General features: G+C 40.2%; 9 protein-coding genes across 31 annotated transcripts in view; 7 read left to right on the forward strand and 2 right to left on the reverse strand.

Moving 5' to 3' along the window:
• Positions 1-833: 833 nt before the first annotated feature.
• hhipl2 (HHIP-like 2) lies at positions 834-14,218 on the reverse strand. The gene is made up of 4 exons (XM_085768001.1): positions 13,868-14,218; positions 3,939-4,328; positions 2,746-3,008; positions 834-981 (listed from the first exon to the last, which is right to left on the reverse strand). The coding sequence occupies exons 1-4, from the start codon at positions 14,216-14,218 to the stop codon at positions 834-836; spliced, it is 1,152 nt and encodes a 383-aa protein (XP_085624127.1).
• Positions 14,219-16,263: 2,045 nt separating this feature from the next.
• Positions 16,264-24,324, forward strand: dcaf10 (DDB1 and CUL4 associated factor 10). Of its 2 annotated transcripts, XM_085767417.1 has the most exons (8): positions 16,264-16,657; positions 16,691-16,889; positions 19,013-19,126; positions 19,368-19,565; positions 20,584-20,786; positions 21,692-21,772; positions 21,870-22,015; positions 23,747-24,324. In XM_085767417.1, the coding sequence occupies exons 1-8, from the start codon at positions 16,279-16,281 to the stop codon at positions 24,116-24,118; spliced, it is 1,692 nt and encodes a 563-aa protein (XP_085623543.1). In that variant the 5' UTR covers positions 16,264-16,278; the 3' UTR covers positions 24,119-24,324. The 2 variants fall into 2 exon arrangements, with proteins under 2 accessions (XP_085623543.1, XP_085623542.1); XM_085767416.1 differs by having other exon boundaries at positions 16,264-16,889.
• Positions 24,325-29,665: 5,341 nt separating this feature from the next.
• cpxm1a (carboxypeptidase X (M14 family), member 1a) lies at positions 29,666-41,947 on the reverse strand. Of its 2 annotated transcripts, none has more exons than XM_085767395.1 (13): positions 41,552-41,947; positions 40,429-40,538; positions 39,110-39,249; positions 38,798-38,882; positions 38,414-38,564; positions 37,381-37,469; positions 37,113-37,236; positions 36,087-36,283; positions 34,692-34,868; positions 32,136-32,430; positions 31,566-31,705; positions 31,350-31,452; positions 29,666-30,050 (listed from the first exon to the last, which is right to left on the reverse strand). In XM_085767395.1, exons 1-13 carry the CDS (start codon positions 41,895-41,897, stop codon positions 29,722-29,724), a joined length of 2,286 nt encoding a protein of 761 aa, XP_085623521.1. In that variant the 5' UTR covers positions 41,898-41,947; the 3' UTR covers positions 29,666-29,721. The 2 variants fall into 2 exon arrangements, with proteins under 2 accessions (XP_085623521.1, XP_085623520.1); XM_085767394.1 differs by having other exon boundaries at positions 29,675-30,050; positions 34,692-34,861; positions 36,077-36,283; positions 41,552-41,945.
• Positions 41,948-44,446: 2,499 nt separating this feature from the next.
• On the forward strand, positions 44,447-58,692 carry LOC146963363 (RING finger protein 145). Its single transcript, XM_085767653.1, has 11 exons — positions 44,447-44,677; positions 44,877-45,190; positions 46,355-46,463; positions 47,611-47,702; positions 47,815-48,056; positions 48,888-49,066; positions 49,957-50,097; positions 52,001-52,183; positions 52,328-52,475; positions 54,086-54,442; positions 57,685-58,692. Exons 2-11 carry the CDS (start codon positions 45,022-45,024, stop codon positions 58,585-58,587), a joined length of 2,523 nt encoding a protein of 840 aa, XP_085623779.1. The 5' UTR covers positions 44,447-44,677; positions 44,877-45,021; the 3' UTR covers positions 58,588-58,692.
• Positions 58,693-62,489: 3,797 nt separating this feature from the next.
• Positions 62,490-69,812, forward strand: LOC146963364 (ubiquitin-conjugating enzyme E2 D2-like). 2 transcript variants are annotated; one of them, XM_085768337.1, is made up of 8 exons: positions 62,490-63,043; positions 64,324-64,387; positions 65,079-65,110; positions 65,327-65,404; positions 65,878-65,983; positions 66,431-66,524; positions 66,698-66,747; positions 68,647-69,812. In XM_085768337.1, exons 1-7 carry the CDS (start codon positions 63,020-63,022, stop codon positions 66,744-66,746), a joined length of 447 nt encoding a protein of 148 aa, XP_085624463.1. In that variant the 5' UTR covers positions 62,490-63,019; the 3' UTR covers position 66,747; positions 68,647-69,812. The 2 variants fall into 2 exon arrangements, with proteins under 2 accessions (XP_085624463.1, XP_085624464.1); XM_085768338.1 differs by lacking the exon at positions 66,698-66,747.
• A 688-nt stretch (positions 69,813-70,500) lies between these two features.
• On the forward strand, positions 70,501-82,892 carry manba (mannosidase, beta A, lysosomal). Its single transcript, XM_085766666.1, has 17 exons — positions 70,501-70,812; positions 71,467-71,561; positions 71,658-71,763; positions 71,851-72,024; positions 72,888-73,011; positions 73,546-73,715; positions 74,394-74,504; positions 75,548-75,699; positions 75,942-76,059; positions 76,599-76,685; positions 77,343-77,510; positions 77,596-77,814; positions 78,365-78,529; positions 78,893-79,037; positions 79,167-79,309; positions 80,372-80,632; positions 81,826-82,892. The coding sequence occupies exons 1-17, from the start codon at positions 70,618-70,620 to the stop codon at positions 82,054-82,056; spliced, it is 2,664 nt and encodes an 887-aa protein (XP_085622792.1). The 5' UTR covers positions 70,501-70,617; the 3' UTR covers positions 82,057-82,892.
• Positions 82,893-84,259: 1,367 nt separating this feature from the next.
• On the forward strand, positions 84,260-95,343 carry slc39a8 (solute carrier family 39 member 8). Its single transcript, XM_085766667.1, has 8 exons — positions 84,260-84,824; positions 85,331-85,493; positions 87,599-87,768; positions 87,867-87,989; positions 89,109-89,273; positions 92,565-92,772; positions 93,360-93,544; positions 94,928-95,343. Exons 1-8 carry the CDS (start codon positions 84,585-84,587, stop codon positions 95,072-95,074), a joined length of 1,401 nt encoding a protein of 466 aa, XP_085622793.1. The 5' UTR covers positions 84,260-84,584; the 3' UTR covers positions 95,075-95,343.
• Positions 95,344-96,197: 854 nt separating this feature from the next.
• On the forward strand, positions 96,198-110,363 carry LOC146963367 (putative N-acetyltransferase camello). Of its 3 annotated transcripts, none has more exons than XM_085767095.1 (2): positions 96,198-96,351; positions 109,662-110,362. In XM_085767095.1, the coding sequence occupies exon 2, from the start codon at positions 109,664-109,666 to the stop codon at positions 110,327-110,329; it is 666 nt and encodes a 221-aa protein (XP_085623221.1). In that variant the 5' UTR covers positions 96,198-96,351; positions 109,662-109,663; the 3' UTR covers positions 110,330-110,362. The 3 variants fall into 3 exon arrangements, with proteins under 3 accessions (XP_085623221.1, XP_085623223.1, XP_085623222.1); XM_085767097.1 differs by having other exon boundaries at positions 96,206-96,344; positions 109,645-110,363; XM_085767096.1 differs by having other exon boundaries at positions 96,231-96,353; positions 109,645-110,363.
• A 2,853-nt stretch (positions 110,364-113,216) lies between these two features.
• The window catches only part of dctn1b (dynactin 1b), a 61,490-nt gene continuing 31,969 nt past the window's right edge, over positions 113,217-142,737 (forward strand). For 4 of the 18 annotated variants that reach the window (XM_085768191.1, XM_085768194.1, XM_085768192.1 and 1 more), the window contains exons 1-5: positions 117,007-117,571; positions 123,417-123,668; positions 127,688-127,766; positions 132,916-132,947; positions 142,610-142,630. In XM_085768191.1, coding sequence (XP_085624317.1) covers positions 117,539-117,571; positions 123,417-123,668; positions 127,688-127,766; positions 132,916-132,947; positions 142,610-142,630 — 417 coding nt within the window. In that variant the 5' untranslated portion in view covers positions 117,007-117,538. Of the gene's footprint in view, positions 113,357-116,988; positions 117,572-123,416; positions 123,669-127,687; positions 127,767-132,915; positions 132,948-142,609; positions 142,655-142,737 lie in introns of those variants that run through there. The other 14 variants (XM_085768202.1, XM_085768206.1, XM_085768205.1 and 11 more) reach the window with 6 other exon arrangements.

Consider the following 142,737-nt stretch of genomic DNA (forward strand, 5'->3'; position numbering starts at 1 on the left):
CCGCAAAATGGCGATATCGATGCTAATTTCTGTTAGCCCGTCTATGAGGTTTTGCATTATACGTTAGCATTAAGCTAGCGGGCTTTATATTTAGTTGTGATACTGGCTGTGTGTGTTTTGAACGTTGTTTCAAACTGTGTGGGTTTGATTGAACATCTTTTATGCTTAAATATATATATTCCCGCTTAATATATTGCTTTACTCCTCTTCTTATGCCATTTTTACTGTAGGGCAGGCTAATCTTCACTTTAGAGTGACAAATAAAACCTTGAAGCAAGAAGATTTTGCCTTTTGTTTGAAAACTGACATTGATGGACATACAGTAATTCAGTAACAGTTGTAAATATACCTTTGTACGGTTTATTTTTTAATATTTACCGTCCAAAAGCAAGCTCAGTGCTGTCTGTCCCATAGCAGAACATGACAGCGGCAGCCTCGTTTGGAACTATTGGGAGCTACGTGAACCACGTGACCGCGCTGGCGGCGACATCAAAGGCTGTCGCCACTCTGTTATATCTATCGCTCTGTACTGTCCCATGCTTCAGGATGCCATGTCATAGTATGGTTAGTGTTATTTATTGTTGTCATGTGTCTGTACTGTGATGTGGTTTTGTTTTGTACTGTGTTTTTTGTATGGCGATGCAGTCTCCTTGCAGTGTTGCCCACAATGCAATTTCCCCAGGGGAATTGATATCGGCTTCCCAAAGGGGAATTCATGTGGGCTTCACACATTATATCAACAATGCAGCATTGAACTGATAAATCTGACAGTTAAACTGTATGAATATATCCAACATAAAAAAATTATTTAAACCCATCTCCATCCCATCTCCTTACTTGTTTTGTGAGTTGCCGTACTTCCCGAACGGATCGCCGGCTTTTCCACCATCTCCGGTGAAAATGTACAAATATCCATCGAGGCCAAACAGCAGCTGGCCTCCATTGTGGTTTGCAGCTGGCTCGTCAATCTCTAAAATAACCCTGCACATATAGTTGGGGAAAAAAAGAAAAAGAAATAAAGCACACTACAATCACTTAAAGGCATAAATGTTAGGCTGCCATGATATGTAAGTACGTCCTCAGGGCACCTCACCCACATCCATCCTTTACATGTTAAACGCTAATGTCTGTTTGTCATTCTTATGCAAACGTAAGTGCTGACAGATATCCAGCTCTCAGCCCGGAGGAGCTGGGGGTCGGATATGAGGCCATACTGATAGTTTTAGGGCACGTTTGGCAGTAAAACATAATGAGGGTGAATGTTTATCAGAAAAAATACTGTTCTCCTCCTCGCACGGCTCAATGTTGAGACTGAATATGAAGCCAAACACAGCAGCTGACTGAAGACAGGTTGTTTGCTTGTTCTAGAAAAGTGACACGTTTTGATTTTGCATTTTTTTGGGTTTTACACACAACAGGCAATTCTTTCCATTTTGAACTGACTTATTGATTGATTTACTGACTGATTGGGTTCAGTTTCCTTCATATAACGATCTCTGTATCAACTGACAGGCTTTTTTCTAGAGCAGACATGGGCAACTTATTCCTCAAAGGCTGGTGTAGCTGCAGGTTTTTGTTCCAACCAATCAAGAGCTCACAGTTTGACCATCTACCGTCTGAAAACTGAGATCTATTGATTAAATGAGTCAAGTCTGTAAAGAAAACCTGCAGCCACACAGGCCGGCCCTTTGTGGAATAAGTTTCCCATGTCTGTTAGATGTCTTTCTAAAACAAAAGTCAACATATCCCCATCGGACAATCAAAATAAATCCAGAATACAAACTGAAATTCATCCTCAACGACACCAAGGTCACATGAAATACTATGGAAACATATCTGCACCTTTATTCAAATGGAAATGCATTTTGCAAAATTAATTGCCATTTGAATAAAGGTGCAAAAATGCCATGGCAATATGACATTTGATTAAATCCATTTTAATTCCTAATTTTCATCAAGATTATTAAAACTATATTGAGGATTGCATTGCCACATTGAATATTGAAATGTAAATTGCCATGATCACTTTCAAAATTGCACATTGGATTTTCCATTTTGCAAAATGAATTGCCATTTGAATAATGGTGCAGATACGCTTCCATAAAATACAAAGACACTGCTCTTCAGAGAAAATGTTAGACCTATATCTGCCTCCTTCAATTACCAGTGGTAGGGTACCAGTTCCTAACTGGGCACATGGGGACCTTGGTGCTCTGTGTAACAATGAGACAATATAGATATAATGTGGTAATTAATTGGGTTTAGACATGGCAGTATGAGTATTTTATGTTTGGATAGACTTGATAAAAAGGCAGATTTTCCAAAATATCAAAAGTATTCCCACAAGTGGTGCAGACTGTATCTAATACATAATTGTATACATTTGCATATTTACAAAAAAGACATGTTCAGGCACTGCACTGGAACAGGATGTAACAAAGTCTGTATCATAAATTAATTTATCTGACTTTTATTGTGATTCTCTCTCTCTCTCTCTTTCTCTCTTTTACTATTTATTGTTGAGTGATTTTTTATTGTAGAACATTGAAAAGTTGACATTACTACTAAGAAGATCATTTAAATCAAATCGGGGCCCCAGGAAGTTTGGCCCAACTCTGGAGTATGAGTCACTGTGTCAATCCTGGTAAAATAACAGCCCAGAGGGTGGATGGCAATATAATACTATATTTCTGTCAATGGTGCCTGCATGCAGAGCCACGAGAAGAGAAAGAAACCTCCTCCCACCTCTCAGAATAAGGATCAGCCACGTTCATGTCGTAGTCGGACACCTTCATCTCACTGATCCTCACTCTCTCCAGTTTACTGTTGACCTGGATCGAGTAGTAGATGAAGAAGCGCCCGTTGTCTCTGTACTTTGGGTGGAAGGCCATGCCCAGGAAGCCCCTCTCATCCCCCATCCAGGGCGTGGTCAGCACCTCCCCGCTCACGTCCAGGAAAGGCCGCTCCAGCCGGCTGCCGTCGGGCAGGTAGACCCACACGAAGCCCACCTGCAATTCAAGCATGTTAATGCACCTGCGTTGAACATTTATGCTTTAGGTCAGGGGTTCTCAACTAGTCTCACTCTGGGACCCACATTTTCCCATGGTCATTAAGTCGCCACCGACTTTTATAGAATTCAAACCAAGAATATTTTTATTTTTTTTCTTTTCTTTAAAAACTCATTTTGCTCTTTATTGAGCAAAGTGCATTTCAGGGCACATGAATGAAACTGAGGAGGACCATGACAACTGCATGTACGGAAGTGAATAAAAAAATATCAAACTGCACAAAATGGAGACCAACAAAATGATATATTTGACTTCTAATGCATCTCTGCATTCAGAGCATATTCACAAAAGTGAATAAATATCAAATTGCACAAAATAAAGACCCACAAAACAAGGTATTTTCACTGCATTCAGGCCACATTAATAAGAAACTGATATCTTTGCATTCAGAGCAAATGGAGCAAATAAGAAGAAACTGAGGAGGATCATTACAACTGCATGTGTTCACGTGTCCTTTCAAAATGAGTTATTTTTCAAAATAAAAGACATGTCCAACATCAGATGTGCAATAAATATTATTTACTTTTTTGACCAGCTGTCCGTGACCCATCCAGAACGGGTCCGCGACCCACTAGTTGAGAACCACTGCTTTAGGTTATCTCATGTATACTCTTCTATAATCATGTAACTATTTTATAATCATGTAAAAAGCTATATTATTCCTCTTGATCATGTTAACTCATTTACATTGTTCTACTTAATATGCATTTCTATAATCTTGTTAACATCAGGATAAATGACTTTATATAATTATTTGTATAAACACTGTATTGTTGGAATAAGTGTTTGATTTAATGTGGACCCCAGGAAGAATAGTCTTCATCTTTATGTAGACTAATGGGGATCCAAAGAATACAATAAACAATAAACCTGCTCTGCGATGAACATCCTGTGTGTGTCGTCGCCGCTGTGCAGCATCAGCACAGGGTTCCTCAGGTTGTTGGCCACCTCGGTGAGGCACAGCTGGAGACAACCTCTGGGGTCTTCCACCACCTGGCCCAGGTTGCTGTTGAGGCCGGGGCTCTGCAGCACGTTGGGGTAGCAGTAGTCCTGGTCGGACAGGTCGACCAGGCTGCAGAAGGTGGACACGTCCCGCTCAGACGTGTCCTGCAGCAGCCAGTTCTCTGTCAAATATCTGACCACATGGCCACATTTACCATGAAACTCTGAGCAGTAGTCAAAGCAGAGGCCGGGCAGCTCTCGGACAGGTGTGTAGGGGTCCTCGGCATCGAACAGGTGGGCGGCGTAAGGCGAGCACTCCTGGATGGGATCAGATTAAGATGAGTTAAAGGGATAGTTCACCCAAAATTCAAATATATCTACTCACCCTCATGTCGACTAAGAGCTGTGAGAATTTTCAGAGTCCTCCGTGCCTTCTCTAAGTTACAGAGGGGAGTCCGCGCAGCAGTATTTGTCCATATAATGGTTGTGAATGGTGCTCACTTTTCTTCGTCCAAAAAGACACACCAAAAAACATCCAAATACCTCCATACTGCTCGTCTGTAATGTCCCTCTTATATTGAAGCCCCGACATGAGAAATTGTTCCGCCGGACACAGGAAGAGCAGTGAACCGAGACACTGGGAGCTTCCGCTACAAACAAGCTTGAAATATAGACTTTTTTTTTTTTTCGGAACAATTTTTCATGTCGGGGCTTCAATACAAGAGGGACATTACAGACGAGCAGTATGGAGGTATTTGGATGTTTTTTGGTGTGTCTTTTGAGAGTGGTGAGCACCATTCACAACCATTATATGGACAAATACTGCTGGGCGGACCCCCCCGTAACTCCGAGAAGGCACGGAGGACTCTGAAACTTCTCCCAGCCCTTAGTCGACATGAGGGTGAGTAGATAATGAGTGAAATTTGAATTTTGGGTGAACTATCTAACCCTCTTAAGATGAGACACTATACAAATCATCATTGAGACATTTCATTCCCGTCAACAATCAGACGGGGGAGTATAAATCAAGGGGACTCTTGTGTTGACTTGATCGTTGACAAATAAACCAATTGCATCACAAATTACAGTATTTAATATAGGACATTTCAGCAGCTCCACACCTCCAAACCTCCCTTACTCCCCAGGGACATTTCCAGAGATGGCAAAAGTACCCAGATTCTTTACTCGAGTAGAAGTAAAAGTACCTGTGTAAAAAACGACTTAAGTAAAAGTGAAAGTACTGATCCAAATATCTACTCAAGTAAAAGTAAAAAGTACAGGCTCTGAAATTTACTCAAAAGTATTATTAAAAGTAAAAAGTATTTCCATTGCACGATTCACTGCAAAGCAAATAACCACACGATAATTCATCTTGAATCCATTTCATCAATGTTATTGTTCACATAGCCTAAGTTTACCTGCCGGACACAAAATGTATCCTAATGTACTTCACTATGGTGAATCGTAGGCATTTGTATTGTACACAGAGGTGGCAAAAGTACTCATATTCTGTACTTAAAGCAGACGTAAGCGATCCGGTCGTTTTGGCTAATGCTGCGTTCCAGGCAGGCTTTTGAAACAACACTTACGACTTTGTAGCGTTCCAGGCAACCCACTGGTGTTTTTCCGACCTGTTTTACCTGTGAAAGTCACTATAACGGCCACTCGTAACTTCTGACCCGTGAACTCGTACCAGATCGAACTGGTACGACTTCACAGGTCGGAAAAACACCAGTTACGGGCTGCCTTGAACGCACCATAACGTCTTGTCAGCCGATGGAGTTAGCAGCCCCCGCCCTCGTCATGGATCTATTGGTCCTCGTCCCTACGTCACCACATTCAGGCGCATCCCTTGGCTGCAGACACAGAGAGGACCGCCCCTTTATGCCGTTCTCTCTCCTCATTGGATAAAGGTTGTAGGATACAAGGAAAGTTTTCTCTTCGGCTCAGAGCAGAGCAGAGTGACTGACAGACCCGTGTTTCAGACCAAACACTCTATAGAAGTGATTGCTGTCGGAAGATACAACTATTTAAGACTTATATTAACACAAAAATATCGCTTAGGCTACTTCTGCTTTAAGTAAAAGTAAGAAAGTACAGGCTCTGAAATGTACTTTCAAAGTAAAAGTAAAAAGTAAAAATGAATTTTTGCCGTTAATGAAACCTACATCATTTGATAATTTTGTTAAACAAAAAAAGTTCAGACAGAATTATCAAGATTGAACTGACCAGAGGCAGTGTTTCCCAACGTTTGGGCCGCCACAGACTCTCACTAAATAATAACAATAAGAATTTTTAAACAGCGTTTCACCACCTCTCATCTCTGCCAGTCAGTCCACCTGCCGTCTCTCTCGCACCACACGTAGCCTACACGTACGCGCACACGCGCGCACACGTAGCCTACACACAGACACGGGCACATGGACAGGTTGTGCTTTGCCGCTCGTAAACGGTAAATGCGCTATATTGCGCTGATTGTACAGTGTTCAACCCCCCCCCCCCCGTCGGATAGTCCGACCACCATCGCTTCCTTCCTCCATGCTGCTGCCTCCATGTCGCTGCTACAGTACAAGTTGGTAACTCGGTTCTCTCTCTACCGCCCCCCCCCCCTCCTCACGACGCTGAAGTTAGCCTCCGATTCGCCAGCCTCCGATTCGGCACTTAAGGGGAAAGTTAAGAGGAAATTGACGTAATGAGCAGAGCGACTGTTTGTACAATGATTGCCTGGTTTTTGTGACACTTCCTGCTGTAAAAACATTTTAGATATTTTAGGTTAGTCATTAATTGTGCCTGACACCCGCTATTGTATTTGTGAAACGTTTATTTTATTTGTGAAAATGCTAAGGGGAGGTTTCACCGTTTTTGTTTGATACCTGCAGACCTCATTAGACCTGGTCCAGATCAAAAACCGCTTTGCCTAGACTTCTCAAATCTGGCCTAGATTATCCTACAGAGGCTAAACATTCATTCAGACACAGTTTCTGATCTGTGAAACCTTTATGCTATGTGTGAAAATGCAATAAAGGCACATTTCACTGTTTTTTTCATCATATAGACTGCATTAGACCTGGTCCAGATCAAAAACCGCTTTGCCTAGACTTCTCAAATCCGGCCTAGATTAATCTACAGGTAATTAAGATTCGTTCAGACACACTTTCTGATCTGTGAAACCTTCATTCTATGTGTGAAAATGCAATAAAGGCACATTTCACTGTTTTTTCATCATATAGACCGCATTAGACCTGGTCCAGATCAAAAACCGCTTTGCCTAGACTTCTCAAATCTGGCCTAGATTATCCTACAGAGGCTAAACATTCATTCAGACACAGTTTCTGATCTGTGAAACCTTTATGCTATGTGTGAAAATGCAATAAAGGCACATTTCACTGTTTTTTCATCATATAGACTGCATTAGACCTGGTCCAGATCAAAAACCGCTTTGCCTAGACTTCTCAAATCCGGCCTAGATTAATCTACAGGTAATGAAGATTCGTTCAGACACACTTTCTGATCTGTGAAACCTTCATTCTATGTGTGAAAATGCAATAAAGGCACATTTCACTGTTTTTTCATCATATAGACCGCATTAGACCTGGTCCAGATCAAAAACCGCTTTGCCTAGACTTCTCAAATCTGGCCTAGATTAATCTACAGAGGCTAAACATTCATTCAGACACAGTTTCTGATCTGTGAAACCTTCATTCTATGTGTGAAAATGCAATAAAGGCACATTTCACTGTTTTTTCATCATATAGACCGCATTAGACCTGGTCCAGATCAAAAACCGCTTTGCCTAGACTTCTCAAATATGGCCTAGATTATCCTACAGAGGCTAAACATTCATTCAGACACAGTTTCTGATCTGTGAAACCTTTATTCTTTTATTCTGTTTTTGAAAATGCAAAAAGGGATAAATTCACAAAACTGTCACAAAACAAGACTTTAGCTGTATTCACACACCCATTATGATAGGCAATGAGGTTCAGTGTCTTGCCCAAGGACACTTTGACATAATGACACAGATTGGAGGAATTGAGATTCGAAACACCATCCTTCCGGTTGAACGACCCGCTCTACCTCCTGAGCCACAGCCACTGTAAGTAAAGCTAAAAAACATCCAGCAGTATAAAATAATTTTAGCTTCGATTTTTGGTGTTTAACAGTTTTTTTGTCAATGTTTGATCATGTTTTCACACATAGAATAAATGTTTCACAGATCAGAAACTGTGTCTGAATGAATGTTTAGCCTCTGTAGATTAATCTAGGCCATATTTGAGAAGTCTAGGCAAAGCGGTTTTTGACCTGGACCAGGTCTAATGCGGTCTATATGATGAAAAAACAGTGAAATGTGCCTTTATTGCATTTTCACACATAGAATGAAGGTTTCACAGATCAGAAACTGTGTCTGAATGAATGTTCAGCCTCTGTAGGATAATCTAGGCCAGATTTGAGAAGTTTAGGCAAAGCGGTTTTTGATCTGGACCAGGTCTAATGCGGTCTATATGATGAAAAAACAGTGAAATGTGCCTTTATTGCATTTTCACACATAGAATGAAGGTTTCACAGATCAGAAAGTGTGTCTGAACGAATCTTCATTACCTGTAGATTAATCTAGGCCGGATTTGAGAAGTCTAGGCAAAGCGGTTTTTGATCTGGACCAGGTCTAATGCAGTCTATATGATGAAAAAACAGTGAAATGTGCCTTTATTGCATTTTCACACATAGCATAAAGGTTTCACAGATCAGAAACTGTGTCTGAATGAATGTTTAGCCTCTGTAGGATAATCTAGGCCAGATTTGAGAAGTCTAGGCAAAGCGGTTTTTGATCTGGACCAGGTCTAATGCGGTCTATATGATGAAAAAACAGTGAAATGTGCCTTTATTGCATTTTCACACATAGAATGAAGGTTTCACAGATCAGAAAGTGTGTCTGAACGAATCTTCATTACCTGTAGATTAATCTAGGCCGGATTTGAGAAGTCTAGGCAAAGCGGTTTTTGATCTGGACCAGGTCTAATGCAGTCTATATGATGAAAAAACAGTGAAATGTGCCTTTATTGCATTTTCACACATAGCATAAAGGTTTCACAGATCAGAAACTGTGTCTGAATGAATGTTTAGCCTCTGTAGGATAATCTAGGCCAGATTTGAGAAGTCTAGGCAAAGCGGTTTTTGATCTGGACCAGGTCTAATGAGGTCTGCAGGTATCAAACAAAAACGGTGAAACCTCCCCTTAGCATTTTCACAAATAAAATAAACGTTTCACAAATACAATAGCGGGTGTCAGGCACAATTAATGACTAACCTAAAATGTCTAAAACGTTTTTACAGCAGGAAGTGTCACAAAAACCAGGCAATCATTGTACAAACAGTCGCTCTGCTCATTACGTCAATTTCCTCTTAACTTTCCCCTTAAGTGCCGAATCGGAGGCTGGCGAATCGGAGGCTAACTTCAGCGTCGTCCCCTCCTCCCTCTTGTTCTCCCTCTTTCCCTCTCTAGTTCGTCACGTCTTTTACCGGTGCTTTTACGTCGTGTCAAAAAAAAAAGTAACGAGCCTGTTTTTACAATGTAAGGAGTAGAAAGTACATATTTTTGCGTATAAATGTAGGGAGTAAAAGTAAAAAGTCGTCAGAAAAATAAATACTCAAGTAAAGTAGGCTACAGATAGGGGAGCGCCGGGTCGATTGATACACGGGACGATTGATATACAGCGATTTCCTCGAAAACCACACAAGTTTGAGCCGTCAGATTTTGTCACTATGTTCAGCACTCAACACCGACCAATCCTGGGAAAGCTTGTGAAATTACGTCACGCCATTCAAAAGTTATTAGCGCGAACCTGTTTTGTTTTTTACTACGGAAAGTAAAATGTTACGTGCGGTAGTTTTTTTGTGATCAAAAGTTGCATTGTGTGTTTCATGCAATAATAATATGACCTAACAACAGATGAATTCGTACATAAACAGGTCCTAAACTATGCAATGTCATAGTTTTGAAGTTTAGAGGCAAAACAGGTTTTATTGTCAGTAGTCGCTGCAGGGACGATTGATACAGCTGTTTCAAATGTCCCTCACGCCACCATGCGTAGTGGTTGTGGTCACACTGCGCGATCAATATCTGTATATAAATCACCGTATAATACTCTATTGTTCTGCAATGAACAACAACCGATTTGAATGAACAACATATTTTTAATAAATACCACATATTTTTAATGAACAAAACGTGTTTATGACATGAATCAACAGATATTCAGCAAAGTGAGGGGAAAATGCCGAGGGGAAAATGACAATATGTTCAACTGTGTCTCCATAAACATGACTTAGGACAGGGAAATAAGTAAATAAAATGAAAATGCAGTCGTCCAACAACTCGTAGGGTGAAGTCAGGTAAAATGGGCCATCAGGTAAAATGGGCCAGATAAGGTTGGAGCATAGCTCTTTAAAATCTAACAGCCAATCACAATAACTGATCTTGCATTGTTGCTACAACACTTCTTGACATGTAACAATTGTTTTGATTGGTCTGATGTTGTGAATTTGGGCGGGACAGAGCTTTACATGCAACACATCTAGGCGATTGAGCAGAAAGTTAGCATGGCATAGTGAATTTCATTCATAATTAATAAGGGTGATGAGGCAAATATAAGTGATCTTACCAACAAAGAAAAATGCTTATGAACAATGTATTGACAGGCTCTTTCAAATAAAAAAAATTAAAATTTAAAAATAAACATAGATTTTTGTGAAAAATGCCATTTTAGGTACCGGCCCATTTTAGCTGAGTCAACGAGCTAAAATGGGCCACGAATTTCAGCTAAAATGGGCCACATACAAAACACAGTCTTACACTGAAGTTACACAGAAAGTGAGGGTGCAAAACATGTTCAAAGTTAGATATTTATCCAAGGTTGGTCAGTGCCACTCATGGTACCATTAGCACTTTGGGGGAAAAATGCCATCTATAATGCCACACACACACATACACACACACACAGTAAAAGAGCCTATAACATAGTCAGTTAACAAAGAGCATAGCAACAACATGATCATGTAATTTTAAAATGCATTTTAAGATTAAAAAATGTCTTCAACCTCTTATGTATTCACTGTTAATGTTAAGTTTAGTGTTGTAGTTTAGCAGTAGTGTCAATTAATTATTAAAATTTAAATGATTTCTGCTAAAATTACTGTGTTGTTCTCTCTTGGCCCAATTTAACTGAACGGCTGGCCCATTTTACCTGAACCTTCATCGTACCTCGAGAAGGAATATCCCGATACTTTAACTCTCATAATTCCAAAATAATTATACTTTTTAATTTTTTTTTCACACAGAAACATTTAAGAGACCTATGTTGGTTTTTAAAAATATCAATGGATTTCATGCATAGCGTTTTTGATGGTCTTATTAATCGTTTACCAAAAAGTGGCCCATTTTACCTGACTTCACCCAAAAGAAGAAAAGCGAGTTTAATCAAAATGCGGATCTTGACAATTAATTACGCACGGGACAAAAATATTTATTTGACCTATTTATATTGTGAGAAATTATGTGACATTTTGGCAATAACGAGTACACTAGTATGTTGTCTGATATGCTGCATAAAAACGAGAGTAATGACAGTAGTTTCTGTTTAAAACATGCTGTTTCAACCGTCCCTCCTCTGTGTCCCCATCGACCCGCATAGGTGGGGCGTTTGAGACAAATGTCAACTCATGTTCAAAGTTATAAAACAGCGCGATCATCCAACATATGTGTTAAATTACACTTGTAAGAGAATACACATGTGAGTTGTTGATCACATGATAAAAATGTTTGTGTACATAATACCCAGGGGGCAAAGCAAAAAAACGGACACGGAGCGTTGTAAAAGGTTTGACACCAGAAATGATATCTAGGAACTTCAAGGATTAAAACCTGGGTGGACAACCCGGTCAACTAGCTGCTGGAAAGCTGCAGGGGGCCAAAACCCCTTTCTTGGGTCATTTTGCTGGCGAAATGATGTAAATGAAAATATTTAGGTACTACAATGGCATAAATAGTCATACAACTATAAAATTTGGCAGAGAGTATCTTGACACATAGAAAGAGGCAAGAAAAGAAGATTCTGGGGTTTGTTGTAACTCGATTTTAAGATATCACCCTCAACATCCCAAAAAAGACCAAAAAAAGTACTGTTCGCCTGACAAATTCTCATGGAAATTATTATTTTTCAGCACTTTATGGAGAATATCTATGCTTAACATGTATATAGAAAATTTCCTTAATTCATAAGCTTCCATTTGAGTCCAAGATAGCCTTTCTACTAGCTACTGGAAAGCTACAGGCTGTCTCCAAACAATGCAACACCTATTGTGAAAAACTACATGTTAACTGGCATGATCAGAAACCATTCTATTTCTGGTCTCCCCAAAGTGAACAGATAGATAGAGAAGACCGTTGGCCACAGCAAGTGGGGCTTTTGAGATAGAAAGGCTATCTTGGACTCAAATGGAAGCTTATGAATTAAGGAAATTTTCTATATACATTTTAAGCATAGATATTCTCCATAAAGTGCTGAAAAATAATAATTTCCATGAGAATTTGTCAGGCGAACAGTACTTTTTTTGGTCTTTTTTGGGATGTTGAGGGTGATATCTTAAAATTGAGTTACAACAAACCCCAGAATCTTCTTTTCTTGCCTCTCCCTATGTGTCAAGATACTCTCTGCCAAATTTTATGGTTGTATGACTATTTATGCCATTGTAGTACCTAAATATTTGCATTTACATCATTTCGCCAGCAAAATGACCCAAGAAAGGGGTTTTGGCCCCTGTAGCTTTCCAGCAGCTAGTTGATGGGTTGTCCACCCAGGTTTTAATCCTTGAAGTTCCTAGATATCATTTCTGGTGTCAAACCTTTTACAACGCTCCGTGTCCGTTTTTCAAAAAACTGGGATTTTGCCCCCTGGGTATAACGTCATCTTTGAAAAAGACGTTTAAATGAAAAGTGTATCAATCGACCCGGCTCAACCCTACCTGAAAAATCTACTAAAGTACAGTAACGAAGTATTTGTACTTCGTTACTTTCCACCTCTGGACATTTCATTGGCATAATGATATAGATCTAATATCAAGATGCTGCAGATTACATTTTGACTCTGGTTGCCTGCACTGTCAGCTGATTATAAATGTCATCTTAAAAAGTTCACCCCGGCTGTTTAAGATTAAATAAGACAAGAGGAGGAGACCTGTGAATGTTAATTAAAAAAAGTTGCATCATAATATTTACAACATGTTTGGTGGATTTAATTGAAAAAACTCAGATCAATTAAAAAGTTGATAGAGACTATAGTAGACACTAATATCCTAATAAAGATTGTGCTTTATGTCAAGCCAGAGGTTTTCAACAGGCGGTCCGTGACCCCTAAGGGGTCCGCGGTGGTGCTGCAGGGGGGTTGCAAAACTTTTGGTTGATTAGACGATTTTAAAATATTTTTTTACATTTATGTATCTGCATAATTATCATGCAATTGACAGATATTGTTGATATTAAAGGTATGTTTATAAATGGCAGTGGCATGTAGCTTAAAAACATGAATATAAGAACCCATTTAAAAAACTTACTGTTGAATGCAAGGTGTTAGGCCCATATGAAACACAATTTTATACAATATAGTAGGGAGTCCCTGCTCATCTCCATCAGTTTGGGGGTCCTTAGCCTAAAAAAACGTTGAGGACCCCTCTATTAACATATGTCTGCAGTAAATTAAAAGATTCCTGTATGGTATTTTTTCATTGCTAGAGTTTTGTTTTTATTTTGCAGCATCCTCAAAAGTACACAATCCACACACTTTGAAAGAAGACAACATATTTACCTGGCACATGATTTCCTTCAGCTCGTCAGCGCAGAGTTCATAACCCGCCGCGTCCAGCTGGTCAATGATGTCCCAGTATCTCTCTGCGATCGCGTTGTCCGCGCTCTGGTCGCAGCAGCCGAACTGCTCGTACTGGGCGCAGAACTCCAGGTGCCAGAGAGGTTTGAACGGCGGCTCGAAGTCCAGGCACTGGGGGTGAGCTGATGCAGGCTGATGCTGCTGGACCGGGACCAGCAGCATCACCGACAGGACCAGGACCAACCCGGAAGATGAGCTCGGACCTCCGGCCGTGCGTAAAACCGCGCGCCTTGGATGGAGCGCAGCATCCCGCGACGTCCTACTACTTGTCATTTTTGCCGTGTGCCCCCGATAGGATCCAACTGTTTGCTCTGCTTTTAAGTATGAGCCAGTGTGCGCGTAAATGCGTGTGTTACGCGTGCGCAAAACTTGAAGCTGGACTGAGAGCCCCTGACCTGACTCCAGCCAGATGAACACACACCTTGTCCCCAGCTCTGTCTATCTCCCATCACCAATTAGTCGCAATTAAACCACAACCGTTTTTTAATGAAGTTACCTGATCCATGTTTGGCTCTGCACCACAAACAGTGGTTTTTCAGCAGCCCCCGGTGAAGTTGGCAGAAAGGCATGGACACATTTCTACAGCACACACACACACACACACACACACACACACACACACACACACACACACACACACACACACACACACACACACACACACACAAGGCACAGTGTCGAGACATGCTAAACATCAATAGGCACACACACAACACAACACAAACTGTAATTTTGACTCACTTGCGCGTAAAAGCGCCTCCGGGGCAGCTGGCTGTTTGTTGGCAGCAGTAGCAGCTGTGCTTCATCCTGCACATCTACTGTCCCAGCATGTCAACTCTCATTTGAATACACAGGAAAAGTGTCTGTCATCATTTCTCACTGGTGCCACGAAAACAAAGGGGGCTGGAAGACATATATCTATTCTCATCAAATGTCTGTAAACCACACATAAATTCAACACTGACAGCAAAGGGATAGAGCAGGTATAGACAATAATTTGTAGGCTCATAGGAAGTATCGAATAAAAGAGTACTTATACCACACAACAATGAAAAACTCTGGCACCGTTTATTTCAGATCACAATTTTTATTTCTTCTGTTGATCAGTTTGTACAGTAGAAGTTAAAGAAGAAGAAGATTACAAGAAGTTTAACTTCCCTGGGTCCCAAAAAAGGGTCTTACAAAGGACCAGTATTTTATGTTTATTCACTTGAACCCCAATATGCATCACTGAAGACAATATCAACTCACACTGCAGTGTGAAAGGAAGTGGAGACCCTTTTATTAGCTGAGTTTGAGGCCCTGTTTTGAAGACTGTGTCTGTTTCAAGATGTTTATTATTTGTGAATATAGGCCTAGTAAAAATGTAGATATTGGTGATAGTGGAAGAAACAGCCCTGTTGTAGTGGAAGATAATTCCGCTTAATAATGGTCAAGATCTGATAGGCTACTAAACAGAATATATTATTATTATTATTTTTAAAAAGTGATGATTTGAATTATACATTTGTATAAAATGTTGAACATGTGCAATTTATAGCTACACAATCATTTCATGAAGTTCTCACCTTGAATGTTGTTTTAAAAAATACAAAACTCATAAAAAAGACCTACCTCCTTATAAAGAGGCCAAAACATTACATAATAGCCTACGTTTCTTATCTTCATCGTGAATGTACAATCATGTACAAAACATGTGAATGAATTTACAGCATTTCTCCACCAAGTGGCAGAAACAAATATCCGATGCCTCTGAAAGTCGACGAGGAAGCGGAAATACGTAATTTCTTTTTATTTCGCATTTGTTTTGGTGAAGAGAAAACAGTCAATTTGCTCTAACTAAAAAGAGACCACACTTCCGCCTTGGCCTTTCAGCTTAAAACACCTATCAACACAAAACGGTGTGTTGATACGTAATATCGCCCTAAATGGATTAATAAAAGTGGGATTGAAATCAACTAAGTGATTATACGTGTTTTATTTTTATTCAAGACGTCCGAGTTCTTATTCTGCTGAAAAATAACCATCTGTACTTTATTTTGAAAGTTAAGTCTGTAGTCTTCCGGTAAGCATGTTAGCTCACCGTGGCTAACTTGACGCGCGGCGATCATCATCACCAGGCGCTGCCAAGTCTGGGTAGCTATCAAAATATAAATTGTGTAACGTTTTACCTACTATGCAGCTAAAATCTTCTGCTGCCATGGCGCCTTGAGAAGAAGAAGAAGAAGAAGAAGAAGCGACGTTGGAGGGAGAGACACGGTTTCATGCTCGGTAGGTAGGTCGGTGACCACCGGTCGGAGTGAGTCCGTCTTTTTGCCTTCACGCCGTCGACAATGAGCTCGGAGCAGCAGCAGCAGAGCAGCACCAGCGACGCCGCCGCCGACGAGTCGCGTGAGGACAGGCCCAACGGCAACGGTAGCAACGGTAGCAACGGCAACGGCAGCGGTAGCAACGGCGGTTCCGACAAAGAGGAAGACCCTGACATCGACGACTCGGAGGAAGAGGAGGAAGATGATGACATCGCTCGTCGGGAGGTTTCAGCCCCACTGCCCGGGAGGAGCAGCGGCAGCGCAGGTTCCCCGGCGCCGGAGGAGAGGGAGCCTCAGCCCCGCAACAAACCGCCCACCGCGCCGCCGCCGCAGACAGGGAGCAGCAGCGGCGACGGGGGCAACGGTAGTAGCGGTAACGGCGGCAGCAACGGCAGCGGTAACGACGGCAGTAGCAACGGCAGCAGCGGTAACGGCAGCAGCAACGTTAGGGGAGACAGCCTGTTTTCCTGGCTGCAGAGCAGGACTATCAGACGCGGGGTGTTTGTGGACCCAGCTCGGGATAATTTCAGGACAATGACCAGTTTGTACTGCTCCATGAATCCGGCTGTGGAGTCTGTCAACCTGAGCACTCAGACCCACGGCGCCGTGTTCAACCTGGAGTACTCCCCGGACGGGTAAGAAACATGTAGCTAGTAGTAGTAGTCTACTTTGTTGCAGTGGGTATACCTGCATCACATAGTTAGATAGTTTTGTTGTAGACAGAGCAAGGCAAGGCAAGCCAGCTTTATTTATACGCATTGTATACCAAGGGGCAAGTCAATGTGCTTTACATAAAAACAAAACACACAAACATATAAAATAAAAACAACATTAAAATAGTGCATAAAATATGAGTTTGCACTTTGCAGCATGAAATATTGATTAGTATTAAAACAATTAAGAGGATTTACAGTGCAAATCCAAGATTAGGATTTAAAGTTCTTTAAAAGAGCTCACATGAAAACATATAATGCTTGGGTCTGATTTCAGTTCTGCTGGTCGACCAAATTTTCAGTGGGTATACTGAAATATGAATGCATTTTCAGTGGGTATACTGAATATACCTGAGTATCACATAGGCTACTTAAAGAAAAAGAAGAAAGGAAGATGTTGTCGAAACCAGTCTGTGTGTTTTAAGCGCAGACACAATTTGCAATAAAAGACGATGAGAAGGACACGAGTGGTCCTGGCCTTTCTTCTTTTTCTTTAAGTGCAACTTTTGCCCGTGCACCTCTTCAGTTTGTTCCTGAAAGTGTAGAGAGTGCATGTTTTTCTTTGTTTATCACAAAGACTACACCACTGCCTCTCATCCACCTGGAGCTCATGTGTGCACAGGTGTCTTCACTACAGGGAAACAAGTGCACTGAAAATGCTTTGGGGGAAAAGAACACCAGATAAGTGCTTAAAAATTCAACATCACGTTGCTTTATCTCACTGGTGAAGTAAAAGTTGCAAACTGGCAATTCAATCAGACAATCTTCTATCTTGACTTTTCTCCCCCCCCAGACAAAACCTTTTATAGTTCTGCTGCATAAGCCCCTCGCAGTAAACACCCACAGTAATGAGGGTGTGAGCCTCGGTGACCGTGGCAGCAGATGTAGGAAATAAATCCTGCAGCCAAACCAGGTCAAGCTGTGTCCAGTCTGGATCAAATGCTGTTTGTGTGGGCTCATGTAACAGCAGGAGACGACACATGTCCCTCATACACACACCGTGTCTGTGTGTGTGTATATGTGTGTGCGTGTGTGAGAGAGAGAGAGTCTTTCCAGGAAATTGCACCTTTGCAGGAGATTAAAAAACCTGCAGATGAACACGCTCATCCTGAGACTCTCTACATCAGAAAACTGATCTTATCTCATGACACAGTATTAATAATCTAATTATCACAGTCTGTAAGTGTGAATGATACCAGGTTACTTAGCTTATTGCTGTTGCCAGGTGACGGACCACAGGTTTCAGTGATGTTTTTTTCTTTCTTGGGGTTTTATGTATTTATTTAGTTCATTCCCTGTCAGACTCTGTGTTATAAGACTCAAGATTCAAGATATTTATTGCCACACAGATGCACAAGTACATGCATTGTGAAAAACCTAAGTTGGGGGGTGCTCCACAATACACATAAATAAAAACAGTAAAAAATAACAATACTAAAACCTTTCTGAAAGGTTTTTTTTTTTAAAGTTTAAAGAGTCCAGATCACAAGCCTACAACGAAAACTGTTTATTAATCCCACACATGGGAAATTTGGTTGTTACAGCAGAATTTGTACAAGGTAAAAAAAAAAAAGTAGAAAAATATGCAAATATAGAGATATAAAAAACGTAAAACAAACATATACTTATGTACCAAAACGTTTCAGGAATATATACAGCTATTTACAAGAAAATAATAAAATTGATATACACAGTGTTGGTAGGCATAATAAAGTATTGCACAGATAACAGTGGCATGGGTCCCCTAAAATACACAACAACAGATTTATCATCAATACACATCCATGTCATTCAGACTCACGATACACAACACAGATGCAGAACAAACAACACAAAACTAATACAATAGCTCGATATGTTAATTTCTAGTTTGCCCAGTTCAGTTGAATGCATCAAAATAAATTGATAGATAAAAATGAATATGTAAATATAATATAAATAGGGTTGTTTTATGATAAGCTGGTTGTTGTTTTAGATCCAGGAATGCTTCAGTCCTCCTGTGTGTTCATGTGTGTGTCTGTTTTGTGTGTGTGTGCTCTGCTCAGGTCCGTGCTGACTGTGGCCTGCGAACAGACTGAGGTCCTGCTGTTTGATCCCATCTCATCCAGACACATCAAAACGCTGACGGAGGCTCATGAGGACTGCGTCAACAACATAAGGTCTGTTACTTTCTATCATCTTAAATCATCCAGAGAGGTTTTTACAGAAGACGGCGGCATCCGGCTTCTCACACAGTTTATATGAGACACACGGGACCAAGAGAGATGAAGCTCAACAGCAGTGAAACAAAAAGATTCACAACAGCAGCAGTGTGATCCCTCAAAGTGTAAAGACTAACTCGAGTGATCTGATTCTGCAGGGACTCTAAATCTAAATCTAAATCCGTCTTGTCCCCCGCAGGTTTCTGGACAATCGTTTGTTTGCCACCTGCTCGGACGACACCACAATTGCATTATGGGATCTCCGTAAGCTGAATTCGAAGGTTTGCTCCCTGCACGGCCACGCCAGCTGGGTGAAAAACATCGAGTACGACACCAACACCCGTCTCCTCGTCACGTCCGGCTTCGACGGCAACGTCATCACATGGGACACTAACAGGTCGGTCGTCACGCACAGGAAGTCACCTGCGCATTTTTAAAGGGATAGTTAACCAAAAAAATTAAATTCAGTCATTATTGACTCACCCTCATGCTGATGAATACTCTGGAGTAGTTTTTTATTCCTCAAAGTTCGTAGTCCAACGAAAACTTTATATGAGAGTCAATAGCACCCGACACAAAACGTCCATAAAACTACACAAAAACACTCTAAAATACCTCCACACTGCTTGTCTACTGCAATCCAAGTGTCCTGAATGGATATAGTCCAGAGTTTACTTGAAACAACGTCATTTAGGACATTTTTATAGCTTAAACAGTCCTGCATTGAATTTGCCTGGGGGCGCGCTCTCACATTCACATTCGTGAATGTCAGAGCACAATACAGGACTGTTTAGTCTGTAAAAATGTCCTAAATGACATCGTTTCAAGTAAACTCTGGACTATATCCCTTCAGGACACTTGGATTGCAGTGGACGAGGAGCATGGAGGTATTTGGATGTTTCATAGTGTGTGTTTTGGACGATCCAAAAGTTCAATTTTGGGTGAAGTATCCCTTTAAGTAGATTTTATGATATTGAAAGTCAACATTCATTTATAAAATCATTGATTATCCCAGGAGCCATAAGGTAATTTGCTAAATTATCTTGATATCAGTGTAAATAAAGAAAAAAAAAGTATTTTTCATCAAATCTCTATCAGTTCTGCCACCTGGAAAAGGGTCTGTTGTCATGGTGACGTCATGTTGCACCAGCAGCAGCTGCACATAAAACTACGACCAATACATCACTGACTTTTAACAGGCTCCTTCTTCAGCTCCCCATCAAATAAAAAAAACAGCTTTTACAGTGAATGAATGAGATTCTTTCAGCCTTGAAAACCAGTTTTAACCCCGAGGAGTAGAAGAGTTCAAAGTTTGGATCATTTGTCTCGGTCCAAACCGGCTGCATCAAGTCTGATAGTGATCAAACCTTTCCAGTTTCAACTTAAAGAAGCTTCTCTCTGTAACCGCGCTGCAGGTTTACGGAGGACGGCTGCCCACACAAAAAGTTCTTCCACACCCGCTACCTGATGAGGATGCGTCTGACGCCCGACTGCTCCAAGATGCTCATCTCCACGTCGTCGGGTTACCTGCTCATCCTCCACGACCTGGACCTCACCCAGTCCCTGGAGGTGGGCAGCTACCGCATGCTGCGAGCACGACGGACGCCGCTCAGCTCAGGTTTGGATCACACACACAGACACGCTAAATTGTATCACTGAAAAATCTCCATATATTTTGTTTGGTCTCTCTTGAGTCTGTGTTTTCTTTTTGGTTTATTTTTTTTCACTGTTCTTAGTGGTTTAGTGCCAAAAGAAGTGACTGATTATTCAATTAGTGGTTGAAGAAATAATAAAGGGTTGAGTGATTGTTTTTATCCTCATATCATCAAGATATTTAAAGTATTTGCTGATTACAGTTTAATAAATGCAAAGAATTGATTTCCTCCATCTGATATAATTTGTGTTTTTAGCTGTTATTCAATTAGTTGTTGAAGAAATATTGAATCAAGTGTTTTATTCTCATATCATCTAACAGGGTTCCTACGCAAGTATGGAAAGTAGTATGGAATTTGATTTTATACATTTCCAGGTTTGGAAAAGTATGGAAATGGAAACTATTGTATGGAAATATATGTATCTTAATACTTATCTGGGTTTGGTCTTATTCACATCATTATTTTGTAGGCGCTATTGTACCTAGCTACAATCTCCTGGAAATTATTTGGTTACATAATGGCATATAAATTCAGAATAATGAAAACAAATGATTAATTGCATGATTTTATTAACATGATATACATCTATTTGTCACACATTATTTGAATTTTTTTACTGAGTAAAAACCGGAAATTAGGGTCTGGAAAAAGTATGGAATTTGAAAATTTAAAATGTGTAGGAACCTGATAATTTGATAAATGCAAAGAATTGACTTTCTCCATCTGATATAATTCATGTTTTTAGCTGTTGTTCAGATGTTTCAAGCTTCACCGTCTGAGGTTTTGTTGATTAAATGTTAAATGGATTATCGCGCTGATTCGAGTTAAAAGAAAATAAATTTTGACCCTGATGTGTCTGATTCTGCAGACGGAGGCACATCAGCGTCCAGATCAGCTGGAACTCCTCGACAGGGAAACGACTCCAGCAAGCTCCACCCTCACAGAGAAGGTCGGACTCTTCAGGCTAGAAAACTGAATGAATAAAATGAGGTGTCAGGACAGTAAAACTAATCACAAACCTTTTTTTTTTTTTTAATTTCTTGCAGGTCTTTCTCCACGAAACAGTCTGGAGGTTTTGACTCCAGAGATCCCCGGAGAGAGGGACCGGGGGAACTGCATCACCTCGCTGCAGCTGCACCCGAAGGGCTGGGCCACGCTGATCCGCTGCTCCAGCAACATGGACGACCAGGAGGTGAGAAACGTTCGGCTGCAGATTCAACACTTAGAGCTCGTCACAGTGAGACGCTTCACACAATCTAGACACAGTCAGTACGTTTACATGACACTTGAAAAAAACGAATTATTGCCTTAATCCGACTATAACTGGACAACTGAAGTGCATGTAAACACCTTAGTCCGACTGAAATCGGAGTTGGAGAACTCCGATTAAGACACCCAGATAATGCGATTGGAATTCGATTTTCTCCGTCATGTATACACCTTAGTCGGAGTAGAACTGGACAATGCATGTGCGCATGCTCCACAACAGTAGCGACGGCACTAAGTGGAGCAGAGAAGCCACCCGAACCTCACAAAGTAAAGAAAAAAAAAACAACGTCAGCGCAGATTCAATGCATTTCACACATACACAGCGCAACCAGCCAGATTGTTTTATTAGAGAGAGAGAGAGAGAGAGAGAAAGATAGAGAGAGAGAAAAAAAGGAAGCCCGTATCCTATTCTCAGCGCGAATCTGGCCCAGACTGCCGCATCTGGTCGGGAACTGCAGTTGAGAATTTATTATTACGCTTACTAAGTTGTTTATATTCAGTTTTTTACGAGGTGACCCGTAACCCGCTGAAACAACAGGTGACGGTGCATGAGGGGGCGGACCCCGTCAGTTATTCGATTTTCTCAGTTGCATGTAAATTGAGACAAGGACAGAAGTCCGACTTGACACCAAAATTGAATTTTGAGCATAGCTCGATTAAGCTCTGCATGTAAACGTACTGAGTGATACATGTGTCATAGTATACGACCTCTGTTGACCTCTGTTGGTGTACGACAGGAATTACATCATCACTGTTTTTTGTAAATTAATATCACACTGCAACAACAGCCAATTCAATCAGTTCAATTTATTCAACATGAAAACAGTTGTAGCTCTCTTGTGAATGAATGTGCATAATTATTTAATAAAGGTAAAAAAAATAAGTAGTAGGTCAAAATCTATCTAATTTACATTTTCTGCAGTGATGTACTGAGGCCGTTTTGAATATTAACAGTTATTTATTGTAACACAGTAAAAAGTTGTGACTCCAGTTTAAATTTGTCACAAGTTTTTGAACCATATCATTGTAAAAAAAGAAGTGTGTTTATGTAAAATGAGGAATATCAGCTGATTAATCGGTTTTTGGACGTTTTTTCTCTGGGATCAGCCCCAGGAATCTCAAATGATTCAGACCTCATTCATTTTCTACAGAAGAGTATTATGATAAAAAAGAAAATGTGAGGAGGAATATATTTTTCATTATGCACTTAGAGAATAAAGCTGAAATGTGAAAATTTTAAAAACATGTGATATAATATCAGGATGGGTTCAATTGTCAGTCGCCCTCCACTCCTCATCTGAGGAAATTTTGACTTTATTCTCAACATTCCCACTTTTTTCTGTGTGAATAATGAAAAAAAATCTCCCTCCTCTCATTGTTTTTTTCTTTTTCTATACTCTTCCACAATTTTCAATAAATCAGGGGCAAAAAAACTGTAATAAGTAAAAATAAATCAAATTTGCTGACGTAAATAGAGCTCATTTACAGTCTCCTACTGCTGCTGCTTCCTTCCTTCCTGCTGCTGATTGTGTCACATGCTGCTCTGACGCACTGTTTCCGGCGATGACGTCATATTAATTAGTACTTCACTGACTCCATCCCACTTCCTCCATCCTCTCCCTCTCTCCCTCCCTCTCTCTCTCTCTCTCTCCAGTGGACGTGTGTGTACGAGTTCCAGGAGGGAGCGCCCACTCGCCCGCTCGTCTCCCCCCGCTGCTCCCTCCGCCTCACCCACTACATCGAGGAGGCCAACGTGGGGCGGGGCTACATCAAGGAGCTGTGCTTCAGCCCGGACGGACGGCTCATCTGCTCGCCGTATGGCTACGGCGTCCGCCTGCTGGCCTTCGACGAGCGCTGCGGCGAGCTGGCCGACTGCCTGCCCGTCCAGACCAGCTGCCTCAGGGAGATCCGCTCCATCTACTCGCACAGCGACGTGGTGCTCACCACCAAGTTCTCCCCGACGCACTGCCAGCTGGCCTCGGGCTGCCTCAGCGGACGTGTGGCGCTCTACCAGCCCAAGTTTTAGCCTCCAGTTGCCGCGGGAACGGACAGAGCAGCCGCGCAGACCTGGGTCCCGGTCAGGGTTCCTGCTCAAAACCTGGAGAGTCTGGAAAGAGACTCGAGAAGCATTTAGTGCTGCCCAGGTTCGATAACTCTGAAAGTTGCACAAAGATCAGTCAAAGTATTGCACTGGCTCGACGTATTGTTTGTAGAAGTAAATATTTTCTATGATTTTAGACCCTTGGCGTCCAATATATGCTGACATTTATTGTGCAAAACTAGTATTTATCCACAGAGCGATTTGATTTCTATCAAAACCATCAGAAGAAATTGCATTTTTTTTATAAATCTCAAACTGTCAGAGCCCTAAATAACATTTCCCTACAGCTGCAACAGCTGGGTGGGGTTCATGCATGCAGATATTTCCAATAAAGTGACACGTGGTGTAAATGTCAGTTTTAACTGGAGGTTTTTTCAAGTTGACTTTAAAGGGATAGTTCAACATTTTGGCAAATTGGCCCATTGTCATAATCTCTATAGTCATAGCAGTAGGTTTGTTACCTTTATTTATCAGTGCAAGCTATTTTTAGAATGGCGGAGCAGAGCCGCGAGCTGCTCAGAGCTACGTTACGGAGGCTCATGGGATTTCTTGGTTTCCCTCATCAAACTCATCAAATACACAATCCAACAACTCCAAAACGCACTGGTGGACAAGTTGTGACCTGCACATTCACCACGCTATGAGATAATAACAGAACGTTACCAGACAGAGTTGTTTTCCAGGAAATGCAGAGACTGCTTGCTGAAAAACGGGAATGCGCATCAGCGGTTTTGCATGAATTTACCTCTAAAACAACTCTGTCTGGTAACGTTCTGTTATTATCTCATAGCGTGGTGAATGTGCAGGTCACAACTTGTCCACCAGTGCGTTTTGGAGTTGTTGGATTGTGTATTGATGAGTTTGATGAGGGAAACCAAGAAATCCCATGAGCCTCCGTAGCGTAGCTCTGAGCAGCTCACGGCTCTGCTCCACCGTTCTAAAAAATAGCTTGCACCGACAATTAAAGGTAACGAACCTACTGCTATGACTATAGCGATTAATGGCAATGGGCTGATTTGCCACAATGTTGAACTATCCTTTTAACATACTAATTTGAACACAGTGAGGTTTCTGAGGCCTCAGCCAAGACTATATGTAATGAAAACTCATTACTCCCTCCCAACTGGCACCTAATGCTAATAAAAACAACAATATTTGAAGCACTTCTGGACCCAGGTCTGCAGCTGTGAAGCAGACTGAGTTTGTTTGGAGCAAGAAAGAGAAAAAAGAAAAAAAAAGTGAAAGAAGGAAAAGACTTCAGCTGTGGCCCCTGACCAGGCTGCAGCAGAGGATGGAAACTTTCAGCCTGTCTGACCCGAAACACACAAAAAAGACTTTGAGGCAAGGAAATAAAAGAAACAAGAAGAAAAACAAAAAAAAATGAAAGTCCAGACTGAGAAAATCTAAAACCTTGAAGCTCAAGAGATGCAACAGTGAAACTCTGCAGGTCGTCTGTGGCTCCTTTTTTCATACTAAAGATTCATTTTGGACTCTATAGCAGCGGAAAACTTTGACTTTGACTTTGTTTTCGAGACGCCTACGTGTCGCTGTCTCGGGACAAAAACTGAAAAAAACAAGAAAAAAAACAAACAAACACTAAGGATGCAAACGGACACATGAATCCATTGAACCCAGACGAGACGAGACGAGCGGACGTTGGCGTCTGTTGTTGCTCGTCCCGAATGCGGATGGCGTCGCTCTCAGCTGCTCCGCTCTTGCTCATGCCTTTTTTCTACAGGTGCTGCTTCTTTGCTCATAACAATCTGAACTTTGACTCCTCACCCCTCCTCTTCTCCCTCCTCTTCCTCCTCCTCCTCCTCTGGACTTAAAGGACCTCATCATCAACCAACGCCTTTTTCCTTCGCTCATGGACAGTCGCTTCTCCACCTTTCTTACTCTTCCTCTACTTTGTTCTTTCTTTTCTTTCCATCTCCGCCCTGTTTTCATGCTCTTTGGAGGTTTTTTTAAAGGTTTTACAGGTGTGTGTGTGTTGGCGTCATCACTACTCACAGCGCGGTGTTCGGAGGGTCACTTTTCACCACTGTTCAAGTCATCGCACGTGTTTTTTGTTTTGCGTTTTTAATCTTTAATCCTGTAAACTGAAAGCTCAGCTGCTGCCGTCACGCTGACATCTACAAATGTACTTCCTTTACAAACCAGTATTGAAACATCATGACATATCATTTGTCTACTCTAAAAAGACGAGGCTGGTGTTATTCTAGATTTTTTTTTTCTCCACCCATCGTCTCCATCTTGTTTGTGTCGCTCAGCTCAAGCTCATTGGTTCGCACTGACGGTGTAAAACTTAAAAAAACAACTGATTTTTATCAATGCTTACACTTGCTAAGAAGCTGGGACTACTTTTAGTGGCGGATTAATACACATTGGGTGCATTAGTGAATATTCCAGCTCCTCATAATTAAATACAGTGCTCATTTTGACAGTAATGAAGGTCAACAGTGACTTCTGTGTTTGACCGATCAGTAAAATCAGTTCTCGTCTCTTCAAAAAGATAAAATATATCATTTCCAGCCTCGTCTTTTTTGTGTTTGTTAGTTTGTTTTATCGCCTCAGCATCGTTGGTTTCATCTTTTGCATTATTGTTGCCAAGAAACATTTGTCTCACGTTAAAGAGAGCGTCGTTTCACATCAGTATTTGATTCTTTTCCCTTCATCTCATCCATTTTCTAACCTTTACAATGTTTTTCCTAAAGGCGTTTTTTTTTTTTTTTTGCTTTTTGTTTGTTTCTTTTTCGTTCTTCTCTCAGTAGCGAACGGATTGCTTTGACTGTTGATGCTTCGTGTTTGCGACCAGTTGTAGTTTAGCTGCTGTAAGAGCCAAGCACACGTGTGGGTGTTGATGTAAACTGGTCCCAGTGCAGAATAAGATAATAACGTGCCGTTGCGTTTTTAAAAAAAACAAAACAATAGATAGAAGACATTAAGCGTATACTACTATGCATTACCAGCCTTTATGAAGATTCTCCCTTTTTCTTATTTATGTGCTCGGTGTGGAGCTGTCAGATGCCAAAATATGTTTTTGTTTTTTTTGTGTGTGTGTGTGTGTATGTGTGGACAAGGCGGAGCTTCTCCTCTGTGGTGGTGCTGCGAGCTGAGAACTAAAGGTGGATTTAGAAAAGAAGAAAAAAACAAACAAACTCTTTAAATGTGGCAAAAGCTTGGTCTTTAAAATAATAGTTGGACGTTTTTGGGGGAATACGCTCACTCACGTTCCTGTGCCGAGTTAGACGAGAAGAGTTTTTGAAGCTACTTTAGTTCATAAGGTGACGTTGAAAGTGTAATTTCCAAAAATAAAAAATGTAAGTTATTGATAATTGACGTCAGATTTGAGACGATAAGGCGATGATGAAGTTGTCTGAACCATAACAAGATCCTGTTTGTAAGAGGAAGGAAGCTTTTAACACTTAGTACCTCAGTTTAATGTGTGTTGTTGTTGTTGTTCAGAGTCCATTTCACTTTCAGTTCAGTCAATTCAGGGACTTTTTTCTTCTCCTTCTTTCTCTAATTACAGGCATTAATAAACACTCCTGAATACTTTCACCCATAGACTGCTATGTTTATAATTGACTGAGCTTAAGGTTGAATGGCCAGCCATGCTGTATATTCACTGCTGCTTTTTTATTATTATTTCACTTATATTCACGAGCTCCTCGGAGAGAAGTGTCTTATCTGCCATTTTCACTTCAGGTAAAGCGACTAAAAGAGAAAAACCGGGTTCATTTTTATTAATAACTTTGTGTTTTTGTTAGGTTTTTTTTGTTTTGTTTTGTCATCAGTCCTCGTTCCTCTGTTTTTTTTTGTTTCGTTTTTTTAACCTGTTTCCTGCTGTGGCTCAAATGAATGTCCTCCGTCTGTTCTGTTGTTACCTGTGCACCGTCACCTCACAGCTAAAGAGGGGAGGGGAGGGGAGGGGGGTGAAGAAGAGACAAAAACATGTTGAACTGCTCGCACTGTTGTTTTCCTACATCGCTACACACACACACACAGGAAATAATCCCGACAATGATACTAAAGCGGTACTTATTATCACTGAAATAAAAAAAAGGTTAGCTTCTTTTGCACTGCTGACTCTTTGCTGTTTGTTTCCTGTGTTTTTTAAATGTTTTCACACTTGCACTGATGTGAGTTAACCACTAGGGGGCAGTCAGAGTCATCGCTGTAAACCAGTTCTGTTTCCTTGAGCAGAAACTTTTAAGAGATGAGAAAATAGTTCAGACAAATAAAAATGAATATTTATTTGTAGAGAGTGTCTGGTCCTGTTGGACTTCAGTCAAACAAAGTGTAAGAAAAATACATGACACATAATCAGACCAGCTGACACTTAAATCCTCAACTCAGTCTCTTCACAGATAATCGACAAACACTACAGCATCATCCACCACAATGAGGAACTAAACACAGTCATGTCTAGTCGAGTGAATGTCAATATTATTATTATTATTCAAGGATGCCTGTCTATGTAGATGTCCTCTATCCTTTAAAATGTCCCATAACTTCTTATTTTGATCTTATACTTCTATAAAAACCTGCAAGTCAACTTGTGCAGGTGTTTGTGTGACAGTCATGTGGTCGTCTGCACAACTAAACACAAATGTGAGGTTTTAAAGCTTTTAACGCCACATTGGTGAAAGCTGAAGGTGTTTTAAAACCTTGATACCACTGGAGCCATGCGTAGAGAAGTGTTTTTATGAACTGGCTCTTTGATATCAGTAACAATGGAAACCAAGATGACGTTTGTCTCATCGTGGATTGAGTTTCTTTAAAAGGATAGTTATATGTTTTGGCAAATTGGCCCATTGCCATAATCCCTATAGTCATAGCAGTAGGTTCGTTACCTGTCGGTGCAAGCTATTTTTAGAACGGTGGAGCAGAGCCGCGAGCTGCTCAGAGCTACGCTACAGAGACTAATGGGATTTCTTGGTTTCCCTCAACAAACTCATCAAATACACAATTCAACAACTCCAAAATGCTCTGGTGGACAAGTTGTGACCTGCACATTCAGCACACTATGAGATAATAACAGAACGTTACCAGACAGAGTTGTTTTAGAGGTAAATTCATGCAAAACCGATGATGCGCGTTCCTGTCGGGGACAGTTTTTCAGCAAACAGTTTTTGTATTTCCCTCTAAAACAACTCTGTCTGGTAACGTTCTGTTATTATCTCATAGCGTGGTGAATGTGCAGGTCACAACTTGTCCACCAGAGCGTTTTGGAGTTTTTGGATTGTGTATTTGATGAGTTTGTTAAGGGGAAACCAAGAAATCCCATGAGCCTCCGTAGCGTAGCTCTGAGCAGCTCGCCGCTCTGCTCCGCCGTTCTAAAAATAGCTTGCACTGACAATTAAAGGTAAAGGAACCTACTCCTAAAACTATAGGGATTATGGCAATGGGCCAATTTTCCAACACTGTTGAACTATCCCTTTAACTCGTTTTTGCTCCAGCTCCTCTCTGAGGCCTCTTCAGCCCATCGTTTCCCCTCCCTCTCTCTCTCTCCTCTCTCTCCTCTCTCAGGCTCTCTGCGCTCCAGAGGACCGAGCTTTCCTCGCCTGCAGCCGCTGGCTCTCCCGGCGCCGGTTGAGGACCTTGGTGGTGGCGCGGAGTTTCCGGAGCCTGAGGGCGCGGAGACGCAGCTGGAGGTCCTGAGGGATCTTCCCCCCTTTGGCCCGGATCTCCTTCAGCCTCTCGATGGGCGTCTTGGTGAGGGTGAAGTCGCAGATGGTTGCGTGCGGCTCCATCCCGACGCGGCACCGGCGCACCGACGGGAGGTAACCCAGGGCCAGGACCACCACGCGGTACTCGCCGGGGTTCAGGAGGCGCCAGTAGTCTCCGTCAGCGGCTGCAGGAGGTAAAAAGGTTGGAGGTTATAGGTCAGCACTCACTTCCTGTCAAGTTCAACACATTCACATAACCACAGTGTTTGCCAAGCCTTATAAACAGGGTTCCTACACAAGTATGGAATAGTATGGAATTTGATTTTATACATTTCCAGGTCTGGAAAAGTATGGAAAATGGAAACTATTGTATGGAAATATATTTATCTTAATACTTATCTGGGTTTGGTCTTATTCACATCATTATTTTGTATGCGCTATTGTACCTAGCTACAATCTCCTGGAAATGATTTGGTTACATAATGGCATACAAATTCAGAATAATGAAAACAAATGATTAATTGCATGATTTTTTAACATGATACACATCTATTTACTCAAATGTCACACATTATTTGAATTTTTTACTGAGTAGTCCGGAAATTAGGGTCTGGAAAAGTATGGAATTTGGAAATTTTAAATGTGTAGGAACCCTGTATAAAAAATCATTGCTGTGCTGCTCTGTTTGTGCTTTTGCTCTCGTTAATCAGTAACTACAGTTCCTCAAAATGCCAGAGAGCAGGAGTGAGCTGTAGGTTTGTGCAACAACACTTGTCGCAGAACAAGTGAATAAAGCTGCAGCATAAAGAAGAAACACAAAACTGTGCAGAAAAACTTAAAACTGTCCTGGTTTTCCCCTATAGAGCTGGACTAATATAGGATTTTTGGGGCCGACACCAATATTATGCATTAAAAAGTTAGGAAAACCAGTTAAAATTGGCCAATATCCCTAATTTATTTTGCAATAATGCCAGTTTTTTGTTCAAACACAAATGTAGAGGCTCAACATTTTACTGCTTAACACTATTATTCAAAGTGGCCTGGGTGCAGCACTGCTGTACACATTTGGGAAAATTAAATGAAATAAAATAACTAGCAACAAAGTCTATAATGGATGAATGAGACACTTTTTTCCCCTCACAAGCCCCCCTGTGTGGTGCAAACGCAGAGAAATGAGACCCTAACCCTCAAATCAGACGACTACGTTGTTTGGGTCCTGTTTTCCACAACAAACTTTTACCTGAGCCCACATATCAAATTATTAAAATATAGGCCTAACAGTTTTCCCTCTTTGGACTCATTCACATCGCTAAAGTGCAATGAAAATATCCCCATATTGTTTGTTTTTTTACATTCAGCTGATTTACACATAAAGAGCCTGTGATTTCTTAGAGATGGTTTCTGCAGATCTCCTCCTCTGATGTGAAAACTAAAAGTTGAGAAGAGAAGAAATGAAAACGGAGTCCTGAAATCTGCTGTCTGACCTGTTCGGATGTCGTGGTGGTGGTCCTCCACCCGGATTATCGCATCTGCAATCCCCTTCCTGGTCAGTTTGTCCCTCACCACACCTTTAATCCCTCTGTGAACCTGAGAGAAGACAAAACGCAGAAGTGTCACGACTCCAAACAGCAGAAACTAAACTATTTTTGTTATTATTATCACTTATAAATTATTAGAGATCAGCGTGTTTTGCTGCCGACCTGCTCCATGTAAATCAGCAGAGATTCCCTGTTGTTGTCCCACTCGGTGGGAAGTTCGCTGGCGTGAGGGAACTTATCACAGGACAGCTCCATCGTCACCTCGAAGCAGTTGGTGTGGAGGTAGCTGAAGTCGTTCATACCTGAGGAGAAACACACAGCGAGCAAACATTAAAAACAAACAGGAACAAAAATACAAATACGCTGAAGCTGCTTCAGGAGATGAACAGTTGGAGTTATCTGATAGACAATTTGATTTTCAGGTGAGGTTATAGCATGAGAGAGAACTAAAGGATTAAAAACAAATAAAGAATTTGATATATCTCTCTTGAATCTCTGTGTGTGCATACCAGATCTTTAATAAAAATACAAAACTCAAAGGTTAATTCAACTAAAATATGTGAGATTAAGTACTAAATCCTTTAATTTTCCACTTTAAAACACCTTTTCCCTGCTAATCCGATTTATGTGCATGGGATTAGTATCCTCTAATTGGAAAATGACTGAATTAGATCCTTTAGAGAACATTATACCCATAAAAGATGGTTAATATCTTTGGTATTTAAGACTCACTGCCGGGGACGGTGTGCCAGGCTCCGCCGTTGATGATGTTGTTGTGCTTCTGGAAGTCGTCGTAGTGGCATCGGCGGCGCTCGGGGTTGGCCATCACCAGGTTGGTGGAGGCGTAGACGGTGGCGAGCCAGCGGAAGAAGGCGTCGTCCGGCGTGGGCGTGTTTTCGTGAGGGGCCCAGTCCCGGGTGCAGTCGAAGGGGTAGACCACCACCAGATCTCCGCCGTGCAGGTTGGCGCTGAGCACGAAGGGGATGTCCTGCATCCAGCTGATGACGGCACGGGTCTCTGGTGCAACCTGGGGGTAAAAGTACAAAGATTTAGATAAGATAAGATAAAATTGGATTGTTGGGGTTCATTAGATGATTAATGGGTAATTTTATTTATTTATTTAGTATAATTAAAGGGATAGTTCACCCAAAATTAAAATTTCACTCATTATCTACTCACCCTCATGTCGACTAAGAGCTGTGAGAATTTTCAGAATTGTCCTCCGTGGCTTCCCTGAGTTACGGGAGGGTCCGCGCAGCAGTATTTGTCCATATAATGGTTGTCAATGGATACCAACTTTCTTCGTTCAAAAAGAAACACCAAAAAACATCCAAATACCTCCATACTGCTCGTCTGTAATGTCCCTCTTGTATTGAAGCCCCGACGTGAGAAATTGTTGCGCCGGTCAGTGCAAATCTGCACTGACACAGGAAGAGCAGTGAACCGAGACACTGGGAGCTTCCGCTACAAACAAGCTTAAAATATAGACTTATTTAATTTTTTTCGGAACAATTTCTCATGTTGGGGCTTCAATACAAGACGGACATTACAGACTAGCAGCATGGAGGTATTTGGATGTTTTTTGGTGTGTCTTTTTGGACGAAGAAAGTTGGTATCCATTGACAACCATTATATGGACAAATAGTGCTGCGCGGACCCCCCCGTAACTCAGAGAAGGGACGGAGGACTCTGAAAATTCTCACAGCTCTTAGTCGACATGAGGGTGAGTAGATAATGAGTGAAATTTGAATTTTGGGTGAACTATCCCTTTAAGTTGTTTTTGCCTTAATGAGGTGTTTGGCCTTTAATGGTTAAATAAAAGAATTTAGAGGCTCAAATTATAGATGACCTTTATTGTGAAGGTCTTTCACAACACTTTGTAAACTTCTTTCTCACAAATAAATGTAGTGAAGTCAACAGTGTAGTGTTTCCTCTGACATGTTCTCAAGTATTAAACCACCTAAAAAGCAAAACCTCAAGTAAAGTACCTCAAAAATAAGTATGTCCTTTGTGTTCAAGCTGGTAATGTAATTGATAATTTTTAATGAGTCACAAGGTTTTTCCTGACAAAAACCTTTCACATGCTCATGTAAAAACTTTAAACACAACTGTATATTCATGTGCAGAGATTTGTATGAAAATTATGCTTTCAAATTGAAATGTAATCGTATTCGAAGGCAGGATGTTCGTCTTTAACAAGGAAACTGTCTCCAAATACAGAGTGACAGTCCTCAGACTTCCAGGAAAACCCACATTTCTTTTTTTTTGTGGGACTCGAAATTATTTCCTGCGTTGCCATTAAAGTGGAACCAGTCAGGAACAAAAAAGTGTTTCTCAGTGTGACCTACATTTGTGCTCAAACTGAGCTGAAAACATCTGAACTATTACAGTTTTAGCTCGGCTGTGTGGTGCAGTTGTCTTTGGCTCAGTATCCGTTGGTAATATTTGCCACAGCAGAGTATTTTTGGTTTTTTCACTCTTGACGCAATAGTTGAATCTTTTTTCCACCAGTTAATTCTTAATAAAAACAACCAGGTGGCGCTAAAGGAAGACACTTCTTAAAGGGATAGTTCAACATTTTGGCAAATCGGCCCATTGCCATAATCCCTATAGTCATAGCAGTAGGTTCGTTACCTTTAATTGTCGGTGCAAGCTATTTTTACAACAGTGGAGCAGAGCCGCAAGCTGCTCAGAGCTACTCTACGGAGGCTCATGGGATTTCTTGGTTTCCCTCATCAAACTCATCAAATACACAATCCAACAACAACTCTAAAACGCTCTGGTGGACAAGTTGTGACCTGCACATTCACCACGCTATGAGATAATAACAGAACGTTACCAGACAGAGTTGTTTTAGAGGTAAATTCATGCAAAACCGCTGATGTACGTTCCCGTCTGGGGCAGTTTTTCATCAAGCAGTCTCTGCATTTTCCTCTAAAACAACTCTGTCTGGTAACGTTCAGTTATTATTTCATAGCGTGGTGAATGTGCAGGTCACAACTTGTCCACCAGAGCATTTTGGAGTTGTTGGATTGTGTATTTGATGAGTTTGATGAGGGAAACCAAGAAATCCCATGAGCCTCCGTAGCGTAGCTCTGACCAGCTCGCGGCTCTGCTCTGCCGTTCTAAAAATAGCTTGCACCGACAATTAAAGGTAACAAACCTACTGCTATGACTATAGGGATTATGGCAATGGGCCAATTTGCCAAAATGTTGAACTACCCCTTTAAATGCGACACATGCAAGTGTGCTGATAGTTGGACAACTGCAGCTGCTCGTCGTCCTTACCATGGCGTCCTCCTTGGTGTAGTACTCTGGGATGGGGATGTAGTGGTTGGGGACTTTGGACGGATCTGCTGCCGCCTCCATCGCGTCCCACATGATGTTGTTCAGGTCGGGGAAGTTGTGATTCAGGTCGATTCCCTCGAAGCTGTACCGTCCTTCAGCCCAGTGGGCCTCTGAGCCCTGAGGTCAGAAAAACACAGAGGGACGGATCGGTGAAGACGATGAGACAGATAGAGGAGGACGTATGTAGAGAGATAATCACACCTCCTTCCTTCCTTCCTTCCTGTTGTCTCACATTAATAAAATGTCTCTGGATGAATGATGGAGGTAGCTGGGTGGTGACTAACAGACGAGATGTGGGCTGCACATTTTTGCAAGTTGCATTTGGCAAGTGGCATTTTTCCAGTTAAGAGTTGATGTTCTTCAAAAGGTCATAGATCACACTGAGGGAGTTTTACAAACCACAGTTCACGTAGATCAGACACGCTGCAGACAGCCGGGCTTTATCTCACAGTGAATCTACAGCTCTTATTAGGTTGATGATTTTTTTCTTTATTGCAAACACAGACAAACCTCAACCTTTAACCGGTTTGCAGACTCTTCTGTAAACCATCTCCCACCTTCTCATAAGCTGCTTCATATCCGTCAGGGTTCATGGAGCAGGAGGTGAGTTCGTGTCTCAGTGACCAGTGTGTGTGTGTGTGTGTGTGTGTGTGTGTGTGCATGTCTACCTTTTGCAGCAAACATTTCCACTAAAAGCAGTTTGCACAGCAAGTCAGGGCTTCACAATCCCACCTTAAAAACCACCGTCCACAAATAAAGGAACTTTTTTTAAAAACTGAATTATAAAAATATTTATTTAATGGACATTTAATTGACATATAATCTGCAAAAAATATCAATTTACTGTGAGCTAAATAAACTAAGTAATCAGACCTATGTGACCTCTGTGATCGTGCAGCTTTTATCCAAATGGTCAAATCTGGAAGACCACTGTTTTCTGTTAAGACTCTCCTTTTAAAGGAGACATATTTTGCCCCTTTTCTACAAATTAAAATAGTTCCCAGGTGTCTTAAAGACATGTCTGTGATATGCTTCAGTCAAAATACCCCAAGGATCAAACATCACAGCACTTTTCATCCTCTCAAAACAGCCCTATTCAGAACGGCCTGTTTCAGTGTCCGTCCCTTTAAATGCAAATGAGCCACATATATTATGCAAAGTCAAAAACTAGTGACATCATTGTATGACAACTGAGGGAACAGCTCTTAAACCCACATGGATTTTTATCCCAGGGAGCCTAAAAATTACAGATCTTTTTTGTTAATTCTCACATTTTGGGGGCCAGAAGGCAAGACAAACACCCTATGCATATGTCCCCTTTAAACCATCACCCACCTTCTCATAAGCTGCTTCATATCCGTCAGGGTTCATGGAGGGCAGGAGGTGAATTCGCGTCTCGGTGACCAGTCGTACGACGCGCTGGTTGCCTCTCTTGTACTCCCTGCACAAGTACTGCATCAGGTTGAGGACCAGCTCTCGACCGAGCACCTCGTTCCCGTGCATCCCAGCCACATAGCGAAACTCGGGCTCGCCTGCCAAGAGTAACAGAAATAAAACCTAGAGAGTCACTTTACCTGCCAAGCAACACATGTGCAAAGACACAACCAACCTGGAGTTTTTTTTTTTTGGTTTTGTTCTGCAGGTCAGAGTGAAAAACCTAGAGGCACATGAGGAATATTGAACATCTTAGATAAAACTTTAAAACCATGTGTATTGTGTTGGGCAACAGTGTACAGCACTTTGCCAATAATCACACGTGTATTGGCCAGACTTGATGGCCAGACATTCCTGAATATAAAAACGTTAAAAAAAAAAACACACACTTGGTACATGAACATGTTCTCGTAACTTTGGGGAAAAAAAAGAAGTGTTGCCACTGTCGTGCTTCTTCTCGGATCTGGCACCAAATCAAACAACAGAACCGCTCATAATTGAAGTTGTTGGGTTTTGTTGACAGCTGTTGACACTTAAGCAACATAAAAGCAGAAGGACATTTGAAGTGTGTTTATGCCTTTCTCACCAAGAGCAAAGAAAGACAAGCTGGAGATGTTCTCCACTTAATTTATTTTAACTTTCTTGGCAGACGTGGAGCGGCCACAATCCCCTGCATCTGAAGACAATATCTCAATGTTTGGGAGTTGAGTTTGCAGTCTCTAATTTCAAACTATTATCAGTTTGTTTATACGAGAGAGAGGCCTCCTCTACGAGCCTCCCTGTGTGGTGCCGCTGCACAGACACCAGGGCTGTATAAACACTTGAAAACGTTGAACTTGGGTCCCGGAGCTGCTAAACTTTATAGAAACATGAGGAGTTCTGGTCTAGAAACTTGGACTCACAAGAGAAAAGTTCACCCATTCATACCGAGCTCGTGTTTGCCGGGGTTGTCTGAGATCTCCATGACGTAGAGCTTGAAGCCCGTGTAGCTCCTCCCGATGGTGTAGATGCGGGTGATGTCCGGACACGCCTCCGTCACAGACTTCATGAGCTTCATGAGACAAATCAAAGAGTTAAATGTAAACTCTAAAATGGAAAAGTCTGCAAACTGTTATTAGGACTGTGAGTAAAATCCTTGGCATTAGCTTTAGGGGGGAACGAGGAACCAAAGTTACTCATCATCGGCTGCTCTGACCTTTCTCATCTCTTTGTAGTTGTGGTGTCTGAAGTCCAGAGAGTCCTTTGATCCTTCACCTCGCTCTGAGTGGTAGGGGTCTGTTGGATCTGAGAGGAAATAACACATGAGGTTTTATATTTCAACAGGTTGGTGTCAGCCAATCAGAGGAAAGGAAGCTCCGAGCCTCTGTTCTGATTGGATAGTGATTAGTCAAATAGAAATAGAGTAGATTTTTAGTTAAACTGTTGGAGAAAACAAATCCGGCAAGGTGGGCGGGGCTTGGTGATTGCTTTGTTGTGACATCACAAAGTTACAGGAAGTCCTGACAGCTCGTTTTTAAAGGGATAGTTCAACATTATGGCAAATTATCCTATCACCATAATCCCTAGCAGTAGGTTCGTTACCTTTAATTATCGGTGCATGTTGTTTTGAGATCAGCGGGGCAGAGACGTGAGCTGCTCAGTGAACACAATGGAGGTGAATGGTACAGGTCCCCTGTCCCTCATCAAACTCATCAAATACACAATCCAACAACTCCAAAACGCTCTGGTGGACAAGTTGTGACCTGCACATTCACCACGCTATGAGATAATCATGTAACATTATGAGACGGAGTTGTTTTAGAGGCAAATACAACCGGAACTACATTTCAGACATGGCTGCTGGGCAGATAATGGCTGATAGTTCAGAGTATTTGATTCATTTCTCATAATGTTACATAAATATACATGATTATCTCATATCTCACTGAGCAGCTCACGGATCTCAGAACAACATGCACCGATAATTAAAGGTAACGAACCTACTGCTATGACTATAGGGATCATGGTGAGAGGAGAATTTGCCAAAATGCTGAACTAGGTCATTTTCATTTCTCTGTGAATTAGGTTTTGATACTAGTAAGCTGTTGCACATGGAAATCTGACTTTTACGCAATGTGGGTCATTTAACACATTAGTCACTGTAAACATGTCTGTCTTCAGACAAACCCTTACAGTGACTCATTATTACCCAGAACCTGAAACATCTGCACCACAGTGTTCTTGCCTACCGTTGACACGACAGCCCAGGATCTCGGCCCTGAGGCAGACGGTGCCGTTGAAGTACCAGGTCTGCGGGTTGATGCGGATGTAACGGGCGGCGGTGGGAACAGGAAGAAGTGCGAGCACCGGAATCTCTGGATGCTGGTTCCCTTCAAATATCTGCACAATGTAACAGTGTAACAGCACATTATAGATCTGTTGCAACATTCAAACCAGTAACTGGGTTTAACTGCTCTATTGCAACACTTTCCTCTAATATTTTTGTTCATGGTTCATATTTTACTTTGGCACAAACTCTTTAAAATCTGTTTTCCATCAGCATGAGGCCCGCTGGTCACGGCTGGTAGGCTACATTCCTTAAAATCTGAAAATGCAAAATATAGCTCTCTTACCGCTTCGACCGTCCCATTCATGCAGGTTTGCCAGTTCATGGTGTCGTTGCTCAGCTGCACTTTGTAGCTTTCGACCCAGTCCAAACTACACAACAGCGAACAGGAAGAAGAACGAGAATCAGCTGTTTATCAAGAACAGCGTGCTCTGTCTTTGTTACACAGGACAGTTTTCACTTTCCAGATGTGTGCAATAATCGCTTATCAGCAAATTATTCAGCGATTTCAGTCATTTTGTTGTGTAATGATTGTGTTGTTTTTTTTAAATTTCTGAGACAGAAACTCCTCAGACTTTTAATCTTGATACTACCTGACCTCCAGATGGAGTTTCGGCCTTGCAGGATGACGCCGGTGAACAGGGTGAGGTGGAGAGCGTCCACCTGCAGCCACTGGTTCTTGTCTTTATAAGCTGCACACCAGGCTCCATCGTGCATGTCCCCATCCTCAATACCAGACTAACAAAAAAAAAAAAAGACAGAGAGGAAAAAAATCATGTTAAACAGAATTTTTTTGTCAACTGCAGAAGCCATTAAACCGGCCGTAAATGCTTCTGGCTCTGCGTCTATTGCATAACACTTTGCCATTGACCTGATTGGAAAATAATTGCTTTCAGACTGTAGACTGCAGAACAAGAGGTGGGGGGGGGGGTGGCAGGGATATTGAATAACACTTCTGGCATTTTGCTGAAATTGAAAAACTACATAAAAGTTTCTAGCAATGACACAACTTCAACTGCAAATCCAGTCACTGCAGTTTTTATTACAGTGGTAATTTTACACGCAAATAAAAGCACTGGAAAAGAAAAAGACGTCGACTGTGGGTGATTTACTTCACTTTATAGTCCATTAGCTTCAGAAATGTGCAGTGGAAATGATGGATAGAAATAAAATACACTTAACAGGAGCAGAATGAGTGAGATAATCTACTCTGATTAGGTCGATTTGTACATTTTCATATTGAAAACATAAAGTAAAGTCAGAGTGTTAAGCTAAAGATAACCCAAAGTAAAAGCAGCTACAACTGAACAGCTGATACTTTTACAAAGACCAAGAATGAATAAAAACATGAACTAAAGTTTTCCCCTGTTTGTTATTCCAGTCGTCCTTTTGGAGCTGAAACAATAAGTGTATTGATCGGTCAGTTGATCAGCTTCACCACATTGGATCACCATGAAAACTCTGTGCAAACATTCATGGATTAAAACCACTGACCTGGACTTTTTCTTAGTCTTGTTCCAGCCAAAATGCCAAAAATGTGATGAGTCCAGCCTGAATCATGCAGAAATGTGCTTCTTTTCTTTGTCTTACACAATAGCACTTTGAGTGTCTTTGGGGTTTTTAACTGTTGTTTCCACAGAAAACAAGTATGATGTTGTGTTCGGCCTTTTGAGGTTATTGGAACTTTTCTTGCAGCTTTTTCTCAAATATATCAATAGGTACTTTTCTTTTTTTTTGTTTGATTATCTTTCAGTTTCTTTCCAAATAACAAAATATCTCTCATCGTGCACAGTGATACCGCGAATCTGCCCACATCCTGTCCACATGAGTTTGCATCCTGCTCTTAAATTAAAACCAAACAAACTCAGAATCTGTTCTTTAAACTTTTGTGTTTGATCCAGATCTCCACTGACTGACCTGGATGTTCAGCCTTCCCTTGTGAGGACCCAGGCCCGTCCGCTGGTAGGAAGAGGCTGTGAGCTGGCCGTCGTCGACCCGCAGGGACTCCAGGCCGAGGGGAGGACAGTCTGGAAGGAAAAAAAGAAGAAAAGAGGAGCAATTATGAGATAAACATCATCTGTGGGTTTGCCTGTGCTCGTCTGGAGATGCTGAGGGAAACAGAAACAGCTCAGGGACCGAGTGCTGAAGGGTTAAACGCTCTCACTCTCTTTCTCTCTGAGTAAGCAAACACACGGCTGATGTAACATGAGGTCCCAGAGGTTGTTATGTGGAATATCTCTAATCATCCTGGGTCAGTTCAGTGGAAGTTTTGGAGGCCCTCTCCCTCTTCCTCCTCCTCCTCCTCCTTCTTGCTCCTCTGGTGGAAACTGCAGATAAGTGATCTGTGGAGGGTTTGAATGTAATCCGAGACAAAGTTTAGGGGCCAAGAGTGAAAGAGTCAAACCTTCAGTCGAGCAGGAAGACGAGATCTGCAGCTGCAGGGTATTTTACGGCTTTGGGAACAAGCAAAAACATTCCCATCAGTCACGACCACCACTACTCTCACTGGCAGCTCAAAACAGCTTTTGTTTTGAGCTGCACAAGTTGATTTTAATTATGAAGTAGCCTAATATTTAAAAAAAAAAAAAAAGAAGAAAGAAATCTGGACTGGTCTGGTTTTTTAGGTTAGAGGTTAAACGATTACAGAAAATAAGCAGGAAAAGTGGTTGTAAAGAGGATCTGACTTAGATACTTCTCCTGCAGATAAAACTAATTCAAATGAGCTGTAGCAATATTTACTATAATAAAAAGCAACTTTTGTTTATAATTCCTCTGTATTTCCATAAACAATGTGATTATAAGTTGATTTTTGCTTTGCAGCTTTACACAGGCTGCACTTAGCACTTAGCACATTAGAGTTAAATCAGAGGCTCAGTGGGTCCCTGAAGGCATCGTTATTTTAATTGCACTTAGCTTCTTATTTAATTCACAATATAAAATGGGTTTAATTAGCTTCAAGTCTCTGCGGTTTCACATGTAAAGTAAAAGTGGACCACTTGGCAGACGTCCAGGTGAGAGTGTAGTGATCATTGTTTCTTACCCAGTCCAGGTTTCTTAGCTTCCTCCTTGCTGTCATCTTTCTCCTCTTCTTCCTCTTCACTGTCTTTGTTTGTGTTTAGTTTGCTGTCCAGCTGTTTCCCTGTGCCAGCGGCGGCGGTGGATAACTTTGTCTGCGCTGTAGTGGGAGCGGCTCCGGCTCCTCTGCTCTGATCCTCCTCAGTGACAGACTTGGTCCAGTTCACGCCGGTCCCAGTTGTAGCAGCCGTGATGTTGTTAGATACTGAAGATATCTGGTTCGCTGCATCGTCTATCAGCGTCTTGGCTGCACCGACAAATCCTCCCAGAAAAACCACTGCAGCCAACAACATGCACAATGACTTTTCCATCTTGTTCTCTTTTGTCTGCTGCTGCTGCTGCTGCTACTGCTGCAGGAGTGGTGAGGGAGAAGAGAAAAAAAAAAAAAAATTCCCCCGGCCGGTTTATGTGGAGATGTCAGAGCCAGACCTCCATCCATATCCCTCCTCCTCCTACTCCTCAATCCCACTTCCCTCCCTCCCTCTCTCTCACCTCCCTCCCACATTTCCAGCTGAAGTCCTGAAGTGAAAAGTTATAATTTGATTTTTTTTAAAGAAAAAAAAAGGACTTGTGCATGAATCCAGTTTACATAATGTGAGTTATGTGCGCAGCAGTGACCTATATGCTTCAGCAGCCAAAGTAAATGTACAGAAAGTTCACATTGTTGAACAACTAAATTTGTATTCTTACACTTTTTTTAATAGCAGGATGAAAGAAGAACATATTAAGTGATCAAAACGAACAATTAAAGTCAATAAATTCATTTGAAAACAGCAAAAGTAAGCCTAACATAAAGACATCCTGCTATATCTTAAATACTTTTCCCATTATTAATCAGTCTTTTTAATTACTATCAATGAAAATATCCTAAAATGTAAGATTAACTTTATTAATCAGATCGGGAAATGAAACTCCTGTGTTTTCAGAAGAGCATCTGCTGCCTTTACATTCCTGAAACACCCTCCCACCCTCTGAGAAATGTTCCTTGTTCTTCTCTGTAACGGTGCCAACATCATTTCCAGCCTGTTGTGTGTCCATCTCCTGCTGGAAGCTTTGACATTTCTTCAGAAGAAGCCTTGTCTCGTTTCCTGAAAAAGAAAAAAAAAAGAAAGAAAAAAAGCCCAAATGCAAAACAGCTGGGACAATAATGTAAACTGTCTAAAATGATAATATGAAGAAAAAAGCAGACATCTAAATGTTGTTTATGCGCCTGTGATTTATTGCAGCAGCAGAACTGTGACCTGCATGTAAAGACAGATTACAGCAAATATGACAAATTTGAACTGTTTGTTGAACTGCATCCACATCTGTGTTGCATTTTAAGTTTCGCTGTCTTGACACTAACGCAGCTTTTCTTTTACTCACTTGGCTGTCATTATGCAGTAAATCTGGTAAATGACGTTGTTTTTTCAATGCAAGATGACATGCAGAAGAACAAGGAGTGACTGTGCATGAACCTTGTATCCAGATGTTCTCTATACTTGTATATGTTGTGCTTGTATACATGCGGTGCAGTGAGGCTGCATTTGTTTGTGTTCTCAGCTTTGGCTCTTGGCCTTTCTGAGAGTTTGTTAATGAGCCTCTCCTCAGCAGCTCATGCAGGTCGTCCTCTGCCACATAGTTCATGGTGGAAATGCTCCAAGTGCTGCTGCTGCTCCTCCGGACTGTTCAATGTCAGTTATGTTGTCCATAAAATAACAGAGACAGAGGGAGGGACTGAAACGTGAGAGATGTAAACACTGTACAGACCCGGCTCAGCTGTATATATTAAAATATCCATAACACATGAGCACATAAAGTAAACATATCAAGAAGCTTTGTGGTTTTAGCTCTGGTACAAGTCCTTCACAAATAAAGGAGGAGCCTCATCTACTATAAGTTCAATGTAGAAACTGTCTTGATTTTCTAAGTAAAAATTTAAATTAATATCTATTATAACATTTGATGTTGAGGTACTAATGGAGTCAAATATACGTTAACCAAATGTGGTATGAGAAGCGACTTCCTTCCTATGTAGAGATGAAAAACGCGGCCAGGCATCTGCTCACCCACACAATCAGGAAATGTACTTTCTTAGTCATCTATAATCTCTGCCTCAGAAAAATTGCAGTGATGGCAGCGATAACGGTGTAGCTACATTGTAGCTAAGCCAACACATTCAAATGGTTTCTTCTGAGAAATTATTCATTAGTAATTTATTTGCTTAAACGTTGTGATTATCAGTTTGAGTCAGAGAGAGTCAGTTTGTTGCCTGAGAGCAAGGGGAAGCAGTGAAATAAAGACCACAGATGGAAGATAAACATGAATGCACATGCTCCACATGCAGGTACAATAAACATTCGGGTTTGTGAAAGACTCTCTGAGAATAGTTTCTATTAAATTTACTTTTTTTGTACCATGCTTATTTGTACCATGAGATTGAACATATATATTTTATTTAACATACAACAAAGAAATAATGTCAAACTTAATTCATAAAGAGGGTCTGGCTCACATTCCCCAGCAGATAGAAATAATTCATTGAGCTCTAACAATATAAAAAGGGGAAAAAATGTATCTACTCTCATAAATGTAAAGACCATTTTTATTTATACATTTCTATATTATTATTATTATTGCTCTTGTTGTTGTTGTTGTTGTAACTATATGTACTTTTATCATCATCATCATTATTATTTTAAATAGTAGTAGTATTAGTATGTGTTGCCAGTATTTATTCACAGCTTTTATTTTGAAATCGAGAGTACCTGAATCTGATTGGCTCAGGCCGCCGTGACGTCATGACGCGAACACGGGAAGTGGCCACGCAGCCGAGCGGAATCACAACATTGCTACGTCTCAAGTGTCTTTTCCACCACCACTCATCCTCGTTTGTATCGTTTGATTTAAGTTGTTTTAATTTCGTTTTTTTGTCTATTTTTCCATGGCGGCCACGACAGAGCGTCTTTGACGGGCGGAAGTTGCTGAATAAATAAGTATTGCGGTGATATGAAAACATGTTGCCGCTTAACAGCCACAACCAGCAGCAGCAGCAGCAGCAGCAGCAGGAGCTAATGGCTAGTAAATGGCTGTTCGTCTGTCACTGGGCGAAGTAAGTGAAACTATGTCACTTTATGTGTATTATCATCTCAAAACAGCTTCTTCTTTGTGATGCATGTTAAAGAATCAACCTCCAGTGCTTTTCCTGCTTTAATTAAAAGCTAAAATGCGGAAATGGAGAGCTAAATAACGGCCTGGCTGCTCATTCAGGAGTGCTAAATTATGTCTCTGTCTCTCTCTCTGTGTTTCAGATGACAAGAAAACGAGGAAAAGATATTAGTGAAGCTGCTGGAAACATGTTTCCTGCACGTTTAGCCAACAGCATGTGACACAGAGGATCTTTCTTCCTCTCTCTCCCACATCAACAGCAACAAAAAAGTTGGTTCATAATCGATAATGCCTCGTCTGGAGGAAGTGGCCAACGTTGCCCTCAGGGTGCCAAGCATACTGGTGCTGGACCTGCTCTACAAATGTGACATTGAAGGTCTCACGGAGCACCTCAAGGCCAAAAATGAAGACATGCTCTTCAAATACAAATATGTCATCTGGAACATGTACTACCTTGGTAAGTGAGAGTATGTTTTTTTGTCAGGTGAATTAAAGGGATAGTTCAACATTTTGGCAAATTGGCCCATTGCCATAATCCCTATAGTCATAGCAGTAGGTTTGTTACCTTCAATTGTCGGTGCAAGTTATTTTTAGAACGGCGAGCAGAGCTGCTCAGAGCTACACTACGGAGGCGAATGGGATTTCTTGGTTTCCTTCATCAAACTAATCAAAAACACAATCCAACAACTACAAAATGCTCTGGTGGACAAGTTGTGACCTGCACATTCACCACGCTATGAGATAATAACAGAACGTTACCAGACAGAGTTGTTTTAGAGGTAAATTCATGCAAAACCGCTGATGCGCGTTGCCTTCAGGGACAGTTTTTCAGTAAGTAGTCTCTGTATTTACCTCGAAAACAACTCTGTCTGGTAACGTTGTGTTATTATCTCATAGCGTGGTGAATGTGCAGGTCACAACTTGTCCACCAGAGCGTTTTGGGAGTTGTTGGATTGTGTATTTGATGAGTTTTAAAACCAAGAAATCCCATGAGCCTCTGTAGCGTAGCTCTGAGCAGCTCGCGGCTCTGCTCCGTCGTTCTAAAAATAGCTTGCACCGGCAATTAAAGGTAACAAACCTACTGCTAAGACTATAGGGATTATGGCAATGGGCCAATTTGCCAAAATGTTGAACTATCCCTTTAAACTAAAAGTCTATATCTGGGTATAAGGAAGTAAACAGGAAGTAGAGAGGAAATCAAAATAAAAGCTTCTATGAATAGAGTGTTATACATGTCTGCTGCTTCATGTGCAATAGTAACGTATATGGTCACATTTATGTTCCTCATGGTCAATACTTTCACTCTGAAATAAGATACTGGACACAGCGTTCATGTCTTATGTATACATCATTAAATCAATGACGCTGAGAGCACAGAAGAAAAACACACGGAGCAATATATATAAAGAAGAAAATAAACAGTTTGAACGCTAACTTTGTAAAATGTTCCAGGTTGGTGCAGCACAAAAGAAAAGTCAACACTGCACAATCATTAATTATAGATGATCAAAACTGCAACATACAGCAGATCTAGTGGTGACAAGAGGTGAATGGGAATCTAACCTTGTGTGCATCTCTTTATTCTGTGTGTGTGTGTGTGTGTGTTTTTCTTTCCCTCCAGGTCATGTGATAAACGTGGTGGTGCTGGTTCTGCCATTGAGACACATTGTGACACTGTACCTCCATATCCTCGCTGCCCTGCTGCTCTACATGGGGCATCAGATTTCCAAGTGAGATGTCGCTCTACTACTACTACTACTACTACTACTACTACAACTACTATACTTCCTGGTTTTATTGCACCAGGATCATGTTTCTTTCCAGATAAAGCCTTGATGTAATCACAGTGTTTTACATTCACTGTGTGTCTCTTATTATCTCCTGATGAGGACACTGTTGTTCACCGCTCATTCTCTTGAATGTGTGAGATTGCCTCAGGCTTTATACTATAAAGGAAGACAAAACATGAGTTATTTGTGCATAAATAAAACAAATCAATGAACTCCTCAGATAAGATAAGATAACATCTTTATTGTCATTGTGCATTTACAACGAAAAACCTCCAGATGCCTGAAACTAGGTCGATAGAAAAGGCAGAATCAGAGTCATTTATTTGCCATTTGCAGTAAAATCCTTATGGAAAGCAATTGCGAGAGATTCACGCAGATTGTGAAACAAACATAGATAAATAATAAGACAGCTGGGTACATAAAACATAAAAATAAGCTAAGAAGGATGTTGCCCCCAGATAAAGGCCCTCAGTCATCTAAAAAGAAATAAAATGTACAAAACATTTGCTCTAAAAACGTGAACGAGAATACAAAACTTTTTTAAAGTACACAATAAAGAGTATCCATGTAGAGCACCATTTAAAAATAAAGGTTTAAATAACAGTAGTAGTAGTAAGAAGAAGAAATAGCACAAAGAAAAGCAAAGCAAAAATAATATTATTACAGAAATAATTTAAATTGCTTGGGCCACTGTACAATACAAGCACATACACATAACAGTAAAGGATAAAGTAAAAATAAAATGCAGATGGAATCACAAGTAGTATCAGTAATATTGCACTTATACAATAAATGATCACTCATCTATGCAAAATAGATGAATTAGTCCCATAATTTGTCTCCTCAAGCGTAGATATTTTCCTCTCAAATGTTTGTGCATCTACTCATTAGTTCAGCTTTTAATAGATTTATCATTTTCATTAAATGTGTGCAATTTGTATTCCTGCATTTGTCTGTGTGGATAAGACAAGATCTCACCTCAGCCAATTGTGCATCACTGTTTGTAATTATGATGACATGTATCTAAAATAAACAACAAGCAATGTCAATATATTTAAAAGAACATATTTTTCTGCTTGTTTCACAGGGATTATGTTCGTGAAGAGGTGAATTATGGTTACGAAGGAGCTGTGTACCTTGACTCTCTGGCCTTCAACAGATTCGTCTCTGCAATGACTAGTGAGTCACGATATTTACTTACCGTATATTTAAATAAATTCATATCATTTGGGTGGAGCAGTTACCAGGCCCAGATTTACAGTGGATGTGATGTTGTTTATCTTGTGCTCAGGTCAGATTATTCTCAGCACGCTGTGTGCCTTCCTGATGAAGACCAGAAAGGTGTGGCTGTTCTCCGCTCACATGCTCCCCCTGCTGGCCAGACTCTGCGCTGCCTCTCACGCCTCGCTGCTCACCGTCAACACCTTCTCCATGGGGCTCACCGCGGTGGGCATCGTCATCTTCCTCCTCTCACATCTGTTTGTGCCATATCGCCTCGCCAGGGCTGCCTACTCGGAGCTGCTGCAGGTGGAGGTACTTTTATTTTGAAATCCTTATTTTCACACAATGCGGTATGTTTGTCTGAGGAGATTCTTGATCCTGAATATCTAACAAAAAGAAAGTTTAATATAGCTTTAATTCAAGCTGTTTTTTCTCTTTTGTCAGAGAGTTAAAGGTAAAGGTAAAGGTACTTTATTTGTCACATATACAGCTAGTACAGTGAAATTCTTTATCTGCATTTAACTTTTACTTTTACTAACAATGCCTCAGTTGAAAGATACAAAAACACTTTTTAATTGTGGCTGTTCACTTTACACATTATTTATTCATTTTCTAGTTCCATTTACTCATTTATAACTCTGCATTTTGCCTCTTACAACACATCTGCAGTTATATTCAGTAAAAAAATGAACAAAAACTCAGTTTAAGTGCAGGTATCTTTAATTTTGATGCGTTACAAATCAGCAAGTCAAAGTTAGACCTTGTGCAAGTTTATTTTCCTTAGTTGTTTTTTCTTTATTTGGATCCCAATTAGCCTCCACAAACTACTCTTTCTTGGGTTCAAACATTTAAACAGTACATTATAGTTCAATACTGTAATATAAACTTCAGTCAATAATAATGGTAACAAGACAATTACCACCAAAACAAGTAAAAACACAATAGAAATACTATCAGCAGTCATAAGTACTAGTAAAACAGTTGGAAAAGCAGTGAAAATAGAAAAATGAGGTAAAAACTAAAATGAAAATTTAAGTATTAATCCTGTATCAATCACCCATATCTCTGTCTCCTGTCTTTCTCCACTCCTCCTCCTCCTCCTCCTCCTCCTCCTCCTCACGTCCCTGGTTTCCCGTCCGGCAGGTGATCGAACTGTATCGGCTCCTGGCCGTGGGAATCTCCCTGTGGAACCAGTTTGCCGTCCCAGTGCTCTTCAGTGTCTTCTGGTTTGTTCTCTTCGTCGTCCAGCTCTGCTCCGACATCATGTCTGGCAACGCGGCCTCGGCAGCCCATCAGGGAATCATGTTCTTCCTGCTCACAAGGTGAGACGGTGAAAAGGCAGATTATTTTCCCTCGTGCATGTTCGTACCATCTATGATCCACACTGGGTTTCTATTAGAGCACGTTGTTATACAGTTACATATTTACAGCATACACATCTATGTGCACAATGTACATCCATACAGACATAGTGCCCTCTTTTTGTTGAATATGTAACAGTAGTAGATGAAAGAACAGATATAAATGTATGATATCATGTTGGTCCAGAGTCTGTGATCATTGGTTTATTACTATAACCATTCAGCGGTGATCAGCGGTTTATTACTATAACCAATTTTTTATTATTTCACTTAATTTTTTAGTAGAACATCATCTAACTGCCATTTGTATATTTTTTCAATTAGAAAAATGTAACGAAATGGTTGATTACGGGCCATAGCGTAGTTTTCCACACAGCAATCATTTAACTCACGTGACAGAATAACAACAGTCTCAGTACAGATCGCCGAAAATAACATAAATAGGCTACATGTAGTTTTGAAAATTTTTTTTTCACATGTTTTCATTTATAAAATGACCAAAAATGAACACTATAAGCGGATTTCTTGATCACTATAAGCAAATTATTTAAACAGCATTTGTATAGAAAGGATTCTGTCCCAAGCCTTTTGATCCATATAAGCGGTTGATTACTATATCCGTGATCACTATAAGCGGTTTCCACTATATTCACTACATTGTTGGAGTAAAAAGGAAAAATTAAATTCCGTAAGAGGTGCGAGATAACTTCTTTGCAATGTTAAGACGAGACGAAGAATCGTTTCGTTTTTTAACATCATCTGACATTCCCAGAATAATAACGAGTGGTTTAGGCTCTGACTGAAATATGAAGTATTTCAGATATTAAACTAACAAACCGATGTATTTGCAGTGTGTCTGAGTGTTGTGCCACGCCGTACTCTCTCCTGGGTCTGACCTTCGTGGTGTCCTATCTGGCTCTCGGGCTGCTCAACCTATGCAAGTTTTACCTGGGAGGTTACGCAGCTGTTCAGAATGAGAACGTCATGCACAGGTGAGATGTTCTCAGTTTACTCCTTCCCTTCAGTCCACTTTACACACTTAGAGCTGCTTTTTTTTTTAAATAACAGATTTCTTGGCCACTGGGGGGCAGTAGAAACACACAGCTTCTTTGAGTTCATGTGTCAAACCTTGAAGTAAATGCTAGTTTAAAGTCATGTAAGAGCAACGTTATTGTTCATTTTGAGTCCAGTAATCACATTGTTTAGCTCAGCTTTTATTCTTTTAGTGAACTCCTGAAGGAAATGTCCCCACTGTGTTCACCAGCTTGTCTCTAAATATATCTGTCTGCTGTCTGTGGTGGGCTTTTGATCAGAATCTGAATCAGAATTGCTTTATTCACCTAATATACACCATACACAGGGTTTTTTTTAAGGCACTAGGCAACAGAAACAAGCAAAATATACAATAAAAACAATATAAAAGATGCACTTTTCAGAGCGTTTATCTGACAACAGGTCCCTGCAGCCAAGAATGACACAAAGACAGTGATGAGAATGAACTAAAATGATAAACCAGTGGACAAACAATGAGGTGAAACTAACTGTAAACCTGCAGATTCAATAATTTTTTCTTGTAGTTTTAATCTGTTTTATTGTTAGTCTGTCTTTTTTCTGGTTCCTTCAATGTTTACTTTTGTTGACCTTTGATTATAGAGCCAAGTGTGTGAGTGTTTATGTGATTACAGCCCCATTAAGATGGTTTTAGTTTCCACTCACTAGAGGGCATTCAAGTGACGAACCGGCAGCTAATGGTAGGTGTTTTCCAAAGACAAATAACTCATGACTGTGCAGCTGGAAAACCCCTACGCTTTAATGAATTTTGTAAACACTCCTAAAATAATTACAAGAGTAATATTAGAAGGTGTCAACAAACAATTTCGACAAAGCAGGTTTGGCAGGTGCCGTTGTCGTTGGAAGGTGTTTCCTACTGTGACGACGGGTGTTAAAGTGTTTGTGGACAGATTTTGTGACTCTCATGAAACTTGAGACAGGTGTGTAATTCAGGTAAAAATGAAACTGAGGTCAAAAATAGCTGCGGTCCAGAGCCCGTAACAGCTGGGAAGTCATGTGATTAAAAACCACTGAGTATATGGGTCAGATTGTCAGCATGTTCGTGGCTGGTGAGCTGCCAGGATGGCCTCTAGCTTTTTCTTATTGCTTATTATTTCATTTATTAATCCACCATTAATCCTTTTAATGTAAATTTCTTTCATCAAATCTAGATATTTAGTTTCACTTTACAGAAGACAAGTCAAATGAAAACAGAAAAATCAGTAATAATCATTTATTTAATTCTGATAAACATTTTGAATTGAATTATCTGTAAGAGATTAAAATCTGGAGAAAAGCAACAAATAAAAACATAATATCAAGAAATTAGATAAAATACAGCAGTTTTTGGTAAGCCTTTAATTTACAGGCTGCTAATTACATGGTATTGTCAAGAAAAAGCCAAGAAATAACAGTCAATTTCATAATAATGTCATGTTTTTCATGAAGTCAAAAGATTACACGTGGTTTTCATGCTTTGAATTTTTTGAGAAAGTCCCGCGAGCTGCTCAGCGCTACGCTACGGAGGCTAATGGGATTTCTTGGTTTCCCTCATCAAACTCATCAAATACACAATCCAACAACTCCAAAACGCTCCGGTGGATAAGTTGTGACCTGCACATTCACCACGCTATGAGATAGCTTGCGGCTCTGCTCCGCCATTCTAAAAATAGCTTGCACCGACAGGTAACGGTAAAGGTAACAAACCTACTGCGAAGACTAAAGGGATTATGGCAATGGGCCAATTTGCCAAAATGTTGAACTATCCCTTTAAACTAGATGTAGTGGTGTATTGTTTCGTGTGTCAGGACTTAACCTCAGTTTTTTTCCTCCTCTTGTGTTCAGAGGCGTGACTGAGGGCGTCACTCTGCTCCTGCTCGCGCTGCAGACCGGTCTGTTGGACATGCAGGCTCTGCAGCGCACCTTCCTCCTCAGCATCATCCTCTTCATCGTGGTGACCTCCACCCTGCAGTCCATGATCGAAATCACAGACCCAATCATTCTGGCTCTGGGTGCGTCACGCAACAGGTAACGCCATCAAGAGGGAACTTTAAATTTCATTTTATGAGGTGGAAGTAAAGTGAGCCGAGGCGTCAAAGTGACGTATTGAGGTCCATAATCTTTTCAAAAGCCGTCGTCTGACTCATCTCTGTTTCTTCTGTTTGTTCCTAGAAGTCTGTGGAAACACTTCCGTGGCCTCAGCATGTGTCTGCTCCTGCTGATTTTCCCCGTGTACATGGCTTATAAAATCTCCCAGTTCTTCCACATGGACTTCTGGCTCCTCATACTCGTGTCCAGCTGCATGCTGACGTCCCTTCAGGTACGAGGTCTTTTAACGCCATGTCAAAATATTGAAATACAGCAAAAAACAAGTTATGAATGAACACGATATTGTGTAAATATGGAATAAATTAAAAATGTTGAATTACTGAGTTGCTAGAAATCTAAACTGTTTATTTACATAGGTTGTTTTTTGTTTAGTTTTTTACATCAAATTTGACAATTAAACTATTTGATTCAGAGGAGATGAATCATAATACTTTACGAACATGTGTGCTAATTTATCTACTATCTAAATATCTGTATCATACTTTTCTTGAGGTCAAATCACAACATTAACATCCAATAATAAAATGACACCTAAACCGTATATTTACCAAATAAGAATAGTTGAAGTTTGCATGTGAAATAAAATAACAATTTATCAAAAACTTTCATATTGGGAAGAGGAAAAGAAAATCAAAGCTTCTTAAAAAACATTTGTTGTAGATGTTTGAGATATAAATGATATTTATAGTTTTAAGGAATAAAGATGTTTATCTGATAATAAATATATGGAGGGAGATATAACACATGTAAATCTGAGGCAGCTGACACCGAGGTGAAGTGGACGGTGTTTCTTTGTGTTCAACAAGTTCAGGAAGATAAAACCATTAGTAATAGATAAGAAACGCAGATAGAGCAGTTACAGTAAAGAGGCGTTCCAGTGGGACCTGGAGTTTCTCTTTTTCTTTTTTCTCTTACGGTCTGTTACTCACAAGATCATAACCTCATTAAAAGAGAACAAAGAATAATCACACTTTGTTTTTTTCTGTACGCTGAAAGATTAATTATAGCTTTTTGGAAAAAGACCAAAAGACCATCTATCAAACAATGGACCAGTAAGATACTGTTCATTTCCCAAAGGGAAACAGGATGTCTGAAAAAATGTTTGAGGACCATTTGATGTTTTGTAAAGAGTGTGGACTTGATGGATGATGAAGAAGATGAGTAGTAGCTCTTAAACATACAGTAATAATGCAGGGTATATAAACAGGAATCTTGAAGTTAATTTCAATACCTTTTTAAGACTTTTTCAAGACCTTCTCAACATTTTTTAATACCTCACCGCCGCTTCAAGCTGTAACCATTTACATCAGTGACACTTTTAACTGAACAGTTTTAGTTTTTGTGATAAAGACTATAGACCACTATGATACAACAGAATTTAAAAAAGGCTGGGATAATAAATCAAAGGCAAAGTTTATCAAAAAAAACAAAACATTGCTCAACTCTCAAAAAAACAAAAACAACAATCTTCTTTTCTTTTTCATGAACCGGTTCATCTTTGTTTTTTAATAAACCAAATAAATTCACACACTTCCGCAATGTTTTTTACAACTCAAACTCTTGGACAGCTAATTCAGAAAAAAATACCTTCAATATTTAAGACTTTATAAAGACTTTTTAATACTTTTTAAGGGTCTTAATTTTCCCAAAATTGATTTATCACCTTTTAATACTTTTCAAGACCCCGCGGATACCCTGTAATGGAATATTTCCTTTCTCCCATGGCTCTACTAGAGATTATTGACATATGGGAATGTCTGGGAAGCAACTGTGTTTATTTACGCTGTACAAATATAATGTAATGTTTGTCCTAACTTCCAGGTAACAGGCACGATGCTCATCTACTCACTCTTCATGGTGGAGCTGTTTCGCAGCGACCCGATCGAGAGCCTGGACGAGGTGATCTACTGGGTGAACGCCGTCAGCCGGGTGCTGGAGTTCGTGGTGGCGCTCTGCGTGGTGGCGTACGGCACCTGGGAGTCTCTGTTCGGGGAGTGGAGCTGGATGGGCGCCTCCGTCATCATCATCCACTCGTACTTCAACGTCTGGCTCAGGGGTCAGTCCGGCTGGAGGAGCTTCCTGCTCCGACAGGAAGCGGCCAAGAAGATCAACTCCCTCCCCAAAGCTACGGCGCAGCAGCTGCAGCAGCACAACGACGTCTGCTCCATCTGCTTCCAGGTCAGTGGCACCAAACGTGGTTAAACCACATTACATAGCTCGATAGGGTTCATTATGACCAGAACAGCTTGTCTGATATATAAGAAAGCGTAAAGAAATGACGTAATTAAGACAAGGCAAGGCATCTTTATTAATATAGTGCATAAAAAACAGCATAAAAACATACAACTTTTTAAAATAAATTAAAATAAAACACAAAATAGTAAAAATTGGAAACATTAAACATACAATTAAAAGCAAGAAAAACGAGTAAAGAAAGTACAGGAAAAAACAACAACAAATAGAGCATGAAATATTGGGTAACACTTTATAATAAGTACACACTATTAAGCATTAGTAAAGCATTAATAAATACTGAATTCTTAATTTCTAAAGCATGAATACTCATTAGTATGTAGTTTATAAATACAGTTAGTGATTAACCCTATGAGTAAAACATTTTTAACTGTGTTCATAAACTACATACTAATGAGTATGCATGTGTTATAAACTATGAATTGAGTATTTAATGCGTAACTAATGCTAAATAGTGTGTACTTATTATAATGTATTACCAAATATAGATTTGTATTAAAACAATTAAGAGGACTTACAGTGCAAAGAGTTCTTTAAAAGAGCTCAGCCATAAGCACATGAAAAGATAAATGTTTTTAACCTGATTTAAAAGTGCTTACAGTTGCAGTTATAACAGATGTGAAAGAAGAGATAAAGAAGCCATAGGCATAGCACATCAGAATCAAAATAATTTTATTTATTTATTTATTAACTTTTTTACCATAGTCAATACACCATAGATCTACTGCAGAACAAACAGTCAAACCAAAAAACACAATAAAAACAGCGCGTAGTGTATAAAACATATTTCACATACAGTACATACAGTACATAGTTACCACCCGTCAACCCATCCAGTATCTATACCTCATATCCTTACCTCAGGATGTTAAAACAATGATTTTAATGATGTAGCACTATGTTACGGTAAAACAAGGCTAGAAAACATAGATCAAATCCAGAATGCAAAAGAAAAAATTTAAATATCACTTATAAGATGGCCATAGTTTAAAATTTGTTAAAGTTTTTTATATATATATTATACTATACCATTTAAGATGACGGCTTCACAGCTTTAAATATGAATCACTATGAAAACACCAACAATCAGACTTATTATATCATTACAACGTCAGAAGTGTTTTAAAACTAAGAATACAGTGATTCATGATATTGTCCTCCATGTGACAGATACATGTCATATAGTATAGTGCTGTATAGTGAGTTGTGGTTCATACTGAATGAGTTACCTAACATTGTGTTGACCTTTTTTTATTAAAGCAAGTTCCTCCAGTTCTTCCAGTTTAGTCCCACCTCTGCTTTTACTCAGTCTTTGGCTTTCTGCCATGGTTTTCTGTCCACGCCAGCTAAAATGGTCTTTTCCTTTTCCTTGATGACGATGAGTCGTTTGTTGTCAGGGAAGCAGCGACAGAAAATGTGGATAATATGAAAAACTCGTTTTCAGTTGGCAAATGAGAGCTCAGTGATCCCTGACCGCGGGACGGGGGCGTTCACGTCACAGCAGCACAGACAGAGACGAGAGAAACGAGGAACTGACTGTTTGACGTAGATCTAAAAAATGAAAAACATTAATTAGGAGAAGTGACATTTAAAAAGGTCATTTGCATTACATACGTCATAATACATAAGAATACATTATGTGACCTGTGCAAAAATAAAATGGTGAATGAATTTATGGCAGCCGCGATTTGTAAACAATGTGTACAATGTAATATATAAGTGTATCGGTATGGATATGAACAAGCACAATATACTGTATGTGCAAGATGCAATGTAAACACAATACAGTAATAATAAAGGATGATACAACATAATATAACCACATGATGTAATAACATCGTAATAATCACGTAACTCTTTTAAAATCATGTAAAAAAAAACTATATTATTTCTCTTTATAATGTTAACACATTTACATTGTACTACTTAAAGCAGAAGTAAGTGATATATTTGTGTTAATATAAGTCTTAAATAGTTGTATCTTCCGACAGCAATCACTTACATAGAGTGTTTGGTCTGAAACACGGGTCTGTCAGTCACTCTGCTCTGCTCTGAGCCGAAGAGAAAACATTTATCGTATCCTACAGTTTTTATCCAATGAGGAGAGAGAACGGCATGCAGGGCTGTGTGTGCAGCCAAGGGACGCCGTGAATGTGGCGACGTAGGGACGAGGACTGTTATGGTGCGTTCAAGGAAACTCTTATTTTTCCAACCGTGAAGTCATACCAGTTCGATCTGGTACGAGTTCACCGGTCGGAAGTTACGAGTGGCCGGTAAAACAGGTCGGAGAAACACGAGTGGGTTGCCTGGAACGCTACAAAGTCGTAAGTTGTGACTTGAAGCTGTAATTTACGATTTCAAAAGCCTGCCTGGAACGCAGCATTAGCGAAAACGACCGGACCACTTACTTCTGCTTTAATATACATTTCTATAATCATGTTAATGTATTTAGGATGAATGGTCTTATGTAACTCTTTGTATAAATGCTATAATGATGTAATTGTTGTAATAATTGTTTGATTTAATGTGGACCCCAGGAAGCATAGTCTTCATCTCTATGAAGACTAATGGGGATCCAAAGGATACAATAAACAGTAAACATAACAATGATAATATTGTTATATTATGAAATGTATATATTGAGATGTTAAAAGAACTAGTATTATACAGGGTATCTGCTGCCATACAATATATTAAATTGCCTTAAATTTCATTAACTGCACATGTGATCATCATTATGTACATAGGCAGCAGCTTCATTCCCTAAATGCCTCTGTATGGGAGTGTGGACTAGATGATTAATTGCAAGCCAAACTGTCTTTCATACCTTTTTTAAAACAGGTAAAACAGGGTCAAAATGACTTTTAAAGGGATAGTTCACCCAAAATTCAAATTTCACTCATTATCTACTCACCCTCATGCCGACTAAGGGCTGGGAGAAGTTTCAGAGTCCTCCGTGCCTTCTCTGAGTTACAGGGGGGCTCAGCGGGGCTCACTTTTCTTTGTCCAGCCCTTAGTCGACATGAGGGTGAGTAGATAATGAGTGAAATTTGAATTTTGGGTGAACTATCCCTTTAACTTGGTGAACGTCTGAATAAATACAGATACATTACAACTTCTTCTGAAGGTGCAAGTGACTTCAAATGACGTCTCCCCTCTCTCCACAGGAAATGAGCTCAGCCGTCATCACGTACTGTCGACACTTCTTCCACGGCAACTGCCTCCGCAAGTGGTTGTACGTGCAGGACACCTGCCCCATGTGCCACCAGACGGTCCGACCCACCGGCCACAGCGACGACGTCTCGGGCGACGCCGCCGCCGCGGCAGAGAGAGACGACGACGCAGGGCCGGATCCGACTGAACAAGAGGGGAACCGAAACCAGGACGGCAGCAGCAGCAGCTCATCCCAAGAGACGCAGCGGAGCGACGATGTGGCTGCTGATGCCACCGAGGAGGAAGAGGAGGAGGAGGAGGAGGATGAGGAAGAGAGGGAAGGAGGAGGAAGAGGAGACAAGACTCCTGAACGTCACGGAGAGACGGCGGCTGCGTCGGCTGCTGCTGCTCAGGGTCTTCGCTTCAGCTCCAGTGGAGACTTTGTTGGGTTTGTCCACCCGGTGCCGTCCAGCTGCCTTTCTACGTCACCACCTCCTAATCTCTACGACGCAGGCGAGGAGAGCGGCAGCGACGACGACTCACCACCGCCATCGACTTCTTCTAACGATGTGAACGAGAATCCAGTGAAGGACCAATGTGACTCTAAAGGAGCGGCGGGACTCGACGACGGAGCTGCTTTCCGTCTCAGAGCGCCACAGAACAACAACAAAGGTGCAAAACACGACAGACAGTGTGACCGGACTCTAGAGACGACGGCCTCACCAGATGTCCAAACATTTGTCAAATCATGTAATGAAAATTCAAAACTCTTAAACTGCGTTGTTGACGATCATTCGAGTCATAAAGGGAATAATTCATATTCAGACTCGGACTCGGACCTGGACCCTCAGACCCACCGGCCGTCCGCCTCTGTGGACGCCGCCTTCTCTTGTATAAGCACAGACAACAGTGACTGACTGCCCTGCATCAGTGCCTTGAAGGGTGTAGAAGTGTGGAAAAAAAAGGGTGACCCTCCATAATGGAGAATTTAAAGGGATAGTTCAACATTTTTGGCAAATTGCCATAATTGCCATAATCTCTATAGTCATAGCAGTAGGTTCGTTACCTTTAATTGTCGGTGCAAGCTATTTTTAGAACGGCGGAGCAGAGCTACGCTACGGAGGCTCATGGGATTTCTTGGTTTCCCTCATCAAACTCATCAAATACACAATCCAACAACTCCACAACGCTCTGGTGGACAAGTTGTGACCTGCACATTCACCACGCTATGAGATAATAACACAACGTTACCAGACAGAGTTGTTTTAGAGGTAAATTCATGCAAAACCAATGATGTGCGTTCCCGTCTGGGACAGTTTTTCAGCAAGCAGTCTCTGCATTTACCTCTAAAACGACTCTGTCTGGTAACGTTCTGTTATCATCTCATAGCGTGGTGAATGTGCAGGTCACAACTTGTCCACCAGAGCGTTGTTTTTGGATTGTGTATTTGATGAGTTTGATGAGGGAAACCAAGAAATCCCATTAGCCTCCGTAGTGTAGCTCTGAGCAGCTTGTGGCTCTGCTCTGCCGTTCTAAAAATAGCTTGCACCGACAATTAAAGTTAGCAAACCTACTGCTAAAACTATAGGGATTATGGCAATGGGCCAATTTGCTAAAATTATCCCTTTAACACATTTGCCTTCTCTCTGTGAAACAATAGAAAAAAAATTAAAATTTTAAAAAGTATCTTGTACCAGACAGTCTAATGAATGTGGTTCAGTTCAGCAAATAATGTGCAACTGGATTGTATATGGACAGTAAAATGTCTTGGGTTAAAACGATATTCCCTTTATTGTACAACTGTAAAAATGAATTGTAAAAAAAAAAATAAAAAGAGAGAGAGATTATAATTAATTAATAGAAATCACGTGTAACTACAAAGCAATTATCTTGGGTCAATATTTACCAAATTCTAGCAGGTTTCAAGAACAAATGTTTACTTAGAGAAATTAAATGGCATTTGATTCATTTTCATTTTCTTCTCTGTATCGTGTGTAGTTTTTATGTCTAGCGTTTTTTTGTGTGGTTCAGCAGCAAAATCGACCTTTTGTACTGCAAAGCCTCTCTGTCTCCCAGTATTAAATTATAGCTGTGAACACGTTCTTTCTTTTTCTTTTTTTACTGTAGTCAATAAAATCAATCATGACTGATGAACAGTGAGGCTGAGATTTAGTGTCAGATTTTATGAAGTGTTGTTCAACTATGACGGTCTAGAAAAAAAGGGAAGTGGGCTAATATTTTGATTTGTAGATAATAGTATAAATTAAATAAAGGTATTCTACCACACTGTATAATTTCATAATTATCAGTATAGTATAGTAGTTGTATGTGATGAAGGTTATCATAATGACTCTTTTGAATCATTTTTTTAAAAACATTTGTAAAGTTGATGAATCAGAGGATTTTCTTGTATCTTAATTTATGTAGCATCGTTCCTGAAAAAGACAACTGTCTGATCTGGTCTGTGTGACATTACATCTGCACTTGAAAATAAGAATTTTGTTCTGAATCTGCTCGCCTGGTTAAATAAAGGTTAAAAAAAAAACATCTAACATGAAATCAAATTAAAAAAAAAAAAAAAGACATCTCAAATGAGTCATGATGAAACTGTAAAGGAAGTTTTTACACATATGAAACAATGTCCCTCTTGCTCTCTGTGCGTCAGTATTTCTGTGCTGGGATGTTAACATGACTCCAGATTTCACTGCGCCACACACCGCCCCGACTCCAGATTTTCTATATAGAAATTTTTATTAAACCTAAATTTACTAATTTAAGAACATTTACATCATCATTTAATCAAATTATCAAATGAAATAAAGATTTTAACCCAGGAAAGGTTACATGAAAACCTGTAAAGTACAGTATGATGGCAACAGCATTTTAAACTGATTTGCAGCACCTGTCCTTATAGCTGGGCCCCCTCCCAAAAAAGCTACATCCAAAACAGCACACAAATAATAAATTACGATAATTATTCATTTATTATTCATGTATAAATTCATCTGTCGACTGAATGATACACATAATGCTGCTGTGCTGTCCAATCCTGGTCTCAACGCTGTGAGATACCAGTCAGCCATGTGGAAACACTGGAATGACTGTCTCTTTTAAATTTTTTATGTGTGTGTTTGTTTGTCTCTCCTTTTGAATGGACCTGGAGTCTAATAATAAAGTCTATTTAACTGCACAAGATTTAAGCAGGAATGAAAAACATTCTCTGGGTTTAGTGATTATTGAACATCTTTGAATGGCCACTTTGGCATATGAGGAATCATCAAATGATCTATCCCAACCTTAATTGAAAGAATATTTTTGAGTATAAATAGATAATGAAATTCTTAGTTTGTTGTCTCTCTAACCTCAGACTTCATCGATCCAAAAGGATCCAGGAGGCAGGCATACATATAATATTTTATAATAAAATATAAGGGTATAGAAGAGCAATATAACACAGAACACAAAAAAATACACTATATAGGCCTACATCCATATGAAACCGTGTACATAGCCTACTGTATGTTATGAATAAAGAACTACATAGAGAAGAAGACAGAAAAAAAAACCTGAAGGCATCTGCTATTAAAACATAGCAAAATATAAATTAGAAATAAAAAAAGAACTGAAACCAGTTTGCGTTTCTACTTTCATACACACGCATAAATACATATCTAAACACGCTGAGGTGGAAGGTTTAATAATTTGACTAAAGACTTATTTATGTAAGTCTGGCATGTGAGGAATCATCAAATGATCTATCCCAACCTTAATTGAAAGAATATTTTTGAGTATAAATAAATACTGAAATTCTTAGCTTGTTGTCTCTCTCTAACCTTAGACTTCATTGATCCAAAATGATCCAGTAGGGCAGACATACATATAATATAATATAAGGGCATAGAAGAGCAATATAACACAGAAAAGTAAGAAAAAAATACAGTATATAGGCACATCCATAAGAAACTATGTACATAGCCTTATGAATATGAAACTAAATAGAGAAGAAGACAGAAAAAACCTGAAGGCATCTGCTATTAAAACATAGCAAAATATAAATGAGAAATAAAAAAAGAACTGGAACCAGTTTCTGTTTCTACTTCCATACACACGCATAAATACATATCTAAATACATACACACTGAGGGGGACGGTTTAATAATCTGACTAAAGAGTTATTTATGTAAGTCTGGCATTTGAGAAATCATCAGATGATATCCCAACCTTAATTGAAATAATATTTTTGAGTATAAATAGATACTAAAATTCTTAGCTTGTTGTCTCTCTCTAACCTTAGACTTCATTGATCCAAAAGGATCCAGCAGGGCAGACAATATAATATAATATAATATAATATAAGAGCAATATAACACAGAAAAGTGAGAAAAAAATACTATATAGGCCTACATCCATATGAAACTATTTACATACCCTACACACCGGTATGTTATGAATAAAAAACTAAATAGGGAAGAAGACAGAAATGGCATCTGCTATTAAAACATAGCAAAATATAAATTAGAAATAAAGGGTTATGAATAGTGTTTCTACTTCCATACACACGCATAAATACATATCTAAATACATACACGCTGAGGTGGAGGGTTTATTAATTTGACTAAAGAGTTATTTATGTAAGTCTGGGGCGTTAACTCTTACATGCTGACATGTCGTGGCCGGTCTGTCAAGCATAGCATGTTGTGTTTTTGTGTGTGTGTGTGTGTGTGTGTGTGTGTGTGCAGGCTGGTAACCAATCTGCCATCACATCCGCCCCACCGTCACTCCTCCTCCTCCTCCTCCTCCACCGCCACCATAAAGCCTCACATACATGTAGACAGCCGCTAGTTGGCTAACGTCACTGACCGACACCGAGACCTGACTGACGGAGGAAGGAACGGGAACGGGAGCTTTGTTGCCCGGGTTACTTCACCTAGGCAATCGCACTTTTTTCTTTTCTTCTTTCTTCCTTAAAACGGAGAAGAGGAGGGGGGATACTTAGTCAAGATTAAAAAAAAACAAAAAAAAAATCTAAAATTAAATAAGACGGAGAAATCGAGGGCGGTGTAACAACATCTGTCGCTCGGAGAAACCAACCAACCAACGGCTAACTGCGGCTAACTCGAGAAAAAGAAAAGGCCGTCGAGTTCTGTGTGTGTGTAACGTAGGGAGAGAGAACGAGAGCGAGAGAGCTAGCGTCGGTGGCTAATTTAACAGCTAACAAGCGAAGCGAATCATCCTGGCATATCATCATCATCATCAAAAGTTGCCTCCCTCCCACCCCACCGCTTGGATCGAAAACGAAAAAAACAACAAAAACCCTCGTCTTGAAGAGCAGAACACCCTAAAGAGAGGATGGCTCTGAAACGGATCCACAAGGTAAGATAACGTCAAATGTTAGCGGTTAGCCGTTAGCTCCGCCGCGCTAGCCTCCCTCCCACAATGTAGCTAAGCTAAGCTAAGCTAAACTGTATCCTGTGAAACATGGCGGTGAAACCTGTTTTCGGGGGGAAGTGTTGTTGAAGTTAGTGTGTGTATAATCTTTGTGCCATAATTTGGTTGAGTTAATGGTGTTTTTTCTTGCTTTTGTATTATTTATTTATTTTTGGGGGGTTTGCTAACGTTGTTGGCACCGGCTTCTTCGACACAAGCTTGTGGTGAAGCTAGCTTTGGGGCGCTAACAGTTAGCAGTTTCGGTTACAGGTTCAGTGTGTGTGTTCAAGCGTCGAGGTGGATTGACGACAAAAAAGAGGCCGCACGCAATTGCCCAACACTACAGCGTTTACATAAACACATACACACGCATACATTTGAATGCGGTTTGGTAACACAACTGAGCAACTCACTGGAGCCTCACATTGAAGTGAGTTCACCAGGCGTTTTAAAACGTATTTTGCTGTGCTCGACGTTACCAGAAGAACCCATGACTCATATCACTTCACTGAAATCCGTGTTAGCAGCCAGAGCTGTGTTCATGATACATTTCCTTGGTATGTTGTAATTTTTTTTCTTTTGTTGGCGTGTATGTGTTGAGCCCATGGACATCTCAGGGTGTATTTTATGTTTTCTGACAGTTACATAGGAGGAAACTACTGCCCCAACACTGGAGTGAACGAGAGTAGAGCAACAGCACCTCCATAAAGTGTTTAACCAATACTGGGGCTTTTATTATTTCTCCACTCTGCTGTTGGTAGACTAGAAGCTTCTTCAAGGGAAATCCATAAAGTTACTTGTGAAACGGTGTATGTCAGAAGGCCAGGGTGGGGCAGAGGCCTCCACTTCACTCTCTAAAATAGCTGTAGACCTAAAAATAACAGAAGCTGTGGGCTGTGTGTGTATATATGCTTAGGTCTCATCTTGCTTACTGTAGACACGATAACAAGGCGGTCCCCCCTCCCACCCCCCACCTGCTCCTGAGCTGGTGCAGAGTTGAAAACATGGAGGGGAGTTGCAAGAGATAACAACAACACAGACAACAGTGAGAGGGGAGTGTGTTGTGAAATAAATAACACAACCATCTCCATTTCCCCCTCGTCCGCTACTACTCCATGTTGGCATTTATGCTCATTCCTGTACATGGATTTTTTTTAAAGAAATCTTGTCGTCGTCTCATTAATGTGATCTAATTGCTTATTGTTGTAAACCTCTTTTCATTACAGGAGCTTAACGACCTGGCTCGTGACCCTCCAGCACAGTGCTCAGCCGGCCCAGTGGGCGATGACAGTAAGTGTCCCGGAGATAGTCAAAAGTTGTATCAGTTTATCTGTTGACCTACTTTTCAATAATGCTGTCTATGAAGTTTAAAGATTACTCGTTAACAATGTCCTTTTGACTGTGCAATAGTCAACAACCCAAAGATATTCAGTTTACTAACATTAATGACGAAATGTATCAATTTCTCCCACTTTAAGCTTTAGTTTGCGCTTGAAAACTGTTCCAGAGTTATCAAAGTAGTTATGGATAAAGTTTGTCCAATTTTTGATTAATGATTACATTGTGTAAGCTGTAAAAGTTTTATAGTGTCAAGCATGAGGGTTTGGCTCAACGTGTCCCTCCTTTTTTTCTTTTTTTAAATTTATATAAAACATGTTTGTTGGTAAATGACTGAACAGCAGACTTAAATTTTAATTTTAAGAAGTTGCTTTATTTTTTTATATGAACTCTGTTGATATATCTCTAGTGATGAGAATCGTCATAATCTTGTTCTTGAATGTCTCTTTCTTGCTGATAAACACAACAGTGAAACTATTTCACAGTCATTGTGGTCATAAATGTGTACTGATAAAAATACACAAAGGGAAGTGGTGTTACTGGGAAGCTACAAAGACGATTTAGACGCCTAGTTCCTGTCAGATCAGATACCTGTGACCTTTTTTTTTTCCCTCTCCTAACATTTACTTTCTGTTCTCTGCAGTGTTTCACTGGCAAGCCACAATCATGGGACCTGTAAGTTGACACCATTTGATATAACCTTTGCTTTCTTTTCTGAATGCATGTTGAAAAAATTGTAACTGGGGTTTATGTTCCCAGCTGCTTTAAATGTGTTGATGAGATAAAGGTTAAAATTTGACTGGAGGCTGTTGACGGCTTGTTTTGGAGCATTTATTTCTTCTTTTCTGAAATATGTAAATATTCTTTTCCTCTTTTTTTTGTCCTCTACAGAGTGACAGTCCATATCAGGGAGGTGTTTTCTTCCTGACAATTCATTTTCCAACAGACTACCCCTTCAAACCACCCAAGGTAAGACGGAAACACAAGTTTTCTATTCTCTTGTTTTGATACATCCTAGTAACTAAAGGTACGTCGTCTTTCACCGTACGTCAAAGCCACCACCAGCACTATCTGTCATCAATCAGCCGTCAGTCTTGTTTGGCAACAGAAACATACCAGCATATACAGTACTAGGAACTTGTATTACTTGTAATGACTTAGCAGCTTTAACTCTGTTTTTGTAACACTGCAGAGTAACAGTACAGAGTATGACTGGTAAATGAAACTTGTTTTCAGCCGTTTGGTGCAGTTAAAACACTTTGTCAGCTTCATAGCCCTCATATAGTTATATCTGTCATTCCAGAAGATAATGGTCATGGGCATACAACGTCACTGGCTGGTGTTAAGGAATTTAAATTGCATAACAACTGATGACCTGGTTTGACTCAGTCTTATCTCACCTTTCCTCACTAATATGTATTCATTTTGTTTTTCCTCTTCAGGTTGCATTTACAACAAGAATTTACCACCCAAATATTAACAGTAACGGCAGTATCTGTCTGGATATTCTCAGATCACAGTGGTCTCCTGCACTTACTATTTCTAAAGGTATGAACAATCCTGAAATGATATCACAAGCTCTTCGCGATAACCTTAACAATTAAGAGTTAATGATAAAATTGGCAAGTTTTGTTGTTGTTGTAAGGATCAACTATGAGTTGGTTTGTTTCATAATATCCCATGAAGATTAAGTTTTTTAAATGCCTAATGTTAAATTCAACCTGTTTCTGTACCCGACTACATTTATGAATAGTCAAAGCATTTAATGTGCAACTATTGTGACCCCAAATTGAGATTTGGCTTAGATTGATCTTCTATCTGCTGGTTTTTAATTCTGAAAATAATTTTCTGTATTTTCTGTTTAATATTATGTACAAGTATGGATTAGCATTTCAGTCAGCCATGACTTTTATTATGAATGAAAAATGATTTCGTGATTTGTTATTGGATTTCGTGATTTGTAATCGGTTTTATCGTGTGTATCGTTTCTTGTAGTTCTTCTCTCCATTTGCTCACTCCTATGTGACCCAAACCCCGACGACCCACTAGTGCCAGAGATCGCACGAATCTACAAAACAGATAGTCAGAAGTAAGTGTTTCTTTCTTTATTCAGTCACATGTGAAATAACCAATTCTGAACCTCCAAGAGGAAGAACAGCCATGCAGTACATGTTTCATGCTGCATTGTTCACATAAAGTTCAGCTTTCTTAGGCCTAGCTAATCACCTGAGTCTAGTATGTAACCTAGTTTCACTCTGTCAGGTACAATAAACTAGCTCAGGAGTGGACAACGAAGTATGCCATGCTTTAGGGTAAGGCCAAGAGGCTGCGCTGCATCTTGGGTAGTGCAACAGGAGTGGTTGTTTTTTTTTGTTTTTTTTGTTGTTGTGATGCTCTGGTCTCACCGGCATAAGCAGAGTCCTGAGTCTCTGTCATGAAGTATCCGACTGCAGTGTGGGACTTAACTGTGATTATACTAATCTCTGGCTGGTTGCTGTAAATAAACAAGTTACCATAATATTTCTGCCAACCCACGGATAAAACGGTCTCCAGACAGCTGTGGGTGACCACTAATACAGGCCAGAGAAATGAAGAGGCGATAGCAGTAATCAGACGTTGCTGCATCAAAATAGTCATAAAGTCAGATTGTAGTAAAACACAACAAGTGGTTTAAAGTCTTTTCACAAGTAATAACGTAAACATGCACAGCTGACAAGAGCAGGTGCATTGTTAACAAATTGTTATAAAAGAAATACTAAATCCTACAAAGTGTAGCATAGAAAAGAAATGTACTTAAACAGTGTGTCACCAAATAACTATTTATAAGGAACAATTTTTTTTAAATTAACTTTTTAAGATCACATCTACTAACTTATTTGTGTCGATTTTAACATCACTCACACAAGTTAAAAAGCACAAGCAGCTGCTGGAAAATCAACAAGCAGAGACCTGAGATTTGTGTAGCGTTAGGTGATCATCAGCTAATGATGGGTTGCCTTTTATTTTTCAGCCGTTATTGTTGCCGAGTGAAGCAGTGTCAGCAGAGACCATTGTGTGGGGGGAAAAAGGTGGTGGTGGTGCATTAGCGGACATGCCTACAGCTGGCTGCCAAAAAGAACTGCATTCATGAGCTATGATGTCTGACGCTGTAGCCTAAAGACAAACAGAGAGGATGATTATGACAGCTGGGTTTCTAGTATGCAAAACTTTGCATATGACGAACCCTGAGGTGACACAGTATTCTTAGATATAATGTCAGGGTCTCAAGAAAAAGGCAATGAATCGTGTACATTCTTTTATTATTAAGCCCACAATGGGGTTACATGTCTCTGCAGGTTAATTTCCATAGTAAACTTAACAGAGTGCACACATAGCCAGAAGGAAACGATTTGTCTTCCTGGTATTTAATTTGGAGAAAAGGTTGGTACGTGGAGGATTCTTATAAAACCAGGAACAGGAAATAAAAAAAGTGGAGGAGGAGGATTGGTTTTAAAAATATTTGCAGACCATTTTGTGGACAATTTAGTATATGAAATATTTGTCTTTCTTATAGTTGAAAAAAAATTGCAAAGGAATGTTTTAAATGTTTAAAACCTCTAGATGTTTTGTTTTTTTTGTATATAAAACAGAATATCTGCAAATACTCAATTAAAAGTAGAGTTAACAATCATATATGAAACTATTTGCGGTTTAGTTTTCTCAAGTCATTTAAATGTCAATATCTGCTCTAACGCTAAACTTTTTTTTATTTTATTTTTATATTGTGTCATCTGGATATGAAAGTTTTTTTTGCCTATTTAAGCATTTGTAATAATGGTGGGAATTATTTAAGTAACCTGATTAGCGCCCAGTATTGTCTCTGCATGTTACTGTAGCCACTAACTCCAGCATGAAGAGGTTTGTTCTTGCCATTTTCAAAAAAAAAAAAGTAGCCCTCCTTGATGTAATGGTGTGTAAACAACACAATGCCTGACTTGTTTCAAATTAGAAACTTGTGTATGTAGTGTCGACTGAGTATGACGTCGAGTATTTTTATGTATATACTGACTCATTTCATTGGGATGCTAACTTGGCTTGCCTGGTTGTTTCTGTTTTTTTTTTTTTTAAAGCAAAGTGCACAGGTGCATGTGCTATAAAAGATCCTGACAGTGACATGTCATGTAGGCCTGAGCTCATGTTTAATCTTACCGTTTTCTTTTCTCTTCTTGCAGATACACCAAAATGGCAAAAGAATGGACACAAAAATACGCAATGTGATGGCGTCGTTTGGAAAAAGCTGGTGGAAAATGTTGTCGCTGGTTCAAACTTAAAATTCCAGGGTTCTGTTTTTCTTTTTCACTTTATTTCTTCCTTAATCAAAAGCATTTTACCCCCCCCTTCCTTCCCTTTCCCCCACCTGCGCGCTCATAAGAAGATAGTGTTTTCTCTCTAGGACACGTGCCAGTTTCTGTGAGGTTTCGACTCCCATTTTGTACGGAGTTTTAAAAAATAAATAAAAATAAAATAAAATATCACCATGGTTCTGAACACTCAGCTTGAGCATGCACCAGTACGAGTTTTTCAACCCAAAATTGGTGATGTTAGTCATTTACTCTGCACACACTTAGTAGAATCAGATGCAACTGGTCTCCTGACGCCGATCGTATCAACCCCACGGTGGTCCAGCTGGGTCGACTGGCCCGATCCTGTGGGGTTGATGTGTTCGTTAACTGTGGGCACGGTCTCCTTGGAGCATTTCCAGAGAGGCCTGTCTTTTGCCATCACTGCAAATTCTCAATTTTTAAAGCTTCAGATTGGCAAGGGAAAAAAAATTCTGTCTGCATTTTATTTGTAAGTGGTAAAAAAAAAAAAAAAAAACCTGCAACAGGGAAATGCCTTCTGAACGATTAGGGGGAAACTCCTTATTAGTGGCTCCTCGACTGGTGTGACGTCAGTATGTTCTTCTGATCATTAGTATAGGAACTTATTACCTGAGGAAAGAAGTGTATCTTATTCCACTATCAAAGTGTGTGTACAGAGAAGCACAGCAGTATATATCAATGTTAAGGAAACAAAATATAAGAACTTCAATGTTGTATTTTATGCATGTTAATAAAGGTAGGCTATTATATCTGATATGTTTCTGCAAATTAAGTGGATTGTAAGGCTGAACAGTTGGAAAAATTTGGTTCCCCTCAAAGGCTTCCTATTTCTTTTTTTTTTCTTTTTTTTTCTTTTTGTTATTTAGAAGCCAGTAGATGAGCAGTTAGTTTTATGCCCACTCAAACACTGTCTTCTTGTAGCCCTAAAATATTGATGCAAAGCTAATGGTTGATAATCAACTTGTGGCTCTGTTTCTTTTTAGTTTTCCATTCAATAAAGTTACTTAAACCATAAAGTTAATGCATCATGTGTCATGTTTTCTTCTGTTTCAGTTTTGTTCATTTAGTCAACATCTAGATATTTGAGCTGATACAAATGTGAATAATGTTTTATCAGTTTTCGTCTGGATTGGGTTCCTCCCTTCTTTATACAATCTATGGTTCCTCCATAGGGAAATTTCTTATGTCAAACTATGGGAAACAAACGATCATTTGGTTGGAGCTGACAAATGAGTAATTGCTTTTTGGACTTTTCATTATTGACTGGTTTGGATATTTTCACATGCCTAGTGTATTGTTTACAAAATAGAATAAATTTAGTTTGTCATGTGAAAAGATGTCTCACATAAAATTTCTCTTGGTAATAAATTAACAAAGAATTGAAAATTAACTGTCAAAACATTTGAAGTCAGCCTTTTATAGTGATTTATACAAACGTATACATTTGTGTATGTGTATGTAATATTTTAGCTATAATCTGACTTCTTTTTAACTAACTAAATTACTACTTCCTTCTCTGTCCATACAGATAAATGTAAACACACTTAACATATAAAAGTAGATGTATTTCTACTATAAAGATGTGAGGACTCGTATTTTTTTCTAATAAAAGAAAATGTGGACCCCATTCGCGCCGAAATTTCCCCCTCGTGCCAGAACTCTGATCACGTGACTCCCACGGGGTGCGTGCGTGCGTCACATGACAAACACGGAAGTGCCCCTTCAGTCAGCGAACACGACCCAAAACAAAACTCTTCATTTGTCCACTTTTTGAGGAGTATATTTCGTCCAATTAACCATGTCCACATCAAACCACAGACTATGACTCTGCGTGGATACAGTTTTATCTGCTCGCTTGTTTTGTTTTGCTTGTTTGTCGGAGTTTTTTCCGGGTTTTCTTCAGTAACTGAGTTAAACGGTAAATGGAGTCTGACAAACTCCAATGGGTCCGTGTCTGTTGCTGCTCAGGTGCCCGGATGTGTCCATTCAGCTCTGCAGCAGCAGGGACTCATCCAGGTAGGACCAATCATTATAATGTATTTGTGAAAATGTCCAAAAATGACAATTTTAATACAACGGACAACTAGTTTGTGCACCAACTTTACTCTGTTGGGTCTTATTCGTGCTGTAACTTAAGTTCAAGTTTGATTGACAATTTCTTTGTTTTGTGTATTGTCTTGCCTTTAAAAATCTTGATACTCTGTTAAGAAAGGTTTTTAATTGTGTGAGACACTTTTAAAACTCATAAAATAGAGTGAAGTCAGAATAAAATATAATTCACATAAAAAACACATAAACTTATACATTCAAAGCTAATTTAAAGAGGTGAGTTTTGAGCATGGTTGTTGTTTCTTTGGCTCAATGAAACATAACATTATAAACAATAGTTTATTATAAACAAACTATATCTAATTGATATCAATCTGATCAGGTCACGTGTTATCTAACAAGTGAATTTAAGCTAAAGTCAAAACATCCACATACATTGATGCCTATTTATGTAAAGAAACTTGACCTTCAGCCTCAATATTTAACATTTATAGTTAATTTATCTTAAAAATGTTACCACAAGTTATTAGCAGCAGGTGTCAGCAAAAAGAACAAAAAAAACAACCTCATACCAAAATAAAATAGAAATTTCTAAACTCTTTTTTTCCACTTGTCTCTCAGGATCCATATTTCAGGTTCAATGATTTGTCGTATCGGTGGATTGCTTTAGACAACTGGACGTACACAACCTCCTTTAATGTTCCTGTTCAAGTCAGGTGGGTTTGATTCATTTATATCATTTATAAAAAAAAAAAAATTAAAAAATTCTGTCTCCTGATCCTCACTCACCTGTTTTTCCTCTGCATCAACAGGACAAAACAGAAAGTGCGTCTTACCTTTGACGGCGTGGACACTGTCGCATCCATCCAGCTCAATGGAGTCGCAGTGGGCAACACGGACAACATGTTTCGTAGATATGTATGTTGGACACACACAATGAATGAGCACATGTGGTGGATCATGTGGTTTGTTTTCCTTTACATAACAAATGTTTCTGGTGTGTAGGATTTCTCGGTCAGAGAGCTGCTGAAGGACGGAGACAACGTGCTGACGGTTCGTTTCCTGTCGCCGGTTCTTTACGCGTCGGAGCGGAGGGCGGCTCACTCTGCCTACAGAGTTCCTCCTGAGTGTCCTCCAGATGTTCAGAAGGGGGAGTGCCATGTCAATTTCATCAGGAAAGTGAGTTTTCCCTCTGACTGTAAAGTATTCAGGGATACTGTAGTTTAATGTGACTAGTCTGAGCTTTTCAAATCTAATAAGGCAGAAGAAGGAATTTTAAACCAGGATTATCTTGATCCAGTTAGAAAAGTACTGATATTAGGATCCAGACAGATACACTATGGGTCAATAATACAGTATTCAATAATAACTCATTATGGCAAATTTCTTTTAACACCACTATTTTTTCTTTATATGCATCATGTTTTTATGTTAGTATATTCTTTTCATGCAAAATAGACTGAGACCTTTGATGATTTGATGATTTCTCTAAAACAACTCTGTCTGGTAACGTTCTGTTATTATCTCATAGCGTGGTGAATGTGCAGGTCACAACTTGTCCACCAGAGCGTTTTGGAGTTGTTGGATTGTGTATTTGATGAATTTGATGAGGGAAACCAAGAAATCCCATTAGCCTCCGTAGCGTAGCTCTGAGCAGCTCGCGGCTCTGCTCCGCCGTTCTAAAAATAGCTTGCACCGACAATTAAAGGTAACGAACCTACTGCTAAGACTGTAGGGATTATGGCAATGGGCCAATTTGCCAAAATGTTGAACTATCCCTTTAATAGTTTATTCATTTTACAGCATGAATTTGTTCTAGTGTTTTCAGTGATGCCACTTGTACCGGACTGTGACCTTCATCTCATCAGAGGCAGCTTGTATTTCCTTATTCTCCTGATTTAAATAAATGAATAAAACATGTAAAACCACCTCACACACACACACACACACACACACACACACACACTCTGCTGACAGCTGCTAAATTAGGACAGTCTCTCTACCTCTGTACATCCAACTCTTCACTCGCTGTTGTGTTTCAGGAGCAGAGCTCCTTCAGTTGGGACTGGGGGCCTTCGTTCCCCACCATGGGACTGTGGAAAGGAGTTCGACTGGAGGCGTTTGACGTCCTGCAGCTCATCCAGGTTGCATCTGTTCCTCTCTACAGTACGTCATCACACTGCACCAGCACCAGCTCTAAAGGTTTAAAAAAAAAAGAAAGAAAAAGAAACACCACTGAGAACAACAGGGAGTCTTTGATGCATATGGTGAATTTTAAAAGCAGAAAATGTTTCTCATGAGATAGGAAGTGTTAAAACCTGTTCAATCATTAATCTGTTACACTGGAGCAGCTGTGCAGGATACAGCAAGTGTTCAGAGGTGTCACAAAAAAGTTATGTGAAAGTTCAACTTCTCCAACCGCTTCCTGCGTTCAACATGCAGGTGAAAACAAACACAGGAAATATATTAAAAATACATTTCTGGCTGTGGTTTTCTCTTACTGTAATCTGAGGATGATACTTTGCATTTATCAATCACCTCCCACTTACACACCTGAAAAATTAATATGAGTAAAACTGCATTTGCATCTTTCGGTTTGTTTTCTAGTGCTGGTTCTAGTGAATTTCCACGTGTGGAGTAATGAAATGACTTTTCTGTTTCTGTTTTCTTAATCATCTTTTTAACTGTGTGTGTGTTTAGACTCTAGCCTCTCTCAGTGGACGGTCCAGGTCGAGCTTCTCGTCGATGCGGCTCAGACGACAGACGGTCGGATCACTCTGTCGGTACCTGAGCTGCACTCGGAGCAGAGCGTCCAGACTCGGTTTCTCTCTGGAACGACCAAGAACACCTTCATCCTGCACATAAACACGGTACAAGGAGACTTTTTTTTACCTGTGTTATTAAGAGATAGTGCACAGGTTTATTGTTTATTATCTATTGTTTATTGTTAAATGGATCCTCATTAGTTGTCACAATGGTGAAGACGGTTCTTCCAGGGGTCCGCAAGACAAAAACTAAAAGAAAAATAACATAGGAAGCTAATTCTAGTTAAAGCTATATAATAATAATAATAATAGATATCGCTATCTAATAATATATCATAACACTTACAGGTGCATCTCAATAAATTACAATATCATGGAAAAGTCCTTTTCCAGCAGCTCAAGTCAAATAACCCCTATAGTATTGAGTGCATAGTTAGATAGACATACTTTTCAGAAGGCCAACATTTACATATTAAACATGCTTTTTTAAATTGGTCTTTTGAAATATTAAAATTTTTGAGATAATTAATTTTAGGTCTTCATTAAATGTAAACCATCATTATTTCAATTAAAACAAATGAAAACACTTTTTGAATTGGGGTTTTTGAATTGAATTACTGACATAAATGAACTTTTCTATGATATTCTAATTTATTGAGATGCACCTGTACAATCATACATGTAATACAGTCCAACAGATATAGATTGATAGTATAATATCAGGTGAATGTCTCATAGATGTTTAATTTCCTGGATTATGAATCCTTATTTTGTTTCCTTCAGAGCAGCCAGGTGAAGCTGTGGTGGCCCCGCGGCCACGGAGACCAACCGTCCTACCAGCTGACGCTCAGAGGTTTCCAGGATGGGGTTTCACTCCTCAATACAGAGTCAAAGGTCAGAGTTCACAGCCTGTCACCTGCCTCTAGTTTTTTTTTTATGACTCCTCCTCCTGCTCCTGGATATTTTGGTCTTCTCGTGCTGCAGAATGCAAACTGGATATCTAAACTACCTTAAACTTTTGCACAGTAGAAAAAAAAAACAGTGACCCAGATTCACACAGGATGTCGGGTTTGTTGGTGACGGTTAAAGTTTGTTTCTGTTTAGGGGGCGACATAATGATGAGGTATTATTGTTGACTGAGGAGTTTCACTGGAACTTTAAGATCTGTACGTTTCCTGTAGATTTATATTCCCTTCTTTATATTAGTTTTACAGTTTTATTATTTTACTTACTCACTGTTTTATTATTACTTATTTACTGTCTTATTAGTTTACTGATCTTATCATCATGAGTCTATGTTTTAGCATGTTTTATTTGATATAGTTAATATGTATGTTTTTATTTCTCCTACTCCTTTTATTTATTTTATCCTGTTTTCATCCTACCTTTATTGTTTTACGCTCCCAGCTCTATTTATTCTCTTTAACACCTAATTTGGAAAGACCTCCAGTGTTTTGGGGTGTTTTCATTATGGAAAGCACTGTCTTACATTTTAACTGTATATAAAGTTTGATTGATTGATTGATTTATATGGAGGAGCGGGGACAGACAGAGGGAAAATAATCAAGAATTTATTTAATATCATGTTTAAATAAATAGAAGTAAGAAATATGACTTGTCAAAAGATTTTATACATGGACTATTGGTCCATCAACAAATATTTTAGATCTAAAAATCGATTCACAAAAACAGCAATGAAACTAAATGAGCAAGACAGTTGATTAGCTGATAGGAAAAGGAAAGGCAGCTACAAAAAGGAAATGGAAATGGAAGAGGAAATCCAGATATGTCTTCACAGGTTAAAAATCGCAGCTCTTTCTATTTTACAATCCTCCTCTTAAAACCTGAGATTAAAGAAACGCTTCACTTCTTTTCCTGTGACGTCTCTCTGGTCCTCCGTAGCTTTGAGTCTCTGATGGGAGTCTCTCCTGCTGCAGGTGTACTTTCGCACCGTGGCGCTGGTCCAGGAGCCAGTTGTCGGGTCTCCGGGCCTGAGCTTTTATTTCCGCATCAATGGGAAACCAGTTTTCCTCAAAGGCTCGAACTGGATCCCGGCCCACTCCTTCCAGGACCAGATCTCTCCTGCTGTGTGAGTGTAGCGTCTGAAAAGCTGCTTCTTTTTTCTTTTTACAGTCTGCAGTTTGAGTCCTGCCTCATGAGAGGAATATTAATCACTATTTATTATAATATTCTTAAATATCCTGCTCTTCTCTTTGGTGCAGGTTTTCTTCTGACTTCACAGGCGACGACTTGTTTAAACCAAAGAGACAGATTCAGGTTTGAAGACGTGAATCCTGAAGCTGATGTTGTTGTTTTGTTTTTTTAATACAGTATAAGGAACTTGTTGCAGTCGGCAGTGGACGCGAACATGAACGCACTCAGGGTCTGGGGAGGAGGAGTGTACGAGCAGGAGCTTTTCTACAGTATCTGTGATGAACTGGGAATCATGGTAACTAACTACACTCACAGACGAACTCCTTCTTCTTCTTATCACGTTAACATTTCCACTGAATGAATACGGACAACAGACAAATTCAAGAGTGTTTCCTGTCTCGCTGCCCGGCTCCAGTAGAGCTGGACAGAGGTCGGAGGTCAGACGTCCTCGGCCCAGCCAACAGAAACACTGCTGCACTGTGTTACGGAAATGTAGAAGCTTGTTTTTCACCATTTTCACTGAGATAATCTCACAACCAGAGACGATGGACTGTAATGTTTCTTTTGTACAGAAACTTAATGTGACACTGGGTTTTTGTCTTTTAGATTTAATTGATCCGATTATTTTGTGTAACACATAATATTACTGACTGAACATAATGATATAACACTGAACAAATGTCAGTTGAATTTGCCCCTGAATATGCAGAAGCTTATACGTGGATGTCAGGTTACTCCGATGGTAGAAAAGTGCAGCAGATATTAAACAGAGTGACATTGATAAAAGATATTTAGTTTCAGGAGTGTCACTGTCACACAATGTCATGTGTTTAGATTTGGCAGGACTTCATGTTTGCCTGTGCCATGTATCCCACTGAGGACGACTTCATACAGACGGTCAGAGAGGAGGTCGCTCAGCAGGTGAGACATTTATTCATGTCATTTTTACTTGAATTGCACCATTAAATGGCAAATAAACCAAAATATTTATTCAGATTTATTTTTTTTAACTTCTTAAAGGTCCAGTGTGTAATAATTGTCAAGGTTTATTGGCAAAATCTGAATATACTACCCATGAATATATTTGAATAAGTGTATAATTGCTATAAAATCAAATATTTTTTGGGGGGTTTTCGTAGCCTTATAATTATTCTTTTATATATACATATAGCAAGGGGCTTGCTTTAGAGAGCATCGTCATCTTGTGCCGCCATGTTTGTACGGCAGCCCGAATGGAAAATCCAGCCAACCAGAGAGCACGTTTCAAGAGTTTCATGTCCATAAATAAACCAACAAAGGAGAAGGAGGAGGAAACAGCAGACATATCGTAAAATGGTTTAGATCTTCACCTCTTCGCTCCATGCTCCTGCAAACTAGAATCTGAACGATAGATATCACGGTTTCCCCCCATTTTACACACTGGACCTTTAAAATGAGAGCTGTGCTTTATTATATACTGTATTATGTACGAGTGTGTGTGTTAGTATAAAGAACACAGTTTGTTGTATCTTAACCGTGACCCGGTGACCTGCGTGATCAAATTAAATGTTTAGTGTTTGTGTTATTTGTCCCCGTCAGGTTCTGCGGCTCAAGTCTCACCCCTCTATAATAATTTGGAGCGGGAACAATGAGAACGAAGCTGCTCTGGCGACAGACTGGTTCAGAATCCCGGCGTCACAGAGGCCTCTGTACGTTAAAGACTACGTGACGCTGTACGTGAACAACATCAGGACGATTGTGCAGGAAGTGAGTGAGCGGTCATTTAATAAAAACATCGTCAGGTTTTGTGTTTAAAATGTTCCAGTTTACTGATTTGCGACGTCTCCTTCAGGAGGACCAGAGTCGCCCGTTCCTCGTCTCCAGTCCGACCAACGGAGCCGAGTCGGAGCGGGAGGGCTGGGTGGCATCGAACCCGTACGACCCTCACTACGGTGACACGCATTTCTACAGCTACGTCCTCGACTGCTGGGACTGGAGGACGTTCCCTCGGACACGTTTCGCCTCCGAATACGGCTTCCAGTCCTGGCCTTCCTTCTCCACCCTGCGGCCGGTGAATGAACAGAGCTTTTAAATGTTTGATGGAGAATTTCAGACATTTTGCACTAGTTTTTCATCTTTAACTCATTAAATCGAAAACATTTGCCAAGAATGCTTTCATTCATCAAGAACGAAAGTCGGAGGTTCGAAGATGATCAGATACCGTCCGTCGTAGTTCCGACCATAAACGGCAAGTGTCCGGGAAACCGAAACTAGGAAATGCTGGGTGAATCAACCACGAAATAATAATATCAAAATAACTATAAAGACAAAACGATAATATATTTTTTCGAAAATGGACCCATTAACAAGTGTGGGTTAGCAGGAGGGTTAGCAAAACAGTGGAAAAGAGACCGGATTTGCATAGTTCCCCTTTAATAAAGTGCAGAAAATGTGAACTAATTTCTAAAATAGGGTATCAGAAAAAACATATCGTCTGATAATAAAGCAGAAAAGGAAGAAATAAAAATATGACACAAATGTAGTTTCAAATATGTTTAAGATGTAGAATTTTGTCGCTGACTTTGTTCTTCACATCACAGTTGGTTTTTGTGATATTTCAGGTTTCTGTAGGAGAAGACTGGAGCTACAGCAGCGACTTCGCCTCCCATCGTCAGCACCACGAGGGCGGGAACCAGCAGATGTTACTTCAGGCTGCTCTACACTTCAACCTGCCCAACTCCACACACCCACTGAAGAGATTCACAGACACTCTCTACATCACTCAGGTAACTGGGTTGTGTTTATTTCTTTGCTTTGGCAGCTCCCAACCGTTCTCTTCGGATTCTGTTTGCCTCAACTTCCTCGGTAAATTGACGTTCCTTGTTAACTTGAAACAATAAATAACTTACTTCTACCAGCTACATCTGGTTTTATGTACTTCCTTCTTCCCTGTCCACCTAGATTGTAACAACTCACAAACCTCCATTTGCATCATTAGTGGCTGAATAATGTAAACAGTGTGAATCTAAAACAGGCTCAATTCGATGTTTCTAATGAAACTAGGTCGTCAGTGTGTGAGTGTGTGAATGTGTCGGTGCTCTGGTTTGTTTACATGTTATTGATGATGATGGACGGTGCGTCTGGTCCAGGTCATGCAGGCTCAGTGTGTGAAGTCTCAGACGGAGTTTTATCGACGCAGCCAGACCGAGATCATCGAGGGCAAAGGTCACACCATGGGCGCCCTCTACTGGCAGCTCAACGACGTCTGGCAGGCGCCGTCCTGGTCGTCAATCGGTGAGTTAAACAACTCATCAGCAACTTGCTTATGTTTTGAACTCCTGCAAATGTGACCTTGCATTATGGGTAATTTTAAACAGGGATTAAATGTCAGTGTAATAATCCTTGTTTGTCTCTGTTTTGCAGAGTTTGGTGGGAAGTGGAAAATGCTGCATTATTTTGCACAGAGCTTCTTCGCGGCCGTTCTTCCTGTCGGGTTTGAGGATGAGGACACACTGTTGATCTACGCCGTCTCAGACCTGAGTCAGGACCTGCAGCTCAGGGCCGTGGTACGATGTTTACATTAATTAATGCTGAAGCTGCTTCTGTTCGAATGAATCACAACAATAATGTTCTTTAATTAAAACTATACTCCACAAACACTGAAACATGGAGGAGAGTCCGTCCTGTACAAACAACTGGAGCTGTCTTCAGTTAGTTTCTGTGCAGACAATAAAAACATAACACAATTATAATCATTTTGTTATAATAACAGGATTATAACACAGATTTATATATATTTTTTTTTGCATCATAATGGGTTTCTGTTTTACAGTTCATACATTATTTCTGTTCTTATCTCTCCCTGTTGTTTATTTCAACCTTTTGTTTTTGGAGTTTTCACAGCAGAGTTTCATTTAAGTACATTTAAAAAGGAAGCAATTCTCAAAAACACTTAAGGATTTGACTGCTGTGGGCTTTTTAATACCAGGAAAACACCATATTTCTTGGATTTAAGCCACTAGTAAATAAGGCAGGTCCCATGTCTGTTTGCCTCTTTATTCATAGAGCAAGATAATGATAAAAAGTCAAATTAATGAAAATTATTGCTTTATACATGTCATTTTAAATAAGAGAAAGTTTTTATTTGCATATAAAATCAATGAACTGCATCCTAAATGAACATTAAAGGGATAGTTCAACATTTTGGCAAATTGGCCCATTGCCATAATCCCTATAGTCTAGCAGTAGGTCCGTTACCTTTAATTGTCGGTGTAAGCTATTTCTTTGCTATGGAGGCTCATGGGATTTCTTGGTTTCCCTCATGCAGTGAATGCTTGCTGAAAAACTGCCCCTGAAGGCAACGCACATCAGCGGCTTTGCATGAATTTACCTCGAAATCCCATGAGTCTCCGTAGCGTAGCTCTGAGCAGCTCACGGCTCTGCTCCACCGTTCTAAAAACAGCTTGCACCGACAATTAAAGGTAACGAAGCTACTGCTATGACTATAGGCATTATGGCAATGGGACAATTTGGTAAAAAATGTTGAACTATCCCTTTAACAGCAGTCACTTCCATCATTTTAACAACATGTAACATCAAATGTCTGATGTTTGATATTTAACGTTCAGGTGACCGTCTTCTCCTGGGCTCGTCAGGATCCCGTGTGCTCGCTGAAGTCCGACCTGCTCCCGGTCGCTGGCGGCAGCGCTGTGGCCGTTCTCAAGCAGCCGGTCGCCGCCCTGCTGGCGGGGTGCGGCCGCTGCACCCGGCTCACCTGCCTGCTCAGCTTCCACCTGGAGGACAGCAGCGGACGCCAGCAGGGTCCCACCAACCACCACTTCCTCTGCTCCCCCAAAGACGCTCAGGGACTCCAGAGACCAAAGATCACCGTGAGTCGACTGAGTCTTAATCACCAATTAATAATCAATAAACAGAAGGACGAGGCAGAAAATAACAAGTGGTGGAAGTGAGATTTAAAGCAGAAGTAAGCGATCAGGTGGTTTTGGCTAACTTCTTGTCAGCCGATGGATTTAGCAGGCCCCGCCCTCGTCCCTACGTCACCACTTTCACGCGCATCCCTTGGCTGCATACACAGAGAGGACCGCCCCTTTATGCCGTTCTCTCTCCTCATTGGATAAAGGTTGTAGGATACAATGAAAGTTTTCTCCTCGGCTTACAGCAGAGCAGAGTGACTGACAGACCCGTGTTTCAGACCAAACACTCTATGTAAGTGATTGCTGTCGGAAGATAGAACTATTTAAGACTTATATTAACACAAATATTCAGCTTACTTCTGCTTTAATGTAATTATAAACACAAAACGAAATGTCATCAATCTGAAAAGTCAGGTTTAAATTCTTAATTGCTCAAAGGTCAAAAGACAGTTATAAAAAATAACAACCAGCTGTCATCACATAAATGAGTAAAAAATTAACAAGAGAAAGAATCACAAGTCTTCGAGTTGTAACAGGAAAAAGAGACAAATGAACAGAGTTTATTTTAGCAGTTTCATGTTATCAGGGTGTTATCTTTGTGGTAATAACAACACAAGAGTGTGTGAGTGTTTGTAGGTTTCACTTCCTGAAATGAATCACAATGGGTACAGACCGATACACATCTATAATAATAACAATACATTTTATTCATAAAGTAGCTTCCATGGCATACAATGCAGTGATTTATATAAACAAATAAAAACATCTCAATTAGACACCGAAATAAAATGTGAAAGATAAGAATCAATAAAATGAATTATAATGGCAATAATCAAAAATAGAATTAATAAAAGTAACAAAAACATGACAAATTTAATGAAATTTAATGAAAACACATCTGATACAGGATTTTAATCCTCTACATCAGACTCAAGATAATGACAACATACAAAAGAAGAGGAAATTGTTGCATAATATTGAAAGAAAAAAGGTAACAAATGTGTTTCCTTGAGTATTTTCCACCCTTGTGTTTCCACATATCAGTCAATTTAATACCTCAGCCACTTGTCTTAACTTGTGACTGTTTGTTGTAAAGTATTTGTGGTCGGTGTCAGACGTCGCTGTGTCTCCTCGTCCGTTGTCTTCAGGCCGAGGTGCAGCAGGATGAGTCCGGGATGAGTTTCTCCGTCGCGCTCCGCTCTGCAGCCGTGGCTCCGTTCGTTTGGCTCGACGTGGGAAACGTCCCCGGACGCTTCAGCTCCAACGGCTTCCTGATGCTCTCCAGAAACATGACGGTCAGTTTCACGGCGTGGCGTCCGACCAGCGCTGCAGAACTCTCCGCCTCCCTCACCGTCACATCTCTATCTGACGTTTACTGACCTGAGAACAGCCATAAGTCCGTGTCGAGGCATAAGAGATGCAACATTTGAGGCTTTGTCCTCTGGAGCTTTAACCTGCTGTGGTCAGACTGATGTTTTAGTCTGGAGATGCTGCAGTTTGACTCTGTGCCTTTTTTCTAAACAGTTTTTTTTTTTTTTGCCAAATAAATGAGGATGAAGCGAATGAAACAAATGTATGAAATGAAGAAGGAAGAAGAATCAGGGAAACTCTGCTTTCATTCACACACAATCATCAGACAGGGGAATAAAAAGTGCAAAGACCAAAACAGTTTTATTAATAAAAATGTACAGGATGAACCGGCCAATCAGAGCCTTCGAGTGAAATTACAACATTAGCACTGACATGAATCAAAAAATTAGGTGAAATATAATCTGGACTGAGCCTGATCTGAGATCTGAAAGTTTACTGTGCACTGAAAATAGTTTTCTCTTTGTGTGTTTTGCATTTTTGCACATTATCCAGATAATCAACAGAGCAAAGACTCTGATACTTGACACACGGGTGTGTTTGTGTTACGTCTGTTCTCAATGTAGATCAGTTTGTACATATTGGTTGCTTTGTGATATGTGAGTATGTTTCTACTAATCATTTTTTTTTAGATAAACTGCTTTTTGCAGACACTGTAAGTTATTGATTAGAAATGAATAAATCATATAACACATACAAACGCTGCAACTCATGATTGTTCTTGTCATGCTATGGCTGTATCTTATCTATAATGAAATAATAGAAAGTGGTGAAAACTGACATTATCATCATCATCAGTCTAAATTATAAATAAATAATAATAATAATCTTGAAATCATATAGACACAAAGACAGTTTGGTACTTTGGCCTGATCGATGTGCAGAACGGTGGCAACAGTGCATTTCTTAATCGCGTTACTAATAAATTGCTCTAGATATTGTATCATTGATAAACCATATTTATAAATGTTGGTAAAGTGTTAATTAATGCTCAGGATATTCTAATTTATAATAAGGTATCATGTGTGCAGCTTTAGAAGTTAGCATAGTACAGATGTCCTGCAGCTTTTCCTAAAGGTAAGTGGTCAAATTATCCTTTGTAGATATTTCTAATTAAATAAAAGAACCACACAGATGTTGTCTATTGTTTTTTTTGTTTTTTTAAAGATGTTTTATAAAGTAGTTCATTGTCAAGTCATAACTACCTGATTGAATCATGAAGTTAAGCGTTCAAATAATATCTATTAACACCACACACATACCATTAGTACATGTCTAAAATCATTAAACACAGTGAGAGTTATAGTATCAGAGTTACACATTTGTATCTATGTTTAAAAATTACACTCACTAGTTAGTATTAGGAAAGACTGTTTGTTTTATAAATGATTAATTAAGTATTTAATAAACTAAACAAATGCTTAATAGTGTGTAGTTATTACAAAGTGTTAAATATGTGGATTTCCCACAACCTGGCAACCCAAACATCGCTCTCACATGAAGACGTAGCCATGAATAAATCTAATTGAACGAGTTTATAACACCTTTTAAAATAACTCTGACCTGGTCCTAACCATAGAATGAGTGCTTTAACTAACTAATATTCAAATAGCTTTAATTTGTGTTTTTATTGTGTAATATTGATACTTTAAGCCCAGAAAATAAAAGCTACTGTTCAGATTGAACAACTTCAAGCGGACTGTTTGTGTTTAAAGTACATTATTATTTTATTATTGCTTACTCCCCATAGCCACTCAGTCTGTAGTGTTTTGTGTGTCCTGCGGTGACCACCAGCGGCCACCAGGCGTCGACACGGACCTTTAAACACAACCAGCCACATGTGCTGGTGTTTATCTTTTTTTCTTTTTTTTTTCTCACATCCAGCTGTTTCATTATTGAACTGAGGGAGACGCAGCTGTAAACCGCTGTACATCGCATCCTGTATGCGTCCACTCTGTCACCCTTTACACACATGTAGGGGCCTATACACTTTCACCCAGGAGTGAGTGTGTGTGTTTTTGCGTGCATGTTCGTGTGTGTGAGAGCACGTTGCATATCAAGTGAGAGAAAAGTCCGTGACAAAAGAAGAAGGCAGTGAAGTGATTGGTAGTGAGTGGGTGAGTGGGTGCATGCGGTCGGTCGGTCGGTCTTTCCTCCTCCTCCATGTTGTGCAGCCTGGTTGATCTTTGAACCTGGTCCACACACAGTAGATACGTAGATACAGTATCGAGGCTCAGGCGCTCGTGGACGTTTCTGCACGAGCCACTCGGGATTAAAAAAACCGCACGAGCACGACTCACCAAGAAGAAGGAGAAGAAGGAGAAACGGATTTCTGCTCCGACTCCAGGCCATGGACCTGGACCTGAATCTGAATCTGAATCTGAATCAGGATCTGGACTGCGAGCAAACTCCTCGGGAATCCTGATATCTAAAAAAAAAAAAAAAAATGCGTCCACAGGAGCAGAAGTAGAAGATTTTTTACTTTTTATTTTATTTTTATTTTTTTACTAGAGGAAAAAACAAACATTTAACACTTGAGATGTTTCATTTAAGATGCCTCTTCATGTGCGTCGCCCTCTTGGCTTTCATCACAACGTCCGTCCGCTGTGTGGACGACGTGATGGCCGCGGCGGATGGGCAGCGGTTCCTGCAGAATATTTTACACTTTTACGGTGAAAATGCGTCGATTTCAACGCAGCATCTGGGAGATTTGCTGCTGTTGATGTCGAGCAGAAGGTCAAAGTCCATAAGTGAAGACAACCCGCTGGTGAACCAAGAGGTGAGCATTAGCCTATAGAAACCACTGTGATTTAAAGTTATTTATGCTCTTATTAACAGATTAATCACTCACAGTAGAAGTGGAGTGGACTCATAATTAATTTATTATAGCCTCTAATGTCCATGCCCAGTTTATAGGTCTTATTTACTATCTGAAGAACTGAATGAACTCTTTTGATATTGTACATCAGTAAATGCTTGACCAAATACATGTTTTTTATGCAAACAGATGTAATCAATGCATTTTAAGAGGCAATAATGAACACAATATGTTGAATTTAACTTTATAACATTAAAATAAGATGTATAGGCCTAGAATATAATTGTATTTGGTGTGTTTAGTAGCATATTTCATTCAAAAAGGACACAGTATGATGACAAAATGCATATAAAATCACATAAAATAAGAAACAGAAACACTAAGAATAAGTACAAGGATTTAAAATAATTTAAAAACAAGTCAAATCTGTCTATAAAGATGTCTAATAACGTGTCTCTGGCCTCCAGTGTTCCTCAGCAGAGCAGATCTTGTCCCACTTCGGGCTCAGTAATGTCAGCCAGCTGACTGTGGGACATCTGGGGAGGATCTGCCCCGCCGTGTTGACCCAGGTGCTGCTGCCCTCCTGCCCCTACACCGCCCCCAAGTTTGTGGTTCCTCTCGACTACACTGGTGAGTTGCTTCATCAAAGCTGCTGCAGCCCTCGGCCCCAATGGCTTTATTTGTTCGAGACCTCCGCAACTCAAATAATTCACAGTTCACGGGGGTTTGTTTCCCCGAATCCAGTCTGGCAGCCGTTTACACTTAGGCCTACTATATAAAATCAATGCATCTGTGAAATGTCCCGGGAGGTTTAAAAATGTTTGAGCGGAGACTTTTAATTTCAATTCCCTGTTAGAAATATAATGGATAAACTCTTCTAATCATATAGAAAGTGAACATCTTGAACAGTTTCAATACAAACTGAACATTACAGTATTGTACATGAATGCATCACTGTTCATATGCATGTGACATTCAGCTCTGACCTCATTCAGTGGGAGGACTGCAACCACAACTTTATCTCATTCAGCTGACTAATCTGTTGATTACTTTCTCAACTTTATCTAGAAAATGTCAGCAAATATTGAAAAACATAAAGTCCAAGTTCAAAACCTCAAAGATTTTCAGTTCATTATCAATAAAAACGTCGAATCCTCTCTTCTGAGAACCTCAAAAGCTCAAAAAATGACTGAAACGGAGGAAAGCTTTCTGTTAGTAGGCATAATAAATTATTGTTTTAATCATTCTCCTGCAGGTTCAGCTTCTTTATATCCAACCAGACCTATAGAGACGCTGCTCATGAGGTTAGTCAGTATCCTTGGTGGTCTCCTGTGGCGGAGGAGCTGTTAAAAAAAAAAAAAAAAAAACTCCCCCACACACACACTGTCCTGGATTGACTCACGGAGCCACTGACCTCCCACATTCACCATCAAACACTGTTGACATAGTGACAGCCAACTGTGACTGTTGTGCAGCCTCGTGTCCGCGGCCGGTGCCACGCTGTTTCCTCCTGAACACAAGTTCTTCTCTGATAATAAATAGCGATTGTGTCTTTTTGTCGAGTTGCTGTGAACTGAAGACTTTGTGTGTCTCTGCTGAGTTAATGGTGGAAAAACAACAACTTTATCAGTTTCTTCTTAGTGTCTCCCACACAGGAAAAGTTTGATAATCATGTTAATGAGCTGTTTTGCTACAATGGAGACGGATTATGGACACAGAGGGTTAATTGAATATTGCACTAGTGTTATATTTATTGTCCCAGAGCTGTATGTTCATAGTCATTTAACAGGCAAATACAAACAGTCCTCTGTGAGGCAAGCAGCAGGGTTTAAGGCAGTTTTGAGCCCTGAGTCGAGCCTCACAGGCTGCCGTTACTTTAAAGGGATAGTTCAACATTTTGGCAAATTGACCCATTGCCACAATCCCTATAGTCGTAGCAGTAGGTTCGTTACCTTTAATTGTCGGTGCAAGCTGTTTTTAGAACGGCGGAGCAGAGCCGTGAGCTGCTCAGAGCTAATAGAGGCAAATTCATGCAAAACCGTTCCTGTCAGGGGCAGTTTTTCAGCAAGCAGTCTCTGCATATTATCTCATAGCGTGGTGAATGTGCAGGTCACAACTTGTCCACCAGAGCATTTTGGAGTTGTTGGATTGTGTATTTGATGAGTTTGATGAGGGAAACCAAGAAATCCCATTAGCCTCCGTAGCGTAGCTCTGAGCAGCTCACGGCTCTGCTCCGCCGTTCTAAAAATAGCTTGCACTGACAAATAATAAAGGTAACGAACCTACTGCTATGACTATAGGGATTATGGCAATGGGCCAATTTGCCAAAATGTTGAACTATCCCTTTAAGCCATTAGCTCTTCTGTTGTTGGGTTGGGTTTAGAGGTTTGGTTGTAGTTTGTTAATGTTTGTGAGGAAAGGAGGTGAATGTCCTGCCTGAGAGATTTAGCTTAGGGAAAAATCTCAGAGGATGTCCTCTGCAGTGGTTTAGCATATTCTTGATTAATAAAAGCTTATTAATTTGTTATTTCTACAGCAGTTTTCCATCAATTCATGAAAAATAAAAACAGAACTTTAAACCACATCAACAGAAAATCAAAGGAAAATGAGCATCACTTCAGCCTGAGATGGTAAAGATGTCACCAAAATGAGAAAAGCTGAGTCAGACTCTGTGTGATCGTGATGTGGACCAGTGATAGAAGAATAACATCTGTTCATCCTCTCCTCCCTGACAGTGTGGGGTTACGGGTTTCTGGCCGTCACTATAATCAACCTGGCGTCTCTGCTCGGTCTCCTGCTGATCCCCTTCACCAAAAAAGCCTATTTCCCCAAAGTGCTGACCTACTTCATCGGCCTGGCCATCGGGACGCTGTTCTCCAACGCCGTTCTTCAGCTCATACCAGAGGTTTGACGGGAAATTCATTTATTATTCATTCATTTATTTATTTAATAATAAATGAATAGCAAACTCTGACACACTGACTTTATTCTGTTCCTCCACAGGCTCTGGGGTTTGATCCCAAATCTGATAACTACGTGGCGAATGCCGTCGGGATATTCGGTGGATTTTACCTCCTGTTCTTTGTGGAGAAGGTCCTGAAAATGGCTCTGAATGTGGAGCACGAAGTAAGTCAACAGAGTAGTGAGTTTATTATTATTAGGTGCCATGCACGTTTCTTTTATCACAGAGTCAAAGTTATTTATCATATTTCCGTTGTATATCTGCCAGTGAGCAGCGGCCCCCCCTCTGGTTTATTGGCTAATTTAGCCTCTAATAGCTGACTACCATGAAGCAATTACATTTCATCTCGGTCGTGTACAGTGATTGTTTCTGTTACAATCGTTTTACAACAGGGGCAAGGTCGCTCGTGTCGAGTCTTGTGAACTTCCACAGGTAGCTTAATGAGTCAGAGGAGTTGTTTCCACATAGAAAACCAAGCGGCTCAGGCAAATGTTAATTTATAATAGGCTGTAAGATGTATGTGATTATTATTTTTTATTTATTTTATAGACTTGCATTTATTGAGTTTTAACAGTTTACAAAAATACATTTCTAATACATTTTACAAAGCATATAACAGTCACTATAGCTATAAAAGAATCCACTCCCCCCATCCCAAAGGAAACGTAATCATACACAGCTTAGCATCACATGGTTAAGGTATATATGTGATTATTGCATAGAAACCTACATGTAATAATGTTAACTGTGAAGAATGAGAGCTGACATTTTAAATGAACAGGAAATGCACTTATTTGCCCGTTTTGTTGTGATTTGTATGAGAATATAAAATCTGTGCAGCCAGCCAGCTAACTTTGCATTTGTACATCATTTTAAATTTTTCTTACAAATCTAACAAATAAAATACAACATTGAGTTGAGTTGATGAGGTGAAGGTTTTTGGAGCAGGAGCAGAAAATTACAAACGTTATTAAGCTTCAGTTTGAGTTCAGTTCTGGGCAGCAGGACGGACGGATGCACACAGAAAAAAAAGAGGGTAAAATATGAAATATAAAGAGAGGGAAAAACAGCAGAAACACTGGGACTGGGAAATAAATGAACTATGTGATAAAGAAGTATCAAAAAACACCCACATTTGCTGAGCAGAGACAATGAGAGTGGCCCTGAAACTTCTGGCATTGAAGCTGGGAAATCAACCTTCATCTAAAAAAAAGTGGCAAAGCTGCTGATATACAACACATTTCTTTTTTATAACTATGTATAACTCTCTTCCTCCTCCTCAGCACGGCCACGGCCACTTTGCAGAGCCGTCTCAGGAAAACTCGCTGCAGAACGGCGACGTCGGGGTGAAGAAGGACTCGGTCATCCTCACCAGCATCAGCAACATCGCCGCAGACAAAAACAACCCGAACCCCGAGCCCCCGCACGTCAACCCGGCCGCCTCTCAGGTACCAAACAAACACACTCACCCCATTATCAGAGGTGTATAAAGTACTTGAAAAGAAAAAAAACTACAAATACCATAACTGAAAATGACTTTGGTAAAAGTTAAAGTCACCCATAAGAAAATCACTTGAGTAAAAGTCTTAAAGGGATTGTTCAACATTTTGGCAAATTGGCCCATTGCCATAATCCCTATACGTAGTTTTAGCCGTAGGTTTGTTACCTTTAATTGTCGGTGCAAGCTAAGTCGGATGCTAATGGGATTTCTTGGTTTCCCTCATCAAACTCATCAAATACACAATCCAACAACTCCAAAACGCTCTGGTGGACAAGTTGTGACCTGCACATTCACCACGCTATGAGATAATAACAGAACGTTACGAGACGGAGTTGTTTTAGAGGGAAATTCATGCTCCAAAAATGGAGAACATAACTATAAATAAAGCGTCTGACTGCCTAAGAACACAACAAAGTGCCTCCTGTTGTAACGTCGTCCGTGTCTTCCTCAACAACGTTAACTGCGGAGGTAGCCATGTTGATGTTCGCGAGAGTAACGTACGTTGTTCTTCTCGTCCTCTCGGACACGCCCATTCCAGATAATCCTTTGATGATTTATTATATTTCTACCATATTTTTATTTGTAACGAGTAACGAGGTGGCAAACGTCAAAGTAACGGAGTAAAAAAGTACATCTACTTTCCACCTCTGCCTGTTATCTGTAACGCCATTATCTTCTATAATAGAAGCCGAACGGAGCGGAGCATGTTGGGAAATGACGAGCTCCTTGTCTGCGCACATGTCACATTAACCTGCGCGGTAATTTGCAACCTTGTCCTCCCTGATATTTAATCTAATGAGTAGCTCAGTGTGTGGAGATAAGGTTGTAAACACAGTGACTCTCTCCTCAAATCTTATCTGGAGCGACAGTGCGTTTGATAGAGATTTGCTGGCCACCACAGTCCTCTATCTATCTATGACAGACACACCTGACAGGAATCCATCACCAGCTATTGTTAGATTAGAGGCTTTTTAAACTCGTTATCAGTGGCGGAAATAATGGCACTGACATATTTCATTTGTTGCCTCTGCACTCAGACTTTTAAATTCTTCATACGGTTTTATTCTTTTTCTTTATTTCTTATCTCTTAAAGCAATGTGTTTTGTAAATTATTTTACTTATACAGTAGGCCATTGTCTGTTGTTGTTGTCTGATGTGTTGTATTGACTATTTATTGTGGGCCATGTAGGCTATATGAACCGCTACAACCTGCTACTCAAAACGAATTGCCCCTTGTGGGATTAATAAAGTTGTTTGAATTGAATTGGTTTGAATATTTCCATAGAAGATGACAGCAAAAAAATAAAAAACAAAACAAAACAAGCAACAGGTAGTTGTGTTTTAGCATCTTTAACTCTTCTGCTGCTCACAGATCCAGTTTTTGCTCAGTTATTGATCTGTTATATCGGTGGCTCAGGCTGATTAGAGCTGCTGTTAATGTTTAACGCTGGAATCTATGGAAGAGTCTGCTGGCTTTTAACGGGATCAAAACACCAAAACAAACAGACAGATATGCCTGTGAAGCCGTAGCAAGGGGCTTATAGGCCTCACATCCCTTCACTACAAGCAGGAATTGTCTGAGTCGAGCACAAAGGCTCCTTGTGTGGCCCCCGAGGCCGAGGCCGGGCCGGGAGGGGAAGGGGCCGATTTGTCACGGCAGAGTATCTTCAAACCAAATGGTGAAGGCTCTGTGTGTGTATGTCCTCCCCTGTTCCCTGGTTTCCCATTAACACACACTTGTTCCATTATATTTGTATTTGAAGAATTGTGTTGCACAACGATGCACATTTCACATTTAGGCAAATATATTTCCTGTAATGTCTTTTACATTTGATGATAAAAGCAAGACTTCCTCACAATCTTAACTGCTAGTGCAAACTAGCTAAAAAACTAAAAGATTAGGGGTGCATGATGTGCAAAAAAAACATTATATTGTGATTATAAGGGCAGATAATGCGATTATGATTTTATTTTCTCTAAAGGAAATATACAATTGATAATATGATATTTGTTGTCTCTAACAACAAACAAACAAACATACATTATGTCAGTCAAAAGTCAAAAACTTTATTTGCCATTTGTGCATACACACATAGGAACTTTTGTGCGGTTGTTCCAGGTTAGGTGGAAAAACACAAGGACATACAAGACACAACAAAAAACACTTTAAAAAGGCTCAAACCTGGGATTAAAAGAAGGACAAGAACATAAAATTCTCTTAAAGGGCCAGAGATCTATATCTGTATATAAATAAAGTGTAAAAATGAAATAGGTGTAAAAGTGCCAAGTGCTACTGAGGTAGGTGCGTGTTGTATTGCCATGTGCCCGGGTTATTTTGTGTTTGCTAGGAGTCTGACTGTAGCCGGGTAGAAGCTATTGAAGAAGCGTGGTCTGTGTGTGATGATGCTGTCTTCAGTACATGGTCTGTTGTCCAGAGCGTCTCTGTAGCAACACAACACTTAGGGTGCTGACACAATGCACAATAATGTTGCAACAAATTTGCGATTTCAGTTGCATTGCAAATAATTTTGCAGTATGTAATAGCTCTGATTGTCTCTAAATAAATCTTTAATGCCGTCATTAGGTCAAAATTTAAAATTTGTCCAGTTCATTTAACTAATGATGTCCGTTAGCCTCCGTAGAAACTGATAAAGCACCAAACTAAATATGAAATCATGTAGAAACAGTGTCACTATTAGTATTACTGTTGCTATTCTCAACTCACAACTTAATATTTCAGCTATAAATATAAATATCCCAAACATATTCTAAAAAAAATGAACAAACAACCAGCAAATGTTAAAGATAGATATTTGTATCCAGATTGTTGTTCCCATCAGTGATCTAGTGTTTGTCAGGCTTTAGTCCTCAGCTGAACTTGTGTTTAGCATTTAATGTTAATTATTTAGCAATGTTCCTATGTAAACCTGCTAAAACAATGACATTATAATCAGATGATGATGATGACGAGCTTCGTCTTGTTTAAGAGTGAAATCTGTTTCTGAAGACAGTAAATATAACATTGCTCTCTTTTTTTGTGTGTTACTTGATCAGGTGCCACGAGCTAAATGTTCAACTTTGTCCTACATTTTCCTGGATGACTTGAACTTTGTGTTTTAATCACAGATGTCTCATTACTGTGTCGTCTTTGTGGCTCATTAAAATCCACTATGTGTCACTGTATGAGTACGATCCTCTTCCAGTAAAATCCTCTTCAACCTCTCACCCGTCTCCTCAGGAGGATCACAGCTCAGGTGTGATGTGTCACTGGCTCCGTGGGCAGCGGATGACCAACATCAAGACGGTGGCGTGGATGATAACGCTGAGCGACGCGCTGCACAACTTCATCGACGGCCTGGCCATCGGGGCGTCGTTCACCGTGTCCATCCTGACCGGGTTCAGCACGTCCATCGCTATCGTGTGTGAGGAGTTTCCCCATGAGCTCGGTGAGTTCGACCTCCTCATCGTGAGTCACTACGAACTCGCACTGTGCAGCCAAACGTTGTGTAAACCTGCAGAACTTTGTTTTGAATCGTTGTGGAGATCCCAAAGTTACAAAATGTTGTAGTTTGGGACATTTAGGATATTTTTTATCCATTTGAAGGTACAATGCAGGACGTCCTTTGGATTTAAGTGTAAACGTCACATCACTTCAGAGAAGACTTAGATCAAGCTGACAGAGAATACACATGTCTGATACTGTGGAAAAATAAGATTAAAACATCCATAAGCTTCAGAAATGGAAAATAAAAGGAGAAACTGTCTTTAAATAAGTTAAAAGCAGTTTCTCTCTATTCACTCAAACAAAAAGGGCAAAAAAACAGTAATCTTTATCGGCCTCTACTGACAAACTGCAGAATTACAACAAAAATGTGTCTTATCGTTTGTGTCCTCAAAATGCAACATCCAAGAGATTAACTAGAAACTACTTTACAGAGAAAAATATCAAGGAGAGAAAAACACAGATGTGATACATTAAACATCTGTATCAGTCTTATCTTATCTCGTGTGTTGTGCTGTGTTCCCTGTGCAGGCGACTTTGTGATCCTCCTGAACGCTGGTATGAGCATCCCACAAGCCATTTTCTTCAACCTGCTGTCGGCGGTGTCGTGTTACGTCGGCCTCGTGTTCGGAGTCGTGCTCGGGAGCAATTTTGCCCCCAACGCGATCTTTGCCATCGCAGGAGGAATGTTCCTGTACATTGCACTGACAGACATGGTGAGTCGGATTACACCGTCTGAGGGGAACAGAGAGAAAATCCAATATATTTGTCTGGAAAATGTCTTTGTGAAGGTTGTTGACTTGTGAATCTCATGAAAAGACCATGTTTCTTTATTTGTACTTTTAAACTTTACTTCCTTTTCTATAATGCATAAAAAAAAGATGAACCAATTCAATTCAATGCAGAAAACTTTATTCCAAGGCACATGAAGCATACAAAGACAGTGAGTAAAAAGAAGAAGAAAACAGCAGCATCACTGCAGTTTCCACACATGACTGTTAAAAACGTACAAAGAAAGAATAAACTATAGGATCTATTGGATATATACAAGGAATCTGCAGATATGGCTGCATATTTAGAGGTATATCTACAGCAGATGAGTAGTAGCTGTGTAAATATATAGCAGCTGATAAACAGATCTGAAAAAGTAGATGAAATATAGGAAGAGTCCAAATAAGTCTGATAGTGAAGAATATACATACAGGGCCCGGTAACAGCTAATAAAAATGTATTAGGTATCAACATACATTTGTTTTTATTTTATTTTATTCATTTATCTTTTCAACCTTTTGGATGCCTAAGTTTATAAGTACTTCAGTTTTCCTCAATTTTATCTGTTTTTGACCATTTTGTTAAACAAGTCTCATAGTAGGATTCAAATGAATCATGAGGTATTAAAACAAATTAAAAAGATAACAAAAGATGAATAAGATAATAAAAAGAACAAAATAATAAGATGAATTTAAGACATGGAGCATACAGTGGAACATTTAGTTGCAACTCAAGCTCAAAGGAGAGTGAATATGGGATTTTACATTTGCTGCCGGTGTTGATCTGTATCTGCTGGACAAGCAACTCAACATATCGACTTAATGTCCAGGGAACAATGGAAGAATATGTCAGTGGTGTGTATACAGCTGGTGGAGCTGCCCTCAAGTGGCCAAAAAGTAAACTTATTTTGTCAAAAAAAAAAAAAAAAGCTCATAAATATTCTGATTAAATTTAAAACGCCAAAAAAGACCCCTAAACAACATATTTGTATTACCTGATAGCACTTTCAGGAAGCATTTTATTTATCTCATCTTTTGCTAAATTTAAAAAGTTTAAAGTCTGAAGAAGTTAAACTATCCAGTTGTGTAAAGATAAATATCCTAAAAAGAATTTCAATGTTGTATATTGTGAGGGGTTAGGGGTTAGGATTACACAAAGGAATGAGCTATAACAGTGCACTTTTGATTTTGATCTTTTTACGAGTGTTTTTTTTTTAGACACAGACAAACACACTCATGCTTCCTGTTTTGTGATTATTTACTTCCCATTAAGTGACTTATGTCTGAGACGGATATCTGACTGTCAATCTGACTGTTTATTGATCACAGTTCCCAGAGATGGACAGCTTAGCGCGGGAACAGAAACAGACCTCCACCAAGATCATCTTCTTCCTGATCCAGAACGCCGGCCTGCTGACCGGCTTCACCATCATCCTGCTCATCACCATGTTTGCAGGATCGATCAACCTGGGCTAGGACGACACACGCTGGAATTTAATAGTTAAGAGCTGCTTCCATTTCTGCCCACAGCTCAGTCAGCTGGGCAGGAAAGTGAATGTAATGTAAATGTTTTGTACAAACAAAACTAAATGTTTAAAGGAAAAATTATACTTTTGTATTTTATGACTATCAGTGTAGTAGAACATGTATTCCATAAAAAGGGAAAATCTTTGCAATCATTTGATGTATGAATTCTAGAAAAAATTGTTTTGAGGAGACAATAAATTATTTTTCCAGTCTTCAAATATCGTGAAATGTGTCATTTATTGTCCCTCAGAGTTGAGTTGATGCATTGTAAACTAACATGTATGATGTTATTGTGACAACAGTCATTGTTCTGGCTGTTATGGCAGCAGCAGAGTTTGACCTCTGTGTTGTGTGACCTCTCTGACCTTCGTTGTTCCTCTGGAGTTTTTGTCTGTATGTTTTATAGTGTGTTTTTTGCATATTTTGATGACAACTGTGTCATCTTTTGCACTGTTGTGTGTCAAAATATATTTGTCATACACTAAAGAGTAATCATCACACAGAAATGCACACTGAAGATGTTACAATGAACATTCAAAATGTAAAATAATCAACTATAAGGAATACAAAAAAGAAAAAGCAATCAATCAAGTCTTTAGAAAATGTACATAGAAAAGATTTTGCAAAATTATGATTGGGTTTATACTGAATTTGTTTATCTTTTTTTTTATTACAGCTTAATTTGAAATTTTGAGCGTTACACCATTATATCCTAATAACAGTTTTTGATCGATTTATTTATCTCCTAATTTGACATTTGATGACTTATCTCTATGATATAAACAACATTATGCAGACAGTTCATCAGCCAATCAACGATAAAGAGGAAGTGGTTTAAGATGCCTTCACGACACACCATACAGCTCGTAATTTTCTATCTCCGTGATAAATAAGTAGCAGTCAAGCGGTAAAAACATTCAGTCTGAGCCTCCTATTTAAAACTTCGCTTCAATTATATTGAAATTTCTTGACAGGCACTTGGTAAAAGCTTAATTTTAAATAAATAAACGTATGGCAAAAATAACACCAGTTACTTTTAAAGAAACCACAAATGACTTCTCCCTTTTCCCATTTTACCGTCTCTCCGTGAACGCAGCATGTCCAGACCTGTGCAACTCGTAGACAAGACAAACGAAATGAGAAGATTTTTCTGAGTTTGTGCTAACTTTGCTTTGCTCGGCACAGTCACACTTCACCCTGAGGCGTCGAGATAAAACCGGTAAGTCGTGTTTGGTTTAGTATTTGAACTCATAAATGAATCCGGGACAGATCCTCGACTTAAATCGGCAGTTTTGTGATGCTAACACTTGATGCTAACTCCCGTTAGCTAACGTTAATCAACGGAATTAAAGTCTTGACCCGTTAATTTATTTCCTCACAGGAGAAACGCACGTTTTATGGGTGTAAACATGCGTGTGTTTGACACTGTATTTTAACATACACTAGTTAATGAAGTGACAGACAAAACAGAGTCGATTAACATCGACTAGTTTACCATGAAAAACCCATTTAAACTGCCTCATGTGACACACTGGCAGTGGGTTTTGACGGTCACTGTGACCAGAGGTTAACAATTATGTTTTATCAGCAGCCTGCAGGCAAAGATAACTCTTAAATTCATGTCTGTTCTGCTGTAGAAGAAGTTAAAGTAATGCATTAATAAAAGTAGTCCTCCAGCGTGCTGTTACAGGTGAAGAAACAGAAGATTTATATAGCACATTACATGTCAGAGACAACTCAATGTGCTTCACAACATAGACAAACTAGAAAATTTCCTCTCGGGAAATTTTGAATGGGCCGCGGGGCTACTGCCGGTTTTGCCATCTCTGTCAACATGGGAATCAAACCCACGATCTTAAGCGCAAGACAGAGCTGATCAGACAGACACATGATCATCGTTCTATAAGCACTGATATGGAGGAGCTGTAATCACATTAGGTTACCTGTGTGTGTGTGTGTGTGTGTGTGTGTGTGTGTGTGTGTGTGTGTGTGTGTGTGTGTGTGTGTGTGTGACACCAACAAGGTTTAACTTTAAAACCAGATTAAATCATGGTTTAAGTTTAAATTCTGTTGCACGTAAACTGTGTTTTAATCACATGAAGGTGTGTGTGTGTGTGTGTGTGTGTGTGTGTGTGACTGTAATCACATGAAGCTGGCTCTAGAGTCTGTGTGTGTGTGTGTGTGACTGACTTGTCACATAGTTAGTTAGTAGCTGCATCCTGTGTCAGTCTGATTTAGCTGTGTCTGTGTTTATAAACATTTAAACGAGCGCCAGGTGGATTGTTTATGAAGTTAATGAGCTCTGGCCTGAGGATCAAAGAGGTTACCACGGCGATAGGGGCCCCCGCAGGCTGAGACAGACAGAAACGTGGAGAAAAAGAGCCATTTTCTGCCTCTAAACCGGTCTCACATTTAGGCTTAGCATGACAAAACGGTAACTCCTATCAGAACAAAACACAGATCAACGTTGCTCTAAGGACTTAATGAAAATTTCGGTACGATTTGGTGTTTCTACAGTAAATATTTTGGCGACGCTGGCAGTTTTAAAACATCAGGCCGTTCTGCTTCTCTCAGAAAATATTTGTATTGGACTCAATGAGGAGCAGAGACAGACGTGGCCGCACTCAGAGGCTGATTCTGTCAATTCTGTAAGTCTCTCTGATATTTTGAGCACATGACATGAGAGATAACAAGTTTGTCTTACAAATTCTGAAAAAATTATGTCTGTAGAGTGTAAATTGTGGCCGTGGTGGCAATTTATCCAGAAAAAATACAGAATGTTTCTTCACTCTCTCCCACTCTAACCGATGACATCACGCACTCTGACACGAACATTCCATGCAATACACACCCATTATAAACTCATAATTTCTCCAAAAATGATCATGGTCATTGATCAGGGATTGATCAAAAACTATTTGACCTATCAAAACGTGGAGTAATACGACAATACACAAGACTTGTGTCTACTGTTTAAAGTTTAAATGGAGTCTCTAGGTGAAAGTATGCCTGAGCAGTAGACGTTTGTTAAACTCCAATGATTGGTCTTTTTCGCTCTTTTTTTTCCGCCCGTCCCATTGACTTACATGCAAAATTTTTGCGCAGTTTTTCGCGACTACGTCGCGAAAAATTCGTAAACTGTTGAGAAAAGTAATAGCACAGCGATCCTGATCAAGACGCACGTTTTGATATATAATATGTCCTGCAACTCTTCGAGTTGCAGGACTAGTAGCGAATCGAAATCTGGCCGGAAGTGGAAAAATAACTAGAAAAAGCATTTCCAAGAATGGAAATGGTGTGACTGCTGAAAGCAGCTGAACGCTGTTGCAGAATTAGCAAATAGTGCAAGCAGTGACCACCATACAAATGTTTGACTAAGGTCAGAATCGAACCCACAACCTCAGGGTCAGTAGACTTCCACTCTGCCTCTAGGCCACAGTGCACACACAGTGGCAGAGACTGTTGTCTGTTAATGATCTGCACTGTCAACATCAAGAAAGCTTGAGAGTCAAGCTTGAATGACTTAGAATGAAAATTTCTGTGAATTTCAGGCTGAGAGCAGCAGTTTCAACATGAAGCAAGTTATCAGAAGTCAACAGAGGACGACTGGGAAAATAATTCACTATAATTGTTGTTGAGGCAAGATTTGAACCAGCAACCTTCAGGTCTTCAGGCCAGCAAGCTAACCACTAGGCTACAGACAGAGACAGTATATGAGGGGCAAAGAAAACCTTTTATAAGAGGATCACTGGCTTCTGCTTAAAAAAAAAAGTAAGGAAAGTGCAGAAATTAACCACAAGTAAGTAGAGGACACTTTTGTAAAAATAGTGCAAGCAGTGATGACCATACAAATGGTTGACCAAGGTAGGAATTGAACCCACAATCTCATGGTCAGAAGACTTTGACTTTGCCCCCCGGTTGCTGACAGCTGGACATTGTATAATTACAGATTCAGCGCATTTAGTGTAAAACTCTACACTGGGATTCGATCACAGACTGGAGCATAGTCCTTGCTCACAGTGATAGCTGCTCTACCAGGTGAGCTATACCTATTATACCTTAACAGCTACACTGAGCTCCCAAGCCTTTCACCTCTGAGCCAGATGAAGAACGGGGCGGCAGCTTGTAGCACTAGTCCCTCCCCTGGAGCTGTGACACGTCAGCTCCAGTCTCCCTGAAACTGCCAGTTTGAGTCTGCCATTGGTTCACAGCAGTTTGAAGGCAGAAAAACTCAGAAATGCAATTTTGCACTTCCTTTTCTGCTGATATGTGCTCTAACACAAGAAAAATGCCACAGGAACATGTGAAAAGCTCAAAAAACACGATTTTCACGGGAGTGGGTCTTTATAAAAGCATCATAAATGAGCCATTAGAAGTTTGTCTACAAATCAGAATTTGAATGAAGTCTCTAGCAGAAAGTACTACATGAATGAGGCAGGAATCGAACCCATGACCTCATGATCAGTAAACCTTTACTCTGCCACTTCGCCACAGAGAGCACGGACTTAAGCATGTTGCCATTGTAATTTGATGATGTGCTGCAAATGGTGGCACTAGCAATTAATGCGTCTCTTAACGACCACCTGTAACCAATTGAGGGTGATGGAGGGGAGCAGAATTCAACATAACATAACAAGATTGCTCAGCCTGGATTCAAACTAGTGACCTTGGGGTTGGCAAGCGGACACCTTACCAACTGGACTACAGACAGAGTTGTGAATAAGAGAGGTTGAGACTTTGATGAATGTGAGATTTTTCAATGATGCTTAAAATAAAGAGAAATGAGTATAAATTAGCCACACCAAGTAAGAAGAGGACTTTTTTGTGACCTGTGACTATTTTTTGGTGAATTAAAATGATTTAAAAAGCACTTAACAGCAAGTTACAAAGTTGAGCTCCTTCTCCTGCTGTTGTGAAAAAAATGCATTGAGCTGTATGAGAGCAGAGAGCTCCCTGGCTGCATTTAAAAAATATTTTAAATTATTATCTAAGTCTCTTTGCATTTTTGACCAGAATTTTAGCCAGAAGACAAGTGTGGCTACAAAACTGGAGAAAATAATTTGTCTAGAGTTTAATTTGTGGCCATGCTGACAGTTTAGCCAGAAAAACTCTAGAATGTTTTTTTGCCTCTCTCCACTCTGACACCACTCTAGCTCTGCTCGTTAGACGCAACACACACACATTATAAAGCTGAAAAAAATCAGAAAAAGTTAAATATTTTAAAAAGTATAAAGAGTTAAAAAGAGAAAAGTAATGCCGATAAAGTTCAAAAAAAGCTGCACGTTTTGATATATGAATTGTTGAAATAGCACAAAGTATGAAGGACTAGAAGAAGACCGTAAAAAGGCGGAAGAAAATGGCCAAACAGAAGAACAATAGTGTGACTGCTTCAGCAGTCACACTAACTAGAAAAAGCATTTCCAAGAATGGAAATGGTGTGACTGCTGACAGCAACTGAACGCTGTTGCAGAATTAGCAAATAGTGCAAGCTGTGATCACCATACAAATGTTTGACCGAGGTCAGAATCGAACCCACATCCTCATGGTCATTAGACTTCCACTCTGCCTCTAGGCCACAGTGCACACACAGTTGCAGAGACTGTTGTCTGTTAATGATCTGCACACTGTCAACATCAAGAAAGCTTGAGAGTCAAGCTTGAATGACTTAGAATGAAAATGTCTGTGAATTTCAGGCTGAGCACTAACCATATGGCCACAGAGAACCTGAGTTACAATGAGCTTTATACTATGAGGAATCAAAGACTGTCCAATGACAGCTGAATAATTGGAATCAAAAGTCAAGCAATGAAGTGAAAAGACTGAGGCAGGAATCGAACCCATGACCATATGATCACTAAGCCTTTACTCTGCCACTCGGCTACAGAGAGCACACTGCTTTCAAAACTGTTGTCATTCATTGTAATGTGATGATGTGCTGCAAACTGGTATGAGTAATCAAGGAGATAACAAACACCTGTAACCAATTGAAGGCGGGGGAGGAGAGCAGAATTCAACATAACATAACAAGAGTTCTTCCCTTGGATTCGAACCAGTGACCTTAGGGTTGGCAAGCAGTTACCCTAACCCCTACACTACAGTGGAGTTGTGAAGAAGAGAGGTTGAGACTTTGATGAATGTGAGATTTTTTGTGAAAAAGTTAAATATTTGAAAAAGTATAAATAGTTAAAAAGAGAAAAGTAATGCCGATAAAGTTCAAAAAAAGCTGCACGTTTTGATATATGAATTGTTGAAATAGCACAAAGTATGAAGGACTAGAAGAAGACCGTAAAAAGGCGGAAGAAAATGGCCAAACAGAAGAACAATAGTGTGACTGCTTCAGCAGTCACACTAACTAGAAAAAGCATTTCCAAGAATGGAAATGGTGTGACTGCTGACAGCAACTGAACGCTGTTGCAGAATTAGCAAATAGTGCAAGCTGTGATCACCATACAAATGTTTGACCGAGGTCAGAATCGAACCCACATCCTCATGGTCATTAGACTTCCACTCTGCCTCTAGGCCACAGTGCACACACAGTTGCAGAGACTGTTGTCTGTTAATGATCTGCACACTGTCAACATCAAGAAAGCTTGAGAGTCAAGCTTGAATGACTTAGAATGAAAATGTCTGTGAATTTCAGGCTGAGCACTAACCATATGGCCACAGAGAACCTGAGTTACAATGAGCTTTATACTATGAGGAATCAAAGACTGTCCAATGACAGCTGAATAATTGGAATCAAAAGTCAATCAATGAAGTGAAAAGATTGAGGCAGGAATCGAACCCATGACCATATGATCACTAAACCTTTACTCTGCCACTCGGCTACAGAGAGCACACTGCTTTCAAAATTGTTGTCATTCATTGTAATGTGATGATGTGCTGCAAACTGGTATGAGTAATCAAGGAGATAACAAACACCTGTAACCAATTGAAGGCGGGGGAGGAGAGCAGAATTCAACATAACATAACAAGAAGTCTTCCCTTGGATTCGAACCAGTGACCTTAGGGTTGGCGAGCAGTTACCCTACCCCCTACACTACAGTGGAGTTGTGAAGAAGAGAGGTTGAGACTTTGATGAATGTGAGATTTTTTGTGAAAAAGTTAAATATTTGAAAAAGTATAAATAGTTAAAAAGAGAAAAGTAATGCCGATAAAGTTCAAAAAAAGCTGCACGTTTTGATATATGAATTGTTGAAATAGCACAAAGTATGAAGGACTAGAAGAAGACCGTAAAAAGGCGGAAGAAAATGGCCAAACAGAAGAACAATAGTGTGACTGCTTCAGCAGTCACACTAACTAGAAAAAACATTTCCAAGAATGGAAATGGTGTGAATGCTGGAAGCAATGCTGAATGAGCTGAAGAAATTGTTGAAAGAAAGAAAGAAAGAAAGATTGAAACAAGAGAGAAAAAAGAAAAGGACAGAAAGAAAGAAAGAAAGAAAGAAAGAAAGAAAGAAAGAAAGAAAGAAAGAAAGAAAGAAAGAAAGAATCAAACAAACAAAGAAGTAAAAAGACAGAAATGGAGTGAAAGAAAGAAAGAAAGAAAGAAAGAAAGAAAGAAATGGAGTAAAAACAAAGGAAGAGAAAAGGAGAAGAAAGAAAGAAAGAATCAAACAAAGAAGTAAAAAGACAGAAATGGAGTGAAAGAAAGAAAGAAAGAAAGAAAGAAAGAAAGAAAGAAAGAAAGAAAGAAAGAAATGGAGTAAAAACAAAGGAAGAGAAAAGGAATAGAAAGAAAGAAACAATCAAACAAACAAAGAAGTAAAAAGACAGAAATGGAGTGAAAGAAAGAAAGAAAGAAAGAAAGAAAGAAAGAAAGAAAGAAAGAAAGAAAGAAAGAAAGAAAGAAATGGAGTAAAAACAAAGGAAGAGAAAAGGAAGAGAAAAGGAGTAGAAAGAAAGAAAGAAAGAAAGAATCAAACAAACAAAGAAGTAAAAAGACAGAAATGGAGTGAAAGAAAGAAAGAAAGAAAGAAAGAAAGAAAGAAATGGAGTAAAAACAAAGGAAGAGAAAAGGAATAGAAAGAAAGAAAGAAACAATCAAACAAACAAAGAAGTAAAAAGACAGAAATGGAGTGAAAGAAAGAAAGAAAGAAAGAAAGAAAGAAAGAAAGAAAGAAAGAAAGAAAGAAGAAAAAGAGAGAGGGGGATGATAGATAGAAAGAGGTAGATGGATGGATGGATGGATGGATGGATGGATGGATGGATGGATAGAGAGGGAAGGATATAAAAAGTTACGTAAAATACAAATGAAGGAGTAGAAGAAAGAAAGAAAGAAAGAAAGAAAGAAAGAAAGAAAAAAAGGAGACAGAGGGGTTAAAAAATAGGGAGGGGTATAGATAGATAGATAGATAGATAGATAGATAGATAGATAGATAGATAGATAGATAGGACACATGTTAAAAGCTGCATCCTATGTCCTAGGCTCCACCTGTAATTGTACTACTATTAATAGAATTGGAAAGACTAAACGTCTGAACTTAAATTCATGAGAAAAATATAAATTGTTGGAGATGTTTACATCAAAAGTATAAAATAATTGAGAGCCTGATGAATTTGAGCTGAAAACCTGTGTGTGTGTGTGTGTGTGTGTGTGTGTGTGTGTGTGTGTGAGTCTGACGGTCTCTCTGTCTGCGTGTACATGTGCAGAAAGTAAAACTGTTAAGCGCCACAAAACTCCTCTCTCCCTAATGATCTGATTGATTGGCAGCCTGCCCTCAGAAGTTGCCATGACGACTACCATGCTTACATTTTACTGTGTGGAACAGTGTTGTGTTTGTGTGTTTGTCTGTTTGTGTATGTGTGTGTGTGTGACTGTGTGTGAGCGTCTGTGTGTGTCTGTCTGTGTGAGTGTGATGCCTGTGTTTGTGCGTGGACATCCTCTGTCAGTCTGGTTTATCATGTGTGTGTGTGGGGCTGTGTTTAAAAACATCTTAACGAGCGGCCAGGCTGCAGCTGCACTGTTCTATTTATAGACTTTGATAACGAGCTGGCCCCTACAGCTGGACCAACTGCACACAGAGCAGAGCAGAGCAGAGAGATTTGTGCTCTGAGCAGCTTCCCAAAACAGCCCAGAAAAAGAGAACCGTACCTCTTATTAGAATGTGGTCCTCCTGACCATCTGGGCAAGCAGACCTTCCTGAGCACATTGATGTGCATTAAATGTTTGTAGGGCAAAAACTTTTCTCAGGGTCGCAAGGTAGAAAAGGGGGGCATTTCTGCTTTTCTAAAAAAATCAGCTCCTACTTTTATATTGAAGTGGATGAGCCACTGGAGTGGGTCTAGCTGCACAATTAGGCTCACTGAGACAATTCTGTAAGTCTGTCTGCTGTTTTGAGCACATTAAATGAGACACAACAAGTGTGGCTACAAACCGGTGAGGAAATCATGTGTCTAGAGTTTAATTTGTGGCCGTGCTGGCAATTTATCCAGAAAAAATCCTGAATGTTTTTTCGATCCCTCTCACTCTAACGATGATGTCACTCACTCTGACCCAACCCCATACACACTCATTGAAAAGTGTGAAATTTGTCAGAAATCCTCAAAGGATTTATCTCAAAAACGGTGCAAGCTATGAAAAAGTTGTAAATACAGGATGAATACATTAGAAGTTTGTCTACAGCTCAGAATTTGAATGAAGTCTCTAGCTGAAAGTATGTGGACGCTTTAAAGGCTGAAAGAAGTAAGAAGATTTGAAGAGTTTCAAGACTGTTCCAATGCATTCTCTATGGGGAAAAAAAAATCAGAAATAGTTGAATATTGCAAAAAGTATGAATAGTTGAAAAGAGAAAAGACATAGCACACCTGTCCCGAAAAGGCTGAACATTTTGATATTTGAATTGTTGAAATAGCACAAAGTATGAAGGACTAGTTACATGACAAAGAAAGGCAGAAAATGGCCGAACCGAATAACAATAGTGTGAATGCTTCCAGCATTCACACTAACTAGAAAAAGCATTTCCAAGAATGGAAATGGTGTGACTGCTGACAGCAACTGAACGCTGTTGCAGAATTAGCAAATAGTGCAAGCTGTGATCACCATACAAATGTTTGACCAAGGTCAGAATCGAACCCACATCCTCATGGTCATTAGACTTCCACTCTGCCTCTAGGCCACAGTGCACACACAGTTGCAGAGACTGTTGTCTGTTAATGATCTGCACACTGTCAACATCAAGAAAGCTTGAGAGTCAAGCTTGAATGACTTAGAATGAAAATGTCTGTGAATTTCAGGCTGAGCACTAACCATATGGCCACAGAGAACCTGAGTTACAATGAGCTTTATACTATGAGGAATCAAAGACTGTCCAATGACAGCTGAATAATTGGAATCAAAAGTCAAGCAATGAAGTGAAAAGACTGAGGCAGGAATCGAACCCATGACCATATGATCACTAAACCTTTACTCTGCCACTCGGCTACAGAGAGCACACTGCTTTCAAACCTGTTGTCATTCATTGTAATGTGATGATGTGCTGCAAACTGGAGTAATCAAGGAGATAACAAACACCTGTAACCAATTGAAGGCGGGGGAGGAGAGCAGAATTCAACATAACATAACAAGAGTTCTTCCCTTGGATTCGAACCAGTGACCTTAGGGTTGGCAACCATCCACCCTAACCCCTACACTACAGTGGAGTTGTGAAGAAGAGAGGTTGAGACTTTGATGAATGTGAGATTTTTTGTGAAAAAGTTAAATATTTTAAAAAGTATAAATAGTTAAAAAGAGAAAAGTAATGCCGATAAAGTTCAAAAAAAGCTGCACGTTTTGATATATGAATTGTTGAAATAGCACAAAGTATGAAGGACTAGAAGAAGACCGTAAAAAGGCGGAAGAAAATGGCCAAACAGAAGAACAATAGTGTGACTGCTTCAGCAGTCACACTAATAACTAGGAAAAAATCCACACAATAACAGTAGTGCCCGGGCTTCGCCCGGGCACTGGTCCCTGCAGCTATTTCATAGCTGTTGGGACCAGTGCCCGGGGCGATTGCCCGCGGCCCTAATAAGCAAAGTAAAAATACAAAAATATAAACATACGTATAAACAGAGCAATATATTACACAGATATACAACAGGTGGATCAGTATGTCCCAACAGTTGTGACAACCATTAATGATAAATCTGTAGAACAACACAAAGTTTTGATTTACTTTGTATTGTTAAATATTAGCCAACAGGAGCAACTATCCAAATGAGACGATGATGTGAGGAGTTTAGAGAGGAACTATGTCTGTTTTTAGGGAAACTGCAAACAACTGTCAGGTGAAAAAAAGTACAGTTTTTTGCTCTTAAATGTCACATACAATGGAAATACTTTTAAGTTAAATTGTAACTGTATCCAGTTACATTCTGCTTCTGGTTTTCTGTAAGTGTTTCTGTTTTCCACATGTTGCATGTTATAACTTTGGAGTTTATAAAGTGGAAACTGTCTTTGCATCAAGTAAAATATACAATACTACATCACAAGATCACCCTGAAGAGTAAAAGGAGACATTATGTAAAACTAGAAAAAGCATTTCCAAGAATGGAAATGGTGTGACTGCTGACAGCAACTGAACGCTGTTGCAGAATTAGCAAATAGTGCAAGCTGTGATCACCATACAAATGTTTGACCAAGGTCAGAATCGAACCCACATCCTCATGGTCATTAGACTTCCACTCTGCCTCTAGGCCACAGTGCACACACAGTTGTAGAGACTGTTGTCTGTTAATGATCTGCACACTGTCAACATCAAGAAAGCTTGAGAGTCAAGCTTGAATGACTTAGAATGAAAATGTCTGTGAATTTCAGGCTGAGCACTAACCATATGGCCACAGAGAACCTGAGTTACAATGAGCTTTATACTATGAGGAATCAAAGACTGTCCAATGACAGCTGAATAATTGGAATCAAAAGTCAAGCAAGGAAGTGAAAAGACTGAGGCAGGAATCGAACCCATGACCATATGATCACTAAACCTTTACTCTGCCACTCGGCTACAGAGAGCACACTGCTTTCAAAACTGTTGTCATTCATTGTAATGTGATGATGTGCTGCAAACTGGTATGAGTAATCAAGGAGATAACAAACACCTGTAACCAATTGAAGGCGGGGGAGGAGAGCAGAATTCAACATAACATAACAAGAGTTCTTCCCTTGGTTTCGAACCAGTGACCTTAGGGTTGGCAGGCAGTTACCCTAACCCCTACACTACAGTGGAGTTGTGAAGAAAAGAGGTTGAGACTTTGATGAATGTGAGATTTTTTGTGAAAAAGTTAAATATTTGAAAAAGTATAAATAGTTAAAAAGAGAAAAGTAATGCCGATAAAGTTCAAAAGAAGCTGCACGTTTTGATATATGAATTGTTGAAATAGCACAAAGTATGAAGGACTAGAAGAAGACCGTAAAAAGGCGGAAGAAAATGGCCAAACAGAAGAACAATAGTGTGACTGCTTCAGCAGTCACACTAATGAAGTATTAACAGCATCATGTATTTGTTACAGTAAAAATGTCTTATTCTTGAAAAGCTAACACCTTAAACTAGTTTATTATTGATGTGTAGGGTGTTATCTGTGTTTCATGTGGTACTTTGAACTACAGCAATACTTTCTTTCTTTCTTTTTTTTTTTACTGCAAACAAAGGGGAGAAAAATACAGCTGTTACTATTAATATTAAGCTTATTCATGGTTCTGTTCTTTCCACATGTCTTCATAAGTCATGACAGTGTGATAGTGAGTCAGCAGCGCGCACCAGGAGCCAGAAGCAGGAAGCAGCCGACGAGAATTAGTCATTATTGATTTGATAATATTGTGATAAATCAGTCCCATCCGCTGATGTATCATCCTGGATGCTTTATTGGTCAGTAGCCGCTCTAATAACAGGAAGTCTCAACATCCGAGCTAATAAAATCTCTGTCTGCAGTGTTAATGGGAACACGGCAACTGTCACACTGACAATATTTCCAGCTCAGTATGTAGTCCTGTCACTGACAAAGAAAATGTTTTTTTTTATCATCAGAAAACGTATCAAAAACCTTTACTTGTGTCACGGGTTTCAAATAACCTATTTGGTTTATTATAACCTTAATTAAGAATTTAGTTAGAAATAGTAGCTACATCACTATGATGATTAGAAGAAGAAACTTTATTGCCATTGTACAACGAGATACAACAAAATTTTGTTTAGCAGCAACCTCATGTAGCAGCAGATAGTATCTAGCATAAAAATAGAGATACAATACAATAAATAACTGTATAAAAGTAATATCAAAATATATAAGAAGAATAGAAATAATAAATGACAAGTGCATAATTTAAAAAGAAAGAAAAAGAAGAACAGAAAGAAACAGCAGTTGCTGAAGTGGCCACATTAATACTGCAGGCTGGTGCAAATACTTTTCACAGCGATTAGTTAATTAACTGCTATTAATGACAACTTGACTAAGTTTGTTTTGGCCGTTCTTCTTTGAACAACTCAAAAACAGTAACACTCGTTCTGGGTCAAATTAACCCAATCTGTTCCTATTCTTTCCTTCTTTTCTCCCTTCCTTCCTTCTTTCCTTCCCTTCGTCCTTAGTTCTTCAACTTCCTCTTTTGATCCAATTGACCCGATTTGTTCCCTATCCCTCCATCTTTCTTTCCTTCCCTTTTCCCCTTCCTTCTTTCATCCCTTCTTTCCCTTCTTCCTTCCTCGAACAAATCTGTTCACTCCCTCCATCTTTCTTTCCTTTCCTCCCATCTTTCCCTTTGTCCTTACTTCCTTCCTTGAACGAATCTGTCCCCTCCCTCCTTCTATCTTTCCTTCCTTTTCCCCTTCCTTCTTTCCTCCCATCTTTTATTTATTTATTTTAATGTTTATTTAACAGGGACGATACATACAACATTGCCACAAAGAATGAAAAATGCGATGCATACAAGACGTCTAGCTTCAGCTAATTTGCAGTCTTTGTCCCTGTCCCTTTGTCCTTCCTTCCTTGAACGAATCTGTTCCCTCCCACCTTATATCTTTCCTTCATTTTTCCCCTTCCTCCTTTCCACAATCCTTTTCCCCTTCCTTCCTTCCTTCGTCCTTACTTCTTCTTTCCTTTTTGACCCAATCTGTTTCCTCCCTCCTTCTATCTTTCCTTCCTTTTCCCCCTCCTTCTTTCTTCCCATCTTTCCCTTTGTCCTTCCTTCCTTGAGCGAATCTGTTCCCTCCCGCCTTCTATCTTTCCTTCATTTTTTCTTTCCTTCTTTCCACAATCCTTTTCCCCTCCCTCGCTTCCTTACTTACTTCTTCCTTCCTTTTTGATCCAATCCTCCTTCCTTCTTTCCTCCCATCTTTCCCTTCGTCCTTCCTTCCTTCCTTCCTTCCTGCCTTCCTTGACCCAGGAGGACAACAGGAGGGTTAAACCAAATCATATCATTCAAATTAGATTTTTTTCTTATCGATGCTTCCTCCTCACATCCTGCCTCAGTTAATGTTTTTATCAATATAAAGAAAATTACGACTATACAAACTGATATTCACTTCTCCTCCTCTCACCTCTCACAGAGCCGAGCCGAGCCGAGCCATGGCCAACATCCAAATCCGGAAGTTTCGTGACGACGACGCGGAGGTGGTGAAGGAGATCTTCACCATGGGGATGAGCGAGCACGTGCCGTCGTCCTTCATGCACATGCTGAAGCAGCCGCTGACCCAGATGGTCCTCATGTGCACGTTCTGCGCCCTCATGACCAGCTCCAAGTCGTTCCTGCTGCCCATCCTCGCCGTCACGCTGCTGCTGGCCGGAGCGCGCCAGTTCGTCGTCTACATGTTCAACCAGTACATCGAGACGTCGCTCCGGAAGGACCTGGACGACATCGGCGAGACCTACTTGGCGCAGAAGGACTCGTGCTTCTGGGTGGCGGAGAGCGACGGCCGCGTGGTCGGCTGCGTGGCGTGCCTCCCCGCCGAGAACGCGCCGCAGTGCCTCGAGCTGAAGCGCATGTCGGTCGCGCGCAGCCACCGCGGGATGGGCATCGCCAAGGCTCTGTGTCGGACGGTGAGCGACTTCACGCGCGAGAGGGGATTCCCAGCGGTGGTCCTGTACACGTCCGTGGTGCAGACGGACGCGCAGAAGCTCTACGAACACATGGGCTTCCAGAAGATACGGGAGTTCGTCGTTCCCGAGGTCCCGGCCAAAGTCATGAACTTCACTCTGTTCGAGTACAGACTGGATTTACTCAAAGACGAGTAGAGCAGAGCAGGAGGGGACTGACAGGGATAGTTCACCCAAAATTGAAATTTCACTCATTATCTACTTACCCTGATGTGGACTAAGGGCTGGGAGAAGTTTCAGAGTCCTCCGTGGCTTCTCTGAGTTACAGGGGGTCTCGGCGTAGCAGTGCATGTCCATATAACGGTTGCAAATGGATACCAACTGACTGTCTTCGTAACAAAAAGACACACCAAAAAACATCCAAATACCTCCATGCTGCTTGTATGTACTGTCCATCTTGTATTGAAGCCCCGAAATGCGAAATTGTCCCAAAAAAGGTTTTTGTTTGTAGCGGAAGCTCCTCTTCCCAGTCTGCTACAAAACACATTACATACGAGCAGCATGGAGGTATTTGGATGTTTTTTGGTGTGTCTTTTTGTTACGAAGACAGTTGGTATCCATTTGCAACCGTTATATGGACATACACTGCTACGCCGAGACCCCCTGTAACTCAGAGAAGCCACGGAGGACTCTGAAACTTCTCCCAGCCCTTAGTCGACATGAGGGTGAGTAGATAATGAGTGACATTTCAATCGTGGGTGAACTATCCCTTGAAACTGGCATTTAGAGACTTTGTGAGATTCATCATCATCCATTCCATCCATCCATTCATTCATTCATTCATTCGTCCGGTTTATGTTTTCCCAGCATGCATTGCACTTACTGCACTTACAGCAAACCCGAACAAACACTCAGGACGGCACAGTGCCCACGAGGGAAACTGTTTGTTCCACATCCACACACTTGCAGTAAAAAGGTCAGACCTGTTTTGTTTTTTCTATTTGTTACACTCACACAGATGTTTAGTATTGTTTTCACATGTAACACATGTAACATGAGCGTAGGAACATTATGGGATGTCCTAGTTCCTGTTGTTGACTGAGTTCTGATTATTTCAGTTTGTGGAAAAAAAAACCTTGTTAATTTCTACATGAAACCTCAAATAAAACCATGTATCACAAGTTGCTGCTTTTTTTTAGTTTTGTAACGATCTTTGTTTTCGCCAGACAACAGTTAAAGGACAATTCTAGTCAAATTCAACCAGGGGCTAGTTTCCTAATATTTTAGGTCTAACAGAATGAATCTGGAGATTTTTTACTTTTTAATGTCTCCTGTTCTGCAGTAGTTGTGTCTGTCGCTGCATCGCCACAGCAGCGTATAATGGGAGCAGATGGATCTTAGGCTGTTGTTGTTGTTGTTTTCCATGTAAACAGCCCAAGATCCGTCCACTCCCATTATACGCTGCTGTGGCGATGCAGGGACAGTCACAAGTACTGCAGAACAGGAGACATTAAAAATAAAATCTTCAGATTCATTCTGTTAGACCTAAAATATTAGGAAACTAGAGCCCAAGATTGAATTTGTCTGGAATTGTCCTTTAAAATGTGTCCAAGCAAATTTCCGTCAGTAGAATTTCATGGCGTATTTAACATAGAAGAATACGTAATATTTCATTGAAAACATTTACATATGGAAGAAATTAATTGACTAAACTTATGTATCGTGTCATGGGTAGGTTGCACAGTGTGGGACATAAAAAGTTGGATTTAATTCATACAAACTGTCACAACATTACCATTTATCGTACTGACGGAAATTTGCTTTGACACATTGATTTGATCTTGTGATTGAGTTTCACTGTGGGAGCTGTGGGCACAGGGTTTTTACAAGGAAGAAGAAGAAGATGGGTAGAATAAAAAAGACAGTATATTTGGTTAACTACATAGTTGCTGATTAATTGCGTAAATGAGTTATTGCAGGTCTAGTTGTGAACACTACGGTTCCGCAGGTGTCTGACTAAACAATACAGCTACATATTCAGTTTCCCTTTTTCCCCCTGAAGCTCTGCGATGTGGTTTGAGAACTGTTCCACATTGTTTTTGTCGTTACATGTGCAGATACTCTGAAACTAAATGGCTTTCCAGTCTTTAACCACAGTGGTGCTGCCGGCCTGAAAGAGTCTGGCAGTGGCACCTGCTCCACCAGAGACGATCGAGGGAAGAGAACAAGCCCCGTCTTTATGAGAGGGAAACCTGAGGAGCTGCTGTGGGGGTTTAGTTGTGCATGCAGAGAAAGAAATGCAGCAGATGGAGGTTGTTATTTTTTCATTACAGCTCTAATGAATATCACAGTTTCATGTGTTTGTTGGAGAGTTAAATCAGGATACAATAGGGAAAGTTTGTCAACTTTTAAAATTTAACTTTATTGTCCTCATGGATACATCTGTGAACACAGAAAAAAAACATTCAGACTTTAAAATAATAAAATGAGTAAAACATTATTACTCAAACCTGACAAGTCATCTTTTTCATTTGTGTTATTATTTCCCTTTGTTTTCTATGTAAATATTGTTGATTTTCCGTAAATATTTCTTACTTATATCCTTCAAGGCCTACTCTTTGTTTTTTTACATGATATAGGGACTCAATAATCTTAAATATTGACGAGAAAAAATCTAATACAGAGTCTTTAATGTCTCTGAAGATATTATCCACCTGCATTTAAACCCTCTTACCTGTTGTCTGTTGACAGGTGAAAACATTAATATGCTCAAAATATTTTCACATATTTTTTTTTTTCCATTTGTGTTATTTCCCTTTGTTTTTTATGTAAATATTGTAGATTTTCCTTAGAGTTTTCTTATTTAAAACCTTTTTTTTTTTTTTTTAACTTTAAACAAATATTGCTGAGAAAAAAATTGATTACAGGGTCTTTAATATCTTTGAAGACATTATCCACCTGCATTTAAACGCTCTTACCTGTTGTCTGCTGACAGGTTAAAACATTAATATGCTGAAAAATGTTCACACATTACATTTTTACAGTGTTAAGAGGTTTTGCACCGGGTTCCCAGGTGGCTGTGGGGCCGGTTCAGGCCGGGCCAGGCAGGCAGCAGCTCGGACACCTCAGCGCGGATGAGTCCGGTCAGAAGCTCCATGGATGGATGTAGCCTGTTCAGGGGACGGAGCTGAGCCGCGTTAGCCGCATTTTCTGGACAAATAACAGGTAAGATTTCGCTCTTACACGATCGGGATTAAGTCTTAACACATGTGCACACCTGTCTTTAAATATATCTATGTGTGTCTTTTTATATTTAACCTGATTTATTGGCTTTTTAAAAAGGAAATTGATCACCGAGGCTAAAGGCTAAGAGCTAGCAGCCGGCTGGTCAGGGAGTGTCCCACTGACAACATGAGACACCGGTGTCAGAAAGTGGTGCTTTTAATAATAGATATTATTGTTAAAACACAATATTTATACATTAAAACCCACTAATTACTGAGTCAAGGCCCGTAACGAGCAATTAATGAGCCTTGGTTGGCAGTGTGTGTCCGGATATAGGACCTAATACCTTCATTAAGCTCAGTTCTCCTTTAAATTAATTACAACCTCAAATCCTGTTTGTGATTCCACCTTAAATCATCATTTAATTACCTTACTATAATAATGTCAAGGGGGTGGAGGGATGTCACGTACAGTGAGGCTGCAGCCACACCCATGCTGTGGTTTATTCCCACCTTACATAACAGGCAAAAAAAAGGTTAAATAAAGGATAAATAGATGTGTTTTATGTGGATTAAATGCCTGTAATTACATTCTTCTGCTCAGTGAGGCACTGATTTGTGTTTGGAGCAAATGGTCTCTTGACTGTGAACACACTAGATGGCACCAAATTACAGATTTAGCATCTCTACAGTGTGACACAATCAAATATCCATATATTCTTTAATTTACACTAAAATGGTGTTTTAGTTTGTGGGTTTTGTGTCTAATTTCACGCTAATTTTGATGCTCATTGGGATGAACTGGCTCTGGGCCTGGCTTTCTATGGATGACCTATTTTTTTTCCTTCATGCATGGCATCGTGATGAGCTCGGGCCTGGATATCATTAGCATGCACCTAGTGAACAGGAAGCTCAGCACATAATTGGGTGTTTTCTTTTATCCACTAAAAGTGAGGCTGCAGTTTAAGTATTTAATTAAATAATCAATCATTTAACTGAGGAGAAAGATGGTGTCAAAAATAATGAACCCCTCCCCAACACAGTTTATAAATTTCTTCAAATAGCATCATACAGTGAATAAGTCTAATCCTAAATATCAGATTAATGAAGCCTACGTGGATCTGGTAATTAAATCCAAGTGCAGTATATATACTGCAGAATAAAACATATTAATCATAATGCAATATATGATATTAAAAGAGATAGCCTATATTTACACATTAACTAGACCACTGTATTACAATTATGACATAACCACAACATCTTATATTAATGTTGTATTATTATAAGAAAGATAGGATGATCATTTCTGAGGCTTTAAGATGCGTTTAATGACTTTAATTAACTCTGGCATGTGAATTACTGAAGTGACCTCTTTAAGAAGGACACCAGTGCTGAAATCAATAAGTCAATTCACTGGAAAACTATTGATTCTGTTTTGAATATCTTATTAAAAAGACAGTTAATATTCTCATCTCAATATCGTCAGACACTGAACGATTAGCTAGATTTTCCTATCACTTTAGGCTCTTATTGGACATTTATCATCATGTTTGATATAAAACGACTAAAAATATTGATTATTGACGTTCATATTTGGCTATAAAATGAATTAATAGAACTTTCCCTGTGACCTAGTTTGGGAATAATCTACTTGATGACCTAATGCTGATATGATGATCACTCCTCCTGACCTGACACAGCAGTTTGCGTTGTAGCCGTCGTAACGTATGCAAACTACACAATCTTATTCACATTTACCAAACTTCATATTCATATTTATGTAAAATCTCCGGACACAGTCATGCTCGTCTTTACCTTTTGATCAGTGACGTCGGCTCGTTTCCTCCCGGAGCGGCGGTGGTGGAGGTGCCAGTCAGTCAGTCAGTCAGTCAGTGTTAAAATCCCACCACGGTGTCACCTCTGTTTCCTGAAACCTTCCCGCTGACCGACAACCGATTGACCGACGTCCGACCGACCGGTCTGAACAGGCTCACAGCAGCAGCAGCAGCAGCAGCAGAGGTTTTTGTGGCTGAGCTGGTGGTGACGCCTCTTTCTCTGCCATTGTCCTCATTCTTTGTAAGGAGGAGACACTTCTTCTGATTGTGGCTCTTCTGAGTCGAGTTGTCTCTGTATCATTTCCTCTGTGAACGATAAGGACCCCCTCCCTCCTCGTCCTCGTCCTCCTCCTCCTGTACCACACAAATCCCCAGCAGCAGCAGCAGCAGCAGCACCCCCTCTTCTGGTTCTGCCTTTTGTCATTTGCATAAAAGGGTGCAAAGCGACTGCAGAGGATTGTTTTTTGGGAGTCCAGCTCTCTCATATCTCACATTTTTAAGCTCTTGTTTTGTCTCTTTAAGTTGTTTTATAGACTTTTATAGAGTTTTTATCTTGTCAGTGAAGCCACAGACTTAGTTAAAAACATCCCTGTGTGTGCCCTTGTGTGTTTGGGATAATCCTGACTCAGTCTGGAGACAATCATGTTGTGTCGTCGTCTTGGTCCAGTCTTGGTTGCTGCTGCAGCTCAATGAGTGATGCATCTGTTTGTGAAAATATGTCCTCTTTTCCTGAAGGCTGCTGGGGTTTTCTTTTGTGGTGCTGCTGAAATGCTGTTCTCTTCCAACATCTCTCATCCACCGGCCTCTATAAGCTGAAACCCTGCAGCCTTTGCAAAAAGATGACAACACAGAAATGGGAAAAAGGGCCGAGAGTTAAAAACCCCCCAGCCATGCAGTTAGCTGATAAAAGAGAGCTAATCCTGGCTCTGTGATGGGCCGCGGCATCAGTGCTGCTCGGCTCTAATGCAATCTGCCTTTTGGCTTTCGCTTTACAGTGTGTGCTGCGTTTCAGAGCAGCATCACCTGGGCCCTTTTGTGTTCAACCACAATGAAACGGCATCAAATTGAGCTGAACTGGTTCACCTCCCTCTGGGGGTGGGAATAAAAAAAATGCTTACCTGCTATGTTTTTGTGCATTTATAATTTCTAGGCTACAAGTATTTTTATTTTTTTCTCCTGTAGCTGTCAGACTTTTCACAGAAAAAAATAAAAGACAGTGAAATCTGCAGTGCAGGTAGAGCTGAGGTCTCCATATTGGAGTCTTTCTTTGCAGTATTCCAGACTGTCTGGATGGAATAAGTTGTTTTTGTTCTCCTATTGGCCTTTTTTTTATCTGGAGCAAGCATTATGGGATTTTGCACTTTAATGATTTGTGTTATCAGGGGGTTCGTACTCTCTTGGCAAACAAATTGAATCGAAGGCAACTGGACTTGTATTTGTCTAGCAAGACGTTTCATCAGTTCGTAACGCATCGGTCTGACTAGTCCTCTACTACTCGTCCCAGTTGCCTTCGATTCAGTTTGTTGCCAAGAGATAATGACGACCTGGATGAATGGGAATATTCACAGAAACATCAGGCTCTTTGATCAGCCACAGAGCCGTCAAACCTGAAGGAATCACAACAACAACAACAACTGTGCCTGTGCATCACGCCACATTCATATCAGGAGAACACGCATGAGAATAATGACTTGTCAAGTTTATTTTTGTAGAGCAGTCCAGTGTTGTTGCAGGCTTTAGGACCCAGTGCCTCTGTCTGGGCCTACACCTCCCTCCCTCCTGCAGAAGCCGGGGCAGACACTAGCGCAGAGCGGTGTTGCCTCTCAGCTGATGCACTCGCAGCTCACTGAGCACCGACTGCCTTTTTTTTAATCATATATATATCTGTTTAAATTCTTCCTCTTCCCGTCTTTTTTGCTTTTCCCTGTTTATCTCCGGTTCTTTCATTCATTCAGTCATCCTTTCATTCATCGGAGGGGTGGATCGCACCGTCCGCCCCTCAGAAACTTCCTGACGGAGCCAGAAGCTTTCCAGCCAGCTCGCCGGCTTTTTGGCTTTTTTTTTTTCCTTCTCCTTTCTTTCTGTGAGAGAGGAGTGACGGAGAGTTTTCAGAGCTGCTCGTTGAGGATCAGGATCAGGAGAGGGATGGTGTGATTCCTGTAAAGAGACGAGAAAGAGAGAGGAAGAGGGAGAGACGCTCCGGCAGCATCACCGAACCCCCTCCTCTCCTCTCCTCTTCCCTCCTCTCCTCTCCTCGACCCCCTCCTCTCCTCCTCTGTCTGGCTCTCCCAAATAACACCGGTTTTAAAGAAAAGGTAGTGGGGGGGCGACCACCACCAGGCAACATGTCACAGACTAGGAGGAGCACATACACCCGGGTGAGTGTGTGTTTCTAGCTGAAGAATGAATGAATGAATGAATGAATGAATGAATGGGACAGACTGATGATGCTGGTGTTGGTGGTGAAGTTGAGCTCTGGTTGTTGCGCCATTGTTTCTGTCACGTCTGTTCAATTCAATTCAATTAGTTTCACCCTGTCATCATCTCCCTCCTGTCTGGTTTCTACTGTGAATAGAAAAAGGGTTTCTATTCTATTTCTAATCCATCCCACCGCTGCTGCTGCTGCTGTGTGCGTGCACGCTCCTGTCTGAATTGTCGCCTCTTTGTTCGGCTCCGATGCCCCCTCCGGGTTCAGTGTTGCTGCTGCTGCTGCCATGTCGGTCTGTGTGTCTGTGTGTGTGTGTGTGTGTGTGTGTGTGTGTGTGTGTGTGACGACTCTGTGGTCCTGTAAACTAGACCAGAGGACGATACTGTAGATTGATGAGGCTTTTTTATGTTATCAACACACACACACACACACACACTGACTGGACTTCCTGTTTGTCATTCGTCTCCCTCTGAGTCAGGGAGGGATGACATCACATCAGTGCTCGCTTTTCAGATTTTTTTAGCAACAAAGAGTGATATTTTCACCCCTTACTCATCAAAAAGCAGCCGAATAGTCAAATCCAACCACAGTAGCAGCTTTTACTTTCTGTTGAAAACAAAGCAACATCATCAACATCAACATCTGGGCCAAGTTTCACCGGCGCCTTCATCAAAACATAATGAGTGTTACTGTACAGTGCAGCAGCCAAGTGACTGTTTATATCCTTATTTCAGTGTTTGAAGTCGTCGGTGTGTGAGCGTTGCGTGTGTTGTAAGAGTAGAGTGGCACTAAATAATTCAGCACGCCCCCCTCGGGTCCTGTCTTCTGCCTCCAGCGCCGCGGCGAACAGGTCGGAGCCACTGGCTGCACAGCACTTGACTGTTTAGCCCTTTAGCCCTTTAGCCTCAACACTGCAGCTTTAATTATTTTATTGTTGCAAGGACGAACGTATAAAAAAACACAGCAGTAGAGCCTCACTGTACCAGTCTGAACTGATTTAATGTATTTTACATTAAAAGACTGTTTTGGTTTTTGAGAAAGACTCAGGGATGCAGCAGCAGCAGCAGCAGCAGCAGCAGCTACAGTACACGACCGTTTAAAAAAAAAAGTATTTTTCTCTGTGTTGTGAATAACGAGGGAGGTTAATTAGACTCGAAGCAATCAGGGGAATTCATGTTTTTGCATAACTGCTGCTTCACTGCTGAATATCTTAACACTGATGTGAATAAAACAACGTCATCTGCAACTGTTTTGAAATGTCTGGCTTCGTGTGTGTGTGTGTGTGTGTGTGTGTGTGTGTAAAGCGCTTAATGTTTGCATATAGGACGGCGCCCTATTAAACTGACATCATAACTTAGAGCCAGTTATTTTTCCTTTAATACTTAAAGGGATACTTCACCCAAAATCAATAATTCACCAATTTTCTTCTCACTGTCATGCCAAGGAAGGGTTTGGAGAACTTTCTGACTTATCAAAACGCTTTAGGAGTTCCAGGGGGGGTCCGACTGGCAACGTGTTTTCTTATAATGGTGGTGGATAGAGTTCACTTTTGAATCGTCCAAAACACACTATGAAACATCCAGATACCTCCATACTGCTCGTCTGTACTGACCCAAGTGTCCTGAAGCCGCCACATGAAAAAGTTGTTTGGAAAAAATTAATGTGATCTCTGTTTTTATCCTTGTTGTAGCAGTAGCTCCCAGTGGCTCTGTTGATGTTTGTGCACATGCGCGAGATTTGCTGCGAGATGTTTGTTTGTCGTTGTAAACCATTGGATGTATGATGTAAACACGGAAGAACATCTCGCAGCAAATCTCACGCAGCCACTGGGAGCTACTGCTACAACAAGGCTAAAAACAGAGATCAAGTTAATTTTTTCATGTGGCGGCTTGGGTCAGTACAGACGAGCAGTATGGAGGTATTTGGATGTTTCATAGTGTGTGTTTTGGACGATTCAAAAGTGAGCACAATCCGCCGCCATTACAGTATATGAAAATCCAAAAGCGTTGTGATGACTCTGAAAGTTCTCCAAACCCTTCCATGGCATGACGGCGAGTAGAAAATTGGTGAATTATCGCTTTTTGTGAAGTATCCCTTTAACCAAGAGTAGAAATAACTCTTTCCTATATTCCTGCTGGGAGTGTTTCTCTTTATGTCGTTGGCATCAAGGCTCTCATTCCCAGGCTGTCGGTGAGAAATGTAAATAGTTGTGTAACTTGTGTTAAGACGTGACATCGTCTTTGAGCTTAGACTCCAGAAACCACCGTTTTACAATCATTAAAATTCTTTAAGTGATTTTAAAGAGGCCGTAAAGACACTGAAACAAAACACTCTTTCTTTACATATAATCACATTCCACTATATAAACACTAGACTTAGATTGACCTCGGTCAGTATTGACGACCGACTGTTGATTACACACAGCAGAGCAGAGCGGGGTTCACCACCACCACAGACAAATGTTAACTGTCCCGCCCTCATTGATCACACCTCCACCTCCACCCAGGAGGTGAATGAAGGATGTGATCTGTCATTCGACCCCCCGCCCGCCCCCCCCGCTGCCCGCCGCCCACAAGGTGTGAAGGATGCACCACCGACGGCGGCCGAGTGTCTCGCGCCCGCTGTGAGAAGCTGTTTGGTGAAATTGAACAGTGATGATGTGGTGATTAGAGACAGAGACAGAAAAGTCTACTGAGATGATTATAATGATCAGTGTTCATTTATTTATATGAAGGTGTGTTGATGAGAGAGAGTGTGGCCATGTTTGTTTTTCAACTGTAAAATGTTCACATGTCTTTACCAAATAATAGAGATTGAATATTGTTATGATCAAAACTCTCAACCAGGGCTGCAACTAGTAGGCTAGTCGATTGATTGATGGATCGGTCGGGAAATCAACAACTGTTTTGAAAGTCCCAAACATTTTCTGGTTAAAGCCTCTCAGATTTATATATATATACAGTATATCTTATAAATGTATTAAGCAATCTGAAAACATCGTCTTGGGCTCTGGGAAGTTGTAGCGACTCGAGTGCTTTTAGAACTACTTTCTGACATTTGATAGATAAATTGATTCATTCACAAGGTTGTCAGCAGATCTGCAGCTGTCTCTCAACCATCAATATCAGTATTAGTCTCAGAAATCTTAGTAATTATAAGCAGCAATGTTTTAAATCTTTATACATTGCACCAGTTTGATTATTTATTAGATATTTTCCGTACACATCATACTCATCATTCCCCTGTGGCCGTTCTGATGTTAACACTGAATTTCTTACTGTGCACCTGCAACCTGAACACTCTGCAAAACCATCTGAAACGTACCACACTTTTATCATTAGGACAACTTCAATTCGTAACTGCATCGTAGTTTACCTCCAACTGCTCCTGTTTTTAACTAGACTTCTCTGTTTTCAATTTATCTTTGCCACTTTTACTTTTTGGTATTTCGGATATGCTTATGCATATTTCAAACGTTTTGTGTTGTGTCACGGCTATATTGTAAATGAGGTTGCTCCTCAATACATTTCCGTGTTAAAACAAGTTAGTTCATCCCTCTAAATTACTCCACAGATTAATTTTGTGAAGCATATTTGTAAGTTTGGAACAGGTTCAGGATTTGTTAAAAGTAGATTCAGATGTAAATTTATTGCATCCTGTAAACATTAACAGGATAGAGGATAAAGGAGATCCATATAAGAGAGGTCATCCTTCACAAAAATCAATCAATAAACTTTAAATTGAAATGAATAAACAAAAATAAAAGATAATTCTAATGTTGCCTTTCGTGTGTCTGATTTGATATATTGATTAAAATGTGATTTATTTCAGAGCGCTGTCTGACAGAAACCTGCAGTGTATTGAACAGATTCTGCTGCTGCTAATGAGACTCATTCTGTGAAGCTGTTTTTATGCTGCTGCTGTTTTTGTTTTGTTTTATCTTTCTGTGTTATTTAACCCTTACGTTACACATCAGCAGCAGCAGCAGCAGCACATGGACATCGTGTGTTTACAGTGAAGGAGAGTCGGAGCATGATCTCTTTACAGAGTAATAATATCTGCTCCTCTCTCTGCTGTTCTGCTGAGTCACCACCACTTCTAGGACACCATGCTCTAAATTAGGTTACGCAGGATTGTTCAAACACACAACACATCACGCAGGCAGCTCAGGTCAATTTGCTCCTGTTGAAATGTCTTTTTTCTCTCTTCTGCTTCATTCTGCGTGATGATTTCTTTCTCCACACGTTAGAAACTGCTTTATGAAATCTCATCCCGGGAGGTGATTGTTGCTGTGGAATCGGCACACACACACACACAAAAAAATTGGCTCCTTCTCGGTTACAAAGCAAGTGCGTTGACATTTGGAGAGAGCAGAACGAGGACAAGGCCTCGCTTTCACTGTGTGTCTGGTCCCGTGCAGCTCAGTGGGTCTGAATGACACTAAAACTACTTTTTGTCCCGTGTCTCCACTCAGCAGGTCGGACGCTGTGTCCTATAAAAACACCTTTTATTGACACCAGTGTCCACAGAAAACCTACAGTACAGTGTGTGATGTTATGGTGCAGTTGTATTGTGTTTCACAGCTTCATCCATGGCACATACTTATCAAAGCATCCGATGAACGTGTTGCTAGTTGTTGGGTCAATTTCCTCACTGTGCATTTGTGTGAATAAAAAGTATAATAAGTTAATGATAAATGAAAAGTAAAGTTGATATGATAATAAAATGTGATTATGACCTCTTTAACCTTTGCATGCAGGGTGCAAACATCCAGTTTTATGAGCTGCTAAATGCAGTTGGGGCAAAATGGACGAAGCATAGTTTTGTTTGGCAATATTCAGTCTATTCATGGATGCCAAGTATTGATTTTTTATTTTTTAAATCGCAAATATAAAGCCGTTGATACTAGAGCCAGTCTGTCTGCTCCACAATCACATTTTGCAAGAAAAAAAAAGGCTTTTTCTTATTAGACAAAACTAATGTTGAAACAGTTTTATATAAGTTGCAGTCGAAAATGTACGTATCTCAATTTGTTATATCAGTCCTTAGGACAGGAAGTACATTTTTCATCTACTTGCACATGTGCAACCAGTAAATATACTGGGGTATTTTTTAAAGGGATAGTTCAACATTTTGCAAATTGGCCCATTGCATTGCTATAATCCCTATAGTCTTATGAGTAGGTCCGTTACCTTTAATTGTCGGTGCAAGCTGTTTTTAGAACGGCGGAGCAGAGCCACGGAGTTGTTTTTGAGGTAAATGCAGAGACTGCTTGCCGAAAAACTGCCCCTGACGGGGGGCAACGTCTCGTAACGTTCTGTTTTTACTCATAGCGTGGTGAATGTGCGGGTCACAACTTGTCCACCAGAGCGTTTTCGAGTTGTTGGATTGTGTATTTGGTGAGTTTGATGAGGGAAACCAAGAAATCCCATTAGCCTCCATAGCGACAATTAATGGTAACGAACCTACTCCTAAAACTATAGAGATTATGGCAATGGGCCAATTTGCCAAAATGTTGAACTATCCCTTTAACACTGGTGAACTGTGATGGGGCAACTCAAAGAATCTGGTATCCGTCATTACAAATGTCAGGCCAATATGTGTGATCATGAATTCAAAGGAAATGTGAATATTATTTACTTTGCAAGACGACTTACGGCCCATGAATTTTCTGTTTGCGTTCCTAAAATTTTAAGTTTGGGGCCACTGTGCTAAAAAAAAAGTAATAATAATAATATTGTATCGTGACTTTAACGCGGATGCTTATCGTGTTTTCTCCCTCGTCTCGCACACAGACCACGAGCAGTGGGAGCAGCAGGATGAGCTCGGACGGGGGCGGGCGGCCCGTCAAGGTGGGCTCCCTGGTGGAGGTGATCGGGAAGGGGCAGCGCGGCACGGTGGCCTACATCGGCACCACGCTGTTCGCCTCCGGGAAGTGGGTGGGAGTCATCCTGGACGAGGCCAAGGGCAAGAACGACGGCACGGTGCAGGGGAAACGCTACTTCACCTGCGAGGAGAACCACGGGATCTTCGTCAGACAGTCACAGGTGAGAGAAGAGACGCTGGGAATCTGATCTGTAACTGGAGGAGGAGGGAAACTTTGTTCTGTGACAGGAAAATTGAATTCTGTTTCCATTTGTAGAGGCATTTCAATGTGCTAGAGCTCAAGATATCTCTATTATATTTTCGTGAATCACAGCTAGGGATGTCACGATCCTAGATTGTCTTGGTTCACGGTACTATGGTTATCACGATTATTATGCATTAATTAATTTCACAACACTATGAATGTGTAAAATCAAATATAGTCAAAAATACAATTACATTACTAATAGTTTACACAAAGTATCTATATAATAAAGTATCTATATAGGACCAGTTATTAATCTTTCAGAGGAAATGTTTAAAATAGTCAAGTCATTAATTGTCATCTACTATACCAAATGTTTAAAGGGATAGTTCAGCATTTTGACAAATTAGCCCATTGCCATTATCCCTATAGTCATAGCAGTAGGTTCGTAAGCTATTTTTAGAACGGCGGAGCAGAGCCGTGAGCTGCTCAGAGCTACACTACGGAGGCTCATGGGATTTCTTGGTTTCTCTCATCAAACTAATCAAATACACAATCCAACAACTCCAAAACGCTCTGGTGGACAAGTTGTGACCTGCACATTCACCACGCTATGAGATAATAACAGAACGTTACCAGACAGAGTCGTTTTATAGGTAAATTCATGCAAAACTGCTGATGCGCGTTCCCGTCAGGGGCAGTTTTCAATCAAGCAGTCTCTGCATTTACCTCTAAAACAACTCTGTCTCGTAACGTTCTGTTATTATCTCATAGCGTGGTGAATGTGCAGGTCACAACTTGTCCACCAGAGCGTTTTGGAGTTGTTGGATTGTGTATTTGATGAGTTTGATGAGGGAAACCAAGAAATCCCATTAGCCTCCGTAGCGTAGCTCTGAGCAGCTCGCGGCTCTGCTCCGCCGTTCTAAAAACAGCTTGCACCGACAATTATAGGTAACAAACCTACTCCTAAAACTATAGGGATTATGGCAATGGGCCAATTTGCCAAAATGTTGAACTATCCCTTTAAGTTTATTTTAATCGTTTTTTATTTTTATTTCAAATGACTTGCTAACATTTAAATTCCTACCAGTTTCAATGTTACCAATGTTGACCAGTATCTGTGCATTTACCTTTACTTTGGCAACATCCGCCGATACGGTTCTGCAGAAACTTGGAGCAGGAGATTGTGCTGTTGTCCCCTCATGTCCACCCCCATCTCTCTATTGTTTAGCTTCTCTTCTGTAAGATGTTTTGAGATTTTCTCTTTTATCTGATGCAGTGGGCTGTGTGGAGGGGGGTTGATATTTTTGTCTGCGTGTGTTGTCTGCGTGGTGCCAGCAGCTTTAACCGCTCCAGGCTGCTGCTAGCTGTTTTGATCAAAAACAACTCTCCGAAAATGTACCGCAACGCCTCCCCACCTATCACAGGAGAACCAGAGTTCACCTGTCGCTGCCTGGGCGGGGACTGTGTCGGTGTCACACGTTACTGCTGTTAGTCTGCCACCACTGTGTTAGGTTTTTTAATTGTTTGAAATGGCAGATTTGTCATTTTGGAGTGGCAGCAAACACACCCAGAGTAAACAGAGTAGAGTTAAGCCGTTTATCCACACTGGGTGTCATGCATGAACAGTTTGAGAGTCTTATGCTGAAGCCATCTCACTTAGTTTTTTCCTTTGCTTGTATACTCGTTTTGCAAGTCAAACTGCAAACTGCAAACTGCACAAACCAGTACATTAGATACAGGTGGCATCAGCCCGGGTGACACCTGTTGATAAACGTTATGACCATTATATCATCTATCTACTGTACACTCCAGGCTGCGATATCAGAGCTGTTTCCATCTCAGAGTCTCAGCAGGTTTTATTATTCACAACAGTGTCTCTGAAGAGTAAGAAAAAAATGGTATCAGAAATAAACCAGAATCACAGTGTCAGTGCAGATAAATTGGAAAAAATGGGTTATATGCAGTCAGATGCCAGAAACACATTTTTACAAAGCAAATGGTTCATGACTAAACCAAAGTAGCAGATAAGATAATCTTTATATCAGAGACATTTTAGACATTAAAGCTGATGTTACTGGATGATGACACTTGATAAATCTGTACACTAGACGTTGCTTTGCCAGTAAATTTAAAAGCAGCGATAAGATATGTCAAGTTCGTTCAGATTTTTCATCTTTGTATCACATTTAAACTCCATAAGCCTTAAAGGTGTACAGAAAAGAAAACTGAATTTGAGCCCACTCTGGATCATAAAATTAATGTAATAACTCACATTTCAGACGATGTAGGCCAAACTTTATGCAAAATTCTATTTTTGAGTAAATCCGGGATGAATTTTTGTATTTTTTTTTGTTATTTTTTTTTCCGCATTGGATAATGCAGGCGCACGGATTATACGTCAGCCTGTACACGATTCATCAGCCACTGATATTGGATCCGCCATCTGTCATTTAAACGTCTGAGACACACACACGGAGCTCGGTCTCGCCCCAAGCTTTGAATATCCCGCCCGCTCGATAACAACCAATCAAATTCGTTTTCCTTACTCGGGTAAACTCGTGTTGCAGCTCGTGACAACTCTGCGCGACAAACAGGACAAACGGCCATTTCTGTACACCTTTAAGTAAACAACAATTATACTGTATGTACAGGATTAAATCACTTGACACTTAAAGGAGAATTGCGGTCATTCTCTAAGTAACGCTCTACAGCTCTAGGTCCCCGAGTGCAACCATCGGAAAAAATCAGAGAAAAATATGTGAAGCCCGGACCTAGCTCTCCTCCTGCTAGCTGCGCTACACTGCAGATAAACAGCAAAGTAATGGAGGAAATTCTTTTAACCGTGACTTTGGCCTCTATATAATGCTCAAAATACCACTACACATGCTTTGCAACATCCACCAGTTCCTTACCACACAACACTGAGTGTGTATAAACTCTGTTAACATGAGAGAGCAGTGTTAACATGTGTGTTTTTGTCACGTTAGCTCTGTTTACGCTAGCTTCCTGGTTAGACCTTACTAGTCGGCTGTCGAGCTCGTTTCCTTAGGAAAAAAATGATTTTTATATTCATATTGATGCTTTTTTTCCCATCCAAAATCATTTTTTTCCTCCTAATTCCATGTTTTCCTCGCATTTTTGTCTTTGTTGATATGGAAACAGTCCCGAGCTCGACTAGTAAGGTCTACCCAGGAAGCTAGAGTAAACAGAGCTACGTGATAAAAAGCTCTCTCATATTAATGGAGTTATACACACTCAGTGTTGTGTGGTAAGGAACTGGTGGATGTTGCAAAGCATGTCTAGTGATATTTTGAGCATTATGGCCAAAGTCAATGTTTTAAAGTTCTGCCCCCATTACTTTGCTGTTTAACTGCAGTGTAGCGCAGCTAGCAAGAGGAGAGCTAGGTCCTGGCTGCACATATTTTTCTCAGAGTTTTTCCTATGGTCGCACTCGGGGACCTAGAGCTGTAGAGCGTTATTTAGACAATTACCGGAATTCTCCTTTAAGTAAAACAACAAGTATCTATACACGATTAAATCACTCGACACTTAAGAGCGACTCTCTCCTTCTGAGTGGTTCCTGCTTGAGTTGATCCTACTCAACAACAACAAAGTAAACAAACCAGTGTGTTAATGTTAATGTGACCCGTGGCCCAGTTTTACATGTGCAGACAAACACACACACTCAGTATTGATTAGGTGTTGCATTACTGATCCTCTTCAATGTGTCTGTCTGTCTCCCACTCGGCTTTAAAAAGGCTGCTTGACCCTGGCTGCCAGCGGTGCACCTGTACAGGTTGCTATGGAGACAGAGAAAAATGACGACTCTCTCTCTCCGAGGGGTGCTATATTTGAATGAACACCAATAAACAAGCCAGTTTTTTTGTGTTTTGTGGCCCCTGTGGTGGTGGCCGGCTCTCTGCCAGGCAGGATGATGTTCAGAACGACACATTGTTGAACGTCTCTCTGTCTCTGTTTGTCTCTCTGCCACAGATCCAGCTGGTTGATGATGGAGCAGACACCACGTCCCCAGAGACACCTGAGCCCGGCACAGGCAAGGTGCTCAAAAGAGGTAAAGGACACACACACACAGACACACACACAAGGAGAGACACACACACACACACAGAGATAGTGTGTTATAGTTTTGCCCTTAGTCATTACTCAGCAGAAGTTTCCAGCCTCCTGTTTAAACAGTCAAGCGACCTTCTATCAAGTCTGACCTTTCAGAAATAGACGTTTCCTCGTACGCACGGTGCATTTAAATGCGAAAGGAGACAGACATGGAAATCAGCTCTTGTGATTTAAAAAACAAAACAAAAAACAGTATCGGCTGATCTCAGAAAGCTTTGTTTTAATTTATAAAAAGACTTTGTGAATAAGATCTGGGAACAAATGAAATCAGAGGTGAGGCGTCTAAAATGTGATGCAGAAATTACAAGTAGGATTATTGGTAACACTTAATAATAGCTACACACTGTTAAGCCTTAGTTAATTAAACAGTTAATCATTTATGAAGTATTTTATTTAATAAGCTCAACTTTTAATGTGTTTAATGTTTGCATTATCATACGTAATTAATTTAGCATTTATGTTTTATATCAACTACAAACAATAGTGTGAAGTTGATATAAAGTGTTAGTGGAATATTGACTGCACTTTTACACATGAATCTAATTCAGGGGTGTCAAACGTGCGGCCCGTGGGCCAAAACCGGCCCACCAGAGGGTACAGTTCGGCCCGTGGGGTGAAATTGCCAATTGTGAAAATTACAAAGAAGATAGAAGAGGCATAATATTGTTGAAATCGCATGTGTTTTTCTCAAGAAATTCCAAGTTATTAAAAATATTTTGTAAAAGAATAGTTATTAACTGTGAACATCTTATACTTGTACTTCTTTGCACTAAAACAAAAGGAAAATCTTGATTTATAGGTTATATAGCTATTATTTTAATGGTCTGGCCCACATGAGATCAAATTGCACTGTATGTGTGGACCCTGAACTAAAATGAGTTTGACACCCCTGATCTAAATGATCAATACCACTCCAATTTCAAGACAGGATGACATTACTCAGAAGGTTTTAGTGGTGGAAGAAGAGGAAACATGTTGTGTCTCCTTCTGAATGACGGTGGGAAAATGTAAAAAGACGCAGGAAAAGCTGGCTGTGAAAGAGAAAAAACCCGACAGAAGTTTTGCTAAAATGCATGTTTACAAGCTGCAGTGCCTCTGGGAGAAACGTCCTTTAGGGGGGGATGAGACAAAACGAGAGCTTTCTGGTGAATCACACCACAGTTCAGTTGAGCTCAGAGAAGAAAAACATGAAGCTGAGCTTTCAAAGGAAAAGACTGTGGAGGAGCACGGAGGAGGCTGTTAATGTTGTGGGTCGGCTTTACTGCGTCTGGCTCAAGGTGCCCTCACCGTCTGTGCAGGGAACAATGAAAGCAGAGGATTATGAAGGCTCTGTTTCATCCAGAGGTCTGAAATATAAATGTGCTGCAGTAAATATCTCATTACACAGACGGGATGCGGTTTCATTCTGGTAACGAGTCGCTGATCAAGCAGAGCAGCACTGCACTAACAAGGTTTAAATCCCTCTGTGTTGTGTGTGTGTGTGTGTGTCAGCAGTTTGATGTTGTGTAAATGTCAAACTAAACAGCAGGTTTAGCTGTAGCACCTCGTCACCTGTGGAGACAAACGGGAGGATGTTTGGAGTCGACACAGTTTCACCACAAGAGCCACGAGGTGCAGCTGCTCTGAGGAATATCATGGGACAAAGTTGAAAGCTCCAGATCTAAATAATAAATAGATGTTGTGAGATTATCATATCAACAAGTTAAAAAAAAGAGAGAAAAATGAAAATGTGAGAGTTTACTGCATCCTTTCAGAGTCAGAGATGCACGACACATGTTTATTTCCACACCCAGAGGTAGAAATGTGTAAATACACTGTTGCCCATAAAGTTGGAATAATATATAGCCTACATATAAATGTGATTTATTCTTGATAGATAAAGTGTATATCTTCTATATAAATAATGTATAAATAGGAATAAAAGGAGGAATGTGTCTGAAAACAAAATTATTCCAACTTTATGGGTAACAGTGTACATAAATAACTAAGAAATGAAATAAATGAACATATTTTACAGTGGTTATTTGACATAAATATCTTCATTTATCCAGATAGATAGATAGATAGATAGATAGATAGATAGATAGATAGATAGATAGATAGAAATCAGCTCCTAATGTTGTATAGGAGTTAATGGGCGGCTGGATGGGACCTGGCCTCACTCAGAGGCTCATAGTTCAAATTCTGTAAGTCTCTCTGCTTTTGCGTGCACATTGTGTGAAAGATGATAAGTTTGTCTACAACTGCGGAGAAAATCATGTGTGTAGAGTGTAATTTGTGGCCGGGAGCAGCGTGTAAAGAAAAAAAAATCTCAGACAACTTCAGACAACTTCTCCCACTCTAGCCGATGATGTCATCACCCACTCCAGCCTGAACATTCCGCGCAATGCACACCCATTCTAATCTCAACACTTCACCAAAAAAAATTATCATCATCATTGAACAGTGATTGATCAAAAACTATGAAACCTATCAAAATGTGTTAAACCGCATTAACAGACTAGATTTCTATCTACATTTTAAAATTTGAATGGAGTCTCTGGGTAGAAATATGCTGAAGCAGTAGACGTTTGAAAAAGGTCCAATAACTGTTTTTTTCACCTCATTCATTCTCTATTGGGAATTATTCGCAGTCCTCCTCGCTTTACTTACAACATAACAACCGCACATTACTGCATGTGGTCGCCACTCAGGATGGAGCTGGAGTCTGTTTCCATGGCTACGCCTCACTGCTGCTCCATCAGACGGAGAAGTGGTGGTTTTGTTGGTGCATTACTTTTTCAAGTGGGGTAACGTCCAGACTTCCTTCGTGGTGCGCACTGAGACAAAAAGGAGTTGCTTTTTTAGGGCAACGCTGATGGACAAATGAGGCTCGTTACTTAACTAATTCAGATGTTACCTGGCAACAAGAAAGTCTCTCTCTCTTTTAAGTAAAAAGCTGTCGCAGCACAGAGGAAATGGCATGAAAGCACTGAAGATGAAAACTGATTAAACAGTCTAGTTTAAAAAAAAAAAAAAAAAAAAGCAGTGTCCCAAGGTCACTAAATGTTCCTCTTGGCTTCAGTCAGACATGGCGCCACTTTGACGCACTGTATTCAGGTCTGGATGCACAAGATGGAGGAGAGAAAGAGAGAGGGAGAGAGAAAATATGGAAATAGGAAGGACGAGCTCTGTTTTCTCACAGGCTGCATCACTGACGGATTTAAAATCTTATTTTGCTTGTTGAAGCGAGTCGCTCTCCACCACAGCTAATCCACGGATACACACTTTGAAGTTATTCGAGAGTGGATTCTGCTGTTTTGCCTGTTTTATAAAGTCCATCCTGTGTGTGAAGCATTTACCCGGATATTCATTTATTCATCTGTTGTTTGCATGAATGAAAACTGAAAATAAAGAAAGAGAGAATCCGTCTGATTATTACTGTGGCAGGAAGAGGAGTTTCAAAATATGCAAAATGAGAAATGCAGTTTTATAAACTCGTCTGAGAACAGCAGAAGCTCTCTCTCTCTCTCTCTTTGGAGAAAAATTCATTTCTACTGATCTGACTTACATTCTTAAAGAGGTACTACAGAACTACATACATCAGAACAAAGGAAGAAGAGGAGGACAACATGAAACCTTTGGTTATAAATTTGATCCATTTATTGATAGAATTTCTCTTTTCTTGAATTGTTAAACACCAGTCCCTGTAATGTAGATGGCATTGGGTTTAAACCCTTTTGTTTATGTCGGCCTGCAGCAGCTTTATAATATATACAGCAGGGAAAATAAGTATTGAACGCATCAATAGACTTGCATGGTGAGCATGGAGAGGCCATGGCGGTTAAATGCATTACTCATTGTTTTTTTTAATTTTTTATAATACCTGCCGATTCCAGGTCTCTAAAGCTTTCTGTCAGTGATCCTCAGCTCTTGGACGTCTCTTCTTAGTTTTCTTTTGACTCTGTCAGAAATCTTGTGAGGACCTGGTCGTGGCCACTTTATGGTAAAATGTTGTTCTTTTTAGTTCCAGATTAACGGCACTAACGGATAAAACGGTGCATTCAAACACGTCTGATGCATCAGTATGTTCTGCAACATCAGTTTCTGAAGGTCTGGAGAAGCTCTTTTCTTTTCCTCATCATGAGACGCCTCTTGTGTGACACCTTGGTGATGAGAAACCTTTTTATAGGCGTCAACTGGACTAAAGCAGCTGCTATTACTTTGCACTGATAGGAGACAGGATGACTTTCTGAATACTGACAGACTCCAGCTGCTTTCTTGGCTTTCCAAACCTTTTTGCACCTCCTCCTTTTCTTCATGTGTTCAATACTTATTCTCTGTGTCATTTCACTTGATTACACATTACTTAATTTTTGGACATAAATGTTTGGATTTCTTTGTATGTGTGCATTACTTGGGTTGTTATTGACATCTGGTGAAAATCTCATGTCAATAGCTCGATTAGAAATATATTTTCTGAGAAAAATGTTGATGTGCTCAATACTTATTTTCCCTGCTATAAAACACTCCTCAGTTTCAAGTGTGAAATTTGGCCCAGGGACAAATTGTAGGTATATTTAAATCTTGAGCACTGCACTTAATGAATTTTTTATGAATGCCACAAACATTTCAAGGTTGAATTCTTAAATTTTTTAAACATGATGTCTCCCTTCACAGTTTTTCCAGGTTTATTACACAGATTTAATTTTCTCTGTGCAGAAGAGACGACACACACGATGCAAGATGTAGATGTGATCTCTCTGCATGTTTAACCTTGAGCTGCTGCAGCTTTTACATTTACCTGTCAGCCTCGGAGACAGTGAGTGATGCTGATGTTGGTCTGAGCCGGGGAGATGATGTCATAACTGCAACTTCACCGGGAACTTTCTTCCAGAGGAGAAATCTATTGGAGAGAGTAACTTGTGCTCTCTCAGCAGTTCTCCAGAGTCTCTGTATCTCAGCGTTGACCGTCTGGAGAAAAGACAATAAATGATGTTGACTCTAATCTAGTTGCAGCAGGATCTCTGTGGGACTTTAAACCTTATAAAGGACAATAAACACAGATTATGATCTCACTTTCTTTGTTTCTCTCTTTATCTCCTCAGAGATCCTGGAGACGCCCAAGTCCACCAAACTGGTGAGTCACACAACGCTGCAGTAAAGTCACACTAAACTTCCTCTGTGGGAAACCAGCAGCAAACACACACACACACACACTCGACATGACAGACTCACACACTCACATACCTGCACACACACACACATGCACATGCACACACACTCTCACTGTCATATCTAAAGTAAACACTGCTGCTCTGCTGTTTCAGCTCAACTCAACACCGAGAGTTTGTCAATCTTTGTGTGAGGAGAGAAGAAATGAGTGTATTGGCATTTACTCTATTTTACAAAATAAGATTAACACATTGTCTGCATTTAGGTTAAAAGGAGGCATTAGATACTGTAGAGTTAGATAAAATAGAAATGTAATACCCTTTTGTCTGACACAGAAGTAGAAACCAACTATACAAAGGAGTAGCTAATAAAAAAATACATAATATTATAAACTGTCCACACAGCTTTTTACTACTTTTTACTTCTATTTTACTTTATTTTCCTGAAATTACACAAGTTCTGATTCAGAAATATCTAAATAGTGTTAAATCCAGACTACTGAACGCCACTAAATCCTCACACTTTATAGAAATAAATGTTTTATTCACATTATCTGGAGTTGTGTGTTTCCCAGTGAGCAGAACAGAGCAGAAGGTGCTGTTTCCTTATTTGACCAGTAGAGGGCACCGTTTGCTTATACATGCACTTGCAGTTGTGATTATTTATTAAGAGCAACAGATTAAAAAAGATCCCAGGAGATTGTGAATTAAAATGGAGAAGATGATGTGTTTATCAGCTTCATAATGACTCTCCCAGGTCTTTATGAATACGATTGTGGTGGCAAAAAATGTTGCTCCTTCACCAAAGTATTTAAAAAAGGATGACTGGACACGTCAGCTGTCTTTCTTGAGTTTTAATAAAAGGGCATTCATGAATGGAGTCACACACACAACCAAACAGGAGAACAGTCAGTGAGTGAGTGAGCTGAAGAAGTTTAGAGACACGCTATCTTATAGTTCAACAAAGCTTTGAACAGACAAAATATATGGCGCCATGCCTGGCTTCACCCCCTGATAGTGAGAGTGGTAAATCCCCACAGGCACTGTGTCAAAGAGATCCTTCAGGTCCTGACCTCGGGCCTGCTCTGTGTGGATATTGCTTCCCCTGATAAAGCCACATAAATTGTCATCATAGGAATGTTCACTCGAATAACATGTTTGTGCCCTAGTCTTAAAGCATATAACATGCTATGCCAAAATTTCCCATTACATTCCACCCTTTTTAGCATTTTTATGCTAAACCAAACAAGAAACAGGAAAATTTTGTACTGAACTACCCCATGACCTTTGGTGCCCTGCCCCGCACCAGCCAACCGCCAGCACCCCCAGTCTCCAACTCGGGAGTTTACAGACCCCAGGCAGAGGACCCCAGGTCACAGGCACAGAAGAGCCAAAACCCCTCCCCTCACTTTACAAGAGGAGGGTAAAAGACTCATCCGTCTAGCTGCTCTTAACTTAATATAAAAGGGGAAAAACCTCGAATATGATGAGGAAAAATCCCATAATCAATACTAAACTAAACTACTTCAAATAATATGCAGAAGACCCAGAATAACACAAAACAAATCAAATCAAACTGTGAGACTAAAAAACGTAAGGAAAAAGATTAAAATCATAACACGGTGTAAGCTGATAAATCAAACATCTCCAAAAACCATGATCGTTGTTCAACTATAAGTAGAAATCACTAACATTGATTACACAAGCGTAATTAGACTAATAATAAAAAAAAACAAAATGTAACAGTTCTTTTCACACGTCCTGGCACACAGTTCTCCATGAGTTAACCCTTCGTGACAAGGCTAATGCTTGATTCCCTCTCATACATCAACAGGACATGACAGCTCCAATACAGTTCAGAACAACACGCATAAAACATAAGTTGCACATCAGTGAGGAATGATTAAGGCAAAATACAAAGTTAAAGCATCTCATCGTCCTCCCCAGAAGGGGGGAAACCCACTCGTCATTCCAGTCCACCACTGATGTCACCAATGGTACGAATAACCAAAAACATGAAACAATCAGAGATATCAAAACTGTGTTTGTGAAATTCAGACTTTCAGTAATCACCGTCATGTCCAGCAGTAGAAACAAAATCACAAGCAATGATAAAATACTACTGTTAAAGATAAGCAAAAACATCAAACCCACACATATAGCAATGCATGAAAACCAAACATGGTGTTTTGTGATTATCCTAAACTGAAAACATAAAAAAAAACAACCTTTATTGGTTACATCACTCAATGTGAAAAATTATCAACACTGAATATGGAAACTTAAAGGAGCTCATCCTGCAACTCTGTAGTTATTGTGAGAGTGAGAGTGATCCTAAAGTCAATGTTTATGAGAATTGAAACCTGCGACCATATCAGGTCACATCTGAAGATGTCCAAGTTGTCGTCCCACATTACCTGTCGCCATCACAGGTTATCCACGTGCTGATGTACCCAGAGACTGCTCCCTGGGTGTAACAGTGAACAAACTGCGCTTCTCTGAGTAGTAGGATTTGTGGTCCTTTGGGAAAAGTGGAGTTGTTCTCAAAACAACTGTGGAAACATTCCAGGAACAACCCTTCAGCCCCTCGTAACTCACAACAGTTGCGTTGAATCCTCAGCCGTTCCTCTGTCGGGTTGTGAGCTACGAGTGCAGGGCCATTTCTTTCTGGGTAAAAGCAATCATTGCCCCCAGAATTTTAGGAAGAGGTGTTCAACGGCACAGAGTTACCTTTCTCATGTGACAGGGCAGCGCAAGCACGGCAGCTTGCGTTGGTCAGCACCCTTGCAGCTCTCATCACTGCCCTGCATCCAACGTTGTCCTCCCGCTCGATGTTGTGTTACTCACAGTAACAGCAGATGTCTTCACCAGAGTGCAAAGCATGTGGTGTAGATTTGTGGTCTGGGTGAGGTGAATCTGTCATGACGTTGTTGCTCGTCCTGCGGTTGTAGATGTCCTTCCGTAACAGCACCGACAGCCACGCGGTGATGGAGATAACCAGCAGGAAACTGGTCGCCACCCTTAGGCCGCACCCGAGCTGCTTACAGGGATGTCATGGTCGTTCACCACGATGTAGTCGCCTGACCTGCGGTCACACAGCTCTGTGTCTGCTGGCCCTGTAGGGCAACCTTCACCTGTTGGTAAAATTTATACGAAAAACAAACAACAGGAAAAAACAAACAGACAACAACAAGAAATGCACAATACCACATCATTCATCCACACACTGGCCAGTGATTCCATACATACTTCAATCATTCAATCATCAGTCACCCCCCCATTTGACACATGGTTCAACCCATGTGTCACCTTCACACTGGAGGAAAATGTAAACAAGGGAGAAAAACAGCACAGATTGCCCTCGCCCAGAGACAGTCTTATCAAACGGGTGGCGTCTGCCAGCGTTAGCCACAACTGTGGGGATGGAATCAGGGATGTTAGAGAAAAACAACTGGCACAACATTTGTGAGACAAGAAATAGCCTTGAAGCTACATGTGCAGCTGCATTCGTCCTGGTAAGACCTAAAGAGGGAAGGGGTCAATGTCGTTAATGTGGACTTTAGCACAACAAGGTGTTCGTTTGGCATCAGAATTTCATCTAAAAACACCATCTAATGCTGATCATTTAAGTTCCATTGAAGTTGTCTCCATTCACCCCAATGTGTTCAACATCCTGAAAATGACCAATGTACAACAAATACTGAGTGGAGTATCCTTTAACTCTGGCCTGTGGGAGCAAACAGACATTATGATGGTCACATGGTCATGTGGCTTTCCAGCTTCAACAGTTGGCAGGAGAGAAACAGGGTTAAAACAGTATTTGTCAGAAATCATAGTCCCACCCTTCTCGTCAACAGTTAAGGTCCAAGTCATGAGCAGTCAGGTAATCCAAGTGTCGGAGGTTTTTCTACTACTACTTTAAAGTCACTGAAAAACTTTCGTCAGTGTCCACAGTCGTCAGTGTCACATCTAAGTGACAGGGTTTGAGCTTTTAGGCCTTTCCCATGAGCAATTGCTGCTAATGGTGCCTAAATTACTGCACAATGAACAACCCATTTTCTGCTTGCTTGCCATGGCCAAAGAAAATCATAATACCTGTTTCTTTAAAAGGTTTGGAGATTCTCCGAATTGAAATTTTCTTCTTGAATGAGAGGGATTTTTCCTCTGCTGAGATCACGTGACCCAAAATGTGACCTCTGTGGCATCAAACTGCAGTTTGGACAGGCTGGCCTAGTGCCCCTGTACAGCCAGGTGGGTGAAAAGAGCCAGAGCAGCTTTAATGCATCTCTCTCTGGTCTCACATGCAATCCAAATACCATCAACATTCTGCAACCAAAACACTCCCCTCTGGCCGCTCCAGAGTCTCCAGTCTGTCCCTCAGAGCACAGTTATGAATCGTTGAAGATTCACACTGACCCTCACGCAAAACGAGCGAACGCATACAGCGTCCCACCAAAAAACAACAAGGCAAAACCAAAATTGACTGTCAAACTACATGAAAGCGTTTGAAAGATCAACAACTAAAAAAAGTCATATACTATGTGTTGGAATTCAAAACAAAATAGTGTATGGATTCTGTACCATCGGCGCCCTGGCCTGCACAGCAACATTGACAGCCTGCAGGTCTTGCACAAATCTCCACTCCACAGGCTCGCCCTCAGGTCGAATCTTATGCACCAGAAAAAATGGGGGTTCTCACTGGAGAACCAGCACATGGCACAATCACACCAGCTTTCAACAAAGTATCAGGCATAGGCCTAATGCCTTCACTTGCATCATGTCTGAGAGGATAGTAGTCACAACAGGGCCTGTAGTGTGATAAAATTGTCATAACCACAGGCTCACAATTTTTTAATTAATCAGAAAAAGAGAAAAAAAAACAAAAAAACATAATGTTTACTTCTTGCCCCGAGACGACTGAGAATACGCTTTAATGCCGAGATCTGTTTAACGGACTTAAACACTTTTCTTGTCAATGTGAAATTTGGGATAATCAAAAGATATGATTTAATCCACAACTTCGACATCATGATTCAACAATTTGCAATTTGCCCTCAGGACTTCATTAAAGTGCACCTGAGGATCAGCCGTCCAGTGTGAGGAAGCTTTCAGCTTCTGCACCTTATGATCCAAGTTTGTAGGCTACTGTACATGTATGATATCCCAATGAGATGTGTGGTTCAGATTGATGAGCCTACAAAAATTCGCCACCTGTGTTGGCAATGTCAATGAGTCAATAAATTTAACATTATCTCACAATAGTCTATTTCAATTCAAACGATCTTTGTCCAGCATTATTTCATCAATGATACTTTTACTGTCATAACAGGAGTGTATGTGTGTACTGCAGCGCGGGCATGTGACGTCAATGTGTGTGTGTGCTCTGAGCTGCAGCACACCAGAGCAGGGGGAGAGTCACTTTCCCCTTTAACATGAGTTGTGTCGGGGTGGTGGAAAAGCATTGATAGTTTTTTACCCTTATCTCACTTATACCCCGTTGGTGTACAAATCAAAGATAACCCTAACAAACAAATAAAATCATTTTTCATCAATTTAAAACTGGAAATGTTTCCCAAATTAGGATCAAATGCATTTTAGTGGACCTGTGTATCTTAAAAAAAATCAAAGGAAAATTTCCCACCCACACCAACTTTCTACTAAGACGTCTCGCTGAATTTAAGCTATTTCTCACGAAATGCACAGCCTGCTTAACTAGAATTAGTGGCCCCGGACTCGACCCGACCGAGATATTTCAACATGTCTATCATCATTGTGTACCTAGGTTCTAGTTGTGTGTGTTGTAGTTCTGCTTCGAGGCTCTGAACTGTTTCTAGCATGAGCTCAGTTTCAGTGTTAGTGTTTGGGTGTGCAACATGTGTCTGTGTATCAGTGTGTGTGTTAGTGTAGGTGTTCTCACGTGTTTCCAATGCGCTCCCAGCTGCCGGCCCAGTGTCTCCACCAGACCCGTCCCGGCCTGCACTTCCACCATATAGTCAGTCCCAATTCACCCTCTCTCTCCTCTCATTGGGGCAGTACCGTGCCCAGTGTCCTATCTTGCCACACCGAAAGCATCGGCCCCCCCTTTCGTTGCCGCGACCTGCTGCTCCGCGTCCGCAGCCGGCATGGTCCCGGCCTCGGTTCTGAGACCTGCGTCGCGGGTGGAGTTGGCGGTCGCGGCCACAGCTGCCCCCTCCGTCACCACTGTCCATGTTCTTTATCAGTTCTGCAGCCAAGACTGACATGCGTCTGGCTCGTTCTTCCTTCTCCATCTTTTCCTTTTGGATGGTGCGTTCAGCTTCAATGGCATAAGCCTTGACTTCGTCCAGGCTTACACAGTATACCAGTGGCGACTGTGCACAGACAGCATGTTTACCAGCCACTGTCCATGGCATGGACACGGGCTGCTCACATTGTTCTTTTCCCCGGGCTTGGGGAGCGCCAGGCAGGGTGGGAGCTGCTGCTGCTGATGATGATGATGATGAGGAGAAACATCCTGAAGTGACGATGAAGGTGGGGGTGGAGGTGGATGGCACGGTGCAGTCGAGTCCAGGTCTGGATCCAGCTTCAGACACCGGGGCACGGTCCTGTTGGAGCCCTGCCTACACTCTGCTTCACACATCCACATGTCAAAAGCTTTCCAATTTATCCTAATTCCCTTCTTGCTTTTATTATTCCGACGCAGCAGTCTCGCATTTAAAGCCTCCAACTCTTCAACGCTCAGGCTGCCCATTTTTGGAAATTTAAATTCTCTGACCCACAGATCTAATTGGGCTATGGCTTCCTCTCCATAGTTATCTGTCATGTACTTTATATTTGGGGCTTCGTAATCTGGTCCCTCGGATGGATTACCTTCAGAGGGTTTACTATTCTCTGCTCCCATGATTATTCTCTCAGACGTTTGCAATTTTATTTAAAAGAAATCAAATTTAGATTTACTTTTTTTTTTTTTTTTTTTTTTACTCACTATTACTCCTTTAATAGTAATAAGAAAAGTGTCACTGTTAAATAGGCTAATGATTTTTTGTTTTAAACAGACAAATTTAGGTTACTTTTCTTTAATTACTAATTAATTTACCATGAAAATAGTACTACGAAATTTGGATTTTTATTTTATTTTCATTTAACAGATTCCAACCTTTTTAATTTTACTCTTACTTTTTCTTTTTCAGACAGTCAAAATTGTTAAGCCAACCTAAACAGACAAACAAAATATACTTCTAAGTCTAATGGCTTCTAATCACAGGAATAGGGACTTGAACCCTATTTTTTCTTTTTGTGCTAAATCTAGTGGACTTGAACCACAAGAGTAAGGACTCTAACCTTATTTTATTTTATTTTTCCCTCTTACTGCTAAGTCTAGTGGACTTGAACCACAAGAATAAGGACTTGAACCTTATTTTATTTTATTTTCCTCTTTTACTGCTAAGTCTAGTGGACTTCAACCACAAGAATAAGGACTTGAACCTTATTTTGAGGAAAAGCCTGCCCTCTCAAACTCCGTGCTCCATTCTTTTACTGGGAGAGACACGGTGCCCGGCACGTCTGCCGACTCTACTTTTAAATAGTAGGCAGAGAGGCAAACTTTGCGCAATTTGGCCTTTTTCTTTTTTCAAAACTCACCAGAAAGAAACAGCGAAGTGTCTTCTGTAGCCACCGAGTTCGTTAGACCCCAACAGTGAGAGGACTCCGTTTTCCCAGACGTCAGGCCCTCTTCTCTACCTTCCTTTGGGGAGTTAGAGGTTTCCCAAGGGCTTGGCCCCTGGAGCGCGCGTTCTAACACCCTCGGTCCAGAGGTCCCGGAATCCGCTCACGGATGAGGTCCCTTCGTGGTCGCCAGATTGTGGTGGCAAAAAATGTTGCTCCTTCACCAAAGTATTTAAAAAAGGATGACTGGACACGTCAGCTGTCTTTCTTGAGTTTTAATAAAAGGGCATTCATGAATGGAGTCACACACACAACCAAACAGGAGAACAGTCAGTGAGTGAGTGAGCTGAAGAAGTTTAGAGACACGCTATCTTATAGTTCAACAAAGCTTTGAACAGACAAAATATATGGCGCCATGCCTGGCTTCACCCCCTGATAGTGAGAGTGGTAAATCCCCACAGGCACTGTGTCAAAGAGATCCTTCAGGTCCTGACCTCGGGCCTGCTCTGTGTGGATATTGCTTCCCCTGATAAAGCCACATAAATTGTCATCATAGGAATGTTCACTCGAATAACATGTTTGTGCCCTAGTCTTAAAGCATATAACATGCTATGCCAAAATTTCCCATTACACAGTTTATTTACTGCAGCTCTCTCTAATATTCCTCTATTGTTAAATGGTAGATTGAGCTTTGTCTTTTATGACAGAAAGTTCAAATTAATTTACCTAAGGAGAATTTTATTTAAAGACATGAAATAATTATTAATCAGGGTGTCGTGGGTGAGAACGTGAGTTATTAATTAATCATTTATATTATCTATTAATATAGTTGTTTCTTTGAAGTGTAGAGCATAAGTTAATCATGTGTCAGACCTTAGAAGTTGTTAAATATTTTAAATGCTCCTTGACCTCAGAGGTTAAAATATTTTTTTTTCTTCTGATCTTTAATAAACTGTAAAGCAAAACTTTATTTCCAGTGAGGAAATAACAAATCCTTCCATCCTGAAGTTTATCTCATCCCGTTACGTCTCGTTGGGTTCGGGGCTTAAATGTCAACGCAACAACTGACATTTACTGGATGTTTCACAGAACCAACAGTTCACACACAAAGAGAGTACTGACCTGTAGCATCATTTCTGTCTCTCCTCTTCCTTCAGTTTTTACCTCATTTAACAGAGGAAGAGACTCAATGAGAGAAAAACAGAAGAACTCAAATTATTAGAATGTGAATAATTCTTAGTGTTTATTTATTTATTTGCACATAAAATAAACGTTTTACATGGATTTCCGTGGATTGTATAAAAAACAATTTTGTCCCCACCCTGACCTGCAGATGATCAGATGAATATACAACTTATGGGGTGAAAGTTAAATAAATGGTGGAATTAGTTTAAATAAAGAACATCAACAGCAGAAAAAAACTATAAAACCAGTACAGGAGACGAAAAAGAAGAATAAAAACAATAAATAATAAAAAATGAAATAAAATAAATAAAGATTATACAGCACAAAGTAAATTAAGCGTGACAAACATATATTATATCGGATATTAAGTAGATTCACACACATTTTAAAGGAGAATAATGTGGAAAAGTGATTAGATGAATAATAACGATGAAAAACAAACACACTGATCAGAAGTGTATTTTTATATTTATAAAATATCTTTGTTTATTTTGGCTTGTGAAGCAGCAGAAGTCAATGGAAATGATTTGGTGAAATGTGTGAATGAAAATATGAATGGGCAGGTGTGTATTTGTATATGTGTGTGTGTGTGTGTGTGTGTGAGTGAGATACAGATGTGTTTGTCCGATTATTTCCTGTGCTGTTTACTGGACTGAGACTCGTGGCCCAGCAGCGGCGGAGACACCGACCCTCCTCACTCCCCGTCACCTCCGGCATGCCACTGACCTGAAACTTGACCTTTAACCTTCACCCTCCTTCCTTCCTTCCTTCCCTCCTTTCTTTCCCTCCGATCACGCAGCGAGGAGTGAAGCCCAAAAAGGTGCTGCATGTTTCTCTAACCTCGGTACAGTGGTAATGTTATGATGATGGCCGTAGTATCCATGGTAACCGTGGCTCTGAATGGCCTCGCAGCTGCATGGCAACTAT

Source organism: Trachurus japonicus, chromosome 22 (assembly GCF_045865225.1).
Source record: "Trachurus japonicus isolate A0001 chromosome 22, Traja_1.0".
Taxonomy (NCBI): Eukaryota; Metazoa; Chordata; class Actinopteri; order Carangiformes; family Carangidae; genus Trachurus; species Trachurus japonicus.

Bases quoted from the DNA above. Each gene is read 5' to 3' on its own strand.
- hhipl2 (XM_085768001.1), bottom strand. From the start codon at position 14,218: ATGACAAGTAGTAGGACGTCGCGGGATGCTGCGCTCCATCCAAGGCGC. The intron at 3,009-3,938 runs GTTTATTGTTTA...CTTGAATTGCAG, and splicing joins GGATGTTCATCGCAGAGCAG to GTGGGCTTCGTGTGGGTCTA. The intron at 982-2,745 runs GTGGGAGGAGGT...CTATATGTGCAG, and splicing joins GCTGATCCTTATTCTGAGAG to GGTTATTTTAGAGATTGACG.
- dcaf10 (XM_085767416.1), top strand. From the start codon at position 16,279: ATGAGCTCGGAGCAGCAGCAGCAGAGCAGCACCAGCGACGCCGCCGCC. The intron at 19,566-20,583 runs GTCGGTCGTCAC...ACCGCGCTGCAG, and splicing joins ATCACATGGGACACTAACAG to GTTTACGGAGGACGGCTGCC. The intron at 20,787-21,691 runs GTTTGGATCACA...CTGATTCTGCAG, and splicing joins ACGGACGCCGCTCAGCTCAG to ACGGAGGCACATCAGCGTCC.
- cpxm1a (XM_085767394.1), bottom strand. From the start codon at position 41,897: ATGGAAAAGTCATTGTGCATGTTGTTGGCTGCAGTGGTTTTTCTGGGA. The intron at 40,539-41,551 runs GTAAGAAACAAT...TTTTCCTTCCAG, and splicing joins AGCTAAGAAACCTGGACTGG to ACTGTCCTCCCCTCGGCCTG. The intron at 34,862-36,076 runs GTTTAAAGGGGA...CTCAGGGCTCAG, and splicing joins TTATGAGAAGGTGGGTGATG to AGGCCCACTGGGCTGAAGGA.
- LOC146963363 (XM_085767653.1), top strand. From the start codon at position 45,022: ATGCCTCGTCTGGAGGAAGTGGCCAACGTTGCCCTCAGGGTGCCAAGC. The intron at 50,098-52,000 runs GTGAGATGTTCT...TCTTGTGTTCAG, and splicing joins AATGAGAACGTCATGCACAG to AGGCGTGACTGAGGGCGTCA. The intron at 54,443-57,684 runs GTCAGTGGCACC...CTCTCTCCACAG, and splicing joins TCTGCTCCATCTGCTTCCAG to GAAATGAGCTCAGCCGTCAT.
- LOC146963364 (XM_085768337.1), top strand. From the start codon at position 63,020: ATGGCTCTGAAACGGATCCACAAG. The intron at 63,044-64,323 runs GTAAGATAACGT...TTTTCATTACAG, and splicing joins CTCTGAAACGGATCCACAAG to GAGCTTAACGACCTGGCTCG. The intron at 65,984-66,430 runs GTATGAACAATC...CGTTTCTTGTAG, and splicing joins TGCACTTACTATTTCTAAAG to TTCTTCTCTCCATTTGCTCA.
- manba (XM_085766666.1), top strand. From the start codon at position 70,618: ATGACTCTGCGTGGATACAGTTTTATCTGCTCGCTTGTTTTGTTTTGC. The intron at 78,530-78,892 runs GTAACTGGGTTG...CGTCTGGTCCAG, and splicing joins ACACTCTCTACATCACTCAG to GTCATGCAGGCTCAGTGTGT. The intron at 79,038-79,166 runs GTGAGTTAAACA...TCTGTTTTGCAG, and splicing joins GCCGTCCTGGTCGTCAATCG to AGTTTGGTGGGAAGTGGAAA.
- slc39a8 (XM_085766667.1), top strand. From the start codon at position 84,585: ATGTTTCATTTAAGATGCCTCTTCATGTGCGTCGCCCTCTTGGCTTTC. The intron at 87,769-87,866 runs GTTTGACGGGAA...GTTCCTCCACAG, and splicing joins TTCTTCAGCTCATACCAGAG to GCTCTGGGGTTTGATCCCAA. The intron at 92,773-93,359 runs GTGAGTTCGACC...TTCCCTGTGCAG, and splicing joins GGAGTTTCCCCATGAGCTCG to GCGACTTTGTGATCCTCCTG.
- LOC146963367 (XM_085767095.1), top strand. From the start codon at position 109,664: ATGGCCAACATCCAAATCCGGAAGTTTCGTGACGACGACGCGGAGGTG.